Source organism: Triticum urartu, chromosome 1A (genome assembly GCF_056163025.1).
Source record: "Triticum urartu cultivar PI428250 chromosome 1A, HENAU_Tu73, whole genome shotgun sequence".
NCBI classification, from domain to species: Eukaryota; Viridiplantae; Streptophyta; class Magnoliopsida; order Poales; family Poaceae; genus Triticum; species Triticum urartu.
The window spans coordinates 299,235,570-299,379,748 of record NC_141873.1 but is presented as its reverse complement, the minus strand read 5'-3'; the positions used below and the strand labels follow the sequence as shown (position 1 = coordinate 299,379,748).

The following is a 144,179-nucleotide window of genomic DNA, read 5'->3' as shown; positions in this document are numbered from 1 at the left end:
TAAAGTAATTTACATGGCGTTTCTCAATGACACGCAGGTCATACAAAAAATATAGACAACTCCTATGGCTCCTGCCGGTTGTCATACTCATCGACATGCAAGTCGTGATTCCTATTACAATAGCATGGACAACTCATACATCACATATATATCATTCATCATTTATCACAACTTTGGCCATATCATATCACAAAGCACTTGCTGCAAAAACAAGTTAGACGTCCTCTAATTGTTGTTGCAAGTTTTACGTGGCTGAAGTAGGGTTCTAGCAAGAACGTTTTCTTACCTACGTGAAAGCCACAACGTGATTTGTCAACTTCTATTTACCCTTCATAAGGACCCTTTTCATCGAATCCGCTCCAACTAAAGTAGGAGAGACAGACACCCGCCAGCCACCTTATGCAACTAGTGCATGTTAGTCGGTGGAACCGGTCTCACGTAAGCATACGTGTAAGGTTGGTCCGGGCCGCTTCATCCCACAATACCGTTGAAGCAAGATAAGACTAGTAGCGGCAAGAAAGTTGACAACATCTACGCCCACAACAAATTGTGTTCTACTCGCGCAAGAAGAACTACGCATAGACCTAGCTCATGATGCCACTGTTAGGGAACGTAGCAGAAAACAAAAATTTTCCTACGGTCTCACCAAGATCCATCTAGGAGTTCATCTAGCAACGAGTGATTGGATTGCATCTACATACCTTTGTAGATCATGCGCGGAAGCGTTCAAAGAACAAGGATGAGGAAGTCGTACACGACGTGATCCAAATCACCGAAGATCCTAGTGCCGAACGGACGGCACCTCCATGTTCAACACACGTACGGTCAGAGTAACGTCTCCTTCTTCTTGATCCAGCAAGAGGGAAGGAGAGGTTGAGGAAGATGGCTCCAGCAGCAACACGACGGCGTGGTGATGGTGGAGCTGCAGTACTCCATCAGGGCTTCGCCAAGCGCTATGGAGGAGGAGGAGGTGTTGGAGAGGGAGAAGGAGGCAACCAAAGGCGTGGGTGAAAAGCCCTCCTTCCCTCACTATATATAGGAGGGCCAAGGGGGGGCGGCCCTAGGAGATCCAATCTCCTAGGGTGGGGCGGCGGCCAAGGGGAGGTTTCCCTCCCCCCCAAGGCACCTAGGAGGTGCCTTCCCCTCCTAGGACTCTTCCTCCTAGAAACCCTAGGCGCATGGGCCTCTTGGGGCTGGTGCCCTTGGCCCATGCAGGCCAAGGCGCACCCTCTTACAGGACTTCCCATATATAAATCTTTACCTCCGGACCATTCCGGAACTCCTCGTGACGTCCAGGATCTCATCCGGGACTCCGAACAACATTCGGGTTACTGCATATACATATCCCTACAACCCTAGCGTCACCGAACCTTAAGTGTGTAGACCCTACGGGTTCGGGAGACATGCAGAGATGACCGAGACGACTCTCCGGTCAATAACCAAAAGCGGGATCTGGATACCCATGTTGGCTCCCACATGCTCCACGATGATCTCATCGAATGAACCACGATGTCGAGGATTCAATCAACCCCGTATGCAATTCCCTTTGTCAATCGGTATGTTACTTGCCCGAGATTCGATCGTCGGTATCCCAATACCTCGTTCAATCTCGTTACCGGCAAGTCACTTTACTCGTACCGTTATGCATGATCCCGTGACCAGACACCTGGTCACTTTGAGCTCATTATGATGATGCATTACCGAGTGGGCCCAGTGACACCTCTCCGTCATACGGAGTGACAAATCCCAGTCTCGATCCGTGTCAACCCAACAGACACTTTCGGAGATACCTGTAGTGCACCTTTATAGTCACCCAGTTACGTTGTGATGTTTGGTACACCCAAAGCACTCCTACGGTATCCGGGAGTTACACGATCTCATGGTCTAAGGAAAGGATACTTGACATTGGAAAAACTCTAGCAAACGAACTACACGATCTTTATGCTATGTTTAGAATTGGGTCTTGTCCATCACATCATTCTCCTAATGATGTGATCTCGTTATCAATGACATCCAATGTCCATAGTCAGGAAACCATGACTATCTGTTGATCAACGAGCTAGTCAACTAGAGGCTTACTAGGGACATGATGGTGTCTGTTATTCACACATGTATTACGATCTCAGAATAATACAATTATAGCATGAATAAAGACAATTATCATGAACAAAGAAATATAATAATAATGCTTTTATTATTGCCTCTAGGGCATATTTCCAACAGGCGGTAGTGCCACAAGTATGTGGGACTATCATTATCAACCTTACATCTTTTGGCATTCACACGATGGCCCTATTTGGTTCAGATTTTATCGACGGATTCCGCTGCCACGCAGCAGAATCTGAGCCAAAGGGCGAACCCAGTAGAATCCGATTCCAGAAATCCGCTGTCAAAATCTGAACCAAAAGCGGAAGCAGCCCAGGACGTGCTTTCCAAAATCTGATTCTGCAGCGGGCCAAAATCGAAAAAAAGTTGTATCAGCTGGTTTGCCAAATGACCTACATCTTTTTCACATCAAATTTTCCACAACTATTTTTCCACAGCAGATTTTTCACAGCTGCTTTTAGAAATACACAGCTGAACCAAACAGGGCCTATGAATATGTGTAACATCACGTTTGACATTAAACAAAAATAAACCATTGACCAGCGGGGCATGGCCATAAAACACATCTCTCATATAAATGGAACAACCATTATTCTCGGATTTAAATGAGTAGCCATCTCGCATTAAACGAGATCTAGATACAATGTTCATGCTCAAAGCTGGTACTAAATAACAATTATTGAGGTTTAAAACTAATCTCGTAGGTAGATGTAGAGGTAGCGTGCCGACGGCGATCACATGGACCTTGGAACCATTCCCGACGCGCATCGTCACCTCGTCCTTCGCCAGTCTCTGCTTATTCCGCAGCTCCTATTTTGAGTTACAAATATAAGCAACCGCACTGGTATCAAATACCCAAGAGCTACTACGAGCGCTGATATGTCTCCAACGTATCTATAATTTTTCATTGTTCCATGCTATTATATATTCTGTTTTAGATGTTTAATGGGCTTATTTATACACTTTTATATTATTTTTGGGACTAACCTATTAACCGGAGGCCCAGCTCAAATTGTTTTTTTGCCTATTACAGTGTTTCACATAAAAATAATATCAAACGGAATCCAAACGGAATGAAACCTTCGGGAGCATGATTTTTGGAACAAACGTGATCCAGAGGACTTAGAGTGGACGTCAAGCAACCAACGAGGAAGCCACGAGGCAGGGGGTGCGCCTACCCCCCTAGGCGCGCCCTCCATCCTCGTGGGCCCCTCGTGGCTCCACCGACCTACTTCTTCCTCCTATATATACCTACGTACCCTGAAAACATCAGAGGGCACCACGAAAACCTAATTCCACCTACGCAACCTTCTGTACCCGTGAGATCCCATCTTGGGGCCTTTTCCGGCGCTCCGCCGGAGGGGGCATTGATCACGGAGGGCTTCTACATTAATACCATAGCCTCTCCGATGATGTGTGAGTAGTTTACCTCAGACCTTCAGGTCCATAGTTATTAGCTAGATGGCTTCTTCTCTCTATTTGGATTTCAATACAAAGTTCTCCTTGATTCTCTTGGAGATCTATTCGATGTAATCTTCTTTTGCGGTGTGTTTGTCGAGATCCAATGATGTAACATCCCAAAATTCTAAATTTTGGAATGTTATAATAAATAGATAGATTTGATTGTTTGCTTGTTTGTTGTGTGATTGATTGACTAAAAGTGAGTGAATTCGAAACTTTTTGAAAGTTAAATGAGAGGGAATAAAAGGACTTTCCCAAACTTTCAATTTTGCATTTATGCTCTCCGTGAATTCAAATACTTTTCATCACAAAACCCTGGAGAGAAGATGACATGACTTCTTCCATTTATTTAAATGAAAAGGGGTGTTGAAAATATTTGAATTTCATTTGGGAAGATTTTTCAATTCAGAAACTTCAAGCAACTCAATGATTTTCATGAGAGAAGATAAAATGAATTCTTCAAAGCATGTGAAATATGAGTTGGGAGTTTCAAAGAATTAAATTCAAAATCCCATTGAATTTATTTTCAATTTGGAGTTATTTGGGTTTTATTCAAATTATTTTTCTCCAAAAATAAAATATACAGAAAATAGGGTAACATGATTCCCTACATAAGAAAATTGGAGAGAAATAAATTTGAATTAATTTTGGTATTTTTAAAATGATTTTTATTGGATTTTATTAGACCAGTTGCTCTTTGAGTATCTGATTTTTTGTGGATTTTATTTGGCATTATAAAAATGTCCATGTTGTAGAAAATATTTTTCTGAAAATTCTGATATATTATATGCCTATGTTATTTTATTTTATTTGCATTTATTTTATTTCTTCTGTCTGCAAAATTAAAAAACCTTTTGGACCGACCGGACCGGGCCGACCCAGCCAGCCAGGCCACGGCCCAGCCGGCCCGACGCCGCGCCTCGCCCGTCTTCCAGCTCGGGACGGAGTCCCGAGCGAGCACGCACCGCCGCCGCCGTGCCCGACCTCGCCACCTCGCGCCTTGCCCCCTCCTCCACGCTTCGGAGCCGCCCCGCCCTCCTATAAAGCGCGCCCCGGGACCCCCTGGATTCCGTTTTTGCCGCCGCCTCGAGCCGCATCGCATCACCGCCGCCGTCCCGATGATATCCGCCGCCGCCGCCGTCTCCTCGCCTCCCTGCGCCGCAGCCGTCGCCTTCGCACTGCCCCCAACATCCCAAAATTCTAAATTTTTTCTTTTTCTTTTATTTTCAGTCAGGGACCTGTTAGTAGTTATTTCTTTTACATTTTAGTCCCTAGTTTTCAAACGGTCACAACTTTTACACCGTTTGTCCAAATCCAACGAAACCAACGCCCACGTCTTCGTTATGATCCCCTCTATCCACTAATCCAACTCAAATATGTTTTTGAAATTTTAAAATTTTGAATTAGACCAGATTTGAATTCAAACTTCGTTTGATCGTAACTTGAGTTTCGTAGCTCAGTTTGAGTTGATTCTTTTTGCTATTTGAAGCTCCTGACCTAAACTTTCTGATAAGGCCAAATTCATATAATTTTGGTACTATTAAAAATTTGTTTTATGTTGCAAGATTTATTTGCTTGGTTTTGTTGTTTTCCGATTTGTTCTTCGTTCTTTCCGATGTTTTGAGTGATTGCTTATGTGTGGTTACTATTGCTTGATTACGATAGATTGACCGGAGTGTGATGAGTAGAACTATCAAGAGTTTTGAGTGCGAAGCATCTTCATCAACATTTCAGGCAAGTTCACACTTTGATCATATTCCTTTCATACCCAGTTTTTATGCATTAGTTTCAACCTCAAACATTGCATGAGTAGGATTGATAACATGTGGGTATTGGGAAGTAGTTGATGAGGTAGGTACCTATTGCCCTGCAGTCAAACCTTGGTAGTTACTATTATGTTGCTTATATTGCTATGCTATGCTCGTAGACGTGGATTGGGTTTGAGAGTATTCATGACAGATGTGAAATTGTTAATTAATGGTTTACTTAAGGTGGCAACTTTAACACACATCTGGGTGGATTGAGGCACCTGGGTATTCTAGCGATTGCCTGTTTGGGCACCTGGGTATTCCAGCGATTTCCTGTTTTTCTTTATGGACCGCCACCCAGGCTCAAAGGGATCATGAGATTATTCATACTAGAAACTTCCGTGTGGAGCCAGAAGCTATTATGGGCTCTAGCATAGTTGATTAAGTCATGCGAACTCTTACAGTGGTAGACTAGCAGATGTAGGGGAAAGTAGGTGTAACGGTCTACCCGATCGTAAGGTGCTAGCGCTTCTGAAAGACTATGTCTCGGTCATCCGTTTCTCAAACACCATGTAGTGCGAGAATCCCAACGGAGGAGATCGAGTCTTGTAGGGAAAAGTGCGCAAACCTCTGCAGAGTGTATAAACTAATCATGATTAGTCGTGTCCCCGGTTATGGATGTCTTGAGTATCTAGTACTTGAATTATAATGTGAATCTCATCATGTGACTTTAAATAATTTTGTTGGGTTTTAATGATGATGCTTAATTGGGATTGAGAGGGTGTCAACGCTCTCAATGTTTAACAACCACCATGATAGTTAAATAAAATTTATTCCTTTGCAGCAGGGAAAAATTGGCTTTATGCAAAACTGTAACCATAGAGCTTTTCCACCAGCCATATATGCATGTAGTGATAGAGATTATTCATCATTGCTCTATAGTGTGAATTTGCCAGTACATTCAATGTACTGACCCTTTGTGGCTGCAACGTCTCATGTTGCAGGATGTCCTACGACGAGTAAGTGATACGTTAGGGTTACGATTTCTACACTCAACTTTGTCGTTGGTGTTGATGGGAAACCACAACCTTGTTACTTCCGCTATTTGGATTGAGGTAATAGTATTTACGTTACTTTATACATGCGATTTACCTCTGCTATAAATCCTTCGAGTACTGTGTGTGTCAGCATACCGATCCAGGGATGCCACTTAAGCACAGAGACTTGATCCATTCGGGTCGGGTCGCTACAGATGAATTGTGGGTTTATGATCAAGGTTATCTATGAACAATATTTGAATCTTCTCTGAATCCTTTTATGTATGATTGGTTATCTTTGCAAGTCTCTTCAAATTATCAGTTTGGTTTGGCCTACTAGATTGATCTTTCTTGCAATGGGAGAAGTGCTTAGCTTTGGGTTCAATCTTGCGGTGCTTGATACCAGTGACAGTAGGGGAAACGGCACGTATTATATTGTTGCCATCGAGGATAAAAAGATGGGGTTTATATCATATTGCATTAGTTTATCCCTCTACATCATGTCATCTTGCTTAAAGCGTTACTCCGTTCTTATGAACTTAATACTCTATATGCATGCTGGATAGCGGTCGATGTGTGGAGTAATAGTAGTAGATGCAGGCAGGAGTTAGTCTACTTGTCACGGACGTGATGCCTATATACATGATCATACCTAGATATTCTCATAACTATGCTCAATTCTATCAATTGCTCGATAGTAATTTTTTTACACACCGTAACACTTATGCTATCTTGAGAGAAGCCACTAGTGAAACCTATGGCCCCCGGGTCTATTTTCCATCATACAAGTTTCTAATCTATTTTATTTTGCAATCTTTACTTTCAATTTATATCATAAAAATACCAAAAAAATTATCTTATTATTATTATTATTATTATTATCTCTATCAGATCTCACTCTTGCAAGTGGCCGTGAAGGGATTGACAACCCCTTTATCACGTTGGTTGCGAGGTTCTAATTTGTTTGTGTAGGTACGAGGTGACTCGCGCGTGGTCTCCTACTGGATTGATACCTTGGCCCTCAAAAACTGAGGGAAATACTTACGCTGCTTTGCTGCATCATCCTTTCCTCTTCAAGGGAAAACCAACGCATGCTCAACAGGTAGAAAGAAGGATTTCTGGCGCCGTTGTCGGGGAGATCTACGCCAAGTCAAGACATACCAAGTACCCATCACAACTCTTACCCTTCTCATTACATTATTTGCCATTTTCCTCTCGTTTTTCTCTCCCCCACTTCACCCTTGCCGTTTTATTCGCCCTCTTTTCCTTTCGCCCTCTCTTTCCGTTCGCTTTTTCTTCGCTTTTTTGCTTGTGTGTTGTTTGCTTGTTTGCTTGTGTGTTGGATTGCTTGCTTGTCACGATGGCTCAAGATAATACTAAATCGTGTCACTTTGCCAATACCAACAATAATGATTTTATTAGCACTCCAATTGCTCCTCTTACCAATGCTGAATCTTGTGAAATTAATACTACTTTGCTGAATCTTATCATGAAAGATCCATTTTCTGGCCTTCCTATTGAAGATGCCGCTACCCATCTAAACAACTTTGTTGATTTGTGTGATATGCAAAATAAGAAAGATGTGGATAATGATATTGTTAAACTTAAGCTATTTCCGTTTTCGCTTAGAGATTGTGCTAAAGCTTGGTTTTTGTCTTTGCCTAAAAATAGTATTGATTCACGGAATAAGGGCAAAGATGCTTTTATCTCTAAGTATTTTCCTCCCGCTAAGATCATCTCTCTTAGAAATGATATTATGAATTTTAAGCAACTTCATCATGAGCATGTTGCACAATCTTGGGAGAGGATGAAATTAATAATACGTAATTGCCCTACACATGGTTTGAATTTATGGATGATTATACAAAAAATTATGCCGGATTGAATTTTGCTTCTAGAAATCTTTTAGATTCTGCCACGGGAGGCACTTTTATGGAAATCACTTTAGGAGAATCTACTAAATTCCTAGATAATATTATGGTTAATTATTCTCAATGGCATACTGAAAGATCTACTAATAAAAAGGTGCACGCAATTGAATAGATTAATGTTTTGAGTGGAAAGATGGATGAACTTATGAAATTGTTTGCTAATAAGAGCACTCCTACTGATCCCAATGATATTCCTTTGTCTACTTTAATTGAGAATAGTAATGAATCTATGGATGTGAATTTTGTTGGTAGGAACAATTTTGGTAACAACGCGTGTAGAGGTGATTTTAATTCTAGGTCATTTCCTAGTAGTTCCTCTAATAATTATGGTAATTCATAAAACAATCCATATGGAAATTATAATAATATGGCCTCTGATTTTGAATCTAATATTAAAGAATTTATTAGTTCGCAAAAGAGTTTCAATGCTTTGATTGAAGAAAAATTGCTTAAGATTGATGAGTTTGCTAGGAACGTGGATAGAATTTCCCTTGATGTTGATTCTTTGAAACTTAGATCTATTCCACCTAAGCATGATATCAATGAGTCTCTCAAAGCTATGATAGTTTCCATTGATGAGTGCAAAGAAAGAACCGCTAGGATGTGTGTTAAAAAGGATTGCTTTGAGAAAGCGCGTTCTTCTAGTTTCCATGATAATAATGATGAAGATCTAAAAGTTATTGATGTGTCTCCTGTTAAATATTTGTTTTGCAATATGAATCTTGATAATGATGGGACTGGAGATGAGTAAACTTTAGTTATAAGGCGTCCCAATGATTCAGAGTTTTCAGATCTTGATGCAAAAATTGATAAAAGTGGGATTGGAGAGGTCAAAACTTTAAATACAATGAACCCACTATATTGGATTTCAAGGAATTTAATTATGATAATTGTTCTTTAATAGATTGTATTTCCTTGTTGCAATCCATGCTAAATTCTCCGCATGTTATAGTCAAAATAAAGCTTTTGCTAAACATATCGTTGATGCTTTAATGCAATCTTATGAAGAAAAGCTTGAATTGGAAATTTCTATCCCTAGAAAACTTTATGATGAGTGGGAACCTACAATTAAAATTAAAATTAAAGATCATGAATGCTATGCTTTGTGTGATTTGGGTGCTAGTGTTTCCATGATCCCAAAAACTTTGTGTGATTTGCTAGGTTTCCATGAATTTGATTATTGTTCTTTAAACTTGCACCTTGCGGATTCCACTATTAAGAAACCTATGGGAAGAATTAATGCTGTTATTATTGTTGAAAATAGGAATTATGTGCCCGTAGATTTCATTGTTCTTGATATAGATTGCAATCCTTCATGTCCTATTATTCTTGGTAGACCTTTCCTTAGAACGATTGGTGCAATTATTGATATGAAGGAAGGGAATATTAGATTCCAATTTCCGTTAAGGAAAGGCATGGAACACTTCCCTAGAAATAAAATTAAGTTACCATATGAATCTATTATAAGATCCACTTATGGATTGCCTACCAAAGATGGCAATGCCTAGATTTATCCTCGCTTGTATGCCTAGCTAGGGGCGTTAAACAATAGCGCTTGTTGGGAGGCAACCCAATTTTATTTTTATTCCTTGATTTTTGTTTCTGTTTAGTAATAAATAATTTATCTAGCCTGTGTTTTGGTTGTGTTTTTTGTGTTTAATTAGTGTTTGGGCTAAGTAGAACCGTTGGGAAGACTTGGGGAAAGTCTTTTTGATCTTGCTGTAAAAAACAGAAATTTAGCGCTCGCGAGAATTGCTGCCAATTTTTATTCTAGAGTGATATTTAGTTAATTTCTTTTGAAGATGATTACTATATAGATTACTCACGTACATAAATTTATTTTATAATTTTTGGGGTTTCAGAAGTATGCGTTTGATACATATTACTACAGACTGTTATGTTTTTGACAGATTCTGTTTTTCGTGTGTTGTTTGCTTATTTTGATGAATCTATGGCTAGTAATGGAGTTTATAAACCATAGAAAAGTTGGAATACAGTAGGTTTAACACCAATATAAATAAAGAATGAGTTCATTACAGTACCTTGAAGTGATATTTTCTTTTCTTTCCCTAACGGAGCTCACGAGATATTCTGTTAAGTTTTGTGTTGTGAAGTTTTCAAGTTTTGGGTAAAGATTTGATGGATTATGGAACAAGGAGTGGCAAGTGCCTAAGCTTGGGGATTCCCAAGGCACCTCAAGGTAAAATACAAGGACACCAAAAATCCTAAGCTTGGGGATGCCCCGGAAGGCATCCCCTCTTTTGTCTTCGTTCATCGGTAACTTTACTTGGAGCTATATTTTTATTCACCACATGATATGTGTTTTGCTTGGAGCGTATTGTATGATTTGAGTCTTGGTTTTTTATTTTACCACAATCATCCTTGCTGTACACATCTTTTGAGAGAGGCACACATGAATCGGAATTTATTAGAATACTCTATGTGCTTCACTTATATCTTTTGAGCTATATAGTTTTTGCTCTAGTGCTTCACTTATATTTTTTAGAGCACGGTGGTGGTTTTATTTTATAGAAATAATTGATCTCTCATGCTTCACTTATATTATTTTGAGAGTCCTTTAGAACAGCATGGTAATTTGCTCTTAGGAATAATAAAAACTTTAATATAAGTGCATTGAATGCTATGAGAAGTTTGATACTTGATAATTGTTTTGAGATATGGAGATGATGATATTAGAGTCATGCTAGTTGAGTAGTTGTGAATTTGAGAAATACTTGTGTTGAAGTTTGTGATTCCCGTAGCATGCACGTATGGTGAACCGTTATGTGATGAAGTCGGAGCATGATTTATTTATTGATTGCCTTGCTTATAAGTGGCTGTCGGGAACGAGCGATGGTCTTTTCCTACCAATCTATCCCCCTAAGAGCATGCGCGTAGTACTTTGTTTCTTTAACTAATAGATTTTTGCAATAAGTATGTGAGTTCTTTATGACTAATGTTGAGTCCATGGATTATACGCACTCCCACCCTTCCACATTTGCTAGCCTCTCTATTACCGGGCACTTTTCGCCGGTATCATACACCCACCATATACCTTCCTAAAAACAGCCACCATACCTACCTATTATGGCATTTCCATAGCAATTCCGAGATATATTGCCATGTAACTTTCCACCATTCCGTTTGTTATGACACACTTCATCATTGTCATATTGCCATGCATGATCATGTAGTTGATATCGTATTTGTGGCAAAGCCACCGTTCATAATTTTTTCATACATGTCACTCTTGATTCATTGCATATCCCGGTACACCGCCGGAGGCATTCACATAGAGTCATATTTTGTTCTAAGTATTGAGTGGTAATTCTTGAGTTGTAAGTAAAAAGAAGTGTGATGACCATCATTATTAGAGCATTGTCCCAGTGAGGAAAGGATGATGGAGATTATGATTCCCCCACAAGTCGGGATGAGACTCCGGACGAAATAAAAGAGGCCAAAAGAAAAAGAAGAAGAAGGCCCAAATAAAAAAATGAGAGAAAAAGAGAGAAGGGACAATGTTACTATCCTTTTTCCACACTTGTGCTTCAAAGTAGCACCATGATCTTCATGATAGAGAGTCTCCTAAGTTGTCACTTCCATAAACTTGTGGGAATTTTACATTATAGAACTTGGCTTGTATATTTCAATGATGGGCTTCCTCAAATTGCCCTTGGTCTTCGTGAGCAAGCAAGTTGGATGCACACCCACTTAGTTTCTTTTGTTGAGATTTCATACACTTATAGCTCTAGTGCATCTGTTGCATGGCAATCCCTTCAGTCACATTGATATCTATTGATGGGCATCTCCGTAGCCCATTGATACACCTAGTTGATGTGAGACTATCTTCTCCCTTTTTTGTCTTCTCCACAACCACCATTCTATTCCACCTATAGTGCTATGTCCACGGCTCACGCTCATGTATTGCGTGAAAGTTGAAAAAATTTGAGAACATCAAAAGTATGAAACAATTTATTGGCTTGTCATCGGGGTTGTGCATGATTTAATATTTTGTGTGATGAAGATAGAGCATAGCCAGACTATATGATTTTGAGGGATAACTTTATTTGGCCGTGTTATTTTGAGAAGACATGATTGCTTAGTTAGTATTATTGAAGTATTATTATTTTTATGTCAATATTAAACTTTTATCTTGAATCTTTTGGATCTGAACATTCATGCCACAATAAAGAAAATTACACTGAGAAATATGTTAGGAAGCATTCCACATCAAAAATTCTGTTTTTATCATTTACCTACTCGAGGACGAGCAAGAATTAAGCTTGGCGATGCTTGATACGTCTCCAATGTATCTATAATTTTTGATTGTTCCATGCTATTATATAGTCTGTTTTGGATGTTTAATGGGTTTATTTAGACACTTATATATTATTTTTGGGACTAACCTATTATCCGGAGGCCCAGCCCAAATTGTTGTTTTTTTGCCTATTTCAGTGTTTCACAGAAAAAGAATATCAAACGGAGTCCAAACGGAATGAAACCTTCGGGAGCGTGATTTTTGGAACAAACATGATCCAGAGGACTTGGAGTGACGTCAAGCAACCAACGAGGAAGCCACGAGGCAGGGGGCATGCCTACCCCCTGGGCGTGCCCTCCACCCTCGTGGGCCCCTCGTGGCTCCATCGACCTACTTCTTCCTCCTATATATACCTACGTACCCTGAAAACATCAGAGGGCACCACGAAAACCTAATTCCACCGCCGCAACCTTCTGTACCCGTGAGATCCCATCTTGGGGCCTTTTCCGGCGCTCCACCGAAGGGGGCATTGATCAAGGAGGGCTTCTACATCAACACCATAGCCTCTCCGATGATGTGTGAGTAGTTTACCTCAGACCTTCGGGTCCATAGTTATTAGCTAGATGGCTTCTTCTCTTTCTTTGGATCTCAATAGAAAGTTCTCCTCGATTCTCTTGGAGATCTATTCGATGTAATCTTGTTTTGCGGTGTGTTTGTCGAGATCCGATGAATTGTGGGTTTATGATCAAGATTATCTATGAACAATATTTGAATCTTCTCTGAATTCTTTTATGTATGATTGGTTATTTTTGCAAGTCTCTTCGAATTATCAGTTTGGTTCGACCTACTAGATTGATATTTCTTGCAATGGGAGAAGTGCTTAGCTTTGGGTTCAATCTTGCGGTGCTCGATCCCAGTGACAGTAGGGGAAATGACACGTATTGTATTGTTTCCATCGAGGATAAACAGATGGGTTTTACATCATATTGCATGAGTTTATCCCTCTACATCATGTCATCTTGCTTAAAGCGTTACTCCGTTCTTATGAACTTAATACTCTAGATGCATGCTGGCTAGCGGTCGATGTGTGGAGTAATAGTAGTAGATGCAGGCAGGAGTCGGTCTACTTGTGACGGACGTGATGCCTATATACATGATCATACCTAGATATTCTCATAACTATGCGCAATTCTATCAATTGCTCGACAGTAATTTGTTCACCCACTGTAATACTTATGCTATCTTGAGAGAAGCCACTAGTGAAACCTATGGCCCCCGGGTCTATTTTCCATCATACAAGTTTCTAATCTATTTTATTTTGCAATCTTTACTTTCAATTTATATCATAAAAATACCAAAAATATTTATCTTATTATTATCTCTATCAGATCTCACTCTTGCAAGTGGCCATGAAGGGATTGACAACCCCTTTATCGCGTTGGTTGCGAGGTTCTTATTTGTTTGTGTAGGTACGAGGTGACTCGCGCGTGGTCTCCTACTGGATTGATACCTTGGTTCTCAAAAACTGAGGGAAATACTTACGCTGCTTTGCTGCATCACCCTTTCCTCTTCAAGGGAAAACCAACGCATGCTCTAGAGGTAGCAAGCGCTAGTAAGGTACACATCAATAACATGTATATCACATATACCTTTGGCATTGCTGGCCTTCTTATCCGCTAAGTACTTGGGTCACTTACGCTTCCAGTGACCATTTCCTTACAATAAAAGCACTGAGTCTCGGGCTTGGGTCCATTCTTTGGCTTCTTCCTGGCAACTAATTTACCGGGCGCGGCAAATCCCTTGCCGTCCTTCTTGAAGTTCTTCTTACCCTTACCTTTCTCGAAACTAGTGGTTTTATTAACCATCATCACTTGATGTTCCTTTTTGATTTCCACCTCCGCTGATTTCAGCATTGAATATAACTTAGGAATGGACTTCTCCATCCCTTGCATATTGTAGTTCATCACAAAGCTCTAGTAGCTAGGTGGAAGCGACTGGAGGATCCTGTCAATGATCGAGTCATCTGGAAGATTAACTCCCAGCTAAGACAAGTGGTTGTGCAACCCAGACATTTTGAGTATATGCTCGTTGACAGAACTGTTTTCCTCCATATTACAACTGTAGAACTTGTCGAATACTTCATATCTATCGACCTAGGCATGAGCTTGGAAAACCATTTTCAGCTCTTGGAACATCTCATATGCTCTGTGCTGCTCAAAACGCTTTTGGAGCCCTGGTTATAAGCTGTAAAGCATGCCGCACTGAACCCGGGAGTAATCATCACTACGCGACTGCGAGACGTTCATAACGTCTTGAGTTGCTGGGAAAATGGGTGTGTCACGTAGCGGTGCTTCAAGGACACATGCTTTCTTGGCAGCTATGAGAATGATCCTCAAGTTACGGACCCAATCCGTATAGTTGCTACCATCGTCTTTCAGCTTGGTTTTCTCTAGGAACGCGTTGAAGTTGAGGGCAACATTAGCGTGGGCCATTTGATCTACAGAACATATTGTAAAGACATTTTAGACTAAGTTCATGATAATTAAGTTCATCTAATCAAATTATTTAATGAACTCCCACTCAGATAGACATCCCTCTAGTCATCCAAGTGATACATCCGAATCGACTAGGCCGTGTCCGATCATCACATGAGACGGACTAGTCATCAACGGTGAACATCTCCATGTTGATCGTATCTACTATACGACTCATGTTCGACCTTTCGGTCTCTCGTGTTCTGAGGCCATGTGTGTACATGCTAGACTCGTCAAGTCAACCTAAGTGTTTTGCATGTGTAAATCTAGCTTACACCCGTTGTATGCGAACGTTAGAATCTATCACACCCGATCATCACGTGGTGCTTTGAAACAACGAACCTTCGCAATGGTGCACAGCTAGGGGGATGATGTCTACTACACAACCTTCTTCTTGTAGACGTTGTTGGGCCTCCAAGTGCAGAGGTTTGTAGGACAGTAGCAAATTTCCCTCAAGTGGATGACCTAAGGTTTATCAATCCGTAGGAGGCGTAGGATGAAGATGGTCTCTCTCAGGCAACCCTGCAACCAAATAACAAAGAGTCTCTTGTGTCCCCAACACACCCAATACAATGGTACATTGTATAGGTGCACTAGTTCGGCGAAGAGATGGTGAAACAAGTGGTATATGGATGGTAGATAAAGGTATTTGTAATCTGAAAATATAAAAAACAGCAAGGTAGCAAGTGATAAAAGTGAGCGTAAACGGTATTGTAATGCGTTGAAACAAGGCCTAGGGTTCATACTTTCGCTAGTGTAAGTTCCCTCAACAATACTAACATAATTGGATCACATAACTATCCCTCAATATGCAACAAAGAGTCACTCCAAAGTCACTAATAGCGGAGAACGAACGAAGAGATTATGGTAGGGTACGAAACCACCTCAAAGTTATTCTTTCCAATCAATCCGTTGGGCTATTCCTATAAGTGTCACAAACAGCCCTAGAGATCGTACTAGAATAACACCTTAAGACACAAATCAACCAAAACCCTAATGTCACCTAGATACTCCAATGTCACCTCAAGTATCCGTGGGTATGATTATATGATATGAGTCACACAATCTCAGATTCATCTATTCAACCAACACAAAGGACCTCAAAGAGTGCCCCAAAGTTTCTACCGAAGAATAACGACGAAAACGTGTGCCAACCCCTATGCATAGGTTCATGGGCGGAACCCGCAAGTTGATCACCAAAACATACATCAAGTGAATCACGTGATATCCCATTGTCACCACAGATATCCACGACAAGACATACATCAAGTGTTCTCAAATCTTTAAAGACTCAATCCGATAAGATAACTTCAAAGGGGAAACTCAATTCATTACAAGAGAGTAGAGGGGGAGGAGAAACATAAGATCCAACTATAATAGCAAAGCTCGTGATACATCAAGATCGTGCCAAATCAAGAACACGAGAGAGAGAGAGAGAGAGAGATCAAACACATAGCTACTGGTACATACCCTCATCCCCGAGGGAGAACTACTCCCTCCTCGTCATGGAGAGCGCCGGGATGATGAAGATGGCCACCGGTGAGGGACCCCCCCCCCTTCGGCAGGGTGCCGGAATAGGGTCCCGATTGACTTTTGGTGGCTACAGAGGCTTGAGGTGACGGAACTCTCGATCTAATCTCTGTTCTGGAAGTTTTAGGGTACTTGGAGTTATATAGGTGGAAGAAGTACGTCAGGGGAGCCATGAGGGCCCCACGAGGCAGGGGGCGCGCCCTAGGGGGGTGGGCGTGCCCGCCACCCTCATGGCTTCCTCGTTCCTTACTTGATGTGGGGTCCAAGTCCATCGGGTGGCTTTCGTTCCAAAAATAACTTCTCTAGTTGATTTCGTTCCGTTTCGACTCCGTCTGATATTCCTTTTCTTCAAAACACTGAAATAGGCATAAAACAACAAATTTGGGCTGGGCCTCCGGTTAATAGGTTAGTCCCAAAAGTAATATAAAAGTGGATAATAAAGCCCAATATTGCCCAAAACAGTAGATAATATAGCATGGAGCAATCAAAAATTATAGATACGTTGGAGACGTATCAGGGGAACACTTTTCTTGAAATTTTAGTGAGGGATCATCTTATTTATGCTACCATCGTTCTAAGAAAATAAGATGTAAACATGACAAACATCACATGCAAATCATAAAATGACATGATATGGCCAATATCATCTTCGAGGCGCAGCATGATCACCTTTGTCACCGGCATGACACCATGATCTCCATCTTCATGATTACCATCATCGTGTCTTCATGAAGTTGTCTCGCCAACTATACTTCTACTACTATAGCTAACGATTAGCAATAAAGTAAAGTAATTACATGGCATTTACATTGACTCCTAGGTCATACAATAAATTAAGACAACTCCTATGGCTCCTGTCGGTTGTCATACTCATCAACATGCAAGTCGTGATTCCTATTACAAGAACAAGATCAATCTCATACACCACATATATCATTCATCACATCCTTTTGGCCATATCACATCACATAGCATACCCTGCAAAAACAAGTTAGACATCCTCTAATTGTTGTTGCATGTTTTACGTGGCTGCTATGGGTTTGTAGCAAGAACATTTCTTACCTACGCAAAACCACAACGGTGATATGTCAATTGCTATTTACCCTTCATAATGACCCTTTTCATCGAATCCGATCCGACTAAAGTGGGAGAGACAGCACCGCTAGCCACCTTATGCATCAAGTGCATGTCAGTCGGTGGAACCAGTCTCACGCAAGTGTACGTGTAAGGTCTGTCCGGGCCGCTTCATCCCACAATGCCGCCAAATCAAGATAAGACTAGTAACGATAAGCAAATTGAACAAATCATCGCCCACAACTACTTTGTGTTGTACTCGTGCATAGAATCTACGCATAGACCTAGCTCATGATGCCACTGTTGGGGAACGCATCAATAATTCAAAAAGAATTCCTACGTATCACCAAGATCAATCTAGGAGATGCTAGCAACGAGAGAGAGGGAGTGCATCTTCACACCTTGAAGATCGCTAAGCAGAAGCGTTGCAAGAACGCGGTTGGTGGAGTCGTACACGCATCGATTCTGATTGCGGTCGATTCTGATCTAAGCGCCGAACAACGGCGCCTCCGCGTTCAACACACGTAAAGTCCGGGGACGTCTCCTCCTTCTTGATCCAGTAAGGGGAGATGAGAATTTGAGGAAGAACTCCGACAACACGACGGCATGGTGGTGATGGAGCTCGTGGTTCTCCGGCAGAGCTTCGCCAAGCGCTACGGAGGAGGAGGTGTTGGAGAGGGGGAGGGTTGCGCTAGGGGAAGGGTGCGGCTGCCCTCCCACCCCCCACTATATATAGGGGCAAGTGAGGGGGGCGGCCCCCCTAGATGCATCTAGAGGGGGGCAAGGGGGAGGCTTGCCCCCCAAGCTAGGTGGGGGCGCCCCTCTAGGGTTTCCCCCAACCCTAGGCGCATGGGCCCTAGGGGGGAGTTGGCGCCCAGCCCACCTAGGGGCTGGTTAGCCTCTATATTCAGCCCATAGGGCCCTCTGGGGCAGGTGGACCCTCCCGGTGGACCCCCGGAACCCCTTCGGTGGTCCCGGTACAATACCGGTAACCCCCCGAACACTTCCGGCGACTGAATAAGGACTTCCCATATATAAATCTTCATCTCCATACCATTCCGAAACTCCTCGTTACGTCCGGGATCTCATCCGGGACTCCGAACAACCTTCGGTAACCACATACTATTTCCCATAACAACTCTAGTGTCCGAACCTTAAGTGTGTAGACCCCACGGGTTCGGAAACTATGCAGACATGACCGAGACATCTCTCCGGCCAATAACCAATAGCGGGATATGGATACCCATGTTGGATCCCACATGTTCCACGATGATCTCATCGGATGAACCACGATGCCGGGGATTCAATCAATCCCGTATACAATTCCCTTTGTCAATCGGTATGTTACTTACCCGAGATTCGATCGTCGGTATCCTCATACCTCGTTCAATTTCGTTACCGGCAAGTATTTTTATTCATTTCGTAACGCATGATCCCGTGGCTAACTCCTTAGTCACATTGAGCTCGTTATGATGATGCATTACCGAGTGGTCCCAAAGATACCTCTCCTTCATACGGAGTGACAAATACCAGTCTCGATTCGTGCCAACCCAACAGATACTTTCGGAGATACTTGTAGTGCACCTTTATAACCATCCAGTTACGTTGTGACGTTTGGTACACCCAAAGCATTCCCACGGTATCCGGGAGTTGCACAATCTCATGGTCTAAGGAAATGATACTTGACATTAGAAAAGCTTTAGTAAACGAAGTACACGGTCTTCTGCTACGCTTAGGATTGGGTCTTGTCCATCACATCATTCTCCCAATGATGTGATCCCGTTATCAATGACATCCAATGTCCATGGTCAGGAAACCATGACTATCTATTGATCAACGAGCTAGTCAACTAGAGGCTTACTAGGGACATATTACGATCTATGTATTCACACATGTATTACAGTTTCTGGTTAATACAATTATAGCATGAACAATAGACAATTATCATGAACACAGAAATATAATAATAACCACTTTATTATTGCCTCTAGGGCATATTTTTAACAGTTCTAATGTTCGCCCACACGTGGCCCGTGTGGACTGCCTCTGATTATGCCACTCAAGGCGCACCTGCGGATCTCTAATATGCCACACATGTGGCAATTATCAGGTTTGAACACTGTCTGTATGTGTAAGTTCAACATAAACTGTATGATGTATATTGTCATGGGTGTTCAGTGTCAATTACACCACATGTGTCTAAACTTGAAAAGAAAAGTTAGTTTGGTGTTAAAACTTACGGCATACATTGAACCAGTGACATAACTTGGTTTGGGCGTGTATCTACAGTGCTAATCACGTTTTGTATACGCACAACGTGCGGACGAGGCGCGCCAACATGGCGTGGGACCTAATGTCAGTGACCGGAAGGCAGGGACGGCCATGTGGCCTGTTTTATTGAGAAAAATACCCTGATATTTTATTTTTCTCACAAAAGCCCCATTTGTTTGCTTTTCTTAAATAACCCTCAAACATCACTACGAAATTTGTGCCCCACCTGCCAGGGCACATTACAGCAAAATGTAGCGCCGCCCAGGTGCAAAAACAAGAGTTGTTACCGCCAGCCCGGACTGGCTAGCCACCACACCTATCACTTTTTTAGGCGTACACCACGTATCACTTTCTGTACAAGTGGGTTTTCTACCCGTAATGAACTATAGATAATGCAGTCATCGCGGGCCATTTTCACATGTTAGTATTTTTTTCATAGGATTTTGTAGAAATACGTAAATTTAAAATAATATACATATAAATAAATTACTCCATCCGTTCTATAATATAAGACCATTTTTAACACTAGTGTAGTGTAAAAAACACTTTTATATTATGGGACGGAGGAAGTAACTTATTTAAAAAATGTTCTTGTAATTACAAAAAAATCATGTAATTCTAAAAATATATTCTCATTTAACATAATGGCCATGTAACTCTAAAAAATATTACTATTCTAAATAATTTTCATGTAATTCTAAAAATATTATTATATAAAATAATGTTCACCTAATTCTAAAAAATGTTATTATTTAAACGAATTTTAATGTTATCATAATAAATATTCAAGTATTATTCCAAAATGCTTTTATAGTTAAATAATATTTATGAAGTATAATCATTTTCGTAAATTATAAAATAATTAATTTATTATTAACGTATTCATAAATATATTCATGTATTTTTAGGTCGTATTCATGCATTCAGATAAATATTCATGTCATGCAAAACAAATCATGTACTCACTTTCCAAGAAATATTATTGTTTAAACTACTGTTATGTAATTCTTAATAATATTCAAGCATTATTTAAAATAATTAAATAACTTAAATAGTAAATATGAATATAATCATATTTATGAATTAAAAAACTATCATTGGAAAATGGGCCGTGGTCACTGCAGCCCATTTAAGCTCCATCTGGGTCATTAGGTTTTTTTCTTAGAGAAATATGAGTCACTAGTGTAGCTATCTAGTGTGTTTTTCGCAAAATAAGATAAACACTTCCATCCAGTGTGGTCCAACCATAGTTGTCATTAGAGAAATATCCAATGTGTTTTTCGCAAACGTTCAGGTCACACTCCCATCCCGCCTTTCCGGTCACTGACAGTGGGTCCCACGCCACCTTGGCGCGCCATGTCAGCACACTGAGCGTATACAAATGTGATAAGCACCGTAGATGCACGCTCGATCCAAGTTCTGTCACCGGTTCAATGTATGTCACAAGTTTTAGCACCAAACTGACTTTTCTTGTCAAGTTCAAGCACCTGTAGTGTAATTGACTCTTGTTAAAATATATGTTCATGTTGCAGGTTATCGTGCCATAATTTCATATCATACTTTGCATTCATAAAAAGTGTCCATGCAGTTAACTAACTTCTCGGTTGTATTTGTCATTTGCGTCATTACCGAGTTTGCTTCGGCGCTCCGCCTCCACTAGCTTTGGTATGAATGGGCTGATCCCCCAAGGACGTGGCTTGGCATAGGATCCCCGTGCACCACCAAAGATCGTGATTTGTTTGCTACTGCTACAAGAGTAACTGTTGGGGACGGAAACACGGCCAAGTTTTGGGAATCTCTGTGGTTGGAGGGGCTCAGACCGATGGATAATGCGCCCAAGATTTTTGAGCTCTCGCGCAAGAAGTCTTATTCGGTGATAAAGGCATTGACGGACAACAATTGGATTACCCAAATTAATACCCAGCAGGGCATCTCTCTCACACACATCCAGGAAGTGGTTATGCTTTGGGAAAGGCTCGCTGACATCACTCTCGCGGACAGGGTTCGCGATTCAATTACTTGGAAGTTCTTTGTTGATGGCGTGTACTCTGCGTCCTCGGCTTACAAGGCGCAATTTGAGGGTCTTACCATCTCGACCATGCTTACAACCGTGTGGAAGGGTTGCCCCCCCCCAAAGTGCAAGTTCTTCGCCTGGTTGGTCTTACAAAACAGGATTTGGACAGCCGATAGACTAAGCCTCCGTGGATGGCCAACCTGTGGTCTTTGCCCTCTTTGCAAGCAAGCTCCTGAGTCCGTTGTGCACCTTCTCGCCCAATGCCGCTTCACGACCTGTATCTGGACCGAGATCGCGAACTGGCTTGGCCTCCTGGATTTCTCAACTTTGGCTTGGGCAAATGCCACCTCGGTGAGAGGTTAGTGGACTGATACAGTGAATAATACAAGACCGCACTGGAAGGCTCTCACTTCGCTGATGATGTTGGTATCTTGGGAGATTTGGAAGGAACGCAATGCGATAGTTTTCCGCAACATTGCCGCACCCACCATGTTAATTGTCAGGAGGATCAAGGAAGAGGCCCATCTTTGGGTTCTAGCGGGTGCGAAATACTTGAGTAATGTAATTCCGCGAGAGTAGTTGTTTTCTTCCCCGTGTTGCGGGCATAAGTGTAAACCTTCTTTCTTAATCAATGAAAATGGCAAATCTTTTGCCTTGTTTCAAAAAAAAAATTACCCCAACGGGTCATCTAGAATAACCAACAAGTTATCTAGTGTATATAATGCTCCCTCCATGCCAAATTTCCTGTCGTAAAAATGGATAGAGATGGATTTATTCAGAACTAAAAATCAAGATACATACATTTCCGTGATAAGTAATTTGGGACGGAGGGTATAGTAGACATGTGCATCATTTTTTCTTCCTTACAAAGCATTAAGGGGTACAAAGCGTTAAGGGCAGGGATAAACCAAATAACGACCAGAAGTGTGGGTCGTGTACCACTTGCAAGAACATCTACACTACCATTGCATCGCACGGTTGAACTAAGCTGTCCATGGCCAAAACAGGGACAAACTTCTTTCCTTGGATGCTCGACTCCAGACGGTAAATTGTCTCCAGCTCAACCGTCTTGGAGGCATAGTAGCCCAATGATCTCCCGATGCTGAGTAAGATTCTTCCATCCTTGGGATTGACGGCCAGCAGCACTACCGGAATCGCCCCCTATGCCGACGGCCAGGGCCGTCGGCATAGGCCTGAGTCCCGTCGGGGTAGACCTATGCCGACGGCCCCCGTCGGCAACATATGCGTCGGCACAGCCAGGGAGGCCGTCGGCTTAGAAAAGCCGTCGGCATATATGATACGCCGACGGGGGCCGTACATCTATGCCGACGGCCCCGGCCGTCAGCAACTATCACGCCTAACGGCGGCCGCCGTCAAGTCTGCACAATGACTGATCGCCACGTGGCACCCCAATGCCGACGGCCTAGCCGTCGGCTTAGTCAAAACCTATGCCGACGGCTAGACCGTCAGCATAGGGGTGCCATGGGGCGACCAGCCGCTGCTCGTGGACCAGGTCTATGCCGACGGCCGGGCCGTCGGCATAGTTTGAAACTAAGCCGACGGCCAGGCCGTCGGCATAGTTCTTCATACAGAGCTCCCAGTAGCTGACACGTGGCACCTATGCCGACGGCCTAGCCGTCGGCACAGTTTTTAAACTAAGCCGACGGCTAGGCCGTCGGCATAGGTGCCACGTGTCAGCTACTGGGAGCTCACGCTAGCCCTATGCCGACGGCCTAGCCGTCGGCATAGTTTGCTTTTGCTTTTTTTTCTTTTTTCTGTTTGTTTTCAGATCAATTCAATTCAAATAGCAGCACATATCAGCAGATATATATGATGAGATAGACATATAAAACACAACGGGATATCATCCGGCACCATCACAATAATATATGCATAAGCATCGTCACACACAAGTCTCTAAATGAACATCATCACAACCAACATAAGCATATAGAGAAGCACACAAGTCATCTAAATGATCATCACCACACACAAGTCATCTCAAGCATCATCACCACACAAGGATCATCCAGCACCGCGGAGGTCGTCACCGCCAAGACGGCCAAAGCCCAGGTCGTCACTGCTAGCGGCAGCGCTACCGCCAAGACCGCCTCCGCCTCCATCTCCGCCTCCGCCTCCGCCTCCGTGGATCGGAGTGGTCGGGCTCCGTGTCTCCAGAGTGCTGCGAAGACCACCGCCAACGGTAGATCCACATGTTCCCTGGATGTTGAAAAGACATATGCACGGGATATATGACTGTGTTGAAAGGCATGACATGCTTTGGGTGAATAGATTGGGGATGAACTAACCGGCAAGGGGCCAGCGTTCTGTGCCACAAACTCCTCAAAGCTCATCAGCACTGGTTGTGCTGGAGGGCATTGTGCTGGAGGGAACTGAGGACACCTGCCGGCCGCCATATCCTGAAAAGCCTGCTGCATCTGGCTATCCCTCTGCACTTGGTGTTCATAAAGCCTCTGATGCCACGCCATGGTCTCCTGCCGTGTGTACTCCATGTAGGCCTATGGTATGACATGATGGAACTCATAAAACTACTAAATGCGGAAAATGAAGTGAGCAATGAAGATAAGAGAGAAAATACTTACAGATTGTTGCTCCTGAAAGAGGGACTGTGTACTGGTCACTGGCTGGCTCGTGCGCTGGCTCAGGCTCGGGTCGATCTGACGAAGCTGTGTGTAGGAGATACTAGGAGTGATCACAGCATCGAGAACCGCCTCCCGACCGTGCTCCTTGGGCCCCATGCTCACCACCGCCCTGTCGTCCAGAGGCGCCGCAATGGGGTCAGGTGTGTCAGGATGCAACTTCAGATACGCTTCAGAGTAGGCCTGCTTCCTCCCTACGGTCTTCTTGCCGTAGTACTGGGGCTCGCCAGGCTTGGAGTCCTTCCGCGTATGGGCGATCTCCCACGCCTGCATGTCTGAGAGCGGCCGCTTCAGTTTCTCCTCCTGCACCACCAAACAGAGGTTAGTCATACATAAGAAAGTGATGGTAAATAGAAGAAGAAGAATGTTTAATGGGGTTAGTCATACATTAACTGCCTTGTGGAGATAGTGGTTTCGGTTTCCCTGAGCATGTACTCCCTCCGTCCCTCGGTTAGCCTTATTTTTGGTTCTCATAGCCGCCCAGGCTCCAGCCTCATCACACCAAAGATCCACCAATGCCGCCCAGGACTCGTCTTTTCCATAACACCAATTTGGACACACCTACATAATAAAAGCATAATGGCATGTAGGTGTGTCCAAATTGGTGTTATGGAAGCATAAAGCATAAAGCATAATGTACCACAAGGTAATGAAAGCATAATGAAAGCATAATATATGAAAGCATAATGAAAATCTTTTATACTTACCGCCAAGAACTCGGGCCTCTCCAAGGTAATGCCCATCCTCCGCGCTTCTTCCTTGGTCATCTTCACACCAAGATAGTCGTGGTAGTATGTGGAGATGGCCACATAGCGCACCTCGTACTGCATATGGCGGGCCTTCTTCTTGCATTGGCGCAGCATGATCTGGTCCGCTCTAGCCCTGTGCTCCGGAAGAACTCGATAGAATGTCTACAATCATGCATGAAACAAGAATGGAAGAAGCCATGAGTTAAATCATTCATGAAACTAGAATGGACTTGTGCTTCTGAAGAGAACTCACCCAGAAAGTAGTGATCACGGCCTTGGCATGGGTCTCATGGTCCGCGTGGCGGGCCGCTTCCCAGTGGTCCCAGCTCGTGGCCAAAACCCGACGGTCCGGCTGCCTGACTGGATCAGGACAGTACAACCCCGGCCAATATAACTTCAGCAAGACGGTGATGAGGCCGTTGGGAATACGGACCCCTTTAGAATATATCCAGTTGCTGCAAAAGAATGAACTATTAGAATGTGATAAGCAAAATAAATAACAACCGGAATAAGCATGTGACAAGCAAAATAATGAACCACTTACTCTTTTCCCGTGGGCTCAATGAGCCACTTCTGCTCCTCAGTAGCAGGAACCTGCTTTGGTAGCTTTGCGTTGCCACGCAGCCACCCCTTCTTGTCAACCCCCTTCCCGTCACCACCATCATCCCCGCCACCACCCTCCTCCTCGCCTGCCTCCCCCTCCCCAACCTCCTCCCCAACCTCCTCCTCCTCCTCCTCCTCCTCGCCTGCCTCCTCCTCCACCTCCTCCTCCTCCACCACCACCACCTCCTCCTCCTCCTCCTCCCTAGAGTGTACCTCACTAGAGGAGGGTACCTCACTAGAGGAGGGCCTCGAAGACAACACCCCTAAGTCGGTGAGGGTGCGCTCTTTCTGGCCGCGACCCCCTGTAGTGGCTCTCCCCCCAGCACCTCGTCCTCTAGAGGCTCTCCCCCCACCCCCTCCTCCTCTAGGGGCACCTCTCCCTCGACCTCCCTGTGAGGAGTCATCGTCAAGTAGCCGAGGGGGAGGATTACGTGCTCGACCACTCCGACTAGGCAGGCCGACGACCTTGCGTAGGAAACCCACGCCGTCGGCCTTCCCCTTGCCCATGTTCCACGAACCTGCATTGAAAAGAGAAAAGGCAATTAGTAAATTAATGAAATGAAGGAAAAGGCATGATAATAAACACATTAATAAAAATGCATAAAAAGGCATATTCCTAAACTATAGAAAAAAATACTTGAAACGTACATCTGCTAGAACCCATATGAATCATCACTGTTGTAACCTCTTTCTCGGTCCGTCTCATCATCACTATCAATCATATCATCTTCGTTGTCCGACGGAGGTGGAGGCTCTTCCTCGTCGTCAGCGTCTTCGTTTAACTTTTCTAGCATAAGTATGTCATTTTCATTGACAATGGTCTCACCATCATTCCGTGCATCGTCAACGTTTGGGTCCACATCATCATCACCCAATGGTCTAGCGTCATCGTTTCTAACCACATCATCATCATCAGGTTGCTCTTGATAGAACACTCCCTCGTATGTCATGGGGTTAATGTTGTAGTAATCGTCTTCATTCGGGTCTGGTAGCTTACCATGTGGCTACACCTTGAACACAACTTCCCAACCCTTTAGATACACTTTCTGGCATGGGTAAGGCAGATAATATACTTGTGTAGCTTGGGTAGCCGCAATGAAGAGATCGGCTCCGGCATAGACGGTTGATGGTTTAACTTCGACCAAACCAATGGAAGGCGTATGTTTTACCCCCTCCCGCGGATCGAACCATCGGCATTTGAACACAGGCAGACTTAGGGTCTCACGCCCCTGGCGGAATTTAACCTCGTATATATTTTGTACCCTTCCGTAGTAGTCTACTAAATTTTGACCGGGGGTGTACACTCCAGTATTTATAGTTTTGGGATCGGGGCGGCTGTTTTGGTGCTCCTCTGTATGGAAGCGATACCCATTCACATCATACTTTTTACATGTCATGACGGCAGGGTCAAAACCCATGGAAACCCATCTCAATCAGTTGCGAGATGGCATCCAGCTGAGATATTTTCGCACCCGCATAAAGAGGTTTCTTCGACGAGGCCAAGACCTCCAAGAAGGCCTTTGCGGTTGCCTCCGGCTCCTCCGGTTCATTCTCTGAAGGTGTCGCATTTGCCGTTTCTGCAACAATGACATCATCTAGCATGTCCCTGACCCCGTCGTCCTCATATCCATCGATGCGTTGTCGCATCACCTCCTCTCTACCACGGTCCTGCTCGGTTATGTTTATCGGCGGCATGTCAAAGTTTGGCATATATCCGTGTGTGCGAAGGTGCTCACTCATGTCCGTCTGATTTCTACGGTGACGTCTGGCACATCTCGCACAGGGGCATGGTGGGATAATTCTCATTGGACGACGGAATATCTCCTTCAAATACACATCGGTTTTCGCGATCCACTCTGATGTTACTCGATTCCGACGGATAAAACCACTGTACATCCACTGATTATCTGCCATCCTCTGCTTTTTTTGCAAGCCACACAACATAATTAAGGATTCACTTAAATTAATCACATCAAATTTTCAGTTTCTACCGCGTTGAATCCACCTACATCTCTAATAGGTAAAGATGGGTCCTAATCCCACTCGAGGATGTGTAGATTGAGTACATTCTCCATTCTACCCCGTTCCGAGAAAAAATTTCGGCAGCACCTCCCCGCTGTTCTCCAAATACACGTCTCGGCAAAATGCCGAGAGAATGTGCATCCGGAGAACAACAGGGAGGCGCCGCCGAAATCTTGCCTCGGAACAGGGTAGAGCATGAACAACGTACCCAATCTACACATCCTCGGGATGTCCGTGGAAAGCGCTAGACAATCCGAAAGAGCTGCGGTGATAAATATGCAATTGAATGCATATTTATCGATGAACCCTTTCGGACGGGAGACCTAGGTTACGCGACTTGATGTGAAAATTTAATCTAGTTAAAAGAGGCTAGGAGGTGAAGGTGGATTCGTAGCTCACCCTCCGCTGTAGAGGAAGTAGTCGAGCAGCGGCAGGATCATGGACCAAACCCAGACGACGAAGGCTCCAGGGAGATGAAATACCACAAAGCCTGTAAATTTTACCGAGTCAAAAAATTTGACGGCACCACATCACATAAAGCATTGACACTTCAAACTATGAAAAAAATCATATTGCTAATGACATCTAGTCAAGGTTTTAGATCATCATGATACTTCAAATCCTAATTTTCATCAAGTGTCAAATTTTGTTCTTCAATTTATTTTAGCAAGATCATCATGATAAAATAACTACTCATCAGATACCAATTTTGTCAACATCACAAAATGAAACTATAGCTATTTGACAACATCTCAAATATACCAATTTTGTTCTTCAAATTTGACAACATTTGACAACATGCATCTATCACATACATTTGACAACATTTTTTTAGCAAGATCATCATGATAAAATAACTAACCAATATACATCAATCCATCCATTCATCCATACAACATGCATCTATCACATAACAAGCAGTAAAAAATGCAAAAGAATGAAAAAAAAGCTCACCGGGCCAGCCGGGACGGCGAGGCAGGGCGGCCGGGGCAGCGGGCGAGCAGGGGGCGGCGGTGGAGGGCCGAGGAAGGGGCGGCCGGGGCAGCGGGCGAGCAGGGGCGGCGGTGGAGGGCCGAGGCAGGGGCGGCCGGGGACGGGAGGGCCGGGCGCGCGGGCCGGCAGGAGCTGCGGCCGGCTCGCGGTCGGGGGGAGGCTGGTGCGGCGTTGGGGTCGGGGGAGGCCGGGGCGGCGCAGCGCGGTAGGGGGAGGCCGGGGCGACGGCGGCCTCAGACGGCGACGGGGGAGGCAGGGGTGGAGACGGCGAGGACGGCGGGGAGGGGGGACGGGCGAGGGAAGGGGAGAGTGGCACGGGTGGAGCGGCGGCGGGCGGGCGGCGGGAGCGTCGCGGGCGGCGGGGAGCAGCGGCGGGCGGCGGCGGCAGCGCAGGTCGGGCTCGGGGGCGCGCGGGATCTGGCCGGGGACGAACGAGTGGAGGGGGTTGACTGGATATGGATAAGGCAACTATGCCGACGGCTAAGCCGTCGGCATATGTAGTGATGCCACGTGGCACCTATGCCGACGGCTTAGCCGTAGGCATAGTTTTTTTATTTTATATAAATTTTTTAATGTTTTCTTATAGTTATATATTTATTCTTTTTTATTTTATATACATTTTTAAATTTTTTTTATAGTTATAATTTTCCTTTTTTATGTATTATTATTTCATATAGATTTTTTATTTTTTTAAACCGCTCAGCCCTCTCCTCTCCCGGAACCACACAGAGGGGAGGGGAGGCGCCGAATTCGAGCAGCTTCGTCCGCCAAGGCCGTGGCCTGGTCGCGGGTATGGGAGCGCCATGGCCGCCCTCGATCACGTGCTCGATCTGGAGCTTAGTTCGTCAGGTGAGTGAAGGGGGAGGGGGTCGTCGACGGTGAGGGTGGGGGTGGGGGCGGGGGTAGCTTAGTTCGTCAGGTGAGTGAAGGGGGAGGGGGTCATCAACAAAGGGACACCTGGGAGCAACATCCGGGCCAAACCCACTGCTACCTATCCACACCGTGTAGACCCGACACGTCTGTTTCCCCCCTCCCGGTGCCGGCGGCGGCGCCGTCCGTTAGGGGGCCACACCCCGAAGATGCGTCTCGCCTCTTCGGACATGCCACAACACCACCCCGCATGTATGAGGGCCCGGTACGACGCTCCGGTGGCATTGCTACCCCCCAGGTCCCCCGTCCCGCCTAACCCTGTAGCGTTTGACCACGGGATCTAGCCCTTTGACTTTGCACGGACGGGCTTTGACCAGCGGACCTCCCCACCCGGTTGTGTTAGCTCAGACCTCGAATCCCAGTTGACCAGTAGATCAAGCCCTTTGACTTTCGCCGGACGGGCTTTGACCGGTGGACTCTTCCACCTGGTTGCGATAGGTCAGCCCATATCAACATCCCCGAACACGGCTGGACCCAACCCAACACTAGATTCCCTCCGGTTCCACCGCACCCGCACCATCCCCCCCTCTAAGTGACGGCTGCTCTGCCTTCCGTGGAAGGGGGCCACACCACGGAGCCCCAACACGGGCGTCTACGCATTCCAGAACACTTTCACACATGCATCGGGACCCGTGCGATGTTTCGGTGGCATAGCTACACCCGAAGGCCACCCCGAATCCCAGTTGACCAGTAGATCTAGCCCTTTGACTTTCGGTGGACGGGCTTTGACCGGTGGACTCTTCCACCTGGTTGTGATAGGTCAGCCCATAGCAACATCCCCGAACACGTTCTAGACCCAACCCAACACTAGATTCCCTCCGGTTCCACCGCACCCGCACCATCCCCCTCTAAGTGACGGCCGCTCTGCCTTCCGTGGAAGGGGGCCACACCACGGAGCCCAAAGACGGGCGTCTACGCATGCCAGAACACTTACACACATGCATCGGGACCCGTGCGATGTTTCGGTGGCATAGCTACACCCCGAAGGCCACCCCGAATCCCAGTTGACCAGTAGATCAAGCCCTTTGACTTTCGCCAGACGGGCTTTGACCGGTGGACTCTTCCACCTAGTTGCGATAGGTCAGCCCATAGCAACATCCCCGAACACGGTCTGGACCCAACCTAACACTAGATTCCCTCCGGTTCCACCGCACCCGCACCATCCCCCCTCTAAGTGACGGCTGCTCTGCCTTCCGTGGAAGGGGGCCACACCACGGAGCCCCAAGACGGGCGTCTACGCATTCCAGAACACTTTCACACATACATCGGGACCCGTGCGATGTTTCGGTGGCATAGCTACACCCCGAAGGCCACCCCGAATCCCAGTTGACCAGTAGATCTAGCCCTTTGACTTTCGCTGGACGGGCTTTGACCGGTGGACTCTTCCACCTGGTTGTGATAGGTCAGCCCATAGCAACATCCCCGAACACGGTCTAGACCCAACCCAACACTAGATTCCATCCGGTTCCACTGCACCCGCACCATCCCCCCTCTAAGTGACGGCTGCTCTGCCTTCCGTGGAAGGGGGCCACACCACGGAGCCCCAAGACGGGCGTCTACGCATTCCAGAACACTTTCATACATGCATCGGGACCCGTGCGATGTTTCGGTGGCATAGCTACACCCCGAAGGCCACCCCGAATCCCAGTTGACCAGTAGATCTAGCCCTTTGACTTTCGTCGGACGGGCTTTGACCGGTGGACTCTTCCACCTGGTTGCGATAGGTCAGCCCATAGGAACATCCCTGAACACAGTCTGGACCCAATCCAACACTAGATTCCCTCCGGTTCCACCGCACCCGCACCATCCCCCCCCCCTCTAACTGACGGCTGCTCTATCTTCCGTGGAGGGGGGCCACACCACGGAGCCCCAAGACGGGTGTCTACGCATGCCAGAACACTTTCACACATGCATCGCGACCCATGCGATGTTTCGGTGGCATAGCTACACCCCGAAGGCCACCCCGAATCCCAGTTGACCAGTAGATCTAGCCCTTTGACTTTCGCCGGACGGGCTTTGACCGGTGGACTCTTCCACCTGGTTGTGATAGGTCAGCCCATAGCAACATCCCCGAACACGGTTTGGACCCAACCCAACACTAGATTCACTCCGGTTCCATCGCACCCGCACCATCCCCCCCTCTAAGTGACGGCTGCTCTGCCTTCCGTGGAGGGGGGCCACACCACGGAGCCCCAAGACGGGCGTCTACGCATGCCAGAACACTTTCACACATGCATTGGGACCCGTGCGATGTTTCGGTGGCATAGCTACACCCCGAAGGCCACCGCGAATCCCAGTTGACCAGTAGATCTAGCCCTTTGACTTTCGCCGGACAGGCTTTGACCGGTGGACTCTTCCACCTGGTTGCGATAAGTCAGCCCATAGGAACATTCCCGAACACGGTCTGTACCCAACCCAACACTAGATTCCCTCCGGTTCCACCGCACCCGCACCATCCCCCCTCTAAGTGACGGCTGCTCTGCCTTCCGTGGAGGGGGGGCCACACCACGGAGCCCCAAGATGGGCGTCTACACATGCCAGAACACTTTCACACATGCATCGGGACCCGTGCGATGTTTCGGTGGCATAGCTATACCCCAAAGGCCACCCCGAATCCCAGTTGACCAGCAGATCTAGCCCTTTGACTTTCGTCAGACGGGCTTTGACCGGTGGACTCTTCCACCTGGTTGCAATAGGTCAGCCCATAGGAACATCCCCGAACACAGTCTGGACCCAACCCAACACTAGATTCCCTCATTTTCCACCGCACCCGCACCATCCCCCCCTCTAACTGACGGCTGCTCTACCTTCCGTGGAGGGGGGCCACACCACGGAGCCCCAAGACGGGTGTCTACGCATGCCAGAACACTTTCACACATGCATCGCGACCCATGCGATGTTTCAGTGGCATAACTACACCCCGAAGGCCACCCCGAATCCCAGTTGACCAGTAGATCTAGCCCTTTGACTTTCGCCGGACGGGTTTTGACCGGTGGACTCTTCCACCTGGTTGCGATAGGTCAGCCCATAGCAACATCCCCGAACACGGTTTGGACCCAACCCAACACTAGATTCCCTCCGGTTCCACCGCACCCGCACCATCCCCCCTCCAAGTGACGGCGGCTCTGCCTTCCGTGGAGGGGGCCACACCATGGAGCCCCAAGACGGGCATCTACGCATGCCAGAACACTTTCACACATCCATCGGGACCCGTGCGATGTTTCGGTGGCATAGCTACACCCCGAAGGCCACCCCGAATCCTAGTTGACGAGTAGATCTAGCCCTTTGACTTTCGCCGGGCGGGCTTTGACCGGTGGACTCTTCCGCCTGGTCGCGATAGGTCAGCCCATAGCAACATCCCCGAACACGGTTTGGACCCAACCCAACACTAGATTCCCTCCGGTTCCACCGCACCCGCACCTTACCCCTTCCAAGTGACGGCGGCTCTGCCTTCCGTGGAGGGGGCCACACCATGGAGCCCCAAGACGGGCGTCTACGCATGCCAGAACACTTTCACACATGCATCGGGACCCATGTGATGTTTCGGTAGCATAGCTACACCCCGAAGGCCACCCCGAATCGCCCCTCTAACCAGATTCCCTCCATGTCGATCGTTTCCCCCCTCCGTGACACGACGGCAGTGACGTCCGTGAGGGGGGCAATCGATATACCATCGGGGCATGTTTTTTGTTTAGATAAGGCACATTTATGTTGTGAAAAAATACAAAATAATAAATATATAAACTAAAAATAAAAAAATAAAGGTATGCCGACGGCAAGGCCGTCGGCATAGCTGCGCACACGGAGCTACAATCCCATGGATCGATGACATGGCATTGCACGCGGATTGATGACGTGGCAGATAGCATGGGCTAGGACTATGCCGACGGCTATGCCGTCGGCATATCTCTGCCACACCACAGGCCCTCACTCCCTCGGATCGTTGATGTGTCGACGGCACGGATCGATGATGTTAGCAATTCTATGCCGACGGCCTAGCCGTCGGCATAGTTATGCCGACGGCCGCCGTTATCCCCCGTCGGCGTAGTTTTGACGCCGTCAAACGGTCGCCGCTAATCGGGCAGGTGGGCCCTTTCTATGCCGACGGCCTCTTCTATGCCGACGGTCCCCGTAGGCGTACCGCGAGCTGTCCCGACGGCCGTAATATGCCGACGGCCCCCGTCGGCATAGATACACATATGCCGACGGCTATTCTACGCCTACGGCCTGCCCTTGGCCGTCGGCATATGTCCATTTATGCCGACGGACGTCGTCGGCATAGATGAGGCCGTCGGCAACTAGATAATTTCTGGTAGTGCAGCGTGGTATTCTCCGACGAGTACTCCGGAAAGAAACTTGCTAGCTCTATGCAAAGTCGCATGGACCACATGCCATTGCCATCCATGTCCCATATCTCTATGGTGTTGGTGCTTCGTCTCGAGCACGTCACACATACCTCTCCTTGGAGCTCTGTGATGGATATGTATTTGCCGCAAGGTGGCCCTGGCAAGACACGAAATTCTAAAGTGTTAAGATCAAGCATTATGATCTCGCTGCCAGCCGATGTCGGACCAAACTCGGGGTCTACAATCCAATAGAGCTTGCCGCTTGCATAGACCGGCGGCACATCGGCCATAGGCCTTGAAGGAGGATCTATCTGTACCCAATCACGCCGTCCGATCAACTGGATCTTGCACTCGAGTTTGTAGTCCCTCGATGTCCGGTTTTTTTCCTTATACGCAAGGCTCACCAGGACATGCATTCCTATATTGGGTGCATACCCAAGGGCGACGCAAGGTGTTCTCTGGATGTCGCTGGAACAGGATGCAGCATTCTTACCATTGCCCAAGTTTATGGCTCGGTAATACTTTGTCAATGGGTTGCACACGAAGTCATACTTGGCCCAGCTCCCTGCGTTCAACCCATTGCACGGCTTGGAGTAAACCACTCGTGAGCCCTCGTCAATCAAAGGTGGTAGTGCGTCTGATGTGTTGATGAAATCCTCCAGGGCTTTGAACCTGAAGGGCGTTCCATCTGTGAACATAATGTGGGGAATTTTATCAAGGTTTGCATGGTACAAATGTGCACCGATGAAGCAGTCGGCCTTTATCATAGCACGCCAACCCGTGCACACCTGGTTCAAGCGCCCAACCGTGCGTGCTGGCAGGTACATGAGCACCGAGGACGCGGCTCGTGCCCATGGCGAAGTGAAGATGATCTCCTCGTTGGTGCGGCCCACGGACGCGAGGCGCTCCTCAAACAACCCGATGGCGGGGAATTCGATGTCCCAGTTGCCCTGATCTCCCATGATCGTGTCCTCCGGCGAGAATATAACTTCCGGGACGCCGGTGTCAGGGTCCACCACGAACACCTTGCATGCGCTCGTGCCAAACAGGATCTTCTTCTTCTGAGCGCCATGGTCATAGTACATGTCAAGCGGGGCGATCCAGGAGGACTTGAGCGGGGCGATCTCCGCTTCTCCCATGCTCCCCCAGTTGATGCACCGCAGTCTTTCCCATTGCCCTGCCTCGTAGTCTCTTAGCAGCCAGATGTCGTAAGGGTCGGCAAACTCCGGATGGTCCCTGCGTTTTGCGTGGTAGACACATAGGAAACCGCCCAGCTCAGTTAGCATGAAGTCCGGCGAGTATGATCTCATCTCCGGAGGCAGCACCATCGTGCTGAACGTCTCGGCGTGGATATTGAAAACGGTGAGGAGGTCCAGACCATGCGTGTGGACGAAATGCAGATTGCCGTTGCAGAGAACGGCTCCCTGCCTCCCATTGACTCGGAGGTGGCATGAGTGAGGCTGTGTGGCAGCGGGCCTCCAGTGCGTGGACTCGTCGAGGGTGTAGACCTCGCACACCGTGTCGTGTAGTCCGAGGTCACGGTCAAAATTGTACATGCGCACTATTTTGTACTGCTTGGTCGTCGAGCAGTAACCCATGCCGTAGATCATGTGGGTTCTGCCGCCGGCCCAGGCAACCCTGGCCGGTGTTCTGTCCGGCAGAGCCAAGAGTTCGTTGGCTGAAGGGTACCAAACGTAGTGCAGACCGTAGTCGAGGCACCGTAGGAGGACGATGCCATGGCAGGACTTGGTGATGGGGAAGATCTTCCCCTGCGGCAATCTCCAGTTGTCCATGATGGTCTCCACTGGGCCACCGAGCTTCCAAGCGTAGAAGACGTTCTGGCAGGTTGGCTTGAGGAACAATCTGCGGTAGCGGCGGGACCGATCGGAGTGGAGGTCCTCGAACGCGGGGGAGGTGATGAGGGCGTCCCACGCGCGATTCACGCAGCGGAAGCGGCGGAGCGACCTGACCGGCAGGCGGGAGAGGATGTCCTCCACGATCTCCTCCGGCAGCGTGCAGCCGCGCTCGACCTCGAGCCTCTTTGTACGCGCCTCGGTATCCATGTCTGTCTCGGCGATTGCTCGGCCACGCAGGCAGGAGCTGCACCTGCTACTACGTCTACACTCCTTTTTCTCGGCGATTGCTACAAGTCTGGCGTGGCAAGTCGTGTCGCTAAATAGGCCGCGAGAAGTCCGAACAGGGATGCGACTCGGACTCGGTGATATAGCAACCTCTTCACTTTTTGCGCCTGTACGTTGACTTGGCAGCGGCAGCAGAATCCTTCGCCAAAAATTTGACTTGCCCACAATTGGCAAGGCAGTCGGGGCGCTAACCAAACAGCCCTTTAATCAGCAGAAGAAACACCTTATCAAATATTTTTGAAAAAAAAATACTTTATTACTTGAAAGATTTAAGGATTATTTGGTTAGAGCATCTTAAAATGCAGCGCGCGACTCGCCGGCGCATGCCATATATTGCATTTTGGACACAAAATGAATTTCAAACATTCAAAGTGCAATGACCATGGCATAATATAATTTCACACAAACAAGTTGATAAATAAAAGTCTATGCCCACAAGTTCATCCAACCAAGTCCAAAATGCAAACCAAGTTCATGACACAAACAAAAGACACATCAAGCCCCGTCCTCGTCTTCGTCATCATCTTCCTCCGATTCATCCGACTTCTCTGAAGACGATTCTTCCTCCTTCTCATCATCATTGTCGCGCACCGCATCACGTGAAGCTCGGACGGTGTTGGCAAGATCTTCAACGATATCTTCATGAGAAGATGTGTGAGGCACACTGGAAGACATTCCGCCCATGACGACCGGAGATGCACCCATGCCTTTCATGAGAGACGCAAAACTCATGTCTCCCATGCCGGCCATGACGCCGGAAGGTGCTCCAAAGCCACCCATGGCTCCCATGGTCTCCATGGTAGCTCCAAAGCCACCCATGTATGCATTCAAAAAATAACAAGAAAAAAATAACAAGTTGGGGAATTTTCTACCTTTGGGGCATATCCTCGAACACATTGTGCGCGTCGGCCGCCGGCTCAACAAGTGAGCTCGCCGGCGCTTTGGTAGCCGCCGCGCCCGTCACACGCCTTGGAAGCTTCTTCCTCGACGCCTTCGAGGTGCCGGAGTCGTCCGCCGCCTTGTTCTTCTTCGCGGATGTCTTGCCCTTTTTCGGCCGCGCAGCATTTGGGAGCTTCGAGGGGGGAGCGGGGGGGGGGGGGGGGGGGGGGGGGTGAGAGGGGGGCACGTGGCTTCATCACGGCGGGCGCCGACGCGACGCCACCCGCCGCCGAGGTCATCTGCGGCAGCATGAAGAGGTCGCGCGCGAGGCCGATGCTCGGAGGAGCTCCGACGGAGGCGAGGCCAACGCTCCCCGCGCTAGTGTTTGCGGCGGTGGCGGCAGCGATGGAGGGGTCGCGGCTGTAGGATGGGGTGAGCGGGGTGCCGGCGCGTGCGTCCATCGGGTCTAGTTCGCCGGCGCCGGCGTGCGCGGGGCGAAGGTGGTGCGGAGGAGAGAGTGTAGCGCGAACGCTCGTGTGTGCCGCGCGCGAAAGCGGGCGCCCCAAATACACAGCGCACGCTGGCGATTCGGACCGCGCGCCCAACTCTATATGTTACGCACGGTTATTGTGCGCCCGCTGGAGCCACTTCACCGATTCCACGCGCGCTAAAATAATTTGCGACGTGGTACTTGTTTAGTGCGGCTGTTGAAGGTGCTCTTAGCGCCGCTGCCAAGCCAACGTATGGGCGCAAAAAGTGAAGAGGTTGTGTACCGGCGACCAAAAAATTGGCACGGTAAGCAAAAGCTGGCACCAATCCAAACACTCTCCCAGGCTTGTGGTCAACACCAAAATATTGGCATGATAGCTATCGGCTGTCATCCAAACAGCCTACTAAGCATTACACCTGATTTTTGTATAACTAAAATACATACAACCAAACACGATCCACTCACACAAACGAAAAAATAAAAAAAAGCAAAATACAAAGAGACATGTAGAGCTCTATGACACCTAAAGTGAAGGAGGGCTAATTTTATGATCATGCTGTCACCCATATTGAATAAAAGTGTTCGTCGTAGCCTTTAATTATGTGGACGAGACTTGCCTGCTCCCCTCCCGTGTGCCCATCCGTGCTCCCGCATATGTGGCTTGATTTGATTGGAACAAAATAAGGCCCGACCCCACCCCCTTAAAATCAGGGGGAGAGATGATTAGATTAGAAAAAAAAAAGAAAAAAAGACAGCCGTTGGATGAAGTGGAAGCACGGATGGGAGCACGGGAAGGGAGCAGGTAAGCCGGATCCTAATTATGTACCAAATACATTTAAACTACGCAACAAACATTTCTGCCATAATATGGAATTTAATAAGCTTGATGAGCCAGTCTCGGTCCGTGTGAGTGTGTGACACTCTTTCGATGAATATAATCCATGCAAAAACAGAACATGCGGTGAATCAGTGACCAGAATACACACAGAAAAATGTTACAGGTTTGCAAACTGAGGGCATCCGTGCCTAAACCATCGCGAAGAAGGTTCAATTGTAAACCGTCTTTTCCATCTTGACAGAAAAGAGAAAAAGTAGATAACTGAGTTATTGGGAAAAACAATTCAATGGCATCCAGTTGCTACCGTGGTGCTTGATCAAACAAAGACTCTTATTAACAAACCTGGAGAGTATACCAATTACCAACCGAACAACATTTTCAGAAGATCATGTGATGTTTGAATTAATGAAGAAGCAATGGATGTGCCATTTCGACAGTAACTGATGAGGAGCAAAATTAGCACAGCATATCCGGAGCAAGGAGCATCAGGAAAGACAATCAAACCTATCACTGGCAGAACTGCACATCCACGACCCAACCTGGAGAGGGCGCCTGGATACCATGAACAGAGCAACTAAATGAAGATCTAAAAGAGATTTAGTGTAGTTCAACAGAGAGCATCAACTCAATCGAGTTTCCAAAAATGTTCCAATCATTCAAGCAGTACTGGATAGCGAAACAACCACGCAGCCACAACCCACAAATTACCATCAGAAGTTCAGAACTCATCACGACGTCCGTAGGACTTCCGGTGGCCGCCGGTGTCGCCATGGCAAGCGGCATGAAGCCGTCTCTAACCTGCATCGCGGAGGCGCGCGATGGCCTCGCGGATCCTGATGCTCACACGCATCGCGGACATGGAGACGGAGGTCGCGTCCGACCGGGTTGGCATGCTGTCGCCGTGGCAGTGGTACGAGTGCGAGCGGTCGAAGCAGGAGTAGCGTGAGAGCGGTTGCAGGAAGGTGCGGAGGCCATGGACGATGTAGCGGCCGTCGTTGTAGACCTCAGGGTGGGAAACCTCGACGCCTTCAACGAAGAGCCTGGCGTGGTGGACGGAGAAGGTGCCGCTCACGGTGTCGATGTTGAGGCAGAGGTTGACGGAGGCCGATGGAATCTTGATGGTGGGGGCGGCGGTGAGCTCGGAGTACGGGTAGTAGCCCAAGGCGATGTGGTCCAGGAGGAGGCGGCGCATCGAGCACATGGAGCACGAGGTCTGGATGGAGATGTCGGGAGGCGCGAAGATGGTGATCGGCCCGTGCCACCTCGCGAGCGGCGGTAAGTTGGGGTGGAGCCTCGCCGCCGATGCCATCTCGTCGTACCCCAGCGCCGTAAGCACCCTCGCCAGCGGCAGCAGCCCCTCTTCGCTGCCCCAGCCTACCACCCTCGCGACGCCGGCTTGGACGGGAGACGCAGAGCGTGCTGATGCCGCCGCGGCGCGCTGGTTGAGGAGCGGTAGAAGCGTCGTCGTTATCGTGGCCCCGGCCGCGGCTGGTTCGGCGAGGGCTGGAGAGGCCGGAGCAGACGACGACCCCTCCGAGTCCGAGTCCTCCTGCAGCAGCAGGGGTGCCTGGGGTGGAGGCGGCGGCGTGGCTGCTTGGGGTGGCACGGGCAATGCATGGGGGTTCCCCGCCGTGGCTTCGAGCGGTGACGAGCTGTGCTCCATCCCGAGTGGTTTTGGGGCATGGAGGAGGTGGCGCTGGTGGCGGGGTGGAATTGGACGGTGGCCGCGCTGGCGGTGGCGGCGGCGTGCTCCGGCGGGAGCTGGCTGTGGGAAGCGGAGGCGACGCTCGTTTGCCTGTTCAGTGAAGGGAGCCGAAATGACAAGCGTGCCCCTAGGATTGCTGAGCAAGTTGATCAAACCTGCGAAGCGAAACGCGCAACGGACCAACACAGCTCAACTCTTGAGCGTTGGTCATCATAATACATCTTGTCGATCAGTGCATCCTTCTTTATCTCCACAGTAATTTTACTCCTCCGCCGAAATTGAGGAGATGACCGAAGGAAGCACGATGCGCTATGCTATGCTTGGATGAACATCTCCATGGATGCACAGATCAATCACAGGACAAGTTTTGAGAAAGAATTGCATAGTAGTACAACAAATCCGTGGAGGTGACATCAAGTCATACACAAGGGTCTCTTGGGCATTGTTGGGGCACCATTCACGACCAATGCAATCAATGGTATGGTTGCATCAATCAAGTGAATCATTCACCACCTAGCGATGTGCAAGTCATGGAGTATGGCTCATACATCCAAGAACTCTTCAAGAATAGGAACAAGAAGTTCGACCGCAAGCCCTTCACTTTGTATCATTTCTACAAAGAGCTTTGCGAAAATGAGAAGTGGGTCAAGAGATTTGCGGATAGGACTTCAAAAAGATCAAGATTAAGCATATTTGTTGAGAAGGAGGACGACGTGGATGAAGAGCCCAACAATAAACCGGAAGGGAACAAAATTGCAAAAGGAGAGAAAGAAGAGAAGTGCATATGATGGTGCATACAAAGAAGAACTTGTAGCCATGATTGAGGCTAAGAAGGTGTTGGCGAGGTCGAATGAGCTCACGATGTTGGAGGATGAGAAATAGAGGTCCTGGTTGGCGACCGGGGAGAGAAAGTTGAAGGTGGAGGAGTGTAGACTTGAAGATGAGAGGCTTCCTGATGCCAGGAAAGTCGAAGATCGTGCAATCATGACCCAAACGGAAGTCTCTCTTCGGAATGGTGGTGTTGTTGGTGGTGGTGGTGTTGGTGGTGGTGGTAGTGGTGGTGGTGGCCATGTTGGGAATATGCCCTAGAAGCAATAATAAATTGGTTATTATCACATTTCCTTGTTCATGATAAATGTGTATTATTGATGTTAGAATTGTATTGACCGAAAACTTAAATACATGTGTGGATATATAAACACACAGTGTCCCTAGTGAGCCTCTACTAGACTAGCTCGTTCATCAAAGATGGTTAAGGTTTCCTAACCATAGACATGAGTTGTCATTTGATATCAGGATCACATCATTAGGATAATGATGTGATGGACAGACCCAACTGTAAGCTTAGCATCAAATCGTATCACTTAGTTTATTTGCTACAGCTTTCTTCATGTCAAGTATCTGTTCTTTAGACCATGAGATCATGCCACTCCCGGATACCAGAGGAATACTTTGTATCAAACTTCACTTCATAACTGGGTGATCATAAAGATACTCTACAGGTATCTCCGAAAGTATTTGTTGCGTTGCACGGATCGAGACTGTGATTTGTCTCTCCGTGTCACAGAGAGATATCTCTGAGCCCTCTTGGTAATACAACATCATAGAAGCTTGCAAGCATGTGACTAATGAGTTTAGTCACTGGATCTTGTATTATGGAACAAATAAAGAGACTTGTTGGTAACGAGATTGAACTAGGTATGAAGATACCGACGATCGAATCTCAGGCAAGTAACATATCACCGGACAAAGGGAATTATATACGGGATTAACTGAATCCCCGACATTGTGGTTCAACCTATAAAGATCTTTGTGGAAAATGTAGGTATTAATATGGGTATCTAGGTCACGCTATTGGTTATTGATCGGAGAGGTGTCTCGGTCATGTCTACATGACTACCGAACCCGTAGGGTCGCACGCTTAACGTTCAGTAGCGCTAGGGTAATGTTGAGATATTAATAGTGGAAAGTTCGAAAGTAGCTCGGAGTCCCGAATGGGATCTGGGACATCCTGAGGAGCTCCGGGATGGTCCGGAGATAAAGATTTATATATGGGAAGTCATATTCAGGGTTCTGGAAAAGTTCGGGAATTTTCGGTAGGGTACCGGGAAGGTTCTAGAAGGTTCCGGGGGTTCTACCATGGGGCTCAACGACCCGGGAAGGCCCACATGGACCGAGGGGTGGGGCGACAGCCCACATGGGCTCGCCGCATGATACGTCTCCGTCGTATCTACTTTTCCAAACACTTTTGCCCTTGTTTTGGACTCTAACTTGCATGATTTGAATGGAACTAACCCAGACTGACGCTGTTTTCAGCAGAATTGCCATGGTGTTATTTATGTGCAGAAACAAAAGTTGTCGGAATGACCTGAAACTTCACGGAACATCTTTTGGAAATAATAAAAAAATCCTTGCAAAAGATGAAGACCAGGGGGCCCACACCCTAGCCACGAGGGTGGGGGGCGCGCCTGCCCCGACTAGGTGCGCCCCCTACCTCGTGGGCCCCCTGGAGCTCCTCCGACCTCAACTCCAACTCTATATATTTGCTTTCGGGGAGAAAAAAATAAAGAAGAAGGACTCATCACGTTTTACGATACGGAGCCGCCGCCAAGCCCTAAAACCTCTTGGGAGGGCTGATCTGGAGTCCGTTCGAGGCTCCGGAGAGGGGAATCCGTCGCCATCGTCATCATCAACCATCCTCCATCACCAATTTCATGATGCTCACCGCCGTGCGCGAGTAATTCCATCGTAGACTTGCTGGACGGTGATGGGTTGGATGAGATTTATCATGTAATCGAGTTAGTTTTGTTAGGGTTTGATCCCTAGTATCCACTATGTTCTGAGATTGATGTTGCTATGACTTTGTTATGCTTAATGCTTGTCATTAGGGCCCGAGTGCCATGATTTCAGATCTGAACCTATTATGTTTTCATCAATATATGAGAGTTCTTGATCCTATCTTGCAAGTCTATAGTCACCTACTATGTGTTATGATCCGGCAACCCCGAAGTGACAATAATCGGGACCACTCCCGGTGATGACCGTAGTTTGAGGAGTTCATGTATTCACTGTGTGTTAATGCTTTGGTCCGGTACTCTATTAAAAGGAGGCCTTAATATCCCTTAGTTTCTGCTAGGACCCCGCTGTCACGGGAGGGTAGGACAAAAGATGTCATGCAAGTTCTTTTCCATAAGCACGTATGACTATATTCGGAATACATGCCTACATTACATTGATGAACTGGAGCTAGTTCTTTGTCACCCTAGGTTATGACTGTTACATGATGAACCGCATCCGGCATAATTCTCTATCACCGATCAGTTGCCTACGAGCTTTCCATATATTGTTCTCCGCTTATTTACTTTTCCGTTGCTATTGCTATCATCACTACAAAATACCAAAAACACTACTTTTGTTACCGTTACCTTTTGCTACCGTTACCACTACTATCATATTACTTTGCTACTAAATACTTTGCTGCAGATATTAAATTTCCAGGTGTGGTTGAATTGACAACTCAGCTGCTAATACTTGAGAATATTATTTGGCTCCCCTTGTGTCGAATCAATAAATTTGGGTTGAATACTCTACCCTCGAAAACTGTTGTGATCCCCTATACTTGTGGGTTATCAAGAATATTTTCTGGCGCCGTTGCCGGGGAGCATAGCTCTATTCTTTGAGTCACTTGGGATTTATATCTGCTTATCATTATGAAGAACTTGAGAGATTCAAAAACCAAGATTTATCCCTCAACTACGAGGGGAGGTAAGGAACTGCCATCTAGCCCTGCACTTGATTCACCTTCCGTTTTGAGTAAGCTTGCGACACATAAGCCTGCTTCTGCTATTCATTCTGATATGTCACATGTTATTGATGATGCCACTTTGGCTATGCATGATACTTATGATGAAACTACTTCTACGCTTGATACTACTATGCTACTTGGTGAATTTCTTGATGAACAACTTGCTAGGGTTAGAGAGAATGAAATTATTGAAACTGATAATATTGACGAAAGTGATGATGAAGACTCTCCCCCTAATAAATATGAATTGCATGTTGTTCCTCAGGGTTATGTTCTGGATGAAGAATCTGCTAGAGCTATTTTAGCTTGCAATGATAGATATGATCTAAAGAGGTTATTAGCTAAATGGAAGCAGCAATCCCTTAATGCTAGAATGAAACCTGACCCTGCTTTTGCTACTTCACCTATCTATGTTACTGATAAGGATTATGAATTCTCTGTTGATCCTGATATAATTACTTTGGTTGAATCTGGTCCTTTTTATGGCTATGAATCTGAAACTGTTATGACACATCTTACTAAATTAAATGATATAGCCACCTTGTTCACTAATGATGAGAGAACTCGCTACTTTTATATCCTTAAAATATTTCCGTTCTCATTAAAGGGTGATGCTAAGATGGTTTAATTCTCTTGATCCTGGTTGTGTGCGTAGTCCCCAGGATATGATTTATTACTTCTCTGCTAAATATTTCCCTGCTCATAAGACACAAGCCGCCTTAAGGGATACATATAATTTTTTGCAAATTGAAGAAGAGAGTCTCCCACAAGCTTGGGGGAGGCTTCTCCAATTAATTAATGCTTTGCCTGATCATCCTCTTAAGAAAAATGAAATACTTGATATCTTTTATAATGGACTAACCGATGCTTTCAGCGATTACCTGGATAGTTGTGCTGGTTCTGTTTTCAGGGAAAGAACACCGGATGAAGCTGAAATTATATTGAATAATATGTTGACTAATGAAAATAATTGGACACTTCCTGATCCAATTCCTGAACCAACTCCTAAGCCAACTCCGAAGAAAAGGGGTATTCTATTTCTGGGTCCTGAAGATATGCAAGAGGCAACGAAATCCATGAAAGAAAAGGGTATTAAAGCTGAAGATGTTAAGAATTTACCTCCTATTGAAGAAATACATGGTCTTAATTTACCGCTTGTCGAAGAAATGCATAATTTTAATCCATCTCCTATTGAAGAAATGCATGGTCTTGATAACCCGACACAGGTAGTAAAGGTAAATTCTCTCTATAGATATGATAAAGCTGAAATCCCATTTACTAAGTTTGCTAGCCCATGCTTAGATGAGTTTGATAAATTTATGGTTAAGCAAGAAGACTTCAATGCTTATTTTGGTAGAGAATTAAAACGCAGTGCTGGTATGCTTGAACACTTGGGTGATTATATGGCTAATCTCAAAGGTGAACTTAAACTTATTAGTAAACATGCTTCTATGGTTACCACTCAAGTAGAACAAGTACTTAAAGCTCAAAATGATTTGCTCAATGAATTGGATAGTAAGAATAATGATTATGTTGTTAAAGTTATGACTAGAGGTGGTAAAATGACCCAGGAACCTTTGTATCCTGAAGGCCATCCTAAGAAAAATGAGCAAGATTCTCAGAGAAATAATATAGATGCACCTAGTACTTCTAAAAGGAAGAAAAAGAAAAACGATAGGACTTTGCATGCTTCTAGTGAACCTGTTATTCATACACCTGATAATCCAAATGATATTTCTATTTCTGATGCTGAAACACAATCTAGTAATGAACCTGAAACTAGTGATAATGTTAATGATAATGTTCATGTTGATGCTCAACCTAGCAATGATAATGATATAGAAATTGAACCTGCTGTTGAGCTTGATAACCCACAATCAAAGAATCAACGTTATGATAAGAGAGACTTTGTTGCTAGGAAACACGGTAAAGAAAGAGAACCATGGGTTCAAAAACCCATGCCTTTCCCTCCCAAACCATCCAAGAAAAAGGATGATGAGGATTTTGAGCGCTTTGCTAAAATGATTACACCTATCTTTTTGCGTATGCGATTAACTAATATGCTTAAAATGAATCCTTATGCTAAGTACATGAAAGAAATTGTTACTAATAAAAGAAAGATACCGGAAGTTGAAATTTCCACCATGCTTGCCAATTATACTTTTAAGGGTGGAATACCAAAGAAACTTGGAGATCCATGAGTACCCACTATACCATGCTCCATCAAAAGAAACTATGTTAAAACTGCTTTATGTGATCTTGGAGCCGGTGTTAGTGTTATGCCGCTCTCTTTATATCGTAGACTTGATTTGAATAAGTTGACACCTACGGAAATATCTTTGGAAATGGCTGATAAATCAACTGCTATACCTGTCGGTATTTGTGAGGATGTGCCTGTTGTGGTTGCAAACATTACTATTTTAACGGACTTTGTTATTCTAGATATTCCCGAGGATGATAGTATGTCTATTATTCTTGGAAGACCCTTTTTGAATATCGTAGGGGCTGTTATTGATTGCAATAAAGGTAATGTCACTTTTCATGTTAATGGTAATGAGCATACGGTACACTTTCTGAGGAAACAACCTCAAGTCCACAGTATCAATTCTATTGGAAAAATTCCATCGATTATTTTTGGAGGTTTTGAATTTCCTCTTCCTACTGTCAAGAAGAAATATGATATTCTTATTGTTGGGGATGTGCATATCCCCGTTGAGGTAACCTAGTGTTATTCGAAAATTCTCCGGTTCCATGTTATTCGGAATGAGTTTGTTAACAAGACTTGATCAATCTTGTTAATGGGTTCCTTTTGATGATCATGAGATGGATGGATTTAGAAAACACAACTCTCTGTACCCTCCTTTTACTTTCCGTTATTTATATTAAATAAAATAAAAATAAGTATTTTCCATCTGTTATCTGATTTATCCGTGCAATATAAAAATACCCCAAAAATAAAAGTTCTCCAAATGCCCTGAAATTTAAATATGTTTTTTTCTGGAATATTTGAGAATATTTGGCACTAAGAACACAGCACGGGGGGCATCCATCTGGCCGCGAGGGTGGAGGGCGCGCCCCCTGCCTCGTGGGCCCATGGTGGCCCTCCTCCACTTATTCCTGCACCCACACACTCCTTCTTCCTCCCACAAACACGATTATCCAGTTCAAACCCGAGTCCAAGCTCATTTTGCTGCCATTTTCGATCTCCTTGCTCAAAGCACCTCTCATAAAACTGCTTGGGGGGATTGTTCCTTGGTATGTGACTCCTCCACTGGTCCAATTAGTTTTTGTTCTAGTGCTTTATTCATTGCAAATTTATGCTGCCTAGGTGACCCTGTTCTTGAGCTTGCATGTCAAATTTATGTGGTTCCAAGTAGTTTTGATGCATGATATAGGCTCTAGGCACTTGTAGGAGTAGTTGCTATCAATTTTGTTGAGTTTGGTTTACTTTTATTTTGAAGTTACTAAAAATTTCAGATTTTTTCAGAAAATAATGAAGGGATTTTTGAGGGGCTCATCGAGCCGAAGCTCGAAGGAAAAGCAAAATGAAAAAGTAGATAGGCCCAAATATAATCTGCCTCGCACCGCGGAGGTTCGGTCGCGTGAATGGCCTTCCGATGATTTCTTAAGAGCGGCTGGGATTTATGATGATTTTTATGAATTGGCTGAGAATGCAGGCCTCACCGCCTTCCTCCACGACCAACGTGAACAATATCTCTTACTCACCAATATCTTTGTGCAAAACTTTCATTTCCATGCTAGGAGCTCACCACCTACGGTGGAGTTTTATTTATATGATGAGCATAAGGAGATGTCAGTTTATGATTTTTGTCGGGTTTGTTTGATCCCTTTCGAGGGCACAATAGAGGAACCACATCACGGCGATGTGGATGGGTTTATTGATACCATCACTGTAGGGGAAACGAGGAAGGTTTCTGATGCACGAATCACTAGCATACGTTTTCCTGTTTTACGCTACTTTGCAATATTTGCTGGTCGTTGCTTAATTGGTCGCGGAAACTGTGGAAACCTTAGTGTTCCTGATATTATTATTTTGTTCCACGGTTTATTCTGTGATAACTCTGTTAGTATGGGCGGTATTATTGCTAAACGGTTAAGTCTGAACCGTACAAAGGGCCCCATCTTTGGAGGCATCTATGCTTCACGCCTAGCTGCACATTTTAACATACCTATTAGGCATTATGAGAAGGAAGAAAAATTGCTGCCTCCTGTTTTTTTAGATTATAAGAGTATGGTGGCACACAATTTTATTGTTATAAGAATAGGGAAGGGGAGCTTAAATACAAATTGTTCTTTGATAAACATCATCCTGAGACTATTACCCTGCCTGCTCCTTCCTTGTTTGATTTATCTTCAGGCAAGTACCTTGTTCCGTTAGAGGCTATTCACGTCTACCGGAACCCTACATCAGCCACAAAGCCAGAGTCGGAACCACAAGTTGATCCTCCACGACAGTCTAATTACCAGTGGGATCCGGAGATGATTGCCAATCAGTGGCAATCAGAGTCTTCTTCTTTACAGTACGACCCCAACCATTACTATGGATATCCTCCAGGCCAACCGTGGCCATAGACCAACTTAGGCCAAAAGCCTAAGCTTGGGGGGAGTACGTATTTCTCACCGACATTATATTCATGTTCACACACTTATTACTAGATGTCGGTGCTCATACTTTTTCATTATTTCATCCATGCTAGTTTATTTCCTTTTTATGCTTTCTTCTTGTGTGTTTAATAAACCTTAAGAAAAACCAAAAAAATTAGTTGTAGCTTTTAGCTAGTTTTAATTTTCATGCTTGTAGTAGTAATTAAAAAGAAAACCCAAAAAGATTTCCTGTTCTTCTTTTGCTTGTTGGGAGCTTTCCCATGCAAATAGTTTTATTTCTTTTCTTTTCTTTGGGGGTCGATAGGAGAAGACCATGATTAAATTGTTGAAGTGGCTCCTATATGCATTTTGTTGATCTGACAAAAGAGCCCATATTTCCTTGTCTTCTCCTGTTTATTGAATGCTTGTAGATTCCAGCTTAGTCCAATGCACGTGCACTATTATTATTATTATCCACATCGTTCGGTCGTGCAAGTGAAAGGCAATTATGACGATATATGATGGACTGACTGAAATGAGAAAAGCTGGTATGAACTCGACCTCTCTTGTTTTTGTAAATATGATTAGTTCATCGTTCCTGATTCAGCCTATTATGAATGAACATGTTTGCAATGACAACTACATATCATAGTTTCTTGTGCCATGATTGATTAGCTAGGAGCTTATAATGGTTTACCTTGCGTGCCAACATGCTATTAAAATGGTTGTGATGTGGTATGATAGGGTGGTATCCTCCTCTGAATGATTTAAGTGACTTGACTTGGCACATGTTCACGCATGTAGTTGAAACAAAATCAACATAGCCTTCATGATATTTATGTTCATGGTGAATTATATCCTACTCATGCTTGCATTCGGTGTTGATTAATTTTAATGCATGTTCATGACTGTTTTCGCTCTCTAGTTGGTTGCTTCCCAGTCTTTTTCTAGCCTTCACCTGTACTAAGCGGGAATACTGCTTCTGCATCTAATCCCATAAACCCCAAAGTTATGCCATATGAGTCCACCATACTTACCTATTTACGCTATGTTCCTGCCGTTCCAAGTAAATTTGTATGTGCCAAACTCTAAACCTTCAAATAAATATACTGTTTTGTATGCTCGAATAGCTCATGTATCAACTAGGGTTGTCCGTATATTCCATGTTAGGCGGGTTATTCTCAAGAGGACTGGACTCCGCTCCTCACTCACGAGAAAATGGCTGGTCACCGGGATGCCCAGTCCCATGCTTTATGCAAATAAAATCAAAATAATTGCAAACAAAACTCCCCCTGGGACTCTTGTTAGTTGGAGGCACTCGTTGTTTCGAGCAAGCCATGGATTGATGCTTGTTGGTGGAGGGGGAGTATAAACTTTACCATTCTGTTTGGGAACCGCCTATAATGTGTGTAGCATGGAAGATATCGCCATCTCTTCGTTGTTATGTTGACAATGAAAGTATACCGCTCAAAATATTATTCACCTCTATTTCAAAACCATGCTCTAGAACCTCTACAAATCCCTGCTTCCCTCTGCGAAGGGCCTATCTATTTACTTTTATGTTGAGTCATCCTCCTCTTATTAAAAAGCACCAGTTGGAGAGCACCGCTGTCATTTGCATTCATTACTGTTAGTTTACATTGAGTATGACTTGACTGGATCTCTTTTACCATGAATTACAATGTCTAGTCAGCCCTTGATCTTTAAAGGTGCTCTGCATTTATGTTTTGCGATCTCAGAAAGGGCTAGCGAGATACCATCTCGTTATATCATATAATGATTGTTTTGAGAAAGTGTCATCATCCGAGATTTATTATTATTGCTTGCTAGTTGATTATGCCATTGATATGAGTAAACATGAGACCTAAGCGTTATTGTGAATATGGTTAGTTTATAATCTTTGCTGAAAACTTGAATGCTGGCTTTACATATTTACAACAACAAGAGCAAACAGAGTTTGTAAAAGTTTTTCTTTATTACTTTCGGTTTGTCAACTGAATTACTTGAGGACAAGCAAAGGTTTAAGCTTGGGGGAGTTGATACGTCTCCGTCGTATCTACCTTTCCAAACACTTTTGCCCTTGTTTTGGACTCTAACTTGCATGATTTGAATGGAACTAACCCGGACTGACGCTGTTTTTAGCAGAATTGCCATGGTGTTATTTATGTGCAGAAACAAAAGTTCTCGAAATGACCTGAAACTTCACAAAACATCTTTTTGGAAATAACAAAAAATCCTTGCAAAAGATTAAGACCAGGGGCCCACACCCTAGCCACGAGGGTGGGGGCACGCCTGCCCCCCTGGGCGCGCCCCCCCTACCTCGTGGCCACCCTGGAGCTCCTCCGGCCTCAACTCCAACTCTATATATTTGCTTTTGGGGAGAAAAAATAAAGAAGAAGGATTCATCGCATTTTACGATATGGAGCCGCCGCCAAGCCCTAAAACCTCTCGGGAGGGCTGATCTGGAGTCCGTTCGGGGCTTCAGAGAGGGGAATCCATCGCCATCATCATCATCAACCATCCTCCATCACCAATTTCATGATGCTCACCGCCGTACGTGAGTAATTCCATCATAGGCTTGCTGGACGGTGATGGGTTGGATGAGATTTATCATGTAATCGAGTTAGTTTTGTTAGGGTTTGATCCCTAGTATCCACTATGTTCTGAGATTGATGTTGCTATGACTTTGCTATGCTTAATGCTTGTCACTAGGGCCCGACTGCCATGATTTCAGATCTGAACCTATTATGTTTTCATCAATATATGAGAGTTCTTGATCCTATCTTGTAAGTCTATAGTCACCTACTATGTGTTATGATCCGGCAACCCCAAAGTGACAATAATCGGGACCACTCCCGGTGATGACCATAGTTTGAGGAGTTCATGTATTCACTATGTGTTAATGCTTTGGTCCGGTACTCTATTAAAAGGAGGCCTTAATATCCCTTAGTTTCTGCTAGGACCCCGCTGCCATGGGAGGGTAGGACAAAAGATGCCATGCAAGTTCTTTTCCATAAGCATGTATGACTATATTTGGAATACATGCCTACATTACATTGATGAATTGGAGCTAGTTCTTTGTCACCCTAGGTTATGACTGTTACATGATGAACCGCATCCGGCATAATTCTCTATCACCAATCCATTGCCTACGAGCTTTCCATATATTGTTCTCCGCTTATTTACTTTTCCGTTGCTATTGCTATCATCACTACAAAATACCAAAAACACTACTTTTGTTACCGTTACCTTTTGCTACTGTTACCACTACTATCATATTACTTTGCTAGTAAATACTTTGCTGCAGATATAAAGTTTCCAGGTGTGGTTGAATTGACAACTAAGCTGCTAATACTTGAGAATATTCTTTGGCTCCCCTTGTGTCGAATCAATAAATTTGGGTTGAATACTCTACCCTCGAAAACTGTTGTGATCCCCTAAACTTGTGGGTTATCACTGCACCATTTCCCAAGGCACATGTCGTTTAAATATAGAGATAAGGTCTTATCTCTAAATTTAATGGATTGAATCTAGACATAAGATGTTATCTCCAAGTTTAAAGGGATTTCTCCCTTGTGGCCGACCCTAGGATGGGTGCCCTCCCCTGCCCCTAGCCTTTATAAAGAAGGGGGAGGTGCATGGAAGTAGCCACCCCTTTGACCTTGCCCATTGCCTCTCCCAACTCCTCCCATGTTTCTCTGGTACACGCTTGGCGAAGCCCTGCCGGAATTTCGCGGCCACCACCACCACCTCACCGTTGGGCTAGTCCTGGTATCATCTACCTCGTCTCCCTCACGTGGTGGATCAAGGAGGAGAGGACGCCATTGAGATGAACGTGTGCTAAACTCGGAGGTGCCGTCCGTTCGACACTAGTGATTGGGTCGTGAAGAGTATGACTACATTTACCGCGTTACATACGCTAACACTTTTGTTCTACAAGGGTACGTAAACTCACTCCTCTCTCATTACTATGCATCTCATAGATTAGATCTTGGGTGGTTCATGAAGGAAATATGCCCTAAAGGCAATAATAAAGTTGTTATTTATATTTCCTTATATCATGATAAATGTTTATTATTCATGCTAGAATTGTATTAACCGGAAACTTAGTACATGTGTGAATACATAGACAAACAAAGTGTCACTAGTATGCCTCTACTTGAGTAGCTCGTTGAATCAATGATGGTTATGTTTCCTGACCATATACATGAGTTATTAGTTGATTAACGGGATCACATCATTAGAGAATGATGTCACTGACTTGACCCATCCGTTAGCTTAGCACGATGATCGTTTAGTTTGTTGCTGTTGCTTTCTCCATAACTTACACATGTTCCTATGACTATGAGATTATGCAACTCCTGAATACCGGACGAACACTTAGTGTGCTATCAAACGTCACAACGTAACTGGGTGATTATAAAGATGCTCTACAGGTGTCTCCGATGGTGTTTTGTTGAGTTGGCATAGATCGAGATTAGGATTTGTCACTCCGATTGTAGGAGAGGTATCTCTGGGCCCTCTCGGTAATGCACATCACTATAAGCCTTGCAAGCAATGTGACTAATGAGTTAGTTGCGGGATGTTGCATTACGGAACGAGTAAAGAGAATTGCCGGTAACGAGATTGAACTAGGTATTGAGATACCGATGATCGAATCTCGGGCAAGTAACATGCCGATGACAAAGGGAACAACGTATGTTGTTATGCGGTTTGACCGATAAAGATCTTCGTAGAATATGTAGGAACCAATATGAGCATCCAGGTTTCGCTATTGGTTATTGACCAGAAGTGAGTCTCGGTCATGTCTACATAGTTCTCGAACCCATAGGGTCCGCACGCTTAACATTCGATGACGATCGGTATTATGAGTTTATGTGTTTTGATGAACCGAAGGTAGTTCGGAGTCCCAGATGTGACCACAGACATGACGAGGAGTCTCGAAATGGTCGAGACATAAATATTGATATATTGGAAGGTTATATTCGGACACCGGAAAGGTTCCGGGAGTCATCGGATAAATACCGGAGTACCGGGGAGTTACCGGAACCTCCGGGGGGTCAATGGGCCTTCATGAGCCTTAGTGGAAATAGATGGCAGCAAGGGAGCTGTGTGGCGCGCCCCCCTAGGCCCAAACCGAATTGGTTTAGGGCTTGGGGGCGGCCCCCTCTTTCCTTCTCCCCTCCTCCTCTTTCCTTCCCCTCCTAGTTGGACTAGGAAAGGGGGAGCCTACTCGTAGTAGGAGTAGGATTCCCCCCTTGGGGGCGCACCCTATGAGGTCGTCGGCCCCCTCCCCTTGCTCCTTTATATACGGGACAGGGGGCACCCTAGAACGCACAAGTTGATCGTTGATCCCTTAGCCGTGTGCGGTGCCCCCCTCCACCATAATCCACCCCAATCATATCGTCATAGTGCTTAGGCAAAGCCCTGCACCGGAAACTTCATCAGCACCATCATCACGTCGTCGTACTGATGAAGCTCTCCCTCGACACTCAGCTAGATTGAGAGTTCGTGGGACGTCACCGAGCTGAACGTGTGCAGATCGCGGAGGTGCCATACTTTCGGTACTAGGATCGGTCGGATCATGAAGACGTACGACTACATCAACCGCGTTGTCATAACGCTTCCGCTTACGGTCTACGAGGGTACGTGGACAACACTCTTCCCCTCTCGTTGCTATGCATCACCATGATAGATCTTGCATGTGCGTAGGAAAATTTTGAAATTACTGCGTTCCACAATAGTGAAATCCGAGCCAGGTCTATGCGTAGATGTTATATGCACGAGTAGAACACAAAGGAGTTGTGGGCGTGGGTATATACATATTGCTTGCCGTCACTAGTTGATTCTTGATTCGGCGGTATTGTTGGATGAAGTGGCTCAGACCGACATTACGCGTACGCTTACGCGAGACTTGTTCTACCGACGTGCTTTGCACACATGTGGCTGGTGGGTGTCAGTTTCTCCAACTTTAGTTGAATCAGATTCAATGAACGGGGTTCTTTCTGAAGATCAAAAAGCAATCACTATACCGCGTTGTGGTTTTTGATGTGTAGGTAAGAACGGTTCTTGCTCAGCCCGTAGCAGCCACGTAAAACTTGCAACAACAAAGTAGAAGACGTCTAACTTGTTTTTGCAGGGCATGTTGTGATGTGATATGGTCAAGACGTGATGAGATATAAATTGTTGTATGATATGATCATGTTTTGTTGAAGTTATCGCCAACTGGCAGGAGCCTTATGGTTGTCTCATTATTGCATAAGATGCAAGCGCCATGTAATTGCTTTACTTTATCGCTATGCGATAGCAATAGTTGCAAAAGCAATAGTTGGTGAGACGACCATGTGACGTCACATTGATAAAGATCAAGATGATGGAGATCATGGTGTCTTGCCAGTGACGATGGAGATCATGACCGTACTTTGGAGATGGAGATCAAAGGCACAAAATGATGATGGCCATATCATGTCACATATTTTGGTTACATGTGATGTTTATCTTTTATGCTTCTTATTTTGCTTAGTACGACGGTAGCATTATAAGCTGATCTCTCACTAAATTTCAAGGTATAAGTGTTCTCCCTGAGTATGCACCGTTGCGATAGTTCGTCATGCCGAGACACCACGTGATGATCGGGTGTGATAAGCTCTACGTTCATATACAACGGGTGCAAGCCAGTTTTGCACACACAGAATACTCGGGTTAAACTTGACGAGCCTAGCATATACAGATATGGCCTCAAAACACTGAGACCGGAACGTCTGATACGTCTCCAACGTATCTATAATTTTTGATTGTTCCATGCTATATTATATTCTGTTTTGGACATTTTTGGGCTTTATTATACACTTTTATATTATTTTTGGGACTAACCTATTAACTGGAGGCCCAGCCCAGAATTGCTATTTTTTGCCTATTTCAGAGTTTCGCAGAAAAAGAATATCAAACGGAGTCCAAACGGAATGAAACCTTCGGGAACGTGATTTTTGGAACGAACGTGATCCAGAGGACTTGGACCCTACGTCAAGAAAGCAACCAGGAAGGCACGAGGTAGGGGAGTGCGCCTACCCCCCGGCGCGCCCTCCACCCTCGTGCGGCCCATGTTGCTCCACCGACGTACTTCTTCCTCCTATATATACCTACGTACCCCCAAACTACCATATACTGAGCCAAAAACCCAATTCCACCGCCGCAACCTTCTGTACCCGTGAGATCCCATCTGGGGGCCTTTTCCGGAGCTCCGCCGGAGGGGGCATCGATCACGGAGGGCTTCTACATCAACACCCTAGCCTCTCCGATGATGTGTGAGTAGTTTACCTCAGACCTTCGGGTCCATAGTTATTAGCTAGATGGCTTCTTCTCTCTCTTTGGATCTCAATACAAAGTTCTCCACGATTCTCGTGGAGATCTATTTGATGTAATCTTCTTTTGCGGTGTGTTTGTTGAGACCGATGAATTGTGAGTTTATCATCAAGTTTATCTATGAACAATATTTGAATCTTCTCTGAATTCTTTTATGTATGATTGGTTATCTTTGCAAGTCTCTTCGAATTATCAGTTTGGTTTGGCCTACTAAATTGATCTTTCTTGCAATGGGAGAATTGCTTAGCTTTGGGTTCAATCTTGCGGTGTCCTTTCCCAGTGATAGTAGGGGCAGCAAGGCACGTATTGTATTGTTGCCATCGAGGATAACAAGATGGGGTTTATATCATATTGCATGAGTTTATCCCTCTACATCATGACATCTTGCTTAATGTGTTACTCTGTTCTTTTGAACTTAATACTCTATATGGATGTTGGATAGCGGTCGATGTGTGGAGTAATAGTAGTAGATGCAGGTAGGAGTCGGTCTACTTGTCTCGGACGTGATGCCTATATACATGATCATACCTAGATATTCTCATAACTATGCTCAATTCTGTCAATTTCTCAACAGTAATTTGTTTACCCACCATAATACTTATGCTCTCGAGAGAAGCCACTAGTGAAATCTATGGCCCCCGGGTCTATTTTCCATCATATTTATCTCCCGTCAACAAGCTATTTCTTGCACCGTTTATATTTCGCTTTATGTACTTTGCATCTTTATCATAAAAATACCAAAAATATTATCTTATCATATCTATCAGATCTCACTTTCGTAAGTGACCGTGAAGGGATTAACAACCCCTTTATTGCATTGGTTTCGAGGATTTTATTTGTTTGTGTAGGTGCGAGGGACTCGTGCGTGGCCTCCTACTCGATTGATACCTTGGTTCTCAAAAACTGAGGAAACACTTACGCTACTTTGCTACATCACCCTTTCCTCTTCAAGGGAAAACCAACGCAGTGCTCAAGAGGTAGCAAGAAGGATTTCTGGCGCCGTTGCCGGGGAGTCTACGCAAAAGTCAACATACCAAGTACCCATCACAAACCCTTATCTCCTGCATTACATTATTTTCCATTTGCCTCTCATTTTCCTCTCCCCCACTTCACCCTTGACATTTTATTTGCGCTCTCTCTCATCCTCCTTCTCTTTCCCTATTTGCCTCTTTTTGCCCGTCTCTTGTTTGCTTGTGTGTTGGATTGCTTGCCTGTCACGATGCTCAAGATAATACCAATTTGTGTGACTTTACTAACACCAACAATAATGATTTTATTAGCACTCCGATTGCTCCACTTACCGATGCTAAATCTTGTGAAATTAATGCTGCTTTGCTGAATCTTGTCATGAAAGATCCATTTTTCGGCCTTCCTAGTGAAGATCCCGCTACCCATCTAAACAACTTTGTTGATTTGTGTGATGTGCAAAAGAAGAAAGATGTGGATAATGATATTGTTAAATTGAAGCTATTCCCGTTTTCGCTTAGAGATCGTGCTAAAGCTTGGTTTTCGTCTTTGCCTAAAAATAGTATTGATCCATGGAATAAGTGCAAAGATGTTTTTATCTCTAAGTATTTTCCTCCCGCTAAGATCTTCTCTCTTAGAAACGATATTATGAATTTTAAGCAACTTGATCATGAACATGTTGCACAATCTTGGGAGAGGATGAAATTAATGATACGTAATTTCCCTACACATGGTTTGAATTTGTGGATGATTATACAAAAAATTTATGCCAGATTGAATTTTGCTTCTAGAAATCTTTTAGATTCGGCCGCGGGAGGCACTTTTATGGAAATCACTTTAGGAGAAGCTACTAAACCCCTAGATAATATTATGGTTAATTATTCTCAATGGCACACTGAAAGATCTACTAATAAGAAAGTGCATGCGATAGAAGAAATTAATGATTTGAGTGGAAAGATGGATGAACTTATGAAATTATTTGCTAATAAAAGTGTTTCTTCTGATCCTAATGATATGCCTTTGTCTACTTTAATTAAGAATAATAATGAATCTATGGATGTGAATTTTGTTGGTAGGAATAATTTTGGTAACAACGCGTATAGAGGAAACTTTAATCCTAGGTCGTATCCTAGTAATTCCTCTAATAATTATGGTAATTCCTACAACAATCCTTATGGAAATTTCAATAAGATGCCCTCTGAATTTGAGACTAGTGTTAAGGAATTTATGAATTCGCAAAAGAATTTCAATGCTTTGCTTGAAGAAAAATTGCTTAAAGTTGATGAATTGGCTAAGAACATTGATAGAATTTCTCTTGATGTTGATTCTTTGAAACTTAGATATATTCCACCTAAGCATGATATCAATGAGTCTCTCAAAGCCATGAGAATTTCCATTGATGAGTGCAAAGAAAGAACCGCTAGGATGCATGCTAAGAAAGATTGCTTTATAAAACATTGTTCTTCTAGTTTTCATGATAATAAAGATGAAGATCTAAAAGTTATTGATGTGTCACCTATTAAATCTTTGTTTTTCAATATGAATCTTGATAATGATGGGACTGAATATGATCCACATTTACCTAGAGGGTGTTCCAAAAATTCGGAGTTTTTAGATCTTGATGCAAAAATTGGTAAAAGTGGGATGGAAGAGATCAAAACCCTAGATATTAATGAACCCACTATCTTGGATTTCAAGGATTTTAATTATGATAATTGCTCTTTGATAGATTGTATTTCCTTGTTGCAATCCGTGCTAAATTCTCCACATGCTTATAGTCAAAATAAAGCCTTTACCAAACATACCGTTGATGCTTTGATGCAATCCTATGAAGAAAAACTTGAGTTGGAAGTTTCTATCCCTAGAAAACTTTATGATGAGTGGGAACCTACTATTAAAATTAAAATTAAAGATCATGAATGCTATGATTTGTGTGATTTGGGTGCTAGTGTTTCCACAATTCCAAAGACTTTGTGTGATTTGCTAGGTTTCCGTGATTTTGATGATTGCTCTTTAAACTTGCACCTTGCGGATTTCACCATTAAGAAACCTATGGGAAGAATTAATGATGATCTTATTGTTGCAAATAGGAATTATGTGCCCATAGATTTTATTGTTCTTGATATAGATTGCAATCCTTCATGTCCTATTATTCTTGGTAGACCTTTCCTTAGAACTATTGGTGTAATTATTGATATGAAGGAAGGGAATATTAGATTCCAATTTCTGTTAAGGAAAGGCATGGAACACTTACCTAGAAAGAAAATAAAATTACTTTATGAATCTATTATGAGACCCACTTATGGATTTCCTACCAAAGATGGCAATACCTAGATCTATCTTTGCTTTTATGCCTAGCTAGGTGTAACGCCCCAGATATACTTTCCATATTTGTATCCAACTCTTGCCGTTTTCGGCATTAAGTTATATTTATTTCTCGGGTTCGGGTCTTTGTCTCCGTGTGTTGTTTTCTTTTTCGTGCATCTCATATCATGGCATCTCGTGCATTGCATTTGCATACATGTTCATCTCATGCATTCGAGCATTTTCCCCGTTGTCCGTTTTGCATTCCGGCGCTTCGTTCTCCTCCGGTGGCCATTTCTAGCTTTCTTTCGTGTGTGGGGATTAAACACTTCCGGATTGGACCGGGACTTGCCAAGCGGCCTTGGTTTACTACCGGTAGACCGCCTGTCAAGTTTCGTATCATTTGGACTTCGTTTGATACTCCAACGGTTAACCGAGGGACCGAAAAGGCCTCGTGTGTGTTGCAGCCTAACACCCCTCCAATTTGGCCCAAAACCCACCTAACTCTGCTCCATGTCCTAGAGCGTTCGATCATGATCGCGTGGGCGAAAACCGCACCTCATTTGGACACTCCTAGCTCCCTCTATGCCTATATATACACCCCCCCACTCCAAATTCGCGGAGTCCCTCCCCCCTAACCCTAGATCAAATCGCCTCCGCCGCTACCGGACACGTCCGGACGGAGCCGGACGCGTCCGCCCGCCGCCGCCACGTGTCCCCCGCGGGACCAGATCGCCGCCCGCCGCCGCAGGCCCGCTCGGGCCCGTCCCCGGCCCCCCAAGCCCATCGGCCGGGTCGCGTCCCCGCGCCCGACGCCGCCCGTCCGCCTCCTCGCCGGCGTGCGCCCCGCCGCCACCGCACGACTCCGGCGAGGGTCGCCACCTCGACGCCGGCGGCCGCTGTCCCGCTGCCGCCTCGACCGGTCCGGCGCCGCTGCTTCCATCGCCGTCCGCCGCCGCCCCGGCGAGCTTCCCCGCCGGCCGGCCCCTCCTTCCCGGCGTCCCGCTCCGTCTCCGGCCGCCGTGAGCCCCATTTCCGGCGAGCCCGAGCTCGGGCTGCTACAGTGCCACCGGACCCGATCTGGATCTGGATCTGGGGATCCCCCCGGTTGACTTTTATCTCCTAACCCTAAATTTTTATGCGATGTTTGACTGCTTGTATCTCCGCAACCGTAGCTCCGTTTTGGGCGTATGATATATCAAAATATTCGCCTCGACATGTACATCATTTCATTCCATTGCATCATTTGCATTTGAGGTCATATTGATGCCCAAAATGCTGTTAGAAGGAGGCTTCGTGAGTTAAATTGCAGATCCGTTAGTTCATCATGCACTTTTGTCATTTTTGCCATGTTTAATTCGTGCATGATATGCCTGTGCCCCTTTGGGATGAATTGTTAAGAATTTTGCCTTCTTTCCAGAGGTGCCAACCATGCATTTTTAGGATGTGTGTGTTGTCTTGTGCAAGCTTGCGAAGAGAGGTACCTGAGATTGCTGATTTCAGGGACTTAGTGATTTCCACTAAGTCTGGGATATTTTAGTTCATGATGCTATATGACCAGCTTGTTTCCTAGTGATCCGTGCCTCTTTTGAGGATGATCAGTAAGGGAGTTTTGATATTTATGTTATGCTCTATCCATCCATGTCTTTGTTTGCATATGTGGAGTGCTCTAGGTTGACTCAATCGAGCTCAACTTTTGCTTCGTTGTTAATCTGGGCAGATCGTCAACTTGTTTGCGATTTTGCCGATGCTACCGTTAGTGTTCCATGCATGCTATCCTTTGTTCTTGCCATGTGTAGCTAGCATATTGTGCCTTCTTGCTGGTTATATGCTTGCCTTTCTATGACTTGCACCATGGTGAGTGCATCGAGCTCGCTTACATGCCTTCATGAGTTAAATTTCTGCATGTCTCAGTTTTCACTAAGTCTGAAAACTGATTGTGTTCGAGCTATGTTCGTGAGCTCGGTAGAGTATTTTGTGAACCCTTTTGACCCCAGGTCACTTTGGGTGTTTTGTTAAGCTTATTGAGTAGCTCCATGCCATGTTCTTACTTGTCATGTTCAGGTTATTTATCATGTTGTTTTGCTGCTCCAAAGAGAGCATCGTGATCTGAAATTTCAGGCTAGTGTTAATTTCACTAAGTCTGGAATCTGTTTTGCATATTCGTTTTTGCCATGCTTGTTTGAACCCCTTAATGGATGAATTTGCCTATAGCTCAGTGCTAGTGTTTTGTTAAACATCTTGTGTACATCACTGCCATGTATTTTGTTTTCATGTTTGGTGGCTGTAGCATGTTCATTTCGTTGCATTTAGATGCCTACTTGCTGTAAATCGCAGACCGGTGTCCTATCTTAAAACGCTTGCCATTTCCAAACCGTAACTCCGATTCCAATGATCTTTATATCGTTTTCAAGCGATTTCATCCCCTCTATCCAGTGGCACCCTTGGAATTCCAAGTTGAGGCCAGGTTCATGCATTTCCTGTCATATCTTGCATTTTGCATCCCGCATCGCATCCCGCATAGCATGTCATCATTTCATCATATTGCTTGGTCTTGCACGTGGTTGATTGTATCCTTGTTGCTTGTTTGTCTTGTTGAGTAGAGCCGGGAGACGAGTTCGCTACCGAGGAGCCCGTTGAGTTTGCTTGTGAGGATCCAGTCAACTTTGACAACTGTGCAGGCAAGATGATCATACCCTCGAAATCACTACTATCTTTGCTATGCTAGTTTGCTCGCTCTTGCTATGCCAATGCTACGATGCCTACCTTTTGCTTGTCAGCCTCCCAATTGCCATGTTGAACCTCTAACCCACCATGTCCTAGCAAACCGTTGATTGGCTATGTTACCGCTTTGCTCAGCCCCTCTTATAGCGTTGCTAGTTGCAGGTGAAGATTGGAGGCCGTTCCTTGTTGGAACATTTATTTACTTGTTGGGATATCACTATATTACTATGTTATTTTAATGCATCTATATACTTGGTAAAGGGTGGAAGGCTCGGCCTCTCGCCTAGTGTTTTGTTCCACTCTTGCCGCCCTAGTTTCCGTCATATCGGTGTTATGTTCCCGGATTTTGCGTTCCTTACGCGGTTGGGTTATAATGGGAACCCCTTGATAGTTCGCCTTGATTAAAGCTTTTCCAGCAATGCCCAAACTTGGTTTTACCATTTGCCACCTAGCCTTTTCTTTCCCTTGGGTTCTGCAGACTCAAGGGTCATCTTATTTTAACCCCCCCCCCCCGGGCCAGTACTCCTCTGAGTGTTGGTCCAAACCGTCAGCCGCCGGTGGCTACCAGGGGCAACTCTGGGCTGGCCTACCGGAAGTTTGGACAATCTGAGTGTGCCCTGAGAAAGAGATATGTGCAGCTCCTATCGGATTTTGTCGGCACATTCGGGCGGTGTTGCTGGTCTTGTTTTAACCTGTCGAATTCTCTTGTTGTACCGGGTTACCGAGTCTGATCGGTGTGTCTCGGGTGGAGGTCTTTTCCTTCGTTGACTGTGAGAGCTTGTCATGGGCTAAGTTGGGACTCCCCTGCAGGGATTGAACTTTCGAAAGCCGTGCCCGCGGTTATGGGCAGATGGGAATTTGTTAATGTCTAGTTGTAGATAACTTGAACCCTAATTAATTAAAATGAATCAACCGTGTGTGTTGCCGTGATGGCCTCTTCTCGGCAGAGTCCGGGAAGTGGACACGGTGTTGGAGTAATGCTTGCGCAGGTTATTCCTCTAGATTCTCGCTCGCGCTTTGCCTCCTCTTCTCGCTCTCCTTTGCGAATAAGCTAGCCACCATATATGCTAGCCGCTTGCTGCAGCTCCACATACACTTGCCTTATCCTGTCCTATAAGCTTAAATAGTCTTGATCGCGTGGGTGCGAGATTGCTGAGTCCTTGTGGCTCACAAATACTATAATTCCAGATGCAGGTCCAGGTGATTCAGCTCCAGGTGACGAGTACGAGCTCAAGTGGGAGTTCGACGAGGACTCTCAGCGTTATTATGTTTCTTTTCCCGATGATCAGTAGTGGTGCCTAGTTGGGGTTCGATTCAGGGCCTTGTCGCATGTTGGGTTCTTTTCCATTTTGGCGCCGTAGTCGGGCCATGAGTGTTTGTTTGATGGATGTTATTTATGTACTCTGATGTGACGTGGCGAGTGTAAGCCAACTATGTTATCTCCCCCTTTTATTATGTATTACATGGGATGTTGTAATGATTGCCTGACTTGCGACATTGCTTTCAATGCGGTTATATCTCTAAGTCGTGCCTCGACACGTGGGAGCTATAGCCGCATCGAGGGCGTTACACTAGGTGCGTTAAACGATGGCGCTTGTTGGGAGGCAACCCAATTTTATTTTTATTCCTTGCTTTTTGCTCCTGTTTAGTAATAAATAATTTATCTAGCCTCTATTTTGTTTGTGTTTTTTGTGTTTAATTAGTGTTTGTGCCAAGTAGAACCGTTGGGAAGACTTGGGGAAAGTCTTTTTGATCTTGCTGTAAAAAACAGAAACTTTAGCGCTCGCGAGAATTGCTGCCATTTTTATTTGGAAAGTGCTATTTAGTTAATTCTTTTTGCAGATGATTAATAGATAAATTCCTCACGTCCGGAAATTTATTTTAGAATTTTTAGGGTTCCAGAAGTTTGCGTTAGCTACAGATTACTATAGACTGTTCTGTTTTTGACAGATTCTGTTTTTCGTGTGTTGTTTGCTTATTTTGATGAATCTATGGCTCGTAAAATAGTTTATAAACCATAGAGAAGTTGTAATACAGTAGGTTTAGAACCAATATAAATAAAGAATGAGTTCATTACAGTACCTTGAAGTGATGTTTTGTTTTCTTTCGCTAACAAAGCTCACAAGATTTTCTATTTTGAGTTTTGTGTTGTGAAGTTTTCAAGTTTTGGGTTAAGTTTTGATGGGTTATGAAACAAGGAGTGGCAAGAGCCTAAGCTTGGGGATGCCCATGGCACCCCAAGGTAAAATTCAAGGACACCCAAAATTCTAAGCTTGGGGATGTCCCGGAAGGCATCCCCTCTTTCGTCTTCGTCTATCGGTAACTTTACTTGGAGCTATATTTTTATTCACCACATGATATGTGTTTTGCTTGGAGAGTCTTGTATTATTTGAATCCTTATTTGTTAGTTTGCCACAATCATCCTTGCCGTTCACACATTTTTATAGAGACTCACATGATTTGAAAATTATGAGAATACTCTATGTGCTTCACTTATATCTTTTGAGCTATATAGTTTTTGCTCTAGTGCTTCACTTATATCTTTTAGAGCACGGTGGTGGATTTGTTTTATAGAAACAATTGTTCTCTCATGATTCACTTAGATTATTTTGAGAGTCCTACAAAACAGCATGGTAATTTTCTTTAATTATGATAGGCATTCAAGATTAGTAAAAAAAATTCTTATGAGTGTGTTGAATACTATGAGAAGTTTGATACTTGATAATTGTTTTGAGATATGGAGATGGTGATATGAGAGTCATGCTAGTTGAGTAGTTATGAATTTGAGAAATACTTGTGTTGAATTTTGTGATTGCCGTAGCATGCACGTATGGTGAACCGTTATGTGATGAAGTCGGAGCATGATTTATTTATTAATTGTCTTCCTTATGAGTGGCGGTCGGGGACGAGCGATGGTCTTTTTCTACCAATCTATCCCCCTAGGAGAATGCGCGTAATACTTTGCTTTTATAACTAATAGAATTTTGCAATAAGTATGTGAGTTATTTATGACTAATGCTGAGTCCATGGATTATACGCACTCTCACCCTTCCACCATTGCTAGCCTCTCTAGTATCGCGCAACTTTCGCTGGTATCATAAACCCACCAAATACCTTCCTCAAAACAGCCACCATACCTACCTATTATGGCATTTCCATAGTCATTCCGAGATATATTGCCATGCAACTTTCCACCGTTCCGTTATTATGACACGCTTCATCATTGTCATATTGCTTGCATGATCATGTAGTTGACATCGTATTTGTGGCAAAGCCACCGTTCATAATTCTTTCATACATGTCACTCATGCATCATTGCACATCCCGGTACACCGCCGGAGGCATTCACATAGAGTCATATTTTGTTCTAACTACTGAGTTGTAATTCTTGAGTTGTAAGTAAATAAAGTGTGATGATCATCATTAGTAGAGCATTGTCCCAGTGAGGAAAGGATGATGGAGACTATGATTCCCCCAAAAGTCGGGATGAGAATCCGGAAGAAAAAGAAAAAAAAGAAAAAAAAAGGCCAAAAAAGAAAAGAAAGAAGACCCACATAAAAAATAAGAGAAAAAGAGAGAAGGGACAATGTTACTATCCTTTTTCCACACTTGTGCTTCAAAGTAGCACCATGATCTTCATGATAGAGAGTCACCTATGATATCACTTTCATATACTAGTGGGAATTTTTCATTATAGAACTTGGCTTGTACTCCCTCTGTTCCAAATTACTCGTCGCGGAAATGGATGTATCTAGAACTAAAATACATCTAGATACATCCATTTCTACGACGAGTAATTCAGAATGGAGGGAGTATATTCCAATGATGGGCTTCCTCAAAATGCCCTAGGTCTTCGTGAGCAAGCGAGTTGGATGCACACCCACTTAGTTCCTTTTTTTGAGCTTTCATACACTTATAGCTCTAGTGCATCCGTTGCATGGAAATCCCTACTTACTCACATTGATATCTATTAATGGTCATCTCCATAGCCCGTTGATACGCCTAGTTGATGTGAGACTATCTTCTCCTTTTTTGTCTTCTCCACAACCACCATTCTATTCCACATATAGTGCTATGGCCATGGCTCACGCTCATGTATTGCGTGAATATTGAAAAAGTTTGAGAACACCAAAAGTATGAAACAATTGCTTGGCTAGTCATCAGGATTGTGCATGATTTAAATACTTTGTGTGGTGAAGATAGAGCATAGCCAGACTATATGATTTTGTAGGGATAACTTTCTTTGGCCATGTTATTTTGAGAAGACATAATTGCTTAGTTAGTACGCTTGAAGTATTATTATTATTATTATTATTATTATTATTATGTCAATATTAAACTTTTGTACTGAATCTTTCGGATCTGAATATTCATACCACAATTAAGAGAATTATATTGAAATTATGCCAAGTAGCACTCCACATCAAAAATTACGTTTTTATCATTTACCTACTCGAGGACGAGCAGGAATTAAGCTTGGGGATGCTTGATGCGTCTCCAACGTATCTATAATTTTTGATTGTTCCATGCTATATTATATTCTGTTTTGGACATTTTTGGGCTTTATTATACACTTTTATATTATTTTTGGGACTAACCTATTAACCGGAGGCCCAGCCCAGAATTGTTGTTTTTTGCCTATTTCATAGTTTCGCAGAAAAATAATATCAAACGGAGTCCAAACGGAATGAAATCTTCGCGAACGTGATTTTTGGAACGAACGTGATCCAGAGGACTTGGACCCTACGTCAACAAAGCAACCAGGAAGGCACGAGGTAGGGGGGCGCGCCTACCCCCCCCCCCCAAGGCGCGCCCTCCATCCTAGTGGGGCCCACGTTGCTCCACCGACGTACTTCTTCCTCCTATATATACCTACGTACCCCCAAACTACCAGATAAGGAGCCAAAAAACTAATTCCACCGCCGCAACCTTCTGTACCCGTGAGATCCCATCTTAGGGCCTTTTCCGGAGCTCCGCCGGAGGGGGCATCGATCACGGAGGGCTTCTACATCAACACCATAGCCTCTCCGATGATGTGTGAATAGTTTACCTCAGACCTTCGGGTCCATAGTTATTAGCTAGATGGCTTCTTCTCTCTCTTTGGATCTCAATACAAAGTTCTCCATGATTCTCGTGGAGATCTATTCGATGTAATCTTATTTTGCGGTGTGGTTGTTGAGACCAATGAATTGTGGGTTTATGATCAAGTTTATCTATGAACAATATTTGAATCTTCTCTGAATTCTTTTATGTATGATTGGTTATATTTGCAAGTCTCTTCGAATTATCAGTTTGGTTTGGCCTACTAAATTGATCTTTCTTGCAATGGGAGAAGTGCTTAGCTTTGGGTTCAATCTTGTGGTGTCCTTTCCCAGTGACAATAGGGGCAGCAAGGCACGTATTGTAGTGTTGCCATCGAGGATAACAAGATGGGGTTTATATCATATTGCATGAGTTTATCCCTCTACATCATGACATCTTGCTTAAAGCGTTACTCTGTTCTTCTGAACTTAATACTCTAGATGCATGCTGGATAGCGGTCGATGTGTGGAGTAATAGTAGTAGATGCAGGCAGGAGTCGGTATACTTGTCTCGGACGTGATGCCTATATACATGATCATACCTAGATATTCTCATAACTATGCTCAATTCTGTCAATTTCTCAACAGTAATTTGTTTACCCACCGTAATACGTATGCTCTCGAGAGAAGCCACTAGTGAAATCTATGGCCCCCGGGTCTATTTTCCATCATATTAATCTCCCGTCAACAAGCTATTTCTTGCACCGTTTTTATTTTGCTTTATTTACTTTGCATCTTTATCATAAAAATACCAAAAATATTATCTTATCATATCTATCAGATCTCACTTTCATAAGTGACCGTGAAGGGATTGACAACCCCTTTATTGCGTTGGTTGCGAGGATTTTATTTGTTTGTGTAGGTGCGAGGGACTTGTGCGTGGCCTCCTACTGGATTGATACCTTGGTTCTCAAAAACTAAGGGAAATACTTACGCTACTTTGCTGCATCACCCTTTCCTCTTCAAGGAAATACCAACGCAGTGCTCAAGAGGTAGCAAGGTCGAGCGTGAATCATATAGTAGATATGATCAACATAGTGATGTTCACCATTGAAAGCTACTCCATCTCACGTGATGATCGGACATGGTTTAGTTGATATGGATCACGTGATCACTTAGATGATAAGAGGGATGTCTATCTAAGTGGGAGTTCTTAAGTAATATGATTAATTGAACTTAAATTTATCATGAACTTAGTCTTGATAGTATTTGCATATCTATGTTGTAGATCAATTGCTCGCGTATAGCTTCCCCGTTTTATTTATGATAGGTTCCTAGATAAAACTATGTTGAAAGATGATAGTAGCAATGATGCGGATTGGATCAGTGATCTGAGGATTATCCTCATTGCTCCACAGAAGAATTATGTCCTTGATGCACCGCTAGGTGACATAACTATTGCAGGAGCAAATGCAGACGTTATGAACGTTTGACAAAGCTCGGTATGATGACTACTTAATAGTTTAGTGCACCATGTTTTACAGCTTAGAACTGGGACTTCAAAAATGGTTTTGAATGCCACAGAGCATATAAGATGTTCTAAGAGTTGAAATTGGTATTTCATACTCACGCCCGTGTCGAGAGGTAGGAGACCTCTGACAGTACTTTGCCTACAAGATGGAGGAGAATAGCTCAACCAGTGAGCATGCGCTCAAATTGTCTGGGTACCACAATTGCTTGAATCAAGTGGGAGTTAATCTTCTACATAAGATAGTAATTGACAAAGTTCTCTAGTCACTATCACCAAGTTACTAGAACTTAGTGATGAACTATAATATGCAAGGGGTGACGAAAGTAATTCCCAAGCTCTTCGTGATGCTAAAATCAGCGGAGGTAGAAATTAAGAAAAGCATCAAGTGTTGATGGTTGAGAAGACCACTAGTTTCAAATAAAAGGGCAAGGGAAAGAAAGGGAACTTCAAGAAGAAAGGCCACTCCCATGAAGAAGCCCAAAGCTAGACCCAAGCCTGAAACTGAGTGCTTCTACTGCAAAGGAAATGGTCACTGGAAGTGGAACTGCCCTAGATACTTGGCGGATAAGAAGGATGGCAAAGTGAAAAAAGGTATATTTGATATACATGTTATTGATGTCTATTTTGCTAGTGTTTATAGCAACCCCTCGGTATTTGATACTGGTTCAGTTGCTAAGAGTAGTAACTCGAAACAGGAGTTGCAAAATAAACAGAGACTAGTTAAGGGGGAGGTGATGATGTGAGTTGGAAGTGATTCCAAGGTTGATAAGATCACCATCGCACACTCCCTTTACCTTCGGGATTAGTGTTGAACCTAAAATAAATGTTATTTGGTGTTTGCGTTGAGCATAATATGATTGGATCATGTTTATTGCAATACGATTATTCATTTAAGTCAAAGAATAATTGTTATTCTGTTTACATGAATAAAACCTTCTGAGGTCATACACCCAAGGTGAATGGTTTATTGAATCTCGATCATAGTGATACACATATTCATAATATTGAAGCCAAAAGATGCAAAGTTAATAATGATAGTGCAACTTTTATGTGGCACTGCCGTTTAGGTCATATTGGTGTAAAGATCATGAAGAAACTACATGTTGATGAACTTTTGGAATCACTTGATTATGAATCACTTGATGCTTGCGAACCATGCCTCATGGGCAAGATGACTAAGACTCCGTTCTTCGGAACAATGGAGCAAACAACTGACTTGTTGGAAATAATACATACTGATGTGTGCGGACCAATGAGTGTTGAGGCTCGCGGCGGGTATCGTTATTCTCTGACCTTCATAGATGATTTGAGCAGATATGAATATATCTACTTAATGAAACACAAGTCTGAAATGTTTGAAAAGTTCAAAGAATTTCAGAGTGAAGTGGAGAATCATCGTAACAAGAAAATAAAGTTTCTATGATCTGATCGCGGAGACGAAATATTTGAGTTACGAGTTTGGTCTTCATTTGACAATGCGGAATAGTTTCGCAACTCACGCCACCTGAAACACCACAGCGTAATGGTGTGTCCGAACGTCATTAGATATGGTGCGATCTATGATGTCTCTTACCGATTTATCACTATCATTTTGGGGTTATACATTAGAGACAGCTACATTCACGTTAAAAGGGCACCATCTAAACCCGTTGAGACGACACCGTATGAACTATGGTTTGGCAAGAAACCCAAGTTGTCGTTTCTTAAAGTTTGGGTTGTGATGCTTATGTGAAAAAGTTTCATCTTGATAAGCTCAAACCCAAATCATAAAAGTGCGTCTTCGTAGGATACCCAAAAGAAACTGTTGGGTACACCTTCTATCACATATCCAGAAGGGAAGATCTTTGTTGCTAAGAGTGGATCCTTTCTAGAGAAGAAGTTTCTCTCGAAAGAAGTGAGTGGGAGGAATGTAGAACTTGATGAGGTAATTGTACCTTCTCCCGAATTGGAAAGTAGTTCATCACAGAAATCAGTTCTAGTGATTTCTACGCCAATTAGTGAGGAAGCTAATGATGATGATCATGAAACTTCAGATCAAGTTACTACCGAACCTCGTAGGACAACCAGAGTATGGTCCGCACCAGAGTGGTACGGGAATCCTTTCTGGAAGTCATGTTACTACACCATGACAAACCTACGAACTATGAGGAAGCAATGATGAGCCCAGATTCCATGAAATGGCTTAAGGCCATGAAATCTGAGATGGGATCCATGTATAAAGAACAAAGTATGGACTTTGATTGACTTGCCCGTCGATCGGCGAGCCATTGAGAATAAATGGATCTTCAAGAGGAAGACGGACGCTGATAGTAGTGTTACTATCTACAAAGCTCGAATTGTCGCAAAAAGGTTTTCGACAAGTTCAAGGTGTTGACTACGATGAGATTTTCTCACTCGTAGCGATGCTTAAGTATGACCGAATCATGTTAGCAATTGCCACATTTTATGAAATCTGGCAAATGGATGTCAAAACTGCATTCCTTAATGGATTACTTAAAGAAAAGTTGTATATGATACAACAAGAAAGTTTTGTCAATCCTAAAGGTGCTAACAAAGTGTACTAGCTCCAGCGATCCATCTATGTACTGGTGCAAGCATCTCGGAGTTGGAATATACGCTTTGATGAGTTTATCAAAGCATATAGTTTTATACAGACTTTTGGAGAAACCTGTATTTACAAGAAAGTGAGTGGGAGCTCTGTAGCATTTCTGATATTATATGTGGAAGACATATTGTTGATCGAAAATGATACCAAATTTCTAGATAGCATGAAAGGATACTTGAATAAGAATTTTTCAAAGAAAGACCTCGATGAAGCTGCTTACACATTGAGCATCAAGATCTATAGAGATAGATCAAGACGCTTGATAAGATTTTTCAATGAGTACATACCTTGACAAGATTTTGAAGTAGTTCAAAATGAAACAGTCAAAGAAGGAGTTCTTGCCTGTGTTGCAAGGTGTGAAGTTGAGTAAAGGCTTAAAACCCGACCACGGCAGAAAATAGAAAAAGAATGAAAAGTCATTCCTTATGCCTCAGTCATAGGTTCTATGAAGTATGCTATGCTGTGTACCAGTCCTATTGTATACCTTAGCATGATTTTGGCAAGGGAGTACAATAGTGATCTAGGAGTAGATCACTGGACAACGGTCAGAATTATCCTTAGAGGACTAAGGAAATATTTCTCGGTTATGAAGGTGATAAAAAAGTTCGTCGTAAAGAGTTACGTCGATGCAAGCTTTTTACATCGATCTAGATGACTCTAAGTCTCGATCTAGATACATATTGAAAGTGGGAGCAATTATCTAGAGTAGCTCCATGCATAGTATTGTAGCCATAGAAATTTGCGAAATACATACGGATCTAAATGTTGCAGACCTGTAGACTAAACTTCTCTCACAAGCAAAACATGATCACTCTTTGGGTATTAATCACATAGCGATGTGAACTAGATTATTGACTCTAGTAATCCCTTTGGGTATTAGTCACATGAAGATGTGAACTAATCACATAAAGATGTAAACTATTGGTGTGAAATCACATGACGATGTGAACTAGATTATTGACTCTAGTGCAAGTGGGAGACTGAAGGAAATATGCCCTAGAGGAAATAATAAAGTTGTTATTTATATTTCCTTATATCATGATAAATGTTTATTATTCATGCTAGAATTGTATTAACCGGAAACTTAGTACATGTGTGAATACATAGACAAACAGAGTGTCACTAGTATGGCTCTACTTGACTAGCTCGTTGAATCAATGATGGTTATGTTTCCTGACCATAGACATGACTTGTCAGTTGATTAATGGGATCACGTCATTAGAGAATGATGTAATTGACTTGACCCATCCGTTAGCTTAGTACGATGATTGTTTAGTTTGTTGCTATTGCTTTCACCATAACTTATACATGTTCCTATGACTATGAGATTATGCAACTCCCGAATACCGGAGGAACACTTAGTGTGCTATCAAATGTCACAACGTAACTGGGTGATTATAAAGATGCTCTACAAGTGTCTCCGATGGTGTTTTGTCGAGTTGGCATAGATCGAGATTAGGATTTGTCACTCCGATTGTAGGAGAGGTATCTCTGGGCCCTCTCGGTAATGCACATCACTATAAGCCTTGCAAGCAATGTGACTAATGAGTTAGTTGTGGGATGTTGCATTACGTAACGATTAAAGAGACTTGCTGGTAACAAGATTGAACTAGGTATTGAGATACCGATGATCGAATCTCAGGCAAGTAACATGCCGATGACAAAGGGAACAACGTATGTTGTTATGCGGTTTGACCGATAAGGATCTTCGTAGAATATGTAGGAACTAATATGAGCATCCAGGTTCTGCTATTGGTTATTGACCGGAAGTGAGTCTCGGTCATGTCTACATAGTTCTCAAACCCATAGGGTCCGCACGCTTAACATTCGATGACGATTGGTATTATGAGTTTATGTGTTTTGATGAACCAAAGGTAGTACGGAGTCCCGGATGTGATCACGGACATGACAAGGAGTCTCGAAATGGTCGAGACATAAAGATTGATATATTGGAAGGTTATATTCGGACACCGAAAAGGTTCCGGGGGTCATCGGATAAATACCGGAGTACCGGGGAGTTACCGAAACCCCTCGGGGGGTCAATGGGCCTTCATGGGCCTTAGTGGAAATAGAGGGCAGCAAGGGAGCTGTGGGGCGCGCCCCCTAGGCCAAACCGAATTGGTTTAGGGCTTGGGGGCGTCCCCCTCTTTCCTTCTCCCCTCCTCCTCTTTCCTTCCCCTCCTAGTTAGACTAGGAAAGGGGGAACCTACTCCTAGTAGGAGTAGGATTCCCCCCTTGGGGCGCATCCTATGAGGCCGCCGACCCCCTCCCCTTGCTCCTTTATATGCGGGGGCAGGGGGCACCCTAGAACACACAAGTTGATCATCGATCCCTTAGCCGTGTGCGGTGCCCCCCTCCACCATAATCCACCTCAGCCATATCGTCATAGTGCTTAGGTGAAGCCCTGCGCCGGTAACTTCATCATCACCGTCATCACGCCGTCGTGCTGACGAAGCTCTCCCTCGACACTTAGCTGGATCGAGAGTTCGTGGGACGTCACCGAGCCGAACATGTGCAGATCGCGGAGGTGCCGTACTTTCGGTACTAGGATCGGTCGGATCGTGAAGACGTACGACTACATCAACCGTATTGTCATAACGCTTCCGCTTACGGTCTACGAGGGTACGTGGACAACACTCTTCCGCTCTCGTTGCTATGCATCACCATGATAGATCTTGCGTGTGCGTAGGAAAATTTTGAAATTACCGCATTCCACAACAGTTCATAGGATTTTTTTATTTTCATGCAACATTCCCAAGCAGGTCATGTGTACGGTGGTGGCGGTGGTGATTTCTTTGGCAAGGACGTTGTGTTGAATTCGTGCATGCCATTAGTTGGCCTCGATCCACAACATAACACATGCTATATTTGTGGTGATTTTGGATCAACCTTGATTGGTGAAGTGATGCCTTTTGGATGAACTTTGCATGTTTTAATTATATGGCTGTTAATGGTTATGTTATGAAAGTATCGGTTTGTTAACGAATGAGCTTTGCATGTTTGATGATATATATTGTGAAGTGTTTGAACTTCATGTGGCTAGTACAAAAAGCTTATGCAATCTTTTACTCCACTAAGTTTAGGGGATCCGCTAGATGGGGCCACCTACAAAAGAGTTAAAGTTTACTCCAATAACTTTATTTGGCCAGATACTCCTCTATTTTATAGGGGATCGGCTAGAGATGCCCTTAGATACATGCTTTTCTTCGAGAAATTGAGTTTGATCCGTACAATGTGTTCTATGAATCTTGCTATGTATACTTACAATAGCTTGAATTTGGTTCCATTAGATTATTTGTTTTTCAGTTTAGATATCTTTTGTGGGGTAAATTTTCAGTTTACATATCACTTGCAGAAACAAGATGTCAGTTGCTACCTATTTTCACAATGGGATCATGCAGAACGTTCTTTGCATATTTATTTCATGTTTATCAACTAGCTTGTGCATAATTGCAAGAAATAGTGGCAGGAATGACCCTTTGCAATAGGCGCACGCCACTTGGCAAAGCCCGCTGGCGGCCTACTGCGACAAGGGTCTGGTCGTGTTGGCGTCGATGTTGCTTGGTGGAGGTGTACGATGGCCGCAGCGCGGAGGTTGGTCACCACAGGCGTTCGATTGCGCTGGAAGCCGGCGGTGTGGCCGTGTTGGAGGACGTGGGGTGCTGCTGAATGATATGTGTCCGACGTATCTATAAGTTTTGATTGTTTCGTGCTATTATATTATCAATCTTGTATGATTTATATGTAAAAAATTTATCATTTTTGAAACTAACCTATTAACCCAGTGCCTAATGCCCAGTGCCAATTGTTGTTTTCTGCATGTTTTTGGTTTTACAGAAAATACCTACCAAACAGAGTGCAAACACGACGAAACTTTTTGACAATTTTTTTGAACCAGGAGGGACCCTAGAAGTTTCGGATGAGGACAGAAGCCAGACGAGGAGGCGAAAAGGCAACAGGGCGCGCCCTAGGGGTAGGCAAAATGGAGTTATGGAAAGTGAAGAGCAATGCCAGTGCCACGATGCATCAACAACTGGCTTGCTCTTCACTTTTCATAACTCCATTTTCGGGATTTACTTGCAGTCCCCGCCGCCGGATCCAGTGCTCTGCTTTCCCCTTGGTCATTACCTAGGCCCCGCCTCCCCCTGTCGCCTCATGCTCCTAAGGTTGGTCGGGCGTGGCCATTGTTTTGGTCGTTTCGGCCGTAAATGTTCTCCCTACAATCTTTGGCTTCTATTACCCCATGCCGCTGGGTTGATCTCTCTCCTTTGGATCCTCTCCCCCTTTCTTTTGCTGGCATGGTGGAAGCGGACTTGGTGGTCATCTTCCCCCTAGACAATGTTATGTGTTTGGGTGGGATGTGCAATATCCCTGTTGTCAACTTCCCCCTAGACAATGTTATGGTCATCGTGATGTAGCCTGTGCTCGAGCAAGTAAGGATCAGTGGGCTAGGATTGCGCTCATGTTGTCGTGGTCGTAGTGGTGGCGGAAAAGATGAACGATAAATCATGTGTTTGAGGATTTTGCGCTTAGAGCAAAACTGGGCCGTGGCCCGCCCAACCCATATGCAGAACAATGAGAAGTGAGGGTAAAATTAAGAAGAGAATGGATGACAAAATCTGTCTATATCCTTCAGTCTGGCCCGCCCAGTACATAGAACTCTCTTTGAGTGAATTGCAAAAAACATCGACACTTTAGGCTATGTTTGCAGGAACCACACATATACGAAATTGTGCCAAAAAACACTAATTTTTTTCATATTTTTTTGCAAAAAACACTAGTTGCTCGTTTGGACCGTTTTAAGTGCGTTTATGATAAGGGGGCCCGCATCCGTCGACGTGGCAGCATTGTTCACACGGCAACGCCGTTAGACGGCGTTACACGCCGCTGGCGCACCGATTCGAGCCGGGCTGCTTAGTCTTTGAGCCATTCCCCCCCCCCCCGGTCCGCTCATCTCCCACTCTTTTCCTCCCCCGCACTCTCTCCTCTTAGTGATGGCGACGGCGGGCGGCGCAGGCGGCGACTGCGGCGGGTCTGCCGGCGTTGGAGACGATGGTCCACCTGTGGGAGATATATGCGGGAGCTCAAACCCTAGCCGGCCGTCGGATACGAGCAGCCCCAGCCAAAGCCCCCAACACTGTCTCGAATATGCGGCGGCAAGATCTTGGGCCAGGGCAGTGAAGGAGAATCCGACGGAGAGTCACCAGATTGCCTCGTCTTTCGGTGACGTCTAGTGAGTTTCCTCTTCCCTCTTCCCTCTTCCCTCTTCGTGTAGATCGATTCTAGGGTTAGGGTTAGGTTTTTTGGCAGTGTTAATTGGTACTCTCTTAATTATGATTTAGTTGTGGTTGATTTGTCGTCACTGTTAATGATGTAGTTTAGTGCTCTGTTGATGATGTAGTGGTTATGATGTAGGAGACATAGTAGTTAACATAGTAGCTAGTTGATGATGTAGTCAGTAGAGTAGTTAGCAGGGTATTAATTTGTTGACAGAGTAGTTGACAGTGGTTGACAGACTAGTTGACAGTGGTTGACAGAGTAGTTGACAGTGGTTTTCATACTGTCACCTTCTCCATTGTTTGACAGTGGTTTTTAACAGTGAAGTTGGCTAGTTTTCAGAACTTGACAGTGGTTTTCAGATGGTGCTTGTGGTTTTCAGAGTGTACTGTACTGTATTTTAGCAATCATAGTGTTGATTACTCTGTTTTAGTGCTCTGTTTTAGGAATTATGCATTTTTATTTACAGTACATTGGTGCTCTGTTTTAGTGCTCTGTTAATTAAGCTATTTTAATTATTTGTGTGTAGTTTGAACGATAATGTTTGGGAAGTTAGAATGCACTTCCATGACAGAGACAACTTGGAGAGATCAGTTTGCGTTTCAGACATAACATATTATAATTTGGTTGCCCTAATAGAGATAGAGGGATATGGGCTGAATGATTTCATATATTTTGTGAGGGATCCTGGTGTGGGGATTATAGGAATGGATGAAATTTGTGATGATAATAAGGTGTATGAAATGCTTGACCATATTGCTAACAATGATCAGAATGTAGTGAACTTGACAGTGGTTAGGGGCACTAATCCAAGACCTGCAGATTTGAACTCAGGTGTAACATCCCGAGATTCTTGCTACAGTAATCTTCCACTAATTATGCCAGGTCATCACCATTATGCCCTAAGAAAAACAATTAAGAATAATTCGACCTCAATCTCAAATTTAAAATAAAGTCAAAATATTAATTATTCAAACAGCAAAACAAAAGTGTTCGTGATATTGCAAAATTTCCCAAAGCTTTTATAAAAATGAGACCAACGTTTTATAAAGTGTTTAAATGCCAAAACAATATTTAAATGCTTATCTAAATTATGATAAGTCCAAACTATTTTAAAAATTAACTCCCAAACTTTTTGTGGCAGTGCAGATTATTGCCTAGTAATTATTGAGACAAGTTTCGCATGCAACGAAATTCATTTGGATCAAAAATAAAATACAAAATCGAGTGGAAACTTGTCGCAGAAAAGAAAAGGAAATAGACTAGATATTACTGTGCACTTAAGGCCCGACAAGCCACAGTGCGGCCTGGCCTGTTTACCGTGGCCTTTCCTCAACCTCTCGGCAGAGAGGAGGCCATGGCTTGCGCACGCCGTCCACACCACAGATGGGCACGTGCCAACCATCCTGTGGCTCACTGGGCGAATAAGGACCCCCTCAACCCCCTGACCAACCCTAGCACGCCTCTCTCCCCTCGCTCACATCCCTTCCTCTCTGTCTCGCTCGTCCGAGCACCACCATGGCCGCCTCACCGTAAATCGGGTGGCCAACGACTCCCTTTCGTTGTTCCGAGCTGACCAGGAAGATCACCGCTGATTACTTCGTCGATCCCGAGCAACAAATCGAGCGGAGCCACCTCGTACGTTCGTCATCGAGCTCGTCCTCACCGCGTACATTGCCGGCCGCCATCGTCGATTGAGTCATCTTCGGTCCACCTCCGACCTCCCCGTCGCCTCCGTTGGAACCGTGGTGAGCACCTCGACCGATTCCCCTCGATCCCGGTTCCGATCCGTACCGATTTCGCTGTAGTGCTTGGCCGGAGGTCCGCTCTTGCGCCCGCCAGCCGCTCCTGTTGCCTGCGCCCACGCCCGCGCCCGGGGTCCCTCCCCTACTTGCCGCGCCCCTGTTCACCTGAACAGCCGCCTGCGTCAGCGCTCGCTCGTCGCCACTGCCGCCCGCACGCAGCTATGCCTGTACTGCAGCCGTGCCTGCTGCTTGCTGCTCCTGCCCATGCTACTTCGCCTGCTGCTGCTCCTTAGCGGCCGCTACGGCTGGCGTGACTGCCTGCTACTGCGTGCTGCGCGCTACGCGCTGCTGGCCGCCCCCCATGCGCTGCACTACCCACTGCTGCTTCTACTATGCCGCTGCTACTGCTGGTGGCCGTGGCCACGGCCATGGCCGTGTGTATGTTCGTGTGTGTGCACGGCTGTGCCACATCCGGTCCTTGTTTAATTAGGCTAGGCTTAGTTACTAGTACTAGTTTAGTGCTAAGTTAGTCTAGTAGTAGATGACATGTAGGCCCTCATTAAATAAGATAGGTTTATTTATTTGCTTAGGTAAATAGTCTATGACATGTGGGCCACACCCTGCCCTTTTGACTAGTCAAAGTTGACTTTGTCAACTCAGATTAAAACAATTAAAACAAATCTGGAAATTTTAAAAATTGTTTAAACCTTTGAAAATTAATAGAAAATAATCCTTATGTCAGATGAAAAAGTATTATACATGAAAGTTGCTCAGAACGATCGAGACGTATCCGAATACGCGGTTCGTTTGTTCGCTACACATCCCTAGCATAGCGAACACACAACTTTCCTCTCCGGTTCATTTGTCCGGAAACGCTAAACACCGGTGATATTTTCCCGGATGTTTCCCCCTTCACCGGTACCACCTCATACCGCGTTAGGGCACCCCTAGCACCGCTATTTGTCATGTCATGCATCGCTATGTATCTGTTTGCTTAATATTTATTGTTTCTTCCCACTCTTCTCTCGCTAGACACCGAGACCGATGCCGCTGCTACCCAGTACGACTACGGTGTTGACGACCCCTCTCTCTTGCCAGAGCAACCAGGCAAGCCCCCCCCCCTTGATCACAAGATATCGCCTACTCTTCTCTATACTGCTTGCATTAGAGTAGTGTAGCATTTACTGCTTTCCGTTAATCCTATCCTGATGCATAGTCTGTCATTGTTGCTACAACTGTTGATACCTTACCTGCAATCCTAAATGCTTAGTATAGGATGCTAGTTTATCATCAGTGGCCCTACATTCTTGTCTGTCTGCCGTGCTATACTATCGGGCCGTGATCACTCAGGAGGTGATCACGGGTATATATTAACATTTATACATGCTATACAGGTGGTGACTAAAATCGGGTCGGCTCATTGAGTACCCGCAAGTGATTCCGATGTTGGGGGTTGAAGGGGCAGGTGGTTCCACCCAGGTAGTGGTGGGCCTAGGTTCCCGACGGCCCCCAACTGTTACTTTGAGGTGCAGCGACAGGGCAGGTTGTGAACACCTAGGAGAGAGGTGGGCCTGGCCATGGTCGGCGTCCACGGTTATTTCTAAATAACACGCTTAACGAGATCTTGGTATTTGATCTGAGTCTGGCTACTGGCCTATACGCACTAACCAATTACGCAAGAACAGTTATGGGCACTCGACGTCGTGGTATCAGCCAAAGCCTTCGTGACGTCAGCGACTGAGCGGCGCGCGCCGGGTTGGACCGCGTAACGCAACTTCCTTTGTAATGGAGGTTGCTAGGTCTGCTCACCGGCCGCGTACGCAACGTGCAGGTGTGCAATGGGCGATGGGCCCAGACCCCTGCGCCATAGGATTTAGACCGGCGTGCTGACCTCTCTGTTGTGCCTAGGTATGGCTGCGACGTGTTGATCTTCCGAGGCCGGGTATGACCCAGGAAAGTGTGTTCGGACAAAGGGGATCGAGCGTGTTGGGAAATGTGGTGCACCCCTGTAGGGAAGTTAATCTATTTGAATAGCCGTGATCTTCGGTAACAGGACGACTTGGAGTTGTACCTTGACCTTATGACAACTAGAACCGGATACTTAATAAAACACCTTCTTCCAAGTGCCAGATACAACCGGTGATTGCTCTCTCACAGGGCGACGAGGGGAGGATCATCGGTTAGGATTATGCTATGCGATGCTACTTGGCGAACTTACCATCTACTCTCTTCTTCTGCTTCAAGATGGAGGCGGCCAGAAGCGTAGTCTTCGATAGGACTAGCTATCCCCCTCTTATTCTGGCATTCTGCAGTTCAGTCCACATATGTTACCCCCTTTTCCATTTGATACCAATGCATACATATGTAGTGTAGCTCCTTGCTTGCGAGTACTTTGGATGAGTACTCACGGTTGCTTTCTTCCCCCTTTTCCCTCTTTCTATACCCGATTGCTGCGACCAGACGTTGGAGTCTAGGAGCAAGACGCCACCGTTGACGACGATTCCTACTACACTAGAGGTGCCTACTACTACGTGCAGGCCGCTGACGATGACCAGGAGTAGTTTAGGAGGATCCCAGGCAGGAGGCCTGCGCCACTTTCGATTTGTATCCCAGTTTGTGCTAGCCTTTCTTAAGGCAAACTTGTTTAACTTATGTCTGTACTCAGATATTGTTGCTTTCGCTGACTCGTCTATGATCGAGCTCTTGTATTCGAGCCCTTGAGGCCCCTGGCTTGTAATATGATGCTTGTATGACTTATTTTATTTGTAGAGTTGTGTTGTGATATCTTCCCGTGAGTCCCCGATCTTGATCGTACATGTTTGCGTGTATGATTAGTGTACGATTGAATCGGGGGCGTCACATCAGGCTATCTGGTTGAGGAGCAGGTTCCTTTGAGCCATATAGGAGAGAACCATGTGTATGTAGTAAATCCTGCTGGTGTTCTCCTAAGGTCACCAATAAAAAGTAAAATACAGAGTCGGCTAGAGCCATTGCAGTTCTACACCACACAGCAGAGCACAAACCATGATATGGACACATATGCTGCCATGGATCAATGCAATGCAGCAGATCAGGATGAACTGGAGACATTAATGGAGTTGAAGAGGAGAACAAAGATTGCCAAATTTAGGAAACATAAGATTGCAGCTGAGCATGTAAATAAGGTTAAGCAGAAGCTACCAATTCTTCTAACTGGAGATGATTCAGATCTGGATGGAGATGAGGACTATCTTCAGAGGCTTAATGAGATGAGGAAGCAAAGAGAGGATCCACTCATTCATTTTGATGGAGACACTGATGTGGATGAAGTGTATGAGGAAGATGAGGAAGGGCAGCATGTGGAGGTGGAGCAAGAGGAGCAGGTGGAGCAGCAAGAGGTGCCTGCAAAAAAGAAGAAAGCTAGAAAAGGGCCAACAGAGAGGTTACATTCTAGTTTGGAACAGAGATTTGAGGATGTTTGGGCACCATCATCAGATGAGGAGGCAGATCTTGGTGTTTTGAAGCAGGAATATGATGATGGAGCTGAGGAAGTGCAATTTGTTCTGCCCAATGGAAAGAAGAGCAGATTAGTGAGATCTTTGCCAAGGATCTGGTACAGTGAGGAGAGAGAGAGCCAGAGGAGCAGTTTTGCAGAAAACTTTGTTTCCTCAATGTGTATCAGTTTAGGAGAGCAATTCAAACATTGCACATAACTCAGAATAAGAATTATGAGTTCCACAGAAACTACAATGACAACATCATAGTTGTGTGCACAAATGCAAAATGCCCTTTCTTTATTGCAGCTTCTGTTGTTGCAAATGAGACTACTTTTTGCATAAGGAAGATAAATTTTGTGCACACATGCCCAGCAGTAGGAGAGAACGCCAAGGTTACTGCAAAATGGGTTGCACACCAGTGTGAGGCAATGATGAGAGTTGATATTGGCACACCAGTCACCACAATAATGCAGACACTGAAGAAGAAATATGGAATAGAGATGTCCATCCATATGGCCTACAGGGCTAGGAAGCAAGCATTGAAGGTTGTCCAAGGAGATCAGAGAGGACAATACACTAGAATAAGAGATTATTTGCAGGCTGTGTTGGATACAAACCCAGGCTCTAGATGTGTTGTGACTACTAGGCATCTGCCAGAGCACCCAAGCAAAACCCCTAGGTTTCATGGCCTCTTTTTCTGTGTAAGTGCTTGCAAAGAAGGGTTTTTGAATGGATGCAGGCCATTTATAGGTACATTTCATTTACTAAGTTGTGAATTGTTTATGTTCTCACATTACATACACTATCTTCTCACAATTGTCAGCTTTGCAGGGGTAGATGGTTGTTTTATCAAGCTGTCAACAAGTCAACAGATCCTTACTGCAACAGGAAGGGATGGGAACAATGATATCTACCCTATAGCATTTGGAGTTGTTGACAAATAGGACAAAGACAGTTGGACCAGGTTCTTAACATAGCTTAAAGATGCACTTGGTGGAGAAAGTGGGAAGTTTGGTTATTATACCATCATCTTTGATAGGCAGAAGGTAAACTTCTCTTCTCATACAATATTGCACTAGATTTCTTGGTTTCATATGCACATTGCTCTAGCTTCATTATTTCATTGTTTCATAGGACCAATGCTTAGCTTTATTTCCCATTGTTTCAAACAGGGGCTTTTAAATGCAATAAACCATGTTTTCCCCAATTTTCCATAAAGATTCTGCCTTAGACATATCTATCAGAATTTCCAAACTGCTGGTTTTAGAGGTGATGAATTAAAGAAACACATGGATGTAGCTAGCTACTCTTATACTGAGAATGAACACCTTGATACAATGAATGCTTTGAAAAGAGAATGTAAGACTGCTTGGACATGGCTTCACAAAATACATGTTCATACTTGGGCTAGGCATGCTATGGATTTTAATTACAAAACTGACCTGGTAGTTAACAACATCAGTGAGGTGTTTAATAAAATGATATTAGATGTCAGAGGCAAGACAATAGTGACCATGATAGAAGGAATTAGGACAAAATTGATGGTCAAATTTAACAAGAATAGAACAAAGACAGAGACAACAAACTGAGAGATTTTCCCTACCTATGCTGAAATGTTAGAGGAGACAAAGTACAACTCAAGGTGGTGCCAGACTTTGATGGCTGGTCCTAACATTTACCAAGTGACTAGTGGAGAAAACACCTACTCAGTGAACTTGTTGGACAGAACATGTGGATGTAGGAAATGGGATATGACTTCTATGCCTTGCCATCATGCAGTTTCTGCAATAGTGAAAGCCAAGTTGCAGCCAGAGGACTTTGTGGCTGATTTCTTCAAAAAAGAAATGTATAAAAAAGCATTTGTACATATCATATTTCCTGTGCCTGGACCTAACCTGTGGCCAAGGACAAGAACTCAGGACATAGAGCCTCCAGTATTTAAAGACAAGGTTGGGAAGCAACAGACAAAGAGGAGGAAAAACCAATTTGAGAAGCTAGCACCAAGAGATACATCTAGGATGGCATCTATTACTTGCAGCAACTGCAAACTTGTAGGGCATAGATACAATGTTTGCTCCAAGCCACTCAAGCCAGCTCTTGCTTTGAGAATAAACCAACATCAGGTAAGTTATAGTAGCACCTCAATTCTCTTTATTTTTGTCTCCATTGTAACTCACAAGCCTTAATTGTTTTTGAAATGCAGCCAAACAGGTCACAGGCTTCTACTTCAACAAAAAATGCATCTACAACTGCTGCACCACCAAGGAAGAGGCCATCTTCATCTACTGCTGCACCAGCAAGGAAGAGGCCATCTCCATCAACTACTGCTCCTACACCTGCTGCCACTACACCAGTTGCTCCTCCAAGGAGGTCTCCCAGGAAGAAAGCTACACCTGCTGCCACTACACCTGCTGCTCCTCCAAGGAGGTCTCCCAGGAAGAAAGCTACCACTGCTGGTACAACCTCTACCTCTGCTGCAGGAAACAGGTCAACCTTTCAAGCTCTAAGACAGAGTGGAAGAAAAAGGACTTCTTCATACAAGTTGAAAGAGTACTTCTATGCTTCTGGGAACTAGATGCCTCTGTCTTTGTTGGCTTGTGACGCCTTTGTGTTGGTTGTGAACTAGATTATGCCATTGTTGGCTTTCAGAACCTATGATGCCATTGTTGGCTTTCAACTAGATTATGCCTTTGTTGGCTTCCAGTGAAGGAAATATGCCCTAGAGGCTATAATAAAGTTATTATTTATTTCCTTATATCATGATAAATGTTTATTATTCATGCTAGAATTGTATTAACCGGAAACATAATACATGTGTGAATACATAGACAAACAGATTGTCACTAGCATGCCTCTACTTGACTAGCCCGTTGATCAAAGATGGTTATGTTTCCTGACCATAGACATGAGTTGTCATTTGATAAACGGGGTTACATCATTAGGAGAATGATGTGATTGACATGACCCATTCCGTTAGCTTAGCACCCGGTCGTTTAGTATGTTGCCATTGCTTTCTTCATGACTTATACATGTTCCTATGACTGAGATTATGCAACTCCCGTTTACCGGAGGAACACTTTGTGTGCTACCAAACGTCATAACGTAATTGGGTGATTATAAATGTGCTCTACAGGTGTCTCCAAAGGTACTTATTGGGTTGGCGTATTTCGAGATTAGGATTTGTCACTCCGATTGTCGGAGAGGTATCTCTGGGCCCTCTCGGTAATGCACATCACTTAAGCCTTGCAAGCATTGCAACTAATGAGTTAGTCGCGGGATGATGTATTACAGAACGAGTAAAGAGACTTGCTGGTAACGAGATTGAACTAGGTATTGAGATACCGACGATCGAATCTCGGGCAAGTAACATACCGATGACAAAGGGAACAACGTATGTTGTTGTGCGGTTTGACCGATAAAGATCTTCATAGAATATGTGGGAGCCAATATGAGCATCCAGGTTCCGCTATTGGTTATTGACCGGAAAAGTGTCTCGGTCATGTCTACATAGTTCTCGAACCCGTAGGGTCCGCACGCTTAACGTTACGATGACAGTTATATTATGAGTTTATATGTTTTGATGTGCCGAAGATTGTTCGGAGTCCCGGATGTGATCAAGGACATGCTGAGGAGTCTCGAAATGGTCGAGACATGAAGATTGATATATTGGAAGCCTATGTTTGGATGTCGGAAGTGTTCCGGGTGAAATCGGGATTTTACCGGAGTACCGGGAGGTTACCGGAACCCCCCGGGGGCTTAATGGGCCTACATGGGCCTTAGTGGAAATAGAGGGAAGCAAGGGGAGAGTGGGGCACCCCCCCCCCAAGGCCCAAACCGAATTGGTTTAGGGCAAGGGGGCCGGGCCCCTCTTTCCTTCTTCCCCTCTCTCTTTCCTTCTCTCGAATCCTATTCCAACTAGGAAAGGGGGGAGTCCTACTCCCGGTGGGAGTAGGACTCCTCCTGGCGCGCCCTCTCCCTGGCCGGCCGCACCCCCCTTGCTCCTTTATATACGGGGGCAGGGGGACACCCCATATAGAAAACAATTGATCAAGTTGATCTTTAGCCGTGTGCGGTGCCCCCTCCACCATAGTCCACCTCGATAATACTGTAGCGGTGCTTAGGCGAAGCCCTGCGTCGGTAAAAAATCAACATCGTCACCATGCCGTCGTGCTGACGAAACTCTCCCTCAACACTCGGCTAGATCGGAGTTCGAGGGATGTCATCGGGCTGAACGTGTGCTGATCTCGAAGGTGCCGTACGTTCGGTACTTGATCGGTCGGATCGTGAAGACGTACGACTACGTCAACCGCATTGTGCTAACGCTTCCGCTTTCGGTTTATGAGGGTACATGGACAACACTCTCCCCTCTCGTTGGTATGCATCACCATGATCTTGCGTGTGCGTAGGAATTTTTTTGAAATTACTACGTTCCCCAACAGTGGCATCCGAGCCTGGTTTTATGTGTAGATGTCATATGCACGAGTAGAACACAAGTGAGTTGTGGGCGATATAAGTCATACTGCTTACCAGCATGTCATACTTTGGTTCGGCGGTATTGTTGGATGAAGTGGCCCGGACCGACATTACGCGTACGCTTACGCGAGACTGGTTCTATCGACGTGCTTTGCACACAGGTGGATGGCGGGTGTCAGTTTCTCCAACTTTAGTTGAACCGAGTGTGGCTACGCCCGGTCCTTGAGAAGGTTAAAACAGCACCAACTTGACAAACTATCGAAGTGTTCCGAGGAAGTTTCGGATAAAACCGGAGTACCGGGGGGTTACCGGAACCCCCCGGGGGGTTGATGGGCCTCATGGGCCTAAAGTGGAGAAGAGGAGGGGCTGCCAGGGCAGGCCGCGCGCCCCCTCTCCCCCTAGTCCGAATTGGACAAGGAGGGAGGGGCGGCGCCCCCCTTTCCTTCCTCTCCTCTCTCCCTTCCTTCCCCCTCTCCTACTTGGACAAGGAAAGGGACGGGAGTCCTACTCCCGATAGGAGTAGGACTCCTCCTGCGCGCCTCCTACTAGGGCAGGACGCACCCCCCCTTGGCTCCTTTATATACGGAGGCAAGAGGCACCCCTAGACACACAAGTTGATCCACGTGATCGTTTTCTTAGCCGTGTGCGGTGCCCCCTTCCACCATAATCCTCGATAATATTGTAGCGGTGCTTAGGCGAAGCCCTGCGACGGTAGAACATCAAGATCGTCACTACGCCGTCGTGCTTACGGAACTCTTCCCCGACACTTTGCTGGATCGGAGTCCGGGGATCGTCATCGAGCTGAACGTGTGCTAAAACTCGGAGGTGCCGTAGTTTCGGTGCTTGATCGGTCGGGCCGTGAAGACGTACGACTACATCAACTGCGTTGTCATAACGCTTCCGCTATCGGTCTACGAGGGTACATAGACAACACTCTCCCCTCTCGTTGCTATGCATCACCATGATCTTGCGTGTGCGTCGGAATTTTTTTGAAATTACTACGTTCCCCAACAGTGGTATCAGAGCCTAGGTTTTATGGTTTGATGTTATATGCACGAGTAGAACACAAGTGAGTTGTGGGTGATATAAGTCATACTGCTTACCAGCATGTCATACTTTGGTTCGGCGGTATTGTTGGATGAAGCGGCCCGGACCGACATTACGCGTACGCTTACGCGAGACTGGTTCTACCGCCGTGCTTTGCACACAGGTGGCTGGCGGGTGTCAGTTTCTCCAACTTCAGTTGAACCGAGTGTGGCTACGCCCGGTCCTTGCGAAGGTTAAAACAGCACCAACTTGACAAACTATCGTTGTGGTTTTGATGCGTAGGTAAGATTGGTTCTTGCTTAAGCCCGTAGCAGCCACGTAAAACTTGCAACAATAAAGTAGAGGACGTCTAACTTGTTTTTGCAGGGCATGTTGTGATGTGATATGGTCAAGACATGATGCTAAATTTTATTGTATGAGATGATCATGTTTTGTAACCAAGTTATCGGCAACTGGCAGGAGCCATATGGTTGTCGCTTTATTGTATGCAATGCAATCGCCCTGTAATGCTTTACTTTATCACTAAGCGGTAGCGATAGTCGTAGAAGCATAAGATTGGCGAGACGACAACGATGCTACGATGGAGATCATGGTGTCGCGCCGGTGACGATGGTGATCATGACGGTGCTTCGGAGATGGAGATCACAAGCACAAGATGATGATGGCCATATCATATCACTTATATTGATTGTATGTGATGTTTATCTTTTATGCATCTTATCTTGCTTTGATTGACGGTAGCATTATAAGATGATCTCTCACTAAATTTCAAGAAAAAAGTGTTCTCCCTGAGTATGCACTGTTGCCAAAGTTCGTCGTGCCCAGACACCACGTGATGATCGGATGTGATAAGCTCTACGTCCATCTACAACGGGTGCAAGCCAGTTTTGCACACGCAGAATACTTAGGTTAAACTTGACGAGCCTAGCATATGCAGATATGGCCTCGGAACACTGAGACCGAAAGGTCGAGCGTGAATCATATAGTAGATATGATCAACATAGTGATGTTCAGCATTGAAAACTACTCCATTTCACGTGATGATCGGTTATGGTTTAGTTGATTTGGATCACGTGATCACTTAAAAGATTAGAGGGATGTCTTTCTAAGTGGGAGTTCTTAAGTAATATGATTAATTGAACTTAAATTTATCATGAACTTAGTACCTGATAGTATTTTGCTTGTCTATGTTTGATTGTAGATAGATGGGCCATGTTGTTGTTCCGTTGAATTTTAATGCGTTCCTGGAGAAAGCAAAGTTGAAAGATGATGGTAGCAAATACACGGACTGGGTCCGTAATTTGAGGATTATCCTCATTGCTGCTCCGAAAAATTACGTTCTGGAAGCACCGCTGAGTGCCAGGCCTGCTGCTGATGCAACTGCAGACGTTAAGAACGCCTGGCAGAGCAAAGCTGATGACTACTCGATAGTTCAGTGTGCCATGCTTTACGGCTTAGAACCGGGACTTCAACGACGTTTTGAACGTCATGGAGCATATGAGATGTTCCAGGAGTTGAAGTTAATATTTCAAGCAAATGCCCGGATTGAGAGATATGAAGTCTCCAATAAGTTTTACAGCTGCAAGATGGAGGAGAATAGTTCTGTTAGTGAACATATACTCAGAATGTCTAGGTACCATAATCACTTAACTCAGCTGGGAGTTAATCTTTCGATTGATAGTGTCATTGACAGAGCTCTACAATCACTGCCACCAAGCTACAAGAGCTTCGTGATGAACTATAATATGCAAGGGATGAATAAATCAATTCTTGAGCTCTTCGCAATGCTAAAAGCAGCAGAGGTAGAAATCAAAAAGGAGCATCAAGTGTCGATGGTCAATAAAACCATCAGTTTCAAGAAAAAGGGTAAAGGGAAGTGACGGTGTCCTGGACTAGGGGGTACTCACCACGTCATCTCCCGATCTGTTAGATTGGGCCGAGGACCCCCATGGCCGTATACTCATGGGCCAGTTCGGACAGCTGCCGCACACATGGAAGATTCCACAAGACTTGGTGGTCAAGACAAGGACTCCTCCCCACCGGCGTATTCGGCTAGGACTCTTGTTATCCTAGGCCTCTGGTGCATTATATAAACCGAGGCCAGGCTAGTCGATAGACAATATACATACAATTATACCATAGGCTAACTTCTAGGGTTTAGCCTCTACGATCTTGTGGTAGATCAACTCTTGTAATACTCATATCATCAAGATCAATCAAGCAAGACGTACGGTATTACCTCCATCAAGAGGGCCCGAACCTGGGTAAACATCATGTCCCCTGTCTCCTGTTACCATCGATTCTAGACGCACAGTTCGGGACCCCCTACCCGAGATCTGCCGGTTTTGACACCGACATTGGTGCTTTCATTGAGAGTTCCGCTGTGTGATCGGTAAAAGGATCAATGGCTCGTCCGTAGGTCAACTGCGACGCCGGCATCTTCGTCGCCGGCTCGACTGGTCACCTTGGCTCGACCGAGGACCGCGCTTCATCTTCGACCGTCATGCTCGAACGGGGGCCTTCTTCAACATCAACTCCGATCTCTATCATGATCATAGAGGAATCATCCATGGAGCTCGACGGCTCAACGTCAACATTGCCCTCAGGCAGCCGTGCTGTTTTTATGGACGGCAAACTTGTATCCGCCGTCACCACCTCCTCAAGCGTCGGTTTGACGATCGCTTCGGTGAAATAGTGCGTAATTACGTCTACAACAGCCATGCAAAATTTCGTCGAGTTCCGATGGAGGAATCTTCGACAATCTACGATATACCGGAGCCCTGTCAAATCTAGACGGGAATCTGGACGAGTTTAGGGCGTGGTCTCCAGAGCCCAGCTCGGAGCTCCTTTGGAAGATCCAACCGTTCATCTACTGCGGAATTCCCATATCTATCACCCCTCCAAATTTCAGCTCGATCCGACAGTTCAAACTCCAGGAACCTTCCGATGAGTGGACCAATTTTCGGATTTGTTTTCTGCGCGAATATGGATCCGACCCGAATTCATGTTTCTTTATGAACGTGATATTGGACAACCTTTTTAGAGGAATTCTCTTCTAGGGTATTGTGCGTCGTTTTTAAACACATGCCCGTAAAATTTTAAGTCCCCCGTGAGGTCATCTTCATCATCATGCTGGTGTCAAACCAGTCTGGCAATATTGCTTCAAGGCGGCCGACCTGCGCTAGACACGTCGTCACTCTGTTGAGCCGAGCTCAACTTCTTCGGATCATCATCTCGGCAAGCCGAACAAGAGTTTGGCATTGTGAAGGATAAATCATCACCAACACTGCCGCCCCACGGATTATACGGAGCGGGCACACCGGCACCGCCGCATGGTCACTTCATCAAACCAGCACTGGCCGCGTCACAAGTTACGACCTGGGTCGGCATGGCCGCACTGTTACTTCTTCGAGCCAAAGTCCATCATGCCGAACTACTTCAACACCTCGGCTGACATGGCAGCTACAACAACTCCTCACCGGCCCGCTCCGTCACCTCGGCTAGACCGAGGACCTGGCTATTTCTTCATCAACATACTCCGGTGACTTCGGCGTCACCAGCCAACCAGCTTCGTCATGTTAGTTGGACCGAGGGCTTCGCCTTGGCAAGCCAACCTTTGCCAGCATCACCAGGCCATCGCTTTATCACCCATCAGGCAATGGGTGTGCGGGTCGATTCCTGATTTTGGGGGTCGCTTTTCTTCGGAATGCTACAACAAATAAACCAAGTGCTATTAATCCTAACAATTTTTGCTTGTTGGGTTTATTTTTCTTAAGGAATTATTACTCTGGTTTGTTCCATCATCTGTACACAGGTCTATCAAATGGCGGCCACATTAAAAATGGTTACGTGGTGGTTCGGTCAGTTTCCATACATAGTTCAGCGAACGCCGCATCCGGAGTCCGGACCGCCCTGCAAATTCAGGCTTTGTCACGCCTTCACTGCGTCACGCTGACGCCTTGCATCGACATTGGCTTCGGCGCCAGGCCACATCTCTTTCAATAAATTATTTTTGCGAAAAGCAATTACCCTTTTTTGACCGCACTATTTTATGTGTGTAGGTGATCGACTTTGACTGTGTCACGTGGTTTCTTCGGCAAGCCGACGCCGTCGCCCTAATCGGCGTAAATCGGCTCGCGTGATCACCTTGTTGGTCATGTTGCCATACCGACGTGTTCGGTTCCCTCGGGGACTTCGGCATTGCCGAGAGAGCTCTACCTCATCGAGTGTTCAGCGCACATGCCATATTTCTTTTATTACTCACTTTGCATAAATTATTGATTATGCAACAATTTTTTTATTATTATTCCTATTATCTCCGGCTTGCACTATTTTCTGTGCATAGGTAGATAATCCGGGCAGCGCTGTCACCGCGGCGTACCGATGTACCACGTCACCTCTGCTGACCGGGAGCTTCGTCGTCACTTCATTAACACATGTTGGGGGCTTCGGCGTCACACTGCCGGCCTGCTCCGTCGCCGCGGTCGGACTGGGGTTTTCACCTCACCCATCGACTATGTTGTGTCACCACTTCATCAAGACGAGTTCTTTACTCGGACATCTCGGGACCGGCTTGGGGGCTGGGATCTCGTCCCGCCACAATCTCGGCTTGCGTCATCAACATCGAACACATTAACCAGCTAAGTTGCCTTCATGCTCAAAGTTTTAAATTTTTAATTTGTGTTCGGTTCGACCAAGCATTATACTTTTTTGGAAAAAAGTTGCTTGTAAAAAATTTCCTTGTCCAAACTTTGTTTGTGACGCACAAATTCAAATACCCCGTTTATTTGGGGGCTTCCTTTATGAAGCTTTTCCTCTTGCATATGGTTATACTTGTACGGCTTCGTTCCTTGTTCGTGTATTACGCCACAATATGCACCATATTGACTTAAGCGATTTGCAAGCTGGGTTGCCTGGCTCCTGTGCTTACCCCTACGTTCCTGATTGTTCGACTAGGGAGTAAAGGGAGCACCTCTGCGATTGTCACGACCGGGTCATCCGAGCTCTGACCTCAGACTGGGTGAAGCCGAAAGCTAGCGCTCTTATTGTTTTCAATCATGGTCGGCACACAACGGAACTCATGAGTACAAAAAATCAATTGCACAAGTCTCATAGTAATAATGAGCACCGAAGAAAGGTATCGATGGGGGTATTATTTTCTTCGAAGATGCTTCTTACACTTCGTTAGTAATATAACATAAGTTCCCTGAGCGCGATTTGTCTGTTACAGCCTTATGGCCTGATTGCCTGGTCATCGGAAACACCGTCGATACTCTCGACAGGCGGAGTACATGACACTTTTTGGCCCTTGGCCGAAGAGGGAGAAGCGGACGGTCGGTTAAGACGCGTTTAAAGTTTGGGTGAACACAAATATGATATAAGTACTTCGGTACATACAATCATTATACATAAAATTCTTACCCAAATCACTTGGGGGCTCTTAAAATTTATATATGAGCTGTAAATGTCTTTTCTTCTTGGTCGTTGTCAAAACACGACAGAAGCACAATTTTTTCTTTCTCTTCCAATTTTCGGATTGGCACCGAACACTTGATATTGTTCGGACGTCATGTTTTTACTGATGTTTTTTGGTTTTCCAAGCTTATAACACTTTTAAACTATTTGTGTGTTTTCAGCACAAGTCTCGCAGTGCAACGCCGGACACCTTTAGAGATTTGGCAAAAACATTCTCGGATATTGCTATATATGCATCGGTTTCGAATTGTGTCTTCGTCAATAGTTGGGTTGCCCAGCTCTTGCACTTGCTTCCTATGTTCCGCTTTGTCTGTCTAGGCGTGCAAAGGGAGAACCACCGTGATTGTGCTTCCAGCTTACATGGTTAAGCACCTCAGTGGAGAAAGTCGAAAACTGACTGTCACAATAAGCGTAAACTGGTCAGCGATCCGATGACTGTGTTAAATGACGGGCCATTCATAACAATGGCCTAAGTGTTTACGGCTTGACCTCGACTATCGCCGAACACTATCGGGGGCTATTAACTGGCCTCCCAAACTAAATCCTCGATATTTTGCTCTTACATTAGAGCTGAGGTTTCATGATCATGCTTAGCATGACAACCCAAAGAAAGGAACCGATAGCGGGACTATTATCTTTGGAAGACATTTCTTATGTTAAACAGTAATATAACATATCTCTCTGCGTACCTTTGTTTATAAAACCGTATGGCCAGATTGCCTTGTTTGTCGTAAATCTTTGCCCTCCTAAAGGCTTTATAAAGTAGGACAAACACTCCTTGGCTACTGGCCGAGAAGGTTGAAGCCGATGGTCGGTCAACAAAGTTTTGTACAATGCGGATCCGAGCATTAATGACGTAAAGTACTCGGATACATAGAGGCATTACACAAAATTTGTGATTTTACTATGGATATCGATCCTTAATTCGGCCACCCGTGCCCACATTAAGGCTCGGGGGCTACTGGGCTTCGGGCTTATTATTTACAAATATTAAAGGGGCACATCGATCCCCTGATCTGCTGTTGCCACCCGACCAGTGTCTCGGGGGCTACTGCATTGCCTGTTCAATGCAGAAAATTTTAAGTGCAATACAGTTTCCGATGAGATTTTGATCCTCAGGTTGGTTGGCCGCACCCAACCTGAGTCTCGAGGACTGAGCACGCCACTTTTTGTGTACCGAAGTATTCTTCCGAGCTAGGACTTGATCCTCAGGCCGATTTTGCAAATCAACCTGAGTCTCGGCGACTACTGGGATCAGGGGTCTTATGTCATCCTTCAGGTGCATCTCGGGTTTTAGACTGATACACACCTTGAGGGCTACTGACTATATATCTCGGCAGAGAATAAATTGCACCAATAAAAAATATTGACAAAAAATCGGCCCATAGTGGGGGTGGTGCACCACCTCAGAAGCAGTCCAGCATAAAGCTCGGGCGCTAGTGGCTGGCTCCATAGAGGGCATTTCCGGCATTAAGCTCAGCTAAACTCCTTCAACTTTTTTGGTCCAAGATGATCTATGACATTTTGGATATAGTCCGGCGTTGGAGCTTGGACACAGTCCGGCGTTGGAGCTCGGAAACAGTCCGACATTGGTGCTCGGCTGCAAAGGATACCTCGAATGCAGTCTGGCGTTGGAGCTCGGACACAAGAGGACACTGCCTCCCAGGAACAACTTCAAACCCGAGGTGTGGCATAAAAATAACAAGGTATTGATAAAGGCCGGAAACTTAAAGGGGCTCCTTGGATACCCGACGTATAAACTTGTCGAATGCATTTCGGCGATCCTCAAGATCGAAGATGAGAAGATTTGTTGAACCAGTTTTCAAGACCGACAACCGAAGATGAAGAATAGTTCAGAAGAATCGAGGAGCGTCCCTAACTTGAAGACCGGTTCAGGGGCTACTGACGGTGTCCTGGACTAGGGGGTACTCACCACGTCATCTCCCGATCTGTTAGATTGGGCCGAGGACCCCCATGGCCGTATACTCATGGGCCAGTTCGGACAGCTGCCGCATACATGGAAGATTCCACAATACTTGGTGGTCAAGACAAGGACTCCTCCCCACCGGCGTATTCGGCTAGGACTCTTGTTATCCTAGGCCTCTGGCGCATTATATAAACCGAGGCCAGGCTAGTCGATAGACAATATACATACAATCATACCATAGGCTAGCTTCTAGGGTTTAGCCTCTACGATCTCGTGGTAGATAAACTCTTGTAATACTCATATCATCAAGATCAATCAAGCAGGACGTAGGGTATTATCTCCATCAAGAGGGCCCGAACCTGGGTAAACATCGTGTCCCCTGTCTCCTGTTACCATCGATTCTAGACGCATAGTTCGGGACCCCCTACCCGAGATCCGCCGGTTTTGACACCGACAGGAAGAAGAAGGGGAACTTTAAGAAGAACAGCAAGCAAGTTGCTGCTCAGGAGAAGAAACCCAAGTCTGGACCTAAGCCTGAAACTGAGTGCTTCTACTGCAAGCAGACTGGTCACTGGAAGCGGAACTGCCCCAAGTATTTGGCGGATAAGAAGGATGGCAAGGTGAACAAAGGTATATGTGATATACATGTTATTGATGTGTACCTTACTAGAGCTCGCAGTAGCACCTGGGTATTTGATACTGGTTCTGTTGCTAATATTTGCAACTCGAAATAGGGACTACGAATTAAGCGAACACTGGCAAAGGACGAGGTGACGATGCACGTGGGAAATGGTTCCAAAGTCGATGTGATCGCGGTCGGCACGCTACCTCTACATCTACCTCCGGGATTAGTATTAGACCTAAATAATTGTTATTTGGTGCCAGTGTTGAGCATGAATATTATATCTGGATCTTGTTTGATGCGAGACGGTTATTCATTTAAATCAGATGATAATGGTTGTTCTATTTATATGAGTAATATCTTTTATGGTCATGCACCCTTGAAGAGTGGTCTATTTTTGATAAATCTTGATAGTAGTGATACAGATATTCATAATGTTGAAGCCAAAAGATGCAGAGTTGATAATGATAGTGCAACTTATTTGTGGCACTACCGTTTAGGTCATATCGGTGTAAAGCGCATGAAGAAACTCCATACTGATGGACTTTTGGAACCACTTGATTATGAATCACTAGGTACTTGCGAACCGTGCCTCATGGGCAAGATGACTAAAACGCCGTTCTCTAGAACTATGGAGAGAGCAACAGATTTATTGGAAATCATACATACAGATGTATGTGGTCCGATGAATGTTGATGCTCGTGGTGGATATCGTTATTTTCTCACCTTCACAAATGATTTAAGCAGATATGGGTATATCTACTTAATGAAGCATAAGTCTGGAACATTTCAAAAGTTCAAAGAATTTCAGAGTGAAGTTGAAAATCATCGTAACAAGAAAATAAAGTTTCTACAATCTGATCGTGGAGGAGAATATTTGAGTTACGAGTTTGGTCTATATTTGAAACAATGCGGAATAGTTTCGCAACTCACGCCACCGGGAACACCACAGCGTAAAGGTGTGTCCGAACATCGTAATCGTACTTTACTCGATATGGTGTGATCTATGATGTCTCTTACAGATTTACCGCTATCATTTTAGGGATATGCTTTAGAGACGGCCGCATTCACGTTAAATAGGGCACCATCAAAATCCGTTGAGACGACGCCTTATGAACTGTGGTTTGGCAAGAAACCAAAGTTGTCGTTTCTGAAAGTTTGGGGCTGCGATGCTTATGTGAAAAAGCTTCAACCTGATAAGCTCAAACCCAAATTGGAGAAATGTGTCTTCATAGGATATCCAAAGGAAACTGTTGGGTACACCTTCTATCACAGATCCGAAGGCAAGACATTCGTTGCTAAGAATGGATCCTTTCTAGAGAAGGAGTTTCTCTCGAAAGAAGTGAGTGGGAGGAAAGTAGAACTTGATGAGGTAACTACACATGCTCCTCTATTGGAAAGTAGTTCATCACAGAAACCGGTTTCTGTGACACCTACACCAATTAGTGAGGAAGTTAATGATGATGATCATGGAACTTCGGATCAAGTTACTACTGATCCTCATAGATCAACCAGAGTAAGATCTGCACCAGAGTGGTACGGTAATCCTGTTCTGGAAGTCATGCTACTAGATCATGATGAACCTACGAACTATAAAGAAGCGATGGTGAGCTCAGATTACGCAAAATGGCTTGAGGCCATGAAATCTGAGATGGGATCCATGTATGAGAACAAAGTATGGACTTTGGTTGACTTGCCCGATGATCGGCAAGCAATTGAAAATAAATGGATCTTCAAGAAGAAGACTGACGCTGGCGGTAATGTTACTGTCTATAAAGCTCGACTTGTTGCAAAAGGTTTTCGACAAGTTCAAGGGATTGACTACGATGAGACCTTCTCACTGTAGCGATGCTTAAGTCTGTCCGAATCATGTTAGCAATTGCCGCATTTTATGATTATGAAATTTGGCAAATGGATGTCAAAACTGCATTCCTGAATGGATTTCTGGAAGAAGAGTTGTATATGATGCAACCAGAAGGTTTTGTCAATCCAAAGGGAGCTAACAAAGTGTGCAAGCTCCAGCGATCCATTTATGGACTGGTGCAAGCCTCTCGGAGTTGGAATAAACGCTTTGATAGTGTGATTAAAGCATTTGGTTTTATACAGACTTTTGGAGAAGCCTGTATTTACAAGAAAGTGATTGGGAGCTCTGTAGCATTTCTGATATTATATGTGGATGACCTATTGCTGATTGGAAATGATATAGAATTTCTGGATAGCATAAAGGGATACTTGAATAAGAGTTTTTCAATGAAAGACCTCGGTGAAGCTGCTTACATATTGGGCATTAAGATCTATAGAGATAGATCAAGACGCTTAATTGGACTTTCACAAAGCACATACCTTGACAAAGTTTTGAAGAAGTTTAAAATGGATCTAGCAAAGAAAGGGTTCTTGCCTGTGTTACATGGTGTGAAGTTGAGTAAGACTCAATGCCCAACCACTGCAGAAGATAGATATAAAATGAAAGATGTTCCTTATGCTTCAGCCATAGGCTCTATCATGTATGCAATGTTGTGTACTAGACCTGATGTGTGCCTTGTTATAAGTCTAGCAGGGAGGTACCAAAGTAATCCAGGAGTGGATCACTGGACAGTGGTCAAGAACATCCTGAAATACTTGAAAAGGACTAAGGATATGTTTCTCGTTTATGGAGGTGACAAAGAGCTCATCGTAAACGATTACGTTGATGCAAGCTTTACACTGATTCGGACGATTCTAAATCGCAAACTGGATACGTGTTTACATTGAACGGTGGAGCTGTCCGTTGGTGCAGTTCTAAACAAAGCGTTGTGGCGGGATCTACATGTGAAGCGGAGTACATAGCTGCTTCAGAAGCAGCAAATGAAGGAGTCTGGATGAAGGAGTTCATATCCGATCTAGGTGTCATACCTAGTGCATCGGGTCCAATAAAAATCTTTTGTGGCAATACTGGTGCAATTGCCTTGGCGAAGGAATCTAGATTTCACAAGAGAACCAAACACATCAAGAGACGCTTCAATTCCATCCGGGATGTTGCAGACCCGTTGACTAATCCTCTTCCACGAGCAAAACATGATCATCACCAAGGCTCCATGGGTGTTAGAATGATTACTGTGTAATCTAGATTATTGACTCTAGTGCAAGTGGGAGACTGAAGGAAATATGCCCTAGAGGCAATAATAAAGTTATTATTTATTTCCTTATATCATGATAAATGTTTATTATTCATGCTAGAATTGTATTAACCGGAAACATAATACATGTGTGAATACATAGGCAAACATATTGTCACTAGTATGCCTCTACTTGACTAGCCCGTTGATCAAAGATGGTTATGTTTCCTGACCATAGACATGAATTGTCATTTGATTAACGGGGTCACATCATTAGGAGAATGATGTGATTGACATGACCCATTCCGTTAGCTTACCACCCGATCGTTTAGTATGTTGCTATTGCTTTCTTCATGACTTATACATGTTCCTATGACTATGAGATTATGCAACTCCCGTTTACCGGAGGAACACTTTGTGTGCTACCAAACGTCACAACGTAATTGGGTGATTATAAATGTGCTCTACAGGTGTCTCCAAAGGTACTTGTTGGGTTGGCGTATTTCGATATTAGGATTTGTCACTCCGATTGTCGGAGAGGTATCTCTGGGCCCTCTCGGTAATGCACATCACTTAAGCCTTGCAAGCATTGCAACTAATGAGTTAGTTGCGAGATGATGTATTACAGAACGAGTAAAGAGACTTGCCGGTAACGAGATTGAACTAGGTATTGAGATACCGACGATCGAATCTCGGGCAAGTAACATACCGATGACAAAGGGAACAACGTAAGTTGTTGTGCGGTTTGACCGATAAAGATCTTCGTAGAATATGTGGGAGCCAATATGAGCATCCAGGTTCTGCTATTGTTTATTGACCGAAGTGAAGGAAATATGCCCTAGAGGCAATAATAAAGTTATTATTTATTTCCTTATATCATGATAAATGTTTATTATTCATGCTAGAATTGTATTAACCGGAAACATAATACATGTGTGAATACATAGACAAACAAAGTGTCACTAGTATGCCTCTACTTGACTAGCTCGTTAATCAAAGATGGTTATGTTTCCTAACCATGAACAATGAGTTGTTATTTGATTAACGGGATCACATCATTAAGTGAATGATCTGATTGACATGACCCATTCCATTAGCTTAGCACCCGATCGTTTAGTATGTTGCTATTGCTTTCTTCATGACTTATACATGTTCCTATAACTATGAGATTATGCAACTCCCGTTTACCGGAGGAACACTTTGGGTGCTACCAAACGTCACAACGTAACTGGGTGATTATAAAGGAGTACTACAGGTGTCTCCAAAGGTACATGTTGGGTTGGCGTATTTCGAGATTAGGTTTTGTCACTCCGATTGTCGGAGAGGTATCTCTGGGCCCTCTCGGTAATGCACATCACTTAAGCCTTGCAAGCATTGCAACTAATGAGTTAGTTGCGGGATGATGTATTACAGAACGAGTAAAGAGACTTGCCGGCAATGAGATTGAACTAGGTATTGGAATACCGACGATCGAATCTCGGGCAAGTAACATACCGATGACAAAGGGAACGACGTATGTTGTTATGCGGTCTGACTGATAAAGATCTTCGTAGAATATGTAGGAGCCAATATGGGCATCCAGGTCCCGCTATTGGTTATTGACCGGAGACGTGTCTCGGTCATGTCTACATTGTTCTCGAACCCGTAGGGTCCGCACGCTTAAGGTTACGATGACAGTTATATTATGAGTTTATGCATTTTGATGTACCGAAGGTTTTTCGGAGTCCCGGATGTGATCACGGACATGACGAGGAGTCTCGAAATGGTCGAGACATAAAGATTGATATATTGGAAGCCTATGTTTGGATATCGGAAGTGTTCCGGGTGAAATCGGGATTTTACCGGAGTACCGGGAGGTTACCGGAACCCCCCGGGAGCTATATGGGCCATGATGGGACTTAGTGGAAAAGAGAAGAGGCAGCCCCTCATGGGCCGCGCGCCCCTCCCCTCCCTTGGTCCTAATAGGACAAGGAGAGGGGGCCAGCCCCTCTCTCTCTTTTCCCCCCTCCGCGAATCCTATTCCAACTAGGATTGGGGGGAATCCTACTCCCAGAGGGAGTAGGACTCTCCTGGCGCGCCCTCCTTGGCCGGCCAGCCTCCCCCCTTTAGTCCTTTATATACGGAGGCAGGGGCACCCCAGAGACACACAAGTTGATCCACGTGATCTTTTCCTTAGCCGTGTGCGGCGCCCCCAGCCACCATAGTCCTCGATAATATTGTAGCGGAGTTTAGGCGAAGCCCTGCTGCAGTAGTACATCAAGATCGTCACCACGCCGTCGTGCTGACGGAACTCTTCCCCGACACTTTGCTGGATCGGAGTCCGGGGATCGTCATCGAGCTGAACGTGTGCTAAAACTCGGAGGTGCCGTAGTTTCGGTGCTTGATCGGTCAGGCCATGAAGACGTACGACTACATCAACCAAACGCTTCCGTTGTCGATCTACTAGGTATGTAGATCATAATCTCCCCTCTCGTTGCTATGCATCACATGATCTTGCGTGTGCGTAGGAAATTTTTTGAAATTACTACGTTCCCCAACACGGAGACGTGTCTCGGTCATGTCTACATAGTTCTCGAACCCGTAGGGTCCGCACGCTTAACGTTACGATGACAGTTATATTATGAGTTTATATGTTTTGATGTGCCGAAAATTGTTCGGAGTCCCAGATGTGATCAAGGACATGACGAGGAGTCTCGAAATGGTCGAGACATGAAGATTGATATATTGGAAGCCTATGTTTGGATGTCGGAAGTGTTCCGGGTGAAATCGGGATTTTACCGAAGTACCGGGAGGTTACCGGAACCCCCCGGGGGCTTAATGGGCCTACATGGGCCTTAGTGGAAATAGAGGGAAGCAAGGGGAGAGTGGGGCACCCCCCCCCAAGGCCCAAACCGAATTGGTTTAGGGCAAGGGGGCCGGGCCCCTCTTTCCTTCTTCCCCTCTCTCTTTCCTTCTCTCGAATCCTATTCCAACTAGGAAAGGGGGGAGTCCTACTCCCGGTGGGAGTAGGACTCCTCCTGGCGCGCCCTCTCCCTGGCCGGCCGCACCCCCCTTGCTCCTTTATATACGGGGGCAGGGGGACACCCCATATAGACAACAATTGATCAAGTTGATCTTTAGCCGTGTGCGGTGCCCCCTCCACCATAGTCCACCTCGATAATACTGTAGCGGTGCTTAGGCGAAGCCCTGCGTCGGTAGAACATCAACATCGTCACCAAGCCGTCGTGCTGACGAAACTCTCCCTCAACACTCGGCTGGATCGGAGTTCGAGGGACGTCATCGGGCCGAACGTGTGCTGAACTCGGAGGTGCCGTACGTTCGGTACTTGATCGGTCGGATCATGAAGACGTACGACTATATCAACCGCGTTGTGCTAACACTTCCGCTTTCGGTCTACGAGGGTACGTGGACAACACTCTCCCCTCTCGTTGCTACGCATCACCATGATCTTGCGTGTGCGTAGGATTTTTTTTTGAAATTACTACGTTCCCCAACATTCAGAACCTATGATGCCTATGTTGGCTTTGAACCATTATTGGCTGTGAGAACTTGTATGTTTATCTTAAATGTTGGCATGGATGGATGTGAGAACTTGACAATGTTGGCTGTCTTGGATGTTTATTTTATATGTTGCCTTTGGATGGACTAGATGTTTAGTTTGTTGGTTGTGATGCTGGTGATTCTGGTGATGATGATGCTTACTATGATTCTAGGGTCCCTCGGCGTCGAAAACCCCCAAAGTGAGTCTAGGGTCACTCGGCGTCGAAAACCCCCAAAGTGAGTCTAGGGTCACTCGGCGTCGAAAACCCCACCAAAGTGAGTCTAGGGTCACTCGGCGTCGAAAAACCCACCAAAGTGAGTCTAGGGTCACTCCGCGTCGAAAAACCCACCAAAGTGAGTCTAGGGTCACTCGGCGTCGAAAAACCCACCAAAGTGAGTCTAGGGTCACTAGGCATCGAAAAACCCACCAAAGTGAGTCTAGGGTCACTCGGCGTCGAAAACCCCAGCAAAGTGAGTCTAGGGTCACTCAGAAACCCACCAAAGTGAGTCTAGGGTCACTCGACGTCGAGAAACCCACCAAAGTGAGTATAGGGTCACTCGGCATCGAAAACCCCCAAAGTGAGTCTAGGGTCACTCGGCGTCAAGAAACCCACCAAAGTGAGTCTAGGGTCACTCGGCGTCGAAAAACCCCAAAGTGAGTCTAGGGTCACTCGGCGTCGATAAACCAAACCAAGTGAGTGTAGGGTCTCTCGTCATCGACAAAACCCACCAAAGTGAGTCTAGGGTCTCTCAGCATCGACAAAACCCACCAAAGTGAGTCTAGGGTCTCTCAGCATCGACAAAACTAGCAAGTGAGTCTAGGGTCTCTCGGCATTGACAAAACCAACCAACAACATCAGATTTAGCTTCAGCTTGGTCTGCTCCAACCAAGCGAGTCTACATAACTAGAAGATCCATACATAACCATAACTAATAAGTACCATATTACAGGATAGTGCTTAATGCTAAATAGGTACATTACATAACCATATTTCAGATATTACTAGATCATTCATCTAATAGTAGTCATTACATAACCATAATTATAGTACTCATCATCCCATAACCATGCTGGTGGTACTAATAAGCAGCATATTACATTATACTGCTCATTCATCTAAGATGGCCTTAATCCCATTCAGCTTCAGCTTGGTCTGCTCCACAACCTTCTCAAGCTCATCAATGTGGGCCTGTAACTTAATCTTCTCTTTAGCAAGCTTCAACTTCATGTTCCTAATGACATTGGCTTGAGCAACTGTCAGGTTCTTGAGCATGCCATACTTCTCCTGTAGCTTGCTCTCATCAGGTTTGTTCTGCATCTTACCTCTCTCCATCTGAGCCCTCTGCTCTTGGGCATCCAAGAGGCCGTTGACATCTTCAACCAACCTCTCATAACTTGCCTGCAGCTTGATCTTCTGTTGTGTCAGGTTGTGAACAACAAATGAGCTTTCCAGATTGTCCTCAATCTTGCTCCTTCTGCACTCTTCATACTTATCCCACAACTTGGTCAATGCATTCTCCATTGTAGCTGGCCAAATTGGATCAACCCATTCAACCAGCCCACAGTTTTTTCCCTCCTGTAATATTAGTGTTAAACATGTGTTACTTGTAACACAATGCTATAAAGTAACAAATGGTGTAAAGTGCTCACTAATCCACATGCTATAAAGTAACAAACAGTTATAAAGTAACACAATGAGTTAAAAAACAGGTATGAGGTAGCTATATGACACAGTGAGTTGAACAATTACAGTGCTCACTAATCCACATGCTATAAAGTAACAAGTCTCAATCAGTGCCCCCAACCCTATGCACATACTGGCATATAAACAATGACCTTACTAACCCACCACTATCACAGAAAATACATAACTAATTAACAACCTAACTAACATGGCAGATCTGCTGACAATAATGTGCATATGCTCACATATAAACAATTACCTCACTGAACAACTAGCACACCAGATCTGCTAACTATAAAGTTAGTACTAAATAATGACCAGATTAGCATAAATTTGGCACATACCTTCACAGTACAAGCAAGGAACCTCCTGCCAGTATGGATGCCCTGGAAAGCAACAAGCCTCTCTGCTGGCAGGGAGTGTTCATTGCACAAAACGTCAGGTTGAGTGCCCTCGAAATCGGAGTCATCCATGGTCTCAGGGATCTGGAGGTGCAAAGAAAAGGCAACAAAACTTCAAATCAAGGCTCAACAGAAAAATCCCCAAATCGCAACCCTAACCCTAACCCTAGCTTGAGCTCGAGCAACTCACCTTGATGATGCCCTCGTCCGAAGCTGAGTCGGCGTACTGGTGAGAGTTGTCGCTGCTGGCGTCATCAGACCAGGACACCATGGCGACGCAGCGGCGACGGCGGTCGGGGATGTGGGAGAGGGCGGCGGAGCAACGTTTAGTACAAAGAGAGAGTGAGGGCTGGGGGTGGGCCTGCACCGCTTCGGGGGTGTTTGACCCGCTCGGCTCGAACCGGTGCGCCAGCGGCGTGTAACACCGTCTAACGGCGTTGCCGTGTGAATAGTGCTGCCACGTTGACGGATGCGGGCCCCCCTTGTCATAAATGCACTTAAAACGGTTCAAACGAGCAAGCAGTGTTTTTTGCAAAAAAAATATGAAAAAAATTAGTGTTTTTTAGCACAATTTCGTAAAACAAAATTATATGGTTCAAGAGATAAATTACGAATACAACTCTCCTGTGTGGTTCAATGAATACAACTCTCTTATATGGTTCAAGAGATAAATTACGAATACAACTCTCCTGTATGGTTCAAGAGATAAATTACTAGGTCGTGATCAGTACAACTACGAGCTACGATATTCACCTTTCTCCGTTAAATTGGAGCTTTGTGAATCGACAACACAATCAAGCCTAATTAACAGTATTGCATACGCTCACGTGTAGGCAATCTTGAGCAAAAGAGAACAGTCAATAATTATTAGCACGGCAGATCAATGCTTCAGGAACCCATGGCGACATGTGCTCTAGATGAAACACAATCTCAGCGAGGTGTTACCAACATGAAGATTCCTGTGGTGTTAAAAACACACACATGAAGATTCCAGTGCGTGGAATCAATCTACAAGAACGTTCATCAAAAAAGAACGGAAATGTTAACTGCCTAGTGTTAGTATGTGGCAACTTCTAAAGTTATGAAATCATGGCAACTACATTAGATCAGACCATACATGGCAACTGCAGTTGAGCAACCATGACAACTGCAGTTGTCCGACATGGCAACCGTAGTTCAGCGACATGGCAACTGCAGATAACCGAACATGGACGAGGGTCTGGACCATGTCAACTACGGGCGCGCGGTGGGCGTCACGCGTCGCGTGCGGGACCAGAAAGGTACGAGGCCTGACATACGGGCATGTGAACGTTATCAACTTCGCCCACACGCACGCATGTGAGAGGGTTCAGGAGGGAAAAAAAGATGTATATGGACATTAGTTGTTTTGCCCACACATAGGTGTGTGGGCTGGTTGCTGTCCATGCCACACGAGACGTGTGGCACAACTATCCGATACACCACACGTGTGGCAATCATCGGAACCCAAAAAGAAAGGAAGAATCAAAACACAAAATAGGATTCAGCAACACAAAATAAAGGAGTACTAGTTTTATTGGTCATACCCATGCCAACATATTCTGTGTCGAGCATTTCGAACAATCATCAAGGATTTTACAGATGCTTATGAGATGCCAAGATACAACACTGGATAAGCTGGCATACTTCACAGTTCGCATCAATGGTCACCGGCCTAACCGGTGATCAGACATTTTACCAGACAGAATACGCTAGAAATAGCACATGAGCAGCCAGACACAAGTGGCTTAGTAACGGTACTTGGTGGAGTAATCCTTTGGAGCAATCACCAGACCACGGCCCTTCCGGGCTCCCCTGTACACAGTCTCCACAATGTCGACGAACTCTTGCTTGTCTTTCATGGCCCAGTTGATCTTGTTGTTGTTTCCTGTCCCAAGATCAATCATGATGTGCTTGTTCCGGAAGAAGAACATCACCGTGGACGGGTCATACAACTCGTACATGGTGTTGAAATCAGGAACCTCGGTGATGTCAACAAGGTAGATCACTGCAAAGTTCTTTATGGTCTCAGCCACACCTGATAGCACTTCATCCATCTGGACATGAACAAGCAGCGAGTCAGAATGGATTCAATAAGGTGGATTAGCAGAAACTGCAATCAATAACAGACAATGGTTATTTTATTTTTTGCATGAAACATCAAAACAAGTTGCTCATGGACCTCCACAGCTCAACTTTGTCAGGGTTGTGCTGTCAGGTTACTCAGGTATAGGACAGGTCATAGTGCTTTTGTTTTCAGTTTTGTTTAGAAAACTTGTGCACCACATCCCATGCACTTCTGCTCTTGCTGTAGAGACTAAAGAGGCTATGAGCTGCAGGCCCATTCACTAGCATGGACACTCGGACAGTACCTAGGGAACCACAGTTCTTATATTCTAATCCCTAAACCTTGTCTAAACTATCAGTATCCGTAAACCCAACCGTTCAAATTTCATGAATCCATGACCCCGACAACCAAATCCAATATCGACTCCAAACAATTGATCCAGCGTAAGTCCAGACACAACGTCCATGTGTTTTTTGAGGCTTTGACGAGGAAAATGCTGATGGCACGTTCACTAGGATGGACAGTTGGAGAGTGCCTAGGAAGCCACAGTTCTTGTAAGTATCAGCAAGAGACTCGGATCTTGGGTGATTCTGATCCCTAAACCCTACCTAATCTATCAGTATCCGTAAACCCAATCAGCGAAATTTCACGAATCCATGACCCCTACAAGGCTACGACCAAATCCAATATCGACTCGACTCTAAACAATTCACCCGGCGTAAGTCCAGACGCAATCGATTACTGAAAGGTAGGGTTCGTCAGGGGATCGATGGCCCGTACCTGCATGCATGTCTCGTCCCAATCGTGGCCGAAGCGGATGATGACCAGCCTCTCCTCCTCGGCGAGGATGGCTTGGTCCACCGCCCATCCCGAGTGCAGGTGTGGCAGCAGGTAGGACATGTCCTCCTCGCGCTCGTCGCCGACGGCCCCCGCTGATCCGCGAGAAGATTTGGGGATTTCGAACCCTCAGAACGGGTAGCGAGCAGGCAGCAGAGGTGGAATGTGCGTGGAACGCAACACGGTGAGATTCGATCGAACTTTCTGGGAGACGGAAAGAGGGGGAGAGTTTCGACCTAACAGCCTAGAACACCATGGAAACTTCCGGAAACTGCGATTTGGGTATGCCGCGCCCGCGGTCCCATGGCCCAATTTAGGACTCGTGTTAGGAGGCCTGACTAGACCGCGGGAAGTAATAGGCTTTTGATATGTCGGCCCACTTAAGCTGAGCAGCTTTTATGTTATTGTAATTGTTATATACTACTTCCTCAGTCCCAAAATAAATGACCCGACTTTGTACTAAAGCTGAGTCACTTTTTTTTGGAACGGAGGGAGTATAAGCGTATTTTTTCTGTAAAAGGCCAAAGGCCATAAATTAATTAGCACAAACCCTTAAAAAATATCACAATCCTTACATAAATTAAAAAATACATCCAAATCTTCTTGGTTGCCCAAGTCTTCTTCTTCCTGAGGCTCCTTTGGACCTTCGTCTCAATCGAGCAAACATGTTTAAACATAGGAGCTTATAAAAAGCAACAACCGAAAAGTCGTCGATGTAGATCAAAAGATGTTGTCAACCTTGATGTGCGTAGCAAATCGTCGCCCCAAAGAACAAAACGGTAGAGAGGGCTTGTAGAATGCCCCAGTTCCGGCCAAATGGAGTCGGAGAACACACGCTCTCCGATTAGGCCAGACTGGCAAACCTTCGTGGTTCGGAACTGAAGCCAAGGGACCAAGATGTACAACCACATTGTTCACTCCGCAAGACAATTTGATCAAAACAAATGTACTAAAAAAATCCAGACCCGAAGAAGCAGATTTGAAGACACTATGTCTCCCGATGATACGAGTAAGCATCATCGAAACAAGGGCGAGGCTTGGAGACTATATTGCACGACCCGGAGAGGGGGAAATGACGGGCCCGATTGGTAGACGGGTCATGCCCGCATACCCACACCGACGTAGCCGACAGAGGAGATGGTGGCGAAGGAGAAACCCTAGCTTTAATTGTTACATACAAGTAGATGTTGGAAATGTGAGCAATTTACCGTATGATTTTATTAACAGAAACAGTAAATAAAATATGATTATTATAGTAGAGATGAAACAAGTCGTGCAATCTAGCAGAGTGAAGGCAAATAGCATTTGTACCGGTGTCTCAAAGAGGTGGGGTTTCGGCTCATTCCCCGCAACCCGCGGCACGCCGTGACGAGGCGTGGCAAAGCGGGCGGCGGAGGAGCACGCGTGAATGTCCCTCTTGTTCTCATGCTCATATATGTGGGAAACAACCTTCTTTATAAGGAGGTCCAACTCCTACCAAACTAGCAATGCACGAATGAGATGAGTGGGCCTTTAGAATTAATTAGGAATTCTGAAACTGATTGTTGGGCTGATCCAAAATAGATTAAAATTCCAGCAATAGATACGCGGTGGCTAAGCTTAAACTTTTTTAAAAAAATAGTAGCATACTAGTGTAAACCCTGTGCTTTGCTGCGGGTATCATTAAAGGGTTTTAGTAAATTTATTTTAAAATATGCATGTACAAGTTCACATTTTTTTAAGTATGGACTTGCGAAGTTCAAGTGCAAACTAAAATGTCAATTTTTTGTACATCAATTTTTTTGCCACAATTAAGGCAATTTTAATGGCCGCACTTTTGCGGAGTTATAAACTGATGACATATTAATCTAACAGTTATTATACTTCTTTACATTCTTTCTAATACTATCTTCATTTGTATAACTCTGTTTCAAGTCACACTTTGTAATGTTGTATGAACTTTATTTAGAAAATTACGAGCATTCACAATACCAAATCAATACCATTAGAATGAACATTTAATAATAATAAAATCGCTTCATATATATTTATTATTTTGATAGTTTGTACTACTATTTTTTTATAAACTTGGTCAAACCTCATTACGTTTGACTTAGGTCACAGCTAATACGTGTAGTAAATAAAAATGAAGGGAGTACATATTTTCATGAAGAGACATTTTTCACCAAGGGACGGACCTCTTTTCATTACGGGACGTGTATTTCTATGAAGAGACATCTTTTGACTATCCATAACAGACATCTTTTTCACTAAGGTGCGAGTATTTTCACAAATAGACATATTTTCACTTGGGGACATGTATTTTGGAGGTGCCTTTTAAGCAAATATCATGAGTACTGTTCTTTTTAAGGTGACATGTCTTAACATGAACCGTCGCATTAGGAGTCAGTTTTACAATAAATAGATATACTAGTATGCTACTATTTTTTCCCCCTCTAATAGAAGTCAGTTTTACATGTTGTTTCTAATAAATAGACATACTAAAAGATAGTTTCTCTAGATCTCCCCCCACCCCCCACCCCTCTAATTAGAAACGGCATCATGTGGGAGACAGCAGCAAAAATATCTTTTAGCCAAACACACATAATGTGTGATGTGAACCAACGCTAGGAATCATTATATCCCCTCTCCTCCCTCTCATCTTCAAAGTCATATAGCTCCCACTAATTAACCACATTGTCTGTGTTCACGCTCTCACTGCTTCACATCCTGAAAAACAACCACTCCGCATCCGCTTTGAGTCCATGAAATACTCCGATCCCGCAATGCCGATCTATGCGGCCATCAAGGTGGAAGAGGAAGACCAGGAGGGGGTTGCCATTGCCAACTTTGGTACGGCAGGCCAGGTGCGCGGCGGCCAACAGGACTGCATGGCCATCTTCAGGAACCCCGCTCCTCCCCCACAGGTTAGCAGTGCGATATTGTTTTATTTAAAATTTAAAATATAGTGCTATATCTTTTTCAACATGTTGCTGCACAGCGACATGGATTTGCATCTCGATTGTATTCCTCTTAACATGGTATAACTCCTAAGTTTTAAATTTGATTCGTTTCCTCCTCGCGTGAGCAGTTAGTTTTCATGTGTGTTTACGACATCTCGTATATGGTATGAAAACTATGGATTAGCTTCACATCACAGTGCTAGTTAGTACGGTATTCGTGCCTCTTCCGTAGCTAGAAGGTACAACTGTAAGGATGTCGAGAGGATTCTTTTTGCTTACATTTTATTTGTTTTTTCGCTTATTTTTCAGACTTGTGCATAGGTAATGTTTGGACCTTGATCGTTGCTTTATCTTTGAAAACCTGTTTCGAAACGATCCTTTGTTTCAGTTTGGGAGATTTTTTTTTGCGAATGCAGTTTGGGATTTTATCCATTATTGAAAGTATGGTTTTTAATTGCTTATTTATCTAGATGTGTTTTAGCAAAACTGTAATTTACACCCACAATGAATGTCATCGCATCAGATTTTAGTCACAAATGTTGATGCCAAATACATCGGGTAAGCTGTAGAGGAACTGTATAACCATATATCACATCTCTGGCTGGGACAGAAGTGAAATCAACTAAATGGGTGGAGAAACTCAACCTATCATGTTTTCCAGATTCAATTAATCCATAAGCTCGTACTACTAATGAATCATCTGCATCAGTTTGTATGTTTCATTATCTGTGAGTAGTTAATTTAGAGAAAAATGTCTCTGCAATCTGCTCTGCAATTTGTTCTGTCAAGATCTCTATTATTGTTCGCCTCAGATATTTTGTTTCCTCTTCATTCAGGTGCAGCCGCCGCGGCCACCTCCACCTGCACCTGCACAATGCCAGTGGAACAAGAGGCTGGCTACCGGACCGCCTCCAGGCTTCCCCGGCGTGTGCCAGCCGCCACAGAAGAGACACCAGTCTGGGCCGCAGCCACCGCACAGGCAGCACCAGGTGCAGCCACAACAGAGACAGTATCAGGCGCCGGCGCAGCAAGCACAGAGGCAGTATCAGGCGCCGCCGGCGCAGGCGCAGCAGGCGCAGAGGCAGTATCAGGCGCGGCCACCGCAGACGCAGCAGTACCAGGCGGCGGCGCCGCAGGCACAGCCACCGCAGAAGCAATACCCGCCACCACAGCCTAGGCGGCAGCAGGCGGCGCAAGGGCAGTCACTGCAACAGCAATACCAGGCGCAGCCGCGGCAGATGCAGTACCCGCCGGCGCCGACGCAAGCGCAATCACCGCAGATGCAATACCAGCAGCCGGAGCCTGCGCAAGCGCAAGCCCCGCAGATGCAGTACCAGCCGGCACCGACCCAAGCGCAACCACCGGGGATGCAGTACCAGCCGGCGCCGTCGCCGAGCGCGCGGCAGCACGCTCCCACACCTGCCGCTCAACACGCCCCGTCCAGCAGCAGGCCCCGACTTCAGCCGAGGGCGGCGGCCAAGCCGGCGTCCGCGTTCAAGAAGCCCTCCGTGGTGTGCGGCGTGTGCGACGTGCGGTGCATGACGGCGGTTCACCTCAAGCAGCACGAGAAGGGGAGGAAGCATCGGAACAAGGTGGGCTGCGCCGCCGGGGAGATGAACGTGTGGTGCGACGTCTGCTCCGTGACCCTGTTAACCAAGCTCAACGTCAAGGAGCACTACTCCGGCAAGCCGCATCTCCAGCGGGCCTCACGCTCCAGTGCCAAGGGCAACCGAGCAACCTGACATTGTCCATGCCACATTCCCACATGACAGTTTCACCAGGTTTTTTATTTTAATATTTTTCCTTCATGACTTGACGATACTATTATCCAGACTCCAGTGGTATCTGCAACTTTGAAATTGTGTCTTTTTAATACCAGTATATGTATAATAACTGTAATGCAGCACCCTAGTGACACGCTGACAACTAAATTTGCTACGTACTACTTGAATTCTGTAATGGATTTTATATATTGTGTGTGCGACTCTGTTTTATTCAGGTTTTTTTTCCACGTTATAATTTCACTGAGCTGATTAGGACTTTAATTTAGCAACCTGAAATTATGAATGGTTTGATGTGGCAGCTCTCTAATGCCAAACCTAGTCCACGGTGTAGTCGCAACCTCTTGCGTATTCACCACCGCCTTCACCATCATTGTCGTGAATGTCGTCACACACCGGATCATCGCTGATTGGAGGTCTCATACTCCTCCAATCTCCGATGCACGCGTGCGATCGGTCGATCTTATACATACCGGAGAGATGGTTGCTCGAGAATCTACCATTGAATTCCTATGTCATTACTCCTTTATAGCCGCGCCGGTGGCCACTCCAGCCCCCGCGGCCACCCACTGCCTCTCACCGGCCGCCTCCCCGGCCCTCGATGGACATCTCCCCTCCCCCTGGCGGCCAGCACCCGGTGCCGCGCTGGCTTGCCTCAAGACCCTCCTCCACTGGATCTAGCTCCGTGGCATCCTCCTACCGCGACGCCCTCCTTGCCTCCCCAGCCCCCTTTGCCGGCGACCTCCAGGCCAGCCCTCCGCCTCGCCGGCCCGGACCGCGGTCGAAGGTTCACCGCGTCGCCCCGCTGTTGGAGGAGCCATGGCAGGCGGCCCGGGACCACCGCCGAAAGCGTCCGCGGCAGCCTCGCCCCCGTCCGTGCCGCCCCCACTCCCTGGTCGGTGGCTGGTGCCCCCGCTGCCTCTTCCCTGGCCATCCGCTCGTGGAATGTCGCAAGGACATCCGTTGCCGGCGGTGCGGGTTCTTCGGTCACAAGGCACGGGCTTGCACCGTGCCCCGTGCCTCCCTCCCCCCGGCCAAGCGACCGCGCGCCGCGCCACCCTTCCCGGTGCCCAGCTTCAACGGTTCCGGCCTCGCCGTGTCCTCCGGGCAGGCCTCACCGTCCCCATCGCCGGTCCCCTCCCCGCGCCCCTCGTCGACGTCCTCGGGCGCGGCTCCGCCTTCGCGGCCGTCTTCCTTGCCCTTGCTCGCGGCGCCGTCCCCGCGACCCTTGTCATCTGTAGGATCGAAAGTATGTCTAGAGGGGGGGGGGGTGATTAGACTACTTGACCAAATAAAAATCTAGCATTTTCCTAATTTTAGTTCTTGGCAGATTTTAGCAACTTTGGACAAGTCAAGCAATCTTAACACAATTCAAGCAAGCATGCAAAGAGTATATGAGCAGCGGAAAGTAAAGCATGCAACTTGCAAGAATGTAAAGGGAAGGGTTTGGAGGATTCAAACGCAATTGGAGACACGGATGTTTTTGTCGTGGTTCCGATAGGTGGTGCTATCGTACATCCATGTTGATGGAGACTTCAACCCACAAAGGGTAATGGTTGCGCGAGTCCACGGAGGGCTCCACCCACAAAGGGTCCACGAAGAAGCAACCTTGTCTATCCCACCATGGCCATCACCCACGAAGGACTTGCCTCACTAGCGGTAGATCTTCACGAAGTAGGCGATCTCCTTGCCCTTACAAACTCCTTGGCTCAACTCCACAATCTTGTCGGAGGCTCCCAAGTGACACCTAGCCAATCTAGGAGACACCACTCTCCAAGAAGTAACTGTTGGAAATATGCCCTAGAGGCAATAATAAAATGGTTATTATTGTATTTCCTTGTTCATGATAATTGTCTATTGTTCATGCTATAATTGTATTAACCGGAAACCGTAATACATGTGTGAATACATAGACCACAACATGTCCCTAGTAAGCCTCTAGTTGACTAGCTCGTTGATCAATAGATGGTCATGGTTTCCTGACCATGGACATTGGATGTCATTGATAACGGGATCACATCATTAGGAGAATGATGTGATGGACAAGACCCAATTCTAAGCCTAGCACAAGATCGTATAGTTCGTCTGCTAAAGCTTTTCTAATGTCAAGTATTTTTTTCCTTAGACCATGAGATTGTGCAACTCTTGGATACCGTAAGAATGCTTTGGGTGTACCAAACGTCACAACGTAACTGGGTGGCTATAAAGGTGCACTACGGGTATCTCCGAAAGTGTCTGTTGGGTTGGCATGAATCAAGACTGGGATTTATCACTCCGTATAAACGGAGAGGTATCTCTGGGCCCACTCGGTAGGACATCATCATGATGTGCATAATGTGACCAAGGAGTTGATCACGGGATGATGTGTTACAGAACGAGTAAAGAGACTTGCCGGTAACGAGATTGAACAAGGTATCGGGATACCAACGATCGAATCTCGGGCAAGTACTATACCGGTAGACAAAGGGAATTGTATACGGGATTGACTGAATCCTTGACATCGTGGTTCATCCGATGAGATCATCGTGGAACATGTGGGAGCCAACATGGGTATCCAGATCCCGCTGTTGGTTATTGACCAGAGAGATGTCTCGGTCATGTCTGCATGATTCCCGAGCCCGTAGGGTGTACACACTTAAGGTTCGATGACGCTAGGGTTATAGAGAAAGTATGTACATGGTTACCGAATGTTGTTCGGAGTCCCGGATGAGATCCCGGACATCACGAGGAGTTCCGGAATGGTCCGGAGGTGAAGATTGATATATTGGACGAAGGGTTTTGGAGTTCGGAAGTGTTCCGGAGGTACTAGGTGATGACCAGCATGGCCGAAAGGTGTTTCGGGAGCCCCGGCAAGTGTTGGGGGGCTTCATGGGCCAACGGAAGGGGGCAAACCAGCGCACTAAGGGGATGTGCGCCCCCTCACCTATTCCCATGTGACCAGGGGGTTTGGGGCGCCCCATCTAGGGTTCCCACCTCCTGGCTTGGGGGCCAAGTCACCCAAGGGGGAGATCCCATATGCCCTGGCCGCCCCCCCTAGGGGAAAACCCTAGGGCGCCTCCCCTTGCCCTTGCCCCTACATACAGTGGAGGATTTGGGGCTGCACAACACACGAGTCTCTCTCCCCCTCTTGGCGCAGCCCTACCCCTCTCCCTCCTCGTCTCTTGCAGTGCTTGGCGAAGCCCTACTGGCGTGCCACGGTCCTCCACCATCACCACGTCGTCGTGCTGCTGTTGGACGGAGTCTTCCCCAACCTCTCCCTCTCTCCTTGCTGGATCAAGGCGCGGGAGACGTCACTGGGCTGTACGTGTGTTGAACGCGGAGGCGCCGTTGTTCGACGCTTAGATCGGAATCGACCGCGATCTGAATCGCTGCGTGTACGACTCCACCAACCGCGTTCTTGTAACGCTTCCGCTTAGCGATCTACAAGGGTATGTAGATGCACTCCCCTTCCCCTCGTTGCTAGATTACTCCATAGATTGATCTTGGTGATGCGTAGAAAATTTTAAATTTCTGCTACGATCCCCAACAGTGGCATCATGAGCTAGGTCTATGCGTAGTTTCTATGCACGAGTAGAACACAAGTTGTTGTGGGCGTCAATTTTGTCAATTTACTTGCCGTTACTAGTCTTATCTTGATTCGACGGCATCGTGGGATGAAGCGGCCCGGACCGACCTTACACGTACTCTTACGTGAGACAGGTTCCACCAACTGACATGCACTAGTTGTATAAGGTGGCTAGCGGGTGTCTGTCTCTCCCACTTTAGTCGGATCGGATTCGATGAAAAGGGTCCTTATGAAGGGTAAATAGAAATTGGCATATCACGTTGTGGTTTTGGCGTAGGTAAGAAACGTTCTTGCTAGAAACCCATAGCAGCCACGTAAAACATGCAACAACAATTAGAGGACGTCTAACTTGTTTTTGCAGGGTATGCTATGTGATGTGATATGGCCAAAAGGATGTGATGAATGACATATGTGATGTATGAGATTGATCATGTTCTTGTAATAGGAATCACGACTTGCATGTCGATGAGTATGACAACCGGCAGGAGCCATAGGAGTTGTCTTAATTTATTTATGACCTGCGTGTCAATGCAAACGCCATGTAATTACTTTACTTTATTGCTAACCGTTAGCCATAGTAGTAGAAGTAATAGTTGGCGAGGCAACTTCATGAAGACACGATGATGGAGATCATGATCATGGAGATCATGGTGTCATGCCGGTGATGATGGTGTTCATGCTGCGCCTCGAAGATGGAGATCAAAGGCGCAAGATGATATTGGCCATATCATGTCACTTTATGATTTGCATGAGTTAGTTGCGGGATGATGTATTACGGAACGAGTAAAGAGACTTGCCGGTAACGGGATTGAACTAGGTATTGAGATACCGACGATCGAATCTCGGGGAAGTAACATAGCGATGACAAAGGGAACACCGTATGTTGTTATGCGGTCTAACCGATAAAGATCTTCGTAGAATATGTGGGAGCCAATATGAGCATCCAGGTTCCGTTATTGGTTATTGACCGAAGACATGTCTCGGCCATGTCTACATAGTTCTCAAACCCGTAGGGTCCGCACGCTTAAAGTTCGGTGACGATCTTAATTAGGGTTTTTGTGTTTTGATGTACCGAAGGTTGTTCGGAGTCTCGGATGTGATCACGGACATTACGAGGAGTCTCGAAATGGTCGAGACATAAATATTGATATATTGGAAGCCTATATTTGGATATCGGAATCATTCCGTGTGAAATCGGGATTTTACCGGAGTACCGGGGGGTTGCCGGAACCCCCCGGGGGTTAATGGGCCTACATGGGCCCTAAGGGAGAAGAGGAGGGCCGGCCAGGGCAGGCCGCGCGCCCCTCCCCCTAGTCCGAATAGGACAAGGAAGGGGGGGGCGCCCCCTTTCCTCTTTCCCCCTTCCCCTTTCCTTCTCCAACTAGGCAAGAGGGGGGAGTCCTACTCCCGGTGGGAGTAGGATTCCTCCAGGCGCACCCCTAGGGGCCGGCCGCACCTCCCCCCTCCCTCCTTTATATACGGGGGCAGGGGGGCACCCCATGACACACAAGTTGATTTTCGTGATCGTTCCTTAGCCGTGTGCGGTGCCCTCTCCACCATATTCCACCTCGGTCATATCGTAGCAGTGCTTAGGCGAAGCCCTGCGTCGGTAGCAACATCATCACCGTCACCATGCCGTCGTGTTGACAGAACTCTCTCGTGAAGCTCTGCTGGATCAGAGTTCGCGGGACGTCATCGAGCTAAATGTGTGCTGAACTCGGAGGTGCCGTGCGTTCGGTACTTGGATCGGTTGGATCGTGAAGACGTACGACTACATCAACTGCGTTGTGCTAATGCTTCTGCTTTCGGTCTACGAGGGTATGTGGACAACACTCTCCCCTCTTGTCGCTATGCATCACCATGATCTTGCGTGTGCGTAGGAAATTTTTTGAAATTACTACGTTACCCAACAGTGGCATCCGAGCCAGGTTTTATGCGTTGATGTTATATGCACGAGTAGAACACAAGTGAGTTGTGGGCGATATAAGTCGTACTGCTTACCAGCATGTCATACTTTGGTTCGGTGGTATTGTTGGATGAAGCGGCCCGGACCGACATTACGCGTACGCTTACGCGAGACTGGTTCTACCGACGTGCTTTGCACACAGGTGGCTGGAGGGTGTCAGTTTCTCCAACTTTAGTTGAATCGAGTGTGGATACGCCCGGTACTTGCGAAGGTTAAAACAACACCAACTTGACAAACTATCGCTGTGGTTTTGATGCGTAGGTAAGAACGGTTCTTGCTAAGCCCGTAGCAGCCACGTAAAACTTGCAACAACAAAGTGTTGGAAATATGCCCTAGAGGCAATAATAAAAGCTTTATTATTATATTTCCTTGTTCATGATAATTGTCTTTATTCATGCTATAATTGTGTTATCCGGAAATCGTAATACATGTGTGAATGAAAGACACCAACATGTCCCTAGTAAGCCTCTAGTTGACTAGCTCGTTGATCAACAGATAGTCATGGTTTCCTGACTATGGACATTGGATGTCATTGATAACGAGATCACATCATTAGGAGAATGATGTGATGGACAAGACCCAATCCTAAACATAGCACAAGATCGTATAGTTCGTTTGCTAGAGTTTTCCAATGTCAAAGTATCTTTTCCTTAGACCATGAGATCGTGTAACTCCCGGATACCGTAGGAGTTCTTTGGGTATGCCAAACGTCACAACGTAACTGGGTGACTATAAAGGTAGACTACGGGTATCTCCGAAAGTGTCTGTTGGGTGACATGGATCAAGACTGGGATTTGTCACTCCGTATGACGGAGAGGTATCACTGGGCCCACTCGGTAATGCATCATCATAATGAGCTCAAAGTGACCAAGTGTCTGGTCACGGGATCATGCATTACGGTACGAGTAAAGTGACTTGCCGGTAACGAGATTGAACGAGGTATTGGGATACCGACGATCGAATCTCGGGCAAGTAACATATCGATAGACAAAGGGAATTGCGTACGGGGTTGATTGAATCCTCGACATCGTGGTTCATCCGATGAGATCATCGTGGAGCATGTGGGAGCCAACATGGATATCCAGATCCCGCTGTTGGTTATTGACCGGAGAGTCGTCTCGGTCATGTCTGCTTGTCTCCCGAACCCGTAGGGTCTACACACTTAAGGTTCGATGACGCTAGGGTTGTGAAGATATGTATATGCAGTAACCCAAATGTTGTTCGGAGTCCCGGATGAGATCCCGGACGTCACGAGGAGTTCCGGAATGGTCCGGAGGTAAAGAATTATATATAGGAAGTGCTGTTTCGGGCATCGGGACAAGTTTCGGGGTTATCGGTATTGTACCGGGACCACCGGAGGGGTCCTGTGGGCCCACCGGGTGGGGCCACCTGTCCCGGTGGGCCACATGGGCTGTAGGGGTGCGCCTTGGCCTACATGGGCCAAGGGCACCAGCCCTACTAGGCCCATGCGCCTAGGGTTTCCACCATGGAAGAGTCCATGTGGTGGAAGGCACCCCTAGGTGCCTTGGGGGGGAGGGAAACCTCCCCTTGGCCGCCGCCCCCCTAGTAGATCTCATCTACTAGGGCCGGCGCCCCCCCTTGGCACCCCTATATATAGTGGGGGGAGAGGAGGGATTTCACACCAGCCCCTGGCGCCTCCCTCTCTCCCCGTTATGTCTCTCCCTCGTAGTCTTGGCGAAGCCCTGCTTCTGTGACGCCCTGCATCCACCACCACGCCGTCGTGCTGCTGGATCTTCATCAACCTCTCCTCCCCCCTTGCTGGATCAAGAAGGAGGAGACGTCTCCCGTCCCGTACGTGTGTTGAACGCGGAGGTGCCGTCCGTTCGGCGCTGGTCATCGGTGATTTGGATCACGTCGAGTACGACTACATCATCACCGTTCTTTTGAACGCTTCCGTGCGCAATCTACAAAGGTATGTAGATGCATTAGATGACTCGTTGCTAGATGAACTCCTAGATGATCTTGGTTAAACGAGTAGAAAAAATTTTGTTTTCTGCAACGTTCCCCAACAGTGGCATCATGAGCTAGGTCTATGCGTAGTTCTTCTTGCGCGAGTAGAACACAATTAGTTGTGGGCATAGATTTGCCAACTTTCTTGCCGTTACTAGTCTTTTCTTGCTTCAGCGGTATTGTGGGATGAAGCAGCCCGGACCAACCTTACACGTACGCTTACGTGAGACCGGTTCCATCGACTAACATGCACTAGTTGCATAAGGTGGCTGGCGGGTGTCTGTCTCTCCCACTTTAGTTGGAGCGGATTCGATGAACAGGGTCCTTATGAAGGGTAAATATAAGTTGACAAATCATGTGGTGGCTTTAACGTAGGTAAGAAGACGTTCTTGCTAGAACCCTAATTCAGCCACGTAAAACTTGCAACAACAATTAGAGGACGTCTAACTTGTTTTTGCAGCAAGTGGTTTGTGATATGATATGGCCAAAGTTGTGATGAATGATGAATGATCTATATGTGATGTATGAGATGTTCATGCTATTGTAATAGGAATCACGACTTGCATGTCGATGAGTATGACAACCGGCAGGAGCCATAGGAGTTGTCTTTATTCTTTTATATGACCTGCGTGTCATCGAGAAACGCCATGTAAATTACTTTACTTTATTGCTAAACGCGTTAGCCATAGTAGTAGAAGTAATAGTTGGCGAGCAACTTCATGGAGACACGATGATGGAGATCATGATGATGGAGATCATGGTGTCAAGCCGGTGACAAGATGATCATGGAGCCCCAAGATGGAGATCAAAGGAGCTATGTGATATTGGCCATATCATGTCACGTAAATTATTTGATTACATGTGATGTTTATCATGTTTTGCATCTTGTTTACTTAGAACGACGGTAGTAAATAAGATGATCCCTCATAAATAATTTCAAGAAGTGTTCCCCCTAACTGTGCACCGTTGCGACAGTTCGCTGTTTCAAAACACCACGTGATGATCGGGTGTTTTATTCAGACGTTCACATACAACGGGTGTAAGACAGATTTACACATGCAAACACTTAGGTTGACTTGACGAGCCTAGCATGTACAGACATGGCCTCGGAACACAGAAGACCGAAAGGTCGAGCATGAGTCGTATAGAAGATACGATCAACATGAAGATGTTCACCGACGTTGACTAGTCCGTCTCACGTGATGATCGGACACGGTCTAGTTAACTCGGATCATGTAATACTTAGATGACTAGAGGGATGTCTAATCTAAGTGGGAGTTCATTAATAATTTGATTAGATGAACTTAATTATCATGAACTTAGTCTAAAATCTTTGCAATATGTCTTGTAGATCAAATGGCCAACGTAGTCCTCAACTTCAACGCGTTCCTAGAGAAAACTAAGCTGAAAGATGATGGCAGCAACTATACGGACTGGGTCCGGAACCTGAGGATCATCCTCATAGCTGCCAAGAAAGATTATGTCCTACAAGCACCGCTAGGTGATCCTCCCGTCCCACAGAACCAAGACGTTATGAACGCTTGGCAGACACGTGTTGATGACTACTCCCTCGTTCAGTGCGGCATGCTTTACAGCTTAGAGCCGGGGCTCCAAAAGCGTTTTGAGAGACATGGAGCATATGAGATGTTCGAAGAGCTGAAAATGGTTTTTCAAGCTCATGCCCGGATCGAGAGATATGAAGTCCCCGATAAGTTCTTCAGCTGTAAGATGGAGGAAAATAGTTCTGTCAGTGAGCACATACTCACTATGTCTGGGTTGCATAACCGCTTGTCTCAGCTGGGAGTTAATCTCCCGGATGATGCGGTCATTGACAGAATCCTCCAGTCGCTTCCACCAAGCTACAAGAGCTTTGTGATGAACTTCAACATGCAGGGGATGCAAAAGACCATTCCTGAGTTGTTCTCAATGCTGAAATCAGCGGAGGTAGAAGTCAAGAAAGAACATCAAGTGTTGATGGTCAATAAAACCACTAAGTTCAAGAAAGGCAAGGGTAAAAAGAACTTCAAGAAATACGGCAAGGAGGTTGCCGCGCCCGGCAAGCAAGCTGCCAGGAAGAAGCCAAAGAATGGACCCAAGCCCGAGACTGAGTGCTTTTATTGCAAGGGAAGCGGTCACTGGAAGCGGAACTGCCCTAAGTACTTAGCGGATAAGAAGGCCGACAAAACAAAAGGTATATATGATATACATGTAATTGATGTGTACCTTACTAGTGCCCGTAGTAGCTCCTGGGTATTTGATACCGGTGCAGTTGCTCACATTTGTAACTCAAAGCAGGGGCTGCGGAATAAGCGGAAACTGGCAAAGGACGAGGTGACGATGCGCGTCGGGAATGGTTCCAAGGTCAATGTGATCGCCGTCGGCACGCTGCCTCTGCATCTCCCTTCGGGATTAGTTTTAAACCTTAATAATTGTTATTTAGTGCCAGCTTTGAGCATGAACATTGTATCGGGATCTCGTTTAATTCGAGATGGCTACTCTTTTAAATCTGAGAATAATGGTTGTTCCATTTTTATGAGAGATATGTTTTATGGTCATGCTCCTATGGTGAATGGTTTATTCTTTATGAATCTCGAACGTGATGCTACACATGTTCATAATGTGAGTACCAAAAGAAGTAAGGTTGATAATGATAGTCCCACATACTTGTGGCACTGCCGCCTTGGTCACGTAGGTGTCAAACGCATGAAGAAGCTCCATGCAGATGGACTTTTAGAGTCTCTTGATTATGAATCATTTGACACATGCGAACCATGCCTCATGGGTAAGATGACCAAGACTCCGTTCTCAGGAACAATGGAGCGAGGAACCGACTTATTGGAAATCATACATACTGATGTATGCGGTCCAATGAGTGTTGAGGCTCGCGGTGGCTATCGTTATGTTCTCACCCTCACTGATGACTTAAGTAGATATGGGTATGTCTACTTAATGAAACACAAGTCTGAAACCTTTGAAAAGTTCAAGGAATTTCAGAGTGAGGTTGAAAATCAACGTGACAGGAAAATCAAGTTTCTACGATCAGATCATGGAGGAGAATACTTGAGTCACGAATTTGGTACACACTTAAGAAAATGTGGAATAGTTTCACAACTCACGCCGCCTGGAACACCTCAACGTAACGGTGTGTCCGAACGTCGTAATCGCACTCTATTGGATATGGTGCGATCTATGATGTCTCTTACCGATTTACCGCTATCCTTTTGGGGCTATGCTTTAGAGACTGCCGCATTCACTTTAAATAGGGCTCCGTCGAAATCCGTTGAGACGACACCGTATGAATTATGGTTTGGTAAGAAACCTAAGCTGTCGTTTCTAAAAGTTTGGGGATGCGATGCTTATGTCAAGAAACTTCAACCTGAAAAGCTCGAACCCAAGTCAGAGAAATGCGTCTTCATAGGATACCCAAAAGAAACTATTGGGTACACATTCTACCTCAGATCCGAAGGCAAGATCTTTGTTGCCAAGAATGGGTCCTTTCTAGAGAAAGAGTTTCTCTCGAAAGAAGTAAGTGGGAGGAAAGTAGAGCTTGATGAAGTATTACCTCTTGAACCGGAAAATGGTGCAACTCAAGAAAATGTTCCTGAGGTGCCTGCACCGACTAGAGAGGAAGTTAATGATAATGATCAAGATACTTCTGATCAAGCTCCTACTGAGATTCGAAGGTCCACAAGGACACGTTCCGCACCAGAGTGGTACGGCAACCCTGTCTTGGAAATCATGTTGTTAGACAACGGTGAACCTTCGAACTATGAAGAAGCGGTGGCGGGCCCGGATTCCGACAAATGGCTAGAAGCCATGAAATCCGAGATAGGATCCATGTATGAAAATGAAGTATGGACTTTGACTGACTTGCCCGTTGAACGGCGAGCCATAGAAAATAAATGGATCTTTAAGAAGAAGACATATGCGGATGGTAATGTGACCATCTATAAAGCTCGACTTGTCGCTAAGGGTTATCGACAAGTTCAAGGGGTTGACTACGATGAGACTTTCTCACCGGTAGCGAAGCTGAAGTCTGTCCGAATCATGTTAGCAATTGCCGCATTCTACGATTATGAGATATGGCAAATGGACGTCAAAACGGCATTCCTTAATGGTTTCCTTAAGGAAGAATTGTATATGATGCAGCCGGAAGGTTTTGTCGATCCTAAGAATGCTGACAAAGTATGCAAGCTCCAACGCTCGATTTATGGGCTGGTGCAAGCATCTCGGAGTTGGAACATTCGCTTTGATGAGATGATCAAAGCGTTTGGGTTTACACAGACTTATGGAGAAGCCTGCGTTTACAAGAAAGTGAGTGGGAGCTCTGTAGCATTTCTCATACTATATGTAGATGACATACTTTTGATGGGAAATGATATAGAACTCTTGGACAGCATTAAGGCCTACTTGAATAAAAGTTTTTCAATGAAGGACCTTGGAGAAGCTGCTTATATATTAGGCATCAAAATCTATAGAGATAGATCGAGACGCCTCATAGGTCTTTCACAAAGCACATACCTTGATAAGATATTGAAGAAGTTCAATATGGATCAGTCTAAGAAGGGGTTCTTGCCTGTGTTACAAGGTATGAAATTGAGCTCAGCTCAATGTCCGACCACGGCAGAAGATATAGAAGAGATGAGCGTCATCCCCTATGCCTCAGCCATAGGTTCTATTATGTATGCCATGCTGTGTACCAAACCTGATGTAAACCTTGCCGTAAGTTTGGTAGGAAGGTACCAAAGTAATCCCGGCAAGGAACACTGGACAGCGGTCAAGAATATCCTGAAGTACCTGAAAAGGACTAAGGAAATGTTTCTCGTTTATGGAGGTGACGAAGAGCTCGTCGTAAAGGGTTACGTTGACGCTAGCTTCGACACAGATCTGGATGACTCTAAGTCACAAACCGGATACGTGTATATTTTGAATGGTGGGGCAGTAAGCTGGTGCAGTTGCAAGCAAAGCGTCGTGGCGGGATCTACATGTGAAGTAGAGTACATGGCAGCCTCAGAGGCAGCACATGAAGCAATATGGGTGAAGGAGTTCATCACCGACCTAGGAGTCATACCCAATGCGTCGGGGCCGATCAAGCTCTTCTGTGACAACACTGGAGCTATTGCTCTTGCCAAGGAGCCCAGGTTTCACAAGAAGACAAGGCACATCAAGCATCGCTTCAACTCCATTCGTGAAAATGTTCAAGATGGAGACATAGAGATTTGTAAAGTGCACACGGACCTGAATGTAGCAGATCCGTTGACTAAACCTCTCCCTAGAGCAAAACATGATCAACACCAGAATTCCATGGGTGTTCGATTCATCACAATGTAACTAGATTATTGACTCTAGTGCAAGTGGGAGACTGTTGGAAATATGCCCTAGAGGCAATAATAAAAGCTTTATTATTATATTTCCTTGTTCATGATAATTGTCTTTATTCATGCTATAATTGTGTTATCCGGAAATCGTAATACATGTGTGAATGAAAGACACCAACATGTCCCTAGTAAGCCTCTAGTTGACTAGCTCGTTGATCAACAGATAGTCATGGTTTCTTGACTATGGACATTGGATGTCATTGATAACGAGATCACATCATTAGGAGAATGATGTGATGGACAAGACCCAATCCTAAACATAGCACAAGATCGTATAGTTCGTTTGCTAGAGTTTTCCAATGTCAAAGTATCTTTTCCTTAGACCATGAGATCGTGTAACTCCCGGATACCGTAGGAGTGCTTTGGGTATGCCAAACGTCACAACGTAACTGGGTGACTATAAAGGTAGACTACGGGTATCTCCGAAAGTGTCTGTTGGGTGACATGGATCAAGACTGGGATTTGTCACTCCGTATGACAGAGAGGTATCACTGGGCCCACTCGGTAATGCATCATCATAATGAGCTCAAAGTGACCAAGTGTCTGGTCATGGGATCATGCATTACGGTACGAGTAAAGTGACTTGCCGGTAACGAGATTGAACGAGGTATTGGGATACCGACGATCGAATCTCGGGCAAGTAACATATCGATAGACAAAGGGAATTGCGTACGGGGTTGATTGAATCCTCGACATCGTGGTTCATCCGATGAGATCATCGTGGAGCATGTGGGAGCCAACATGGGTATCCAGATCCCGCTGTTGGTTATTGACCGGAGAGTCGTCTCGGTCATGTCTGCTTGTCTCCCGAACCCGTAGGGTCTACACACTTAAGGTTCGATGACGCTAGGGTTGTGAAGATATGTATATGCAGTAACCCGAATGTTGTTCGGAGTCCCGGATGAGATCCCGGACGTCACGAGGAGTTCCGGAATGGTCCGGAGGTAAAGAATTATATATAGGAAGTGCTGTTTCGGGCATCGGGACAAGTTTCGGGGTTATCGGTATTGTACCGGGACCACCGGAGGGGTCCTGTGGGCCCACCGGGTGGGGCCACCTGTCCCGGTGGGCCACATGGGCTGTAGGGGTGCGCCTTGGCCTACATGGGCCAAGGGCACCAGCCCTACTAGGCCCATGCGCCTAGGGTTTCCACCATGGAAGAGTCCATGTGGTGGAAGGCACCCCTAGGTGCCTTGGGGGGAGGGAAACCTCCCCTTGGCCGCCGCCCCCCTAGTAGATCTCATCTACTAGGGCCGGCGCCCCCCCTTGGCACCCCTATATATAGTGGGGGGGAGAGGAGGGATTTCACACCAGCCCCTGGCGCCTCCCTCTCTCCCCGTTACGTCTCTCCCTCGTAGTCTTGGCGAAGCCCTGCTTCTGTGACGCCCTGCATCCACCACCACGCCGTCGTGCTGCTGGATCTTCATCAACCTCTCCTCCCCCCTTGCTGGATCAAGAAGGAGGAGACGTCTCCCGTCCCGTACGTGTGTTGAACGCGGAGGTGCCGTCCGTTCGGCGCTGGTCATCGGTGATTTGGATCACGTCGAGTACGACTACATCATCACCGTTCTTTTGAACGCTTCCGTGCGCAATCTACAAAGGTATGTAGATGCATTAGATGACTCGTTGCTAGATGAACTCCTAGATGATCTTGGTGAAACGAGTAGAAATTTTTTTGTTTTCTGCAACGTTCCCCAACACAAAGTAGAGGACGTCTAACTTGTTTTTGCAGGGCATGTTGTGATGTGATATGGTCAAGACATGATGCTATTTTTTATTGTATGAGATGATCATGTTTTGTAACCGAGTTATCGGCAACTGGCAGGAGCCATATGGTTGTCGCTTTATTGTATGCAATGCAATCGCGCTGTAATGCTTTACTTTATCACTAAGCGGTAGCGATAGTTGTGGAAGCATAAGATTGGCGAGACGACAACGATGCTACGATGGAGATCAAGGTGTCGCGCCGGTGACGATGGTGATCATGATGGTACTTCGGAGATGGAGATCACAAGTACAAGATGATGATGGCCATATCATATCACTTATATTGATCGCATGTGATGTTTATCTTTTATGCATCTTATTTTGATTAGTTCGGCGGTAGCATTATAAGATGATCTCTCACTAAATTTCAAGGTAAAGTGTTCTCCCTGAGGATGCACCGTTGCCAAAGTTCGTCCTGCCGAGACACCACGTGATGATCGGGTGTGATAAGCTCTACGTTCACATAAAACGGGTGCAAGCCAGTTTTGCACACACAGAAATACTCGGGTTAAACTTGGCGAGCCTAGCATATGCAGATATGGCCTCGGAACACTGAGACCGAAAGGTCGAGCGTGAATCATATAGTAGATATGATCAACATAATGATGTTCACCATTGAAAACTACTCCATTTCACGTGATGATCGGTTATGGTTTAGTTGATTTGGATCACATGATCACTTGGAAGATTAGAGGGATGTTTTTCTAAGTGGGAGTTCTTAAGTAATATGATTAATTGAACTTTAATTTATTATGAACTTAGTCCTGGTAGTATTAGCATATCTATGTTGTAGATCAATAGCTCGCGTTTAGCTCCCCTGTTTTATTTTTGATATGTTCCTAGAGAAAACTAAGTTGAAAGATGTTAGTAGCAATGATGCGGATTGGATCCGTGATCTGAGGTTTATCCTCATTGCTGCATAGAAGAATTATGTCCTTAATGCACCGCTAGGTGACAGACCTATTGCAGGAGCAGATGCAGACGTCATGAACGTTTGGCTAGCTCAATATGATGACTACTTGATAGTTTAGTGTACCATGCTTAACAGCTTAGAATCGGGACTTCAAAGACGTTTTGAACGTCATGGATCATATGGATGTTCCAGGAATGGAAGTTAATATTTCAAGCAAATACCCGAGTTGAGAGATATGAAGTCTCCAAAAAGTTCTATAGCTAAAAGATGGAGGAGAATAGCTCAAGCAGTGAGCATGTGTTCAGATTGTCTGGGTACTACAATCGCTTGAATCAAGTGGGAGTTAATCTTCCAGATAAAATAGTGATTGATAGAATTCTCTAGTCACCATCACCAAGATAGTAGAACTTCGTGATGAACTATAGTATGCAAGGGATGACGAAAATGATTCCTGAGCTTTTCATGATGATGAAATCGACGAAGGTAGAAATCAAGAAAAGCATCAAGTGTTGATGGTTGACAAGACCACTAGTTTCAAGAAAAGGGCAAAGGGAAGAAGGGGAACTTCAAGAAGAACGACAAGCAAGTTGCTACTCAATTGAAGAAGCCCAAGTCTGTACCTAAGCCTGTGACTAAATGCTTCTACTGCAAAGGGACTGGTCACTGCAAGCGGAATTACCCCAAGTATTTGGCGGATAAGAAGGATGGCAAAGTGAACAAAGGTATATTGGATATACATATTATTGATGTGTATCTTACTAGTGTTCGTAGCAACCCCTCGGTATTTGATACTGGTTCAGTTGCTAAGAGTAGTAACTCGAAACGGGAGTTGCAGAATGAACAGAGACTAGTTAAGGGTGAAGTGACGATATGTGTTGGAAGTGGTTCCAAGATTGATATGATCATCATCGCACATTCCCTATACTTTTGGGATTAGTGTTGAACCTAAATAAGTGTTATTTGGTGTTTGCGTTGAGCATGAACATGATTTGATCATGTTTATTGCAATACGGTTATTCATTTAAGAGAATAAATTGTTGTTCTGTTTACATGAATAAAACCTTATATGGCTACACACCCAATGAAAATGGTTCGTTAGATCTCGATCGTAGTGATACACACATTCATAATATTGAAACCAAAAGATGCAAAGTTAATAATGATAGTGCAACTTATTTATGGCACTGCCGTTTAGGTCATATTGGTGTAAAGCGCATGAAGAAACTCCATGCTGATGGACTTTTGGAATCACTTGATGCTTGCGAACCATGCCTCATGGGCAAGATGACTAAGACTCCGTTCTCCGGAACAATGGAGCGAGCAACTGACTTATTGGAAATAATACATACTAATGTATGCGGTCCGATGAGTGTTAAGGCTCACGGCAAGTATCATTATTTTCTGATCTTCATAGATGATTTGAGCAGATATGAGTATATCCACTTGATGAAACACAAGTCTGAAATATTTGAAAAGTTCAAAGAATTTTAGAGTGAAGTGGAGAATTATCGTAACAAGAAAATAAAAGTTTCTACGATATGATCGCAGAGGTAAAATATTTGAGTTACGAGTTTGGCCTTCAGTTAAAACAATGTGAAATAGTTTCACTACTCACGCCACCTGGAACACCACAGTGTAATGGTGTGTCCGAATGTCATAACCGTACTTTATTAGATATGGTGCGATCTATGATGTCTCTTACCGATCTACCACTATCATTTTGGGGTTATGCATTAGAGACAGCTACATTCACGTTAAATAGGGCACCATCTAAATCCATGGAGATGACACCGTATGAACTATGGTTTGGCGAGAAACCTAAGCTGTCGTTTCTTAAAGTTTGGGACTGCGATGCTTATGTGAAAAGTTTCAACATGATAAGCTCGAACCCAAATCGGAGAAGTAAATCTTCATAGGATACCCAAAAGAAAATTTTGGGTACACCTTCTATCACAGACCCGAAGGCAAGTTTTTCATTGCTGAGAATGGATCCTTTCTAGAGAAGGAGTTTCTCTCGAAAGAAGTGAGTGGGAGGAAAGTAGAACTTGATGAGGTAACTGTACCTGCTCCCTTATTGGAAAGTAGTTCATCACAGAAATCTGTTCCTGTGACTACTACACCAATTAGTGAGGAAGCTAATGATGATGATCATGTAACTTCATATCAAGTTACTACTGAACCTCATAGGTAAAACAAAGTGAGATCCGCACCAGAGTGGTACGGTAACCCTGTTCTGGAGGTCATGTTACTTGACCATGACGAACCTACGAACTATGAGGAAGCGATGATGAGCCCAGATTCCGTGAAATGGCTTGAGGCCATGAAATCTGAGATGAGATCCATGTATAATAACAAAGTATGGACTTTGATTGACTTGCCCAAAGATCGGTGAGCCATTGAGATTAAATGGATCTTCAAGAGGAAGACGGACACTGATAGTAGTGTTACTATCTACAAAGCTAGAATTGTCGCAAAAAGATTTTCGACAAGTTCACAAGGTGTTGACCATGATGAGAATTTCTCACTCGTATCTATGCTTAAGTCTGTCCAAATCATGTTAGCTATTGCCGCATTTTATGAAATCTGGCAAATGGATAAACAAAACTGCATTCCTTAATAAGATTTATTAAAGAAGAGTTGTATATGATGCAACCAGAAGGTTTTGTCGATCCTAAAGGTACTAACAAAATATGCAAGCTCCAGCGATCCATCTATGGACTGGTCCAAGCATCTCGGAGTTGGAATATACGCTTTGATAAGTTGATCAAAGCATATAGTTTTATACAGACTTGCGGTGAAGCCTGTATTTACAAGAAAGTGAGTGAGAGCACTACAACATTTCTGATAAGTATATGTATGACATAATGTTGATCGGAGATGATGTAGAATTATTTTGCAAAGCATAAAGGAATGTTTGAAAGGAGTTTTTTCAAAGAAAGACCTCGGTGAAGCTGCTTACATATTGAGCATCAAGATCTATAGAGATAGATCAATACGCTTGATAGGTTTTTCAATGAGTACATACCTTGACAAGATTTTGAAGTAGTTCAAAATGGAACAGTCAAAGAAGGAGTTCTTGCCTGTGTTACAAGGTGTGAAGTTGAGTAAGACTCAAAACCCGACCACGGCAGAAGATAGAGAGAGAATGAAAGTCATTCCCTATGCCTCAGCCATAGGTTCTATAAAGTATGCCATGCTGTGTACCAGACCTATTGTATACCCTGCCCTGAGTTTGGAAAAGGAGTACAATAGTGATCTAGGAGTAGATCACTGGACATTGGTCAAAATTATCCTTAATGGAATAAGGATATGTTTCTCGATTATGGAAGTGACAAAAGGTTCGTCGTAAAGGGTTACGTCGATGCAAATTTTGACACTGAACCAGATGACTCTAAATCTCAATCTGGATACATATTGAAAGTGGGAGCAATTAGCTAGAGTAGCTCTGTGCAGAGCATTGTTGACATAGAAATTTGCAAAATACTTACGGATCTGAATGTGGCAGACCCGTTGACTAAACTTCTCTCACAAGCAAAACATGATCACACCTCAGTACTCTTTGGGTGTTAATCACATAGCGATGTGAACTAGATTACTGACTCTAGTAAACCCTTTGGGTGTTGGTCACATGTCGATGTGAACTATGGGTGTTAATCACATGGTGATGTGAACTATTGGTATTAAATCACATGGCGATGCGAACTAGATTATTGACTCTAGTGCAAGTGGGAGACTGAAGGAAATATGCCCTAGAGGCAATAATAAAGTTATTATTTATTTCCTTATATCATGATAAATGTTTATTATTCATGCTAGAATTGTATTAACCGGAAACATAATACATGTGTGAATACATAGAAAAACAGAGTGTCACTAGTATGCCTCTACTTGACTAGCTCGTTGATCAAAGATGGTTATGTTTCCTAACCATAGACATGAGTTGTCATTTAATTAACGGGATCACATCATTAGGAGAATGATGTGATTGACTTGACCCATTCCGTTAGCATAGCACTTGATCGTTTAGTTTGTTGCTATTGCTTTCTTCATGACTTATACATGTTCCTATGACTATGAGATTATGCAACTCCCGTTTACCAGAGGAACACTTTGTGTGCTACCAAACGTCACAACGTAACTAGGTGATTATAAAGGTGCTCTACAGGTGTCTCCGAAGGTACTTGTTGGGTTGGCGTATTTCGACATTAGGATTTGTCACTCCGATTGTCGGAGAGGTATCTCTGGGCCCTCTCGGTAATGCACATCACTTAAGCCTTGCAAGCATTGCAACTAATGAGTTAGTTGCGAGATGATGTATTACGGAACGAGTAAAGAGACTTGCCGGTAACGAGATTGAACTAGGTATTGAGATACCGACGATCGAATCTCGGGCAAGTAACATACCGATGACAAAGGGAACAACATATGTTGTTATGCGGTCTGACCGATAAAGATCTTCGTAGAATATGTGGGAGCCAATATGAGCATCTAGGTTCCGCTATTGATTATTGACCGGAGACATGTCTCGGTCATGTCTACATAGTTCTCGAACCCGTAGGGTCCGCACGCTTAAAGTTCGGTGACGATCGTAATTAGGGTTTTTGTGTTTTGATGTACCGAAGGTTGTTCAGAGTCCCGGATGTGATCACGGACATGACGAGGAGTCTCGAAATGGTCGAGATATAAAGATTGATATATTGGAAGCCTATATTTGGATATCGGAATCGTTCCGTGTGAAATCGGGATTTTACCGGAGTACCGGGGGGTTACCGGAACCCCCCGGGGGTTAATGGCCTACATGGGCCCTAAGGGAGAAGAGGAGGGCCGGCCAGGGCAGGCCGCGCGCCCCTCCCCCCTAGTCTGAATAGGACAAGGAAGGGGGGGGGCGCCCCCCTTTCCTCTTCCCCCCTTCCCCTTTCCTTCTCCAACAAGGCAAGAGGGGGGAGTCCTACTCCCGGTGGGAGTAGGACTCCTCCAGGCGCACCCCTAGGGGCCGGCCGCACCTCCCCCTCCCTTCTTTATATACAGGGGCAAGGGGGCACCCCATGACACACAAGTTGATCTTCGTGATCGTTCCTTAGCCGTGTGCGGTGCCCCCCTCCACCATATTCCACCTCGGTCATATCGTAGCGGTGCTTAGGCGAAGCCCTGCGTCGGTAGCAACATCATCACCGTCACCATGCCGTCATGCTGACGGAACTCTCCCATGAAGCTCTGCTGGATCGGAGTTCGCGGGACGTCATCGAGCTGAACGTGTGCTGAACTCGGAGGTGCCGTGCGTTCGATACTTGGATCGGTCGGATCGTGAAGACATATGACTACATCAACCGCATTGTGCTAACGCTTCCTCTTTCGGTCTACGAGGGTATGTGGACAACACTCTCCCCTCTCGTTGCTATGCATCACCATGATCTTGTGTGTGCGTAGGAATTTTTTTGAAATTACTACGTTACCCAACAGGTTGATGCTATTGAGAAGATGCCATGTCCCAAGGACATCAAAGGTATAAGAAGTTTCCTTGGTCATGCTGGATTTTATAGGAGGTTCTTTAAGGACTTCTCAAAAATTTCTCGGCCTCTGACTAATTTATTACAAAAAGATATACCATTTGTTTTTTATGATGATTGTGTAGAAGCATTTGAAGTTCTTAAGAAAGCATTGATCTCTGCACCTATTGTTCAGCCACCTGATTGGAATTTACCCTTTGAAACTATGTGTGATGCTAGTGATTATGCTGTAGGTGTTGTTCTAGGGCAAAGAGTTGATAAGAAATTAATTATTATTCCATATGCTAGTAAAACCCTAGACAATTCTCAAAGAAATTATGCTACTACTAAAAAAGAATCTTTAGCAGTTGTATTTGCTTGTGATAAGTTCACACCTTATATTGTTGATTCTAGAGTAACTATTCACACTGATCATGCTGCTGTTAAATATCTTATGGAAAAGAAAGATGCTAAACCTAGACTTACTAGATGGGTTCTCTTGCTACAAGAATTTGACTTACATATCGTTGACAGAAAGGGAGCTCAGAACCCCGTTGCATACAACTTGTCTAGGTTAGAAAATGTGCTTGATGACCCACTTCCTATTGATGATAGCTTTCCTGATGAGAAATTAAATGTCATAAATGCTTCTCATACTGCTCCATGGTATGCTGATTATGCTAATTACATTGTTGCTAAGTTTATACCGCCTAGTTTCACATTCCAGCAAAAGAAAAAGTTCTTCTATGATTTGAAGCATTACTTTTGGGATGACCCACATCTTTATAAAGGAGTAGATGGTGTTATTAGACGTTGTGTACCTGAGCATGAACAGGAACAGATCCTACGCAAGTGTCACTCCGAAGCTTATGGAGGACACCATGCTGGAGATAGAACTGCACATAAGGTATTGCAATCTGGTTTTTATTGGCCTACTGATAACCCACAAGTATAGGGGATCGCAACAGTTTTCGAGGGTAAAGTATTCAACCCAAATTTATTGATTCGACACAAGTGGAGCCAAAGAATATTCTCAAGTATTAGCAGCTGAGTTGTCAATTCAACCACACCTGGAAACTTAATATCTGCAGCAAAGTGTTTAGTAGCAAAGTAATATGATAGTAGTGATAATGGTAACAAAAGGTAACAGTAGTAATGTAGCGACCCGACCTCAGATGGTCAAGTCTCTGTGCTTCAGTGTCATCCCTGGATCGGTAATGCTGACACACACAGTACTCAAAGGATTTATAACAGAGTAGCAATCACACACTTATTACATCGAATGTCTCAAGAGAGAACTTATTACAATAATATGGCTTAAGGCCATCTAATACGATAACAGTGGAAGGCTTGGAAGATAAAGTGAGTCCATCAACTCCAACGGCATAACTGAGCTGCACGGCAACGACCTAACGAACCTTACTCCTCGTCTGAAAAGTCTGCAACATAATACGTTGCAGCCCGAAACGGGTCAGCACATGGAATATGCTGGCAAAGTAACATAGTAGAGCAAGAACAAAATAATGCTATCACTACATGCATATATGGCTGATGGAAAGCTCTATGGTTTATAGTTTTTGTGAAAAGCCAATTTTTCCCTACAACAAAGGAATAGATTTTAATTTTACTATCATGGTAGTTGAAACATCATTGAGAAGGTTCCTCCAACTCAATCCCAATTGAAGTGATTAACAACCCAACAATATTAATTAAACATGATGAGTTACTTTTGATAACCCAAGTACTAGATACTCAAGAATTTCCCATAACCGGGGACACGGCTAACCATGATTAGATTGTACACTCTGCAGAGGTTTGCACACTTTTCCCCACAAGACTCGATCTCCTCCGTTGGATTTCTCGCACTACAGGGTGTTTGAGAAACGGATGACCGAGACACAGTCTTTCAGAAACATTAACTCTCTACTCCGGACAGACCATACCAAACCTACATCCCACTACCTGTTGATCTGCCTCTTCAAGAGCTTCACGTAACTTACTCAACTATGCTAGAGCCCATAATAGCTTGTGGCTGCACACGGAAGTTTCTAGCATGAATCATCTCAGTTCCCTTTAAGCCTGGGTGGCGGTCCATAGGAAGATCACATGGGTACTCCGAGATTTCCGAAAAAATACAGGCAACACTGGGTACTCTAGGTGCCTTAATCCACCCAGTTGTTTGATTAAGTTGCCACCTTAAGTTGAACGATTAAGTTAATCTCATATCTGTCATGGATTTCACTCAAACCCAAACCACGTCTACAAGCATAGCATAGCATAATAATATAAGCAACACGTAGAGTAACTCCCAAGGGTTTGAATGTAACAGGGCAATAGGTTCTACCTCATCAAGTACTTCCCAACCCACAAGTTAATGACATCCTAATCATGCAATGTTTGAGGATTGGAACTAATGCATAAAAACTGGGTGATAAAGGGGTATGATCAAAGTGTTACTTGCCTTGTTGATGATCTGCGAAACCTAGGGACTCGTAGTAGCACGCTTCGCACTCCGGGTGTTCTATCGCAAGCAAACAATAGCATACATAAGTAACAAGCAATGATGCACAAGCAAAACTCAAATAAAAGAGGTCGACCAGAAAGTTCAAATTAAGAACTCTGGTTCGCAAAAAGAATCAAATCAAACAGAGCAACGAAACTCAAACGGCGAAAGAAAGAAGCTTCGTTTACTAATCTGAAACTAGGTCAAATTTTACAATAGAGAAAACTTGTTTGAGTTGGTTAAACGGAAAGAGGGTTTCGAGACGAAACTCTAGGCGCTTGAATCGCCTGATTCCGACTAACGAGCGAAAAGATAAACAGAAACTAAGATCGGATCAGAAATCGCGATCAGAGAAAATCGCGGGTCCGATAAAGAAAAGTGACGAACAGACTAACCAACGAGCGTTCGTTAGTTGTATCTAACGGGTGAAGAACCATTCGTTAAAACGAACGTTCGGACGAATGTACGCTAACTAGAAGAACCGAGAAAAACCGGCGATCCGAAAAAAACGAATCTAGGGTTTTCTAAAAAACCGAATGGTTTTAGAAAGAAAAACCGGCGGCGGATCCGGCGACTACCTCCGGCGAGGACGGGGTGCGGGCGGCGGGGCGGTGGCGGCGGAAGCAAACAGCGGCGGCGGGGCTCGGCTGTGGCTGCGGCGGCGGCGAGGCAGGCGGCGGCGGCGGCTGCGGCTTGGGGCGGCGGGGCAGGCGGCGGTGGGGTGGCGGTTTGGGCGGCAGGGGTGGCGGCTTATAAAGGGGGCGGGGGCGGCGGCTTGCTTGGGCGAGGGGGCGGCCGGGGAGGAGTCCGACCGGACTCTCCTCGACGTCCGTGCCGGGCACGGCGGCGCGGGCGAGGGAGGCGGTGGCGCGGGCGGGCCGGCCTGGCTCGGCTGGGCTTTAGGCCCAGTCGGGGGCGGGAATTTTTTTTAAAAAAAATTTGCCGACGGAAATAAAATCCTAGAAAAAATAAATAAAAATCTAAAAATGCCAAAAAAATTCCCCGTCTAAATAAAATATTTAGAACGAGATGAACATTTTCTTGGCCCTAAAATGCAATTTTGAAAACGTGCAATTTTTCTAATTCAAACAAAATTGCAATAAAATCCAAATGGAACAAATATTTGATTTTAGTATTTTTCCTCCAATATTTCATTTATTTTGGAGAAGTCATATTATCTCCTCTCTTGTATTTTAATATGAAATATTTTCGGAGAGAAAAATAATTAGAACCAAAATCCTCGTTTCAAAATTTGATAAAGGAATCAAATATGGAAGCCGGGAAATCCCCAACTCTCTCCGAGGGTCCTTGAGTTGCTTAGGATTTCGAGGATTACGGAACGGAAAGCAATAAAACATGATATGAAATGATGATCTAATGTATAACATTCCAAATTGAAAATTTGGGATGTTACAAGTAAAATCAATGTTTTTGGTATTTTGTAGTGATGATAGCAATAGCAACAGAAAAGTAAATAAGCGAAGAACAATATATGGAAAGCTCGTAGGCAACGGATCAGTGATGGAGAATTATGCCGGATGCGGTTCATCATGTAACAGTCATAACCTAGGGTGACACAGAACTAGCTCCACTTCATTGATATAATGTAGGCATGTATTCCGAATGTAATCATACGTGCTTATGGAAAAGAACTTGCATGACATCTTTTGCCCTACCCTCCCGTGGCAGCGGGGTCCTTACGGAAACTAAGGGATATTAAGGTCTCCTTTTAATAGAGAACCGGAACAAAGCATTAACACATAGTGAATACATGAACTCCTCAAACTACGGTCATCACCGTTAAGTATCCCGATTATTGTCACTTCGGGGTTAACAGATCATAACACATAATAGGTGACTATAGACTTGCAAGATAGGATCAAGAACACTCATATATTGATGAAAACATAATAGGTTCAGATCTGAAATCATGGCACTCGGGCCCTAGTGACAAGCATTAAGCATAGTAAAGTTATAGCAACATCAATCTCAGAACATAGTGGACACTAGGGATCAAACCCTAACAAAACTAACTCGATTACATGATAGATCTCATCCAACCCATCACCGTCCAGCAAGCCTACGATGGAATTACTCACGCACGGCGGTGAGCATCATGAAATTGGTGATGGAGGACGGTTGATGATGACGATGGCGACGGATTCCCCTCTCCGGAGCCCCGAACGGACTCCAGATCAGCCCTCCCAAGAGGTTTTATGGCTTGGCGGCGGCTCCGTATCGTAAAATGCGATGATTTCTTCTCTCTTATTTTTTCTCCCCGAAACTCAATATATGGAGGTGGAGTTGGAGTCGGAGAGGCAACAGGGGGCCCACGAGGTAGGGGGGCGCGCCCTAGGGGGGCAGGCGCGCCCCCCACCCTCGTGGCAAGGTGGTGGCCCCCCTGGCCTTCATCTTTGGTAGGTATTTTTCTTATTTTCTGAAAAGTGTCTCCGTGAAGTTTCAGGTCATTCCGAGAACGTTTGCTCTTGCACATAAATAACACCATGGTAATTCTGCTGAAAACAACGTCAGTCCGGGTTAGTTCCATTCAAATCATGCAAGTTAGAGTCCAAAACAAGGGCAAAAGTGTTTGGAAAAGTAGATACGTTGGAGAAGTATCAACTCCCCCAAGCTTAAACTTTTGCTTGTCCTCAAGCAATTCAGTTGACAAACTGAAAGTGATAAAGAAAAACTTTTACAAACTCTGTTTGCTCCTGTTGTTGTAAATATGTAAAGCCAGCATTCAAGTTTTCAGCAAAGATTATAACTAACCACATTTGCAATAACACATAGGTCTCAAGTTTACTCATATCAATAGCATAATCAACTAGCGAGCCATAATAATAAAACTCGGATGACAACACTTTCTCAAAACAATCATAGTATGATATAACAGGATGGTATCTCGCTAGCCCGACCGCAAAACATAAATGCAGAGCACCTTTAAAGACCAAGGACTGACTAGACATTGTAATTCATGGTAAAAGAGATCCAGTCAAGTGATACCCAATGTAATCTAACAATAATGAATGCAAATGACAACGGTGCTCTCCAACTGGTGCTTTTTAATAAGAGGGTGATGACTCAGCATAAAAGTAAATAGATAGGCCCTTCGCAGAGGGAAGCAGGGATTTGTAGAGGTGCCAGAGCTCGGTTTTAAAACAGAGGTGAATAATATTTTGAGCGGTATACTTCCATTGTTAACATAACAACCAAGAGATGGCGTTATCTTCCATGCTACACACATTATAGGCGGTTCCCAAACAGAATGGTAAAGTTTATACTCCCCCTTCCACCACAAGCATCAATCCATGGCTTGCTCGAAACAACGAGTGCCTCCAACTAACAAGAGTCCCAGGGGGAGTTTTGTTTGCAATTATTTTGATTTAGTTTGCATAAAGCATGGGACTGGGCATCACGGTGACCAGCCATTTATCTCGTGAGTGAGGAGCGGAGTCCACTCCTCTCGAGAATAACCCGCCTAACATGGAAGATACAGACAACCCTAGTTGATACATGAGCTATTCGGGCATACAAAATAGGATATTTATTTGAAGGTTTAGAGTTTGGCACATAGAAATTTACTTGGAACGGCAAGTAGATACCGTATATAGGTAGGTATAGTGGACTCATGTGGAATAACTTTGGGGTTTAAGGGATTGGATGCACAAGCAGTATTCCCGCTTAGTACAGGTGAAGGCTAGCAAAAGACTGGGAAGCGACCAGCTAGAGAGCGACAACGGTCATGAACATGCATTAAAATTAATCAACACCGAATGCAAGCATGAGTAGGATATAATCCACCATGAACATAAATATCGTGAAGGCTATGTTGATTTTGTTTCAACTACATGCGTGAACATGTGCCAAGTCAAGTCACTTAAATCATTCAGAGGAGGATACCACCCTATCATACCACATCATAACCATTTTAATAGAATGTTGGCATGCAAGGTAAACCATTATAACTCATAGCTAATCAAGCATGGCACAAGAAACTATGATATCTAGTTGTCATTGCAAGCATGTTTATTCATAATAGGCTAAATCAGGAATGATGAACTAATCATATTTACAAAAACAAAAGAGGTCGAGTTCATACCAACTTTTCTCATCTCAGCCAGTCCATCATATATCATCATAATTGCCCTTCACTTGCACGACCGAACGATGTGAATAATAATAATAGTGCACGTGCATTGGACTAAGCTGGAATCTGCAGGCATTCAATAAATAGGAGAAGACAAGGCAATACGGGCTCTTTTGTCAGATCAACATTTATGCATATAAGAGCCACTTCAACAATTTAATCATGGTCTTCTCCTATCAACCCCCAAAGAAAAGAAATAAAACTATTTACACGGGAAAGCTCCCAACAAGCAAAAGAAGAACATGAAATCTTTTTGGGTTTTCTTTTTAATTACTACTACAAGCATGGAAAGTAAACTAATTAAAAGGTACAACTAATTTTTTTTGGTTTTTCTTAAGGTTTATTAAACACACAAGAAGAGAGCATAAAAAAGGAAAATAAACTAGCATGGATGATACAATGAAAAAGTATGAGCACCGACATCTAGCAATGAGTGTGTGAACATAAATGTAATGTCGGTGGGAAATACGTACTCCCCCAAGCTTAGGCTTTTGGCCTAAGTTGGTCTATGGCCACGACTGGCCTGGCTGATATCCATAATAGCAGCTGGGGTCGTACTGTGATGCAGCGGCTATCGCCTGCTGAGCTGCAGCGTGGCGATGAGCAGCCTCCTCTTCCTCTCGTACTCATCTGCCTCCTCTCTGGTAATAGTATATCCTCCTCTTTCCTGATAATCAAAGAAAGCAGGAGTAGGGAGAGTAATACGGACAACACGACGTCTGTCAAAGATTAGTCGATACTGGAGAGGTGATTCGTTCCTCTCGACAAACTGGTGGTGAACCATAGCATTAAAATCTAGATAGGCAGGAGGTAATTCAATATCATCTTCGTGTACATCTATACCAAGAAAATTAGCTACGCGGGTTGCATAAATTCCACCAAAGAAATCTCCATTAAATCTATTAAGATGCAACCTACCTGCAATGATGGCTCCCAAATTATAAGATTTGTCCCCTATCACAGCACTCCTAAGAATACTGAGGTCAGGGACACACATGTGACATGCCTCATCTTTACCATTTATGCATCTACCTATGAAGAGAGCAAAATAATGTATAGCTGGAAAGTGAATGCTCCCTATGGTAGCTTGTGTAATATCTCTAGATTCTCCCATAGTTATATTAGCAAGAAAATCTCTAAATTCAGATTTGCGAGGATCCCTTATACTACCACATTGTGGAAGTTTGCATGCAGTGGTAAGGTCCTCTAAGTCCATGGTATTAGATTTATCATAAAGATCAAACAGGATAGTTGGAGAATTACGTGAAGTTGAAAATTCAAACCTCCTCACAAAGGAACTAGTGAGATTATGATACCGACTGCACTTCTCTTCCTCGAAGCTCATGAGATCAGCGTTACACAAATATGCGTTGAATTCTTCTTTTATTCCCGCTCGATCCATAAAATTTTCAGAAGGCAACTCACAAGGACACACTGGAGCGTCTCTTGGTGGCTCTTCATCAGCATCACGCATTGCAAGCCTGGGTCCTTGCTTCCTTGAAGAACCACCTTGGAACATTTTCCTAAGCATTTTTCTTCCTCTGAAAAATTCTAATTTTTTTAGTAACTTCAAAATAAAAGTAAACCAAACTCAATAATATTGATAGCAACTACTCCTACAAGTGCCTAGGGCCTATATCATGCATCAAAACTACTTGGAACCATATAAATTTGACATGCAAGCTCAGGAACAGGGTCACCTAAGCAGCAAAAATTTGCAATGAATAAAGCACTAGAACAAAAACTAATTGGACCAATGGGGGAGTCACATACCAAGGAACAATCTCCCCAAGCAGTTTTGTGAGAGGTGCTTTGAGCAAGGAGATCGAAAATGGCAGCAAAACGAGCTTGGACTCGGGTTTGAGCTGGTTATTCGTGTTTGGGGGAGGAAGAAGGAGTGTATGGGTGAAAGGATAAGTGGAGGAGGGCCATCGTGGACCCACGAGGCAGGGGGCGCGCCCTCCACCCTCATGGGCAGGTGGTTGGCCACCCTGGTGTGTTCTCAGTTCCATAAATCCTCAAATATTCTAGAAAAAAATCATATTTGATTTTTAGGGCATTTGAGAACTTTTATTTTCGAGGTATTTTTATATTGCACGGATAATCAGATAACAGACAAATATTTATTTTTATTTAATATAAATAACAGAAAGTAAAAGTGGGGTACAGAAGGTTGTGCCTTCTAGTTTCATCCATCTCATGGTCATCAAAAGGAATCCACTAACAAGGTTTATCAAGTCTTGTTAACGAACTCATTCCGAATAACATGGAACCGGAGAAATTTCGAATAACACTATGTTACCTCAACGGGGATATGCACATCCCCAATAATAAGAATATCATATTTCTTCTTGACAGTAGGAAGAGGAAATTCAAAACCTCCAAATATAATCGATGGAATTTTTCCAATAGAGTTGATACTATGAACTTGAGGTTGTTTCCTCGGAAAGTGTACCGTGTGCTCATTAACATTAACATGAAAAGTGACATTGCCTTTAGTGCAATCAATAACAGCCCTTGCAGTATTCAAAAAGGGTCTTCCAAGAATAATAGACATACTATCGTCCTCGGGAATATCAAGAATAACAAAGTCCTTTAAAATAGTAACATTTGCAACTACAACAGGCACATCCTCACAAATACCGACATTAATAGCAGTTGATTTATCAGCCATTTGCAAAGATATTTTAGTAGGTGTCAACTTATTCAAATCAAGTCTACGATATAAAGAGAGAGGCATAACACTAACACCGGCTCCAAGATCACATAAAGCGGTTTTAACATAATTTCTTTTAATGGAGCATAGTATAGTGGGTACTCCTGGATCTCCAAGTTTCCTTGGTATTCCACCCTTAAAATTATAAGTAGCAAGCATGGTGGAAATTTCAGCTTCCAGTATCTTTCTTTTATTTGTAATAATATCTTTCATATACTTAGCATAAGGATTGGTTTTAAACATATCAGTTAATCGCATACGCAAAAAGATAGGTCTAATCATTTCAGCAAAGCGCTCAAAATCATCATCATCCTTTTTCTTGGATGGTTTGGGAGGAAAGGGCATGGGTTTCTGAACCCAAGGCTCTCTTTCTTTACCGTGTTTCCTAGCAACAAAGTCTTTCTTATCATAACGTTGATTCTTTGATTATGGGTTATCAAGATCAACAGCAGGTTCAATTTCTATATCATTATCATTACTAGGTTGAGCATCATCATGAACATTATTATTGACATTATCACTAGTTTCAGTTTCATTACCTGGTTGTGTTTCAGCATCAGAAATAGAAATATCATTTGGATTCTCAGGTGTTTCTATAATAGGATCACTAGAAGCATGCAAAGTCCTATCATTTTTCTTTTTCTTCTTTTTAGAAGAACTAGGTGCATCTATATTATTTCTCTGAGAATCTTGCTCAATTTTCTTAGGATGGCCTTCATGATACAAAGGTTCCTGAGTCATTCTACCAGTTCTAGTAGCCACTCTAACAGCATAATCATTATCTTTACTATTCAATTCATTGAGCAAATCATTTTGAGCTTTAAGTACTTGTTCTACTTGAGTGGTAACCATAGAAGCATGTTTACTAATAAGTTTAAGTTCACCTTTAACATTAGCCATATAATCACCGAAGTGTTCAAGCATATTTGAATTGTATTTCAATTGTCTACCAAAATAAGCATTAAAGTCTCCTTGCTTAGCCATAAATTTATCAAACTCATCTAAGCATGGGCTAGCAAATTTAGTAAATGGGATTTCAGCTTTATCATATCTATAGAGAGAATTTACCTTTACTACCTGTGCCGGGTTATCAAGACCATGAGTTTCTTCAATGAGTGATGGATTTGGATTATATGTTTCTTCAACAGGCGGTAGATTAAGACCATGTATTTCTTCAATAGGAGGTAAATTCTTAACGTCTTTAGCTTTAATACCTTTCTCTTTCATAGATGTCTTTGCCTCTTGCATATCTTCAGGACTGAGAAATAGAATACCCCTCTTCTTCGAAGTTGGTTTAGGAATAGGCTCAGGAATTGGCTCCAGAGGTGTCCAATTATTTTCATTTGTCAACATATTATTCAATAGAATTTCAGCTTCATCCGGTGTTCTTTCCCTGAAAACAGAATGAGCACAACTATCCAGGTAATCTCTGGAGGCATCGGTTAGTCCATTATAAAAGATATCAAGTATTTCATTTTTCTTAAGAGGATGATCAGGAAAAGCATTAAGTAATTGGAGAAGCCTCCCCCAAGCTTGTGGGAGACTCTCTTCTTCAATTTGCACAAAATTATATATATCCCTTAAAGCAGCTTGTTTCTTATGAGCAGGGAAACATTTCGCAGAGAAGTAATAAATCATATCCTGGGGACTACGCACACAACCAGGATCAAGAGAATTAAACCATATCTTAGCATCACCCTTTAATGAGAACGAAAATATTTTAAGGATGTAAAAGTAGAGAGTTCTCTCATCTTTAGTGAAGAGGGTAGCTATATCATTCAGTTTAGTAAGATGTGCCACAACAGTTTCAAATTCATAACCATGAAAAGGATCAGATTCAACCAAAGTAATTATATCAGGATCAACAGAGAATTCATAATCCTTATCAGTAACAAAGATAGGTGAAGTAGCAAAAGTAGTGTCAGGTTTCATTCTAGCATTTAGAGATTGCTTACTCCATTTAGCTAATAATCTTTTAAGTTCAGTTCTATTTCTGCAAGCTAAAATAGCTAAAGAAGCATCTTGATAAAAAAAACCCTTAGGAATGGCAAGTGGTTCTTCATCATCACTTTCATCAGTATCATCAGATTCAATAGTTTCAATTTCTCTAGC

General features: G+C 44.9%; 5 protein-coding genes and 1 long non-coding RNA gene across 6 annotated transcripts; 4 read left to right on the top strand and 2 right to left on the bottom strand.

Annotated features, from left to right (window-relative positions):
• The first annotated feature begins 74,797 nt into the window (after nt 1-74,797).
• LOC147990943 (uncharacterized) lies at nt 74,798-82,685 on the top strand. Its single transcript, XM_087538463.1, has 6 exons — nt 74,798-74,837; nt 76,170-76,476; nt 77,050-77,354; nt 81,131-81,862; nt 82,048-82,345; nt 82,565-82,685. Exons 1-6 carry the CDS (start codon nt 74,798-74,800, stop codon nt 82,683-82,685), a joined length of 1,803 nt encoding a protein of 600 aa, XP_087394589.1.
• LOC147990944 (uncharacterized) lies at nt 77,732-81,033 on the top strand. Its single transcript, XR_015610179.1, has 3 exons — nt 77,732-78,268; nt 79,298-79,372; nt 80,726-81,033. It is a non-coding gene; the product is annotated as an uncharacterized LOC147990944 (long non-coding RNA).
• A 640-nt stretch (nt 82,686-83,325) lies between the features above and the next one.
• Nucleotides 83,326-84,384, top strand: LOC147990942 (uncharacterized). Its single transcript, XM_087534186.1, has 2 exons — nt 83,326-83,864; nt 83,945-84,384. Exons 1-2 carry the CDS (start codon nt 83,355-83,357, stop codon nt 84,314-84,316), a joined length of 882 nt encoding a protein of 293 aa, XP_087390312.1. The 5' UTR covers nt 83,326-83,354; the 3' UTR covers nt 84,317-84,384.
• An 18,593-nt stretch (nt 84,385-102,977) lies between these two features.
• LOC147990941 (uncharacterized) lies at nt 102,978-104,492 on the bottom strand. Its single transcript, XM_087534148.1, has 3 exons — nt 104,197-104,492; nt 103,950-104,090; nt 102,978-103,497 (listed from the first exon to the last, which is right to left on the bottom strand). The coding sequence occupies exons 1-3, from the start codon at nt 104,275-104,277 to the stop codon at nt 103,030-103,032; spliced, it is 690 nt and encodes a 229-aa protein (XP_087390274.1). The 5' UTR covers nt 104,278-104,492; the 3' UTR covers nt 102,978-103,029.
• A 1,050-nt stretch (nt 104,493-105,542) lies between these two features.
• LOC125508809 (thioredoxin-like protein YLS8) lies at nt 105,543-107,209 on the bottom strand. The gene is made up of 2 exons (XM_048673604.2): nt 106,873-107,209; nt 105,543-106,081 (listed from the first exon to the last, which is right to left on the bottom strand). The coding sequence occupies exons 1-2, from the start codon at nt 106,990-106,992 to the stop codon at nt 105,773-105,775; spliced, it is 429 nt and encodes a 142-aa protein (XP_048529561.1). The 5' UTR covers nt 106,993-107,209; the 3' UTR covers nt 105,543-105,772.
• Nucleotides 107,210-109,527: 2,318 nt separating this feature from the next.
• On the top strand, nt 109,528-111,839 carry LOC125532702 (uncharacterized). Its single transcript, XM_048696658.2, has 2 exons — nt 109,528-109,835; nt 110,708-111,839. Exons 1-2 carry the CDS (start codon nt 109,674-109,676, stop codon nt 111,611-111,613), a joined length of 1,068 nt encoding a protein of 355 aa, XP_048552615.1. The 5' UTR covers nt 109,528-109,673; the 3' UTR covers nt 111,614-111,839.
• Nucleotides 111,840-144,179: the final 32,340 nt, after the last annotated feature.

Excerpts from the sequence above, each read along its gene's own strand:
- LOC125508809 (XM_048673604.2), bottom strand. The coding sequence starts at position 106,992 with ATGTCCTACCTGCTGCCACACCTGCACTCGGGATGGGCGGTGGACCAA. Across the intron at positions 106,082-106,872 it reads GGGACGAGACATGCATGCAG|ATGGATGAAGTGCTATCAGG; the intron begins GTACGGGCCATC and ends GTTCATGTCCAG.
- LOC147990943 (XM_087538463.1), top strand. The coding sequence starts at position 74,798 with ATGTTGCTTGGTGGAGGTGTACGATGGCCGCAGCGCGGAG. Across the intron at positions 76,477-77,049 it reads TCGTCTTTCGGTGACGTCTA|TTTGAACGATAATGTTTGGG; the intron begins GTGAGTTTCCTC and ends ATTTGTGTGTAG. Across the intron at positions 82,346-82,564 it reads AGAGATTATTTGCAGGCTGT|CTTTGCAGGGGTAGATGGTT; the intron begins GTTGGATACAAA and ends CACAATTGTCAG.
- LOC125532702 (XM_048696658.2), top strand. The coding sequence starts at position 109,674 with ATGAAATACTCCGATCCCGCAATGCCGATCTATGCGGCCATCAAGGTG. Across the intron at positions 109,836-110,707 it reads ACCCCGCTCCTCCCCCACAG|GTGCAGCCGCCGCGGCCACC; the intron begins GTTAGCAGTGCG and ends CTCTTCATTCAG.
- LOC147990942 (XM_087534186.1), top strand. The coding sequence starts at position 83,355 with ATGTTAGAGGAGACAAAGTACAACTCAAGGTGGTGCCAGACTTTGATG. Across the intron at positions 83,865-83,944 it reads TGAGAATAAACCAACATCAG|CCAAACAGGTCACAGGCTTC; the intron begins GTAAGTTATAGT and ends TTTGAAATGCAG.
- LOC147990941 (XM_087534148.1), bottom strand. The coding sequence starts at position 104,277 with ATGGTGTCCTGGTCTGATGACGCCAGCAGCGACAACTCTCACCAGTAC. Across the intron at positions 104,091-104,196 it reads CGGACGAGGGCATCATCAAG|ATCCCTGAGACCATGGATGA; the intron begins GTGAGTTGCTCG and ends TTGCACCTCCAG. Across the intron at positions 103,498-103,949 it reads TCCTTGCTTGTACTGTGAAG|GAGGGAAAAAACTGTGGGCT; the intron begins GTATGTGCCAAA and ends CTAATATTACAG.